The 144179-nt window shown below is 47.1% G+C and overlaps 1 protein-coding gene across 4 annotated transcripts; it reads left to right on the top strand.

Moving 5' to 3' along the window:
* The first annotated feature begins 43767 nt into the window (after window positions 1-43767).
* p2rx1 (purinergic receptor P2X, ligand-gated ion channel, 1) lies at window positions 43768-136542 on the top strand. Of its 4 annotated transcripts, none has more exons than XM_068007932.1 (12): window positions 43768-44000; window positions 88417-88564; window positions 98467-98538; window positions 104082-104151; window positions 111082-111178; window positions 114619-114699; window positions 114796-114937; window positions 116238-116374; window positions 122332-122422; window positions 127942-128007; window positions 135664-135777; window positions 136015-136542. In XM_068007932.1, exons 1-12 carry the CDS (start codon window positions 43858-43860, stop codon window positions 136021-136023), a joined length of 1170 nt encoding a protein of 389 aa, XP_067864033.1. In that variant the 5' UTR covers window positions 43768-43857; the 3' UTR covers window positions 136024-136542. The 4 variants fall into 4 exon arrangements, with proteins under 4 accessions (XP_067864033.1, XP_067864032.1, XP_067864030.1 ...); XM_068007931.1 differs by having other exon boundaries at window positions 136012-136542; XM_068007929.1 differs by having other exon boundaries at window positions 135664-136542.
* The last annotated feature ends 7637 nt before the right edge of the window (window positions 136543-144179 follow it).

The raw sequence follows: 144179 nt of genomic DNA, 5'->3' as shown, positions 1-144179 counted from the left end.
TGCCGTAACCTACAGGGCTACGGACCAAGTGCTGGAAAGTGGGATGAAGCTGGATAGCTCTTTTTCGGCCGGCATGGACACGATGGGTGAATGGCCTCCTTCTGCGCCGTAACTTTCCATGATTCTATGACACCTTTCGGGCGGAGAGAAATCACCCAAGATGTTTACCACTCTTTCCTCTTTACAGATGCAGAAGGAACTGGTGGGTATATCCAGAATTTTCTGTTTTTGCAGTACAAGTAGTTAAAGGGCCATCTTAGGATTCAGTACAAGGAGGTATAAGGCCATCCCATCCAAGACGCATCGACTGACACCCAGCAGCCAGCCATCCCACTTACTTCTGCCCCCTGGAGAAGCAGCCAACAAAGAGCACTAAGAGAGTGTGGAAAATACCACCATGCTTTGTCAACAAGGGGAAACACCGGGATAAAAAACTATTAATCCCACATAGCCAGCTCGCTTGTAGGGAAATAAATTGGTTGAGCTTTATTTCAACTTTGTCCAGACTTCCAATGGAACAGAATGAGGTGTCAGGAGATTAAAGGATGGGCCTCCATGGTAGATGAGGTAGCGTAGAGGACAACCAATCAGTCTGCTCTCCCACTGGTCAGTGGCCAAGAGCCAGTTCCCAGTGCCAGTGGTATGTCAGGACTGTGAACGGGTGATGTCAAGTCTCCGCCAGAATAGCAGCACACTGGTCCCCTCCCATCAACCCCCTCCCTATCCTCACTGTTATCCTCTCTCGGCTGGGTTTCTCCACTGATATCCTTTCCAATCTCACCGCTTCTACCATTCATAAACTGCAAGCCGTTGAGAATATCCCAGGCTGTGTGGCCACCAGCACTAAGTTCTGTATCCACATCTCCCCAATCCTCATGAAACTCCACTGGCTCCCTGTGAGCCTGAGAATTGATTTTCATTCTCATTTTCAAATCCCTTCATGGGTTTGCTCTCCCTACCTCCGTCTTCAAACTGTGGCCTATTTCTTATTTCGCTCTCCTTCCATCGGAGCACAATTTTTTTTTAATTCGGTCATGGGATGTGGGCGTCGCTGGCAAGGCCGGCATTTATTGCCCATCCCTAATTGCCCTCGAGAAGGTGGTGGTGAGCCGCCTTCTTGAACCGCTGCAGTCCGTGTGGTGAAGGTTCTCCCACAGTGCTGTTAGGAAGGGAGTTCCAGGATTTTGACCCAGCGACGATGAAGGAACGGCGATATATTTCCAAGTCGGGATGGTGTGTGACTTGGAGGGGAACGTGCAGGTGGTGTTGTTCCCATGTACCTGCTGCTCTTGTCCTTCCAGGTGGTGGAGGTCGCAGGTTTGGGAGGTGCTGTCGAAGAAGCCTTGGCGAGTTGCTGCAGTGGATGGTACACACTGCAGCCACAGTGCGCCGGTGGTGAAGGGAGTGAATGTTTAGGGTGGTGGATGGGGTGCCAATCAAGCAGGCTGCTTTGTCCTGGATGGTGTCGAGCTTCTTGAGTGTTGTTGGAGCTGCACTCATCCAGGCAAGTGGAGAGTATTCCATCACACTCCTGACTTGTGCCTTGTAGATGGTGGAAAGGCTTTGGGGAATCAGGAGGTGAGTCACTCGCCGCAGAATACCCAGCCTCTGACCTGCTCTTGTAGCCACAGTATTTATATGGCTGGTCCAGTTAAGTTTCTGGTAAATGGTGACCCCCAGGATGTTGATGGTGGGGGATTCGGCGATGGTAATGCCGTTGAATGTCAAGGGGAGGTGACTCTCTCTTGTTGGAGATGGTCATTGCCTGGCACTTGTCTGGCGCGAATGTTACTTGCCACTTATGAGCCCAAACCTGGATGTTGTCCAGGTCTTGCTGCATGTGGGCTCGGACTGCTTCATTATTTGAGGGGTTGCGAATGGAACTGAGCACCGTGCAATCATCAGCGAACATCCCCATTTCTGACCTTATGATGGAGGGAAGGTCATTGATGAAGCAGCTGAAGATGGTTGGGCCAAGGACACTGTCCTGAGGAATTCCTGCAGCAATGTTGTGGGGCTGAGATGATTGGCCTCCAACAACCACTACCATCTTCCTTTCTGCTAGGTATGACTTCAGCCACTGGAGAGTTTTCCCCCTGATTCCCATTGACTTCAATTTTGCTAGGGCTCCTTGGTGCCACACTCGGTCAAATGCTGCCTTGATGTCAAGGGCAATCACTCTCGCCTCACCTCTGGAATTCAGCTCTTTTGTCCATGTTTGGACCAAGGCTGTAATGAGGTCTGGAGCCGAGTGGTCCTGGCGGAACCCAAACTGAGCATCGGTGAGCAGGTTATTGGTGAGTAAGTGCCGCTTGATAGCACTGTCGATGACACCTTCCATCACTTTGCTGATAATTGAGAGTAGACTGATGGGGCGGTAATTGTCCGGATTGGATTTGTCCTGCTTTTTGTGGACAGGACATACCTGGGCAATTTTCCACATTGTCGGGTAGATGCCAGTGTTGTAGCTGTACTGGAACAGCTTGGCCAGAGGCGCAGCTAGTTCTGTAGCACAAATCTTCAGCACTACAGCCGGGATTTTGTCGGAGTTCATAGCCTTTGCTGTATCCAGTGCACTTAGCCGTTTCTTGATATCACGTGGAGTGAATCAAATTGGCTGAAGACTGGCTTCTGTGATGTTGGGGATATCGGGAGGAGGTCGAGATGGATCGTCCACTTGGCACTTCTGGCTGAAGATGGTTGCAAACGCTTCAGCCTTGTCTTTTGCACTCACATGCTGGACTCCGCCATCATTGAGGATGGGGATGTTTGCAGAGCCTCCTCCTCCCGTTAGTTGTTTAATTGTCTACCACCATTCACGACTGGATGTGGCAGGACTGCAGAGCTTTGATCTGATCCGTTGGTTGTGGAATCGCTTAGCTCTGTCCATAGCATGTTGCTTCCGCTGTTTAGCATGCATGTAGTCCTGAGTTGTAGCTTCACCAGGTTGGCACCTCATTTTTAGGTACGCCTGGTGCTGCTCCTGGCATGCTCTTCTACACTCCTCATTGAACAAGGTTTGATACTTGGCTTGTTGGTAATGGTAGAGTGAGGAATATGCCGGGCCATGAGGTTACAGATTGTGCTGGAATACAATTCTGCTGCTGCTGATGGCCCACAGCGCCTCATGGATGCCCAGTTTTGAGCTGCTAGATCTGTTCTGAATCTATCCCATTTAGCACGGTGATAGTGCCACACAACACGTTGGATGGTGTCCTCAGTGCGAAGACGGGACTTCATCTCCATGAGGACTGTGCGGTGGTCACTCCTACCAATACTGTCACGGACAGATGCATTTGCGACAGGTAGATTGGTGAGGACGAGGTCAAGTAAGTTTTTCCCTCTTGTTGGTTCGCTCACCACCTGCCACAGGCCCAGTCTGGCAGCTATGTCCTTCAGCACTCGGCCAGCTTGGTCTGTAGTGGTTCTATTGAGCCACTCTTGGTGATGGACATTGAAGTCCCCCACATTCTGTGCCCTTGCTACCCTCAGTGCTTCCTCCAAGTGGTGTTCAACATGGAGGAGGACTGATTCATCAGCTGAGGGAGGGCGGTAGGTGGTAATCAGCAGGAGGTTTCCTTGCCCATGTTTGACCTGATGCCATGAGATTTCATGAGGTCCAGAGTCAATGTTGAGGACTCCCAGGGCCTTTCCCTCCTGACTGTGGGCTCGATATTAGCACCCGCGTTCCTGGCTGGGGGGGCTCCGAAAATCGGGGATTCCCGGGGCGGGTCGGGAGCCCGGCTCCAACCCGCCCACTTCTGGGTTCCCCACAGACACACTGACATGCGCACGCAGCCCCCGCATGTGGGACTCCCGCCGGCAATTAAAGCAGGCGGGGTGCCACTTAAGCTATTTATTTTGGTATTTCAGGTCGTTTACAGACCTGATTAACGTGATATTTTAGGAGGGGTGGGATTTTGCAAACAACTGGGACTGTTTCCCGTACTGGGGGAAACACTCCCAGTTGAAATGGACGTGTTGCAGCCATCAGCCTGTGGCAGCTGCAAAGGTCCATTTGACAGGTGGTGGGGGAGACCCTCACTCATTGCAGGAGGCCACTCTGACACTGTGGACAAAGTTTGGCCTCCACCACCCTCCTCTTGACAATCAAATTCACCAACATGCACACTTACCCCGGTGTCCAGACACATGTACCTACCTTGCAGACCCCCTCAGATGTACATCTTCCGGATGGGCGCCGCCATAGCTGCAGTCATGACCTCCTCGGAGGGCGAACAGCATCACCAGCCTCGCCGGCTACGCCGTCCACCTCTGACACGTGGAGCTCCACAACACAGTGCTGTGACACATCCACCTGCACAGCAGGAGGGAGGGCAACCGCAGAGAGAGATGCGTCGCAGAAGGCATTACCCTCGCCACAGGGTCCACAGACCGAGGCTCAGCCTCCTGGACCTCTCTGATCAGCAGTGCACACAGAGGCTCAGAGTCACCCGACATGTAGTCGTGGACATCTGCAGCCTCCTTCAGGCCAAGCTGCTCCCAGCTGGCCTGAGCACCATCTTCTTACCTGTCGCTGTCAAAGTCACCACTGTCCTCAACAACTTCTCCTCCGCATCCTTCCAGGGTGCAACCGGGGACATCGCCGATGTCTCTCAGCCGTCTGCACAAAAGAGCCCTGCAAATACACCTACACCCACTCTGCAGTGACACAATGGGTGGCATCAGGTGTGGGTCTTCATTGTGATCCTCAGGAAAGGGCATTATTGCACAAAACCAGACAAGATTCGCAAAGACGTGGCAGTAGTGGTGCCAATATAATATGTAATGTGAGTTGGTCAGAAATTAAATATAAGTAAAAACCATGACAAACCCTCAAACACCCTTGTGCATCCCCTTCATGCTCACGACACGTTTGCCTTACACTGCCTACTGCACATATGTGATGCATGCCCTGTGGCTGCAGCACAGGTAGTGGCAGGTTGAGTGAGGCTGACCGTGAAAGAGATGCATGAGAGGGTGAGTATGAGATAGAGCCATGAGATTGTATGAGGATTGGGTTGAGTGGTAGTGGCGGGATGAGTACTGGTGAGGTGAGTAGGTGCAGGTAAGATGAGGATGAGGTTTGAGTGGGTATGAGGAGTGATGTGACAGAGTAGTGTTGGCAATGCAGAAGGAGATGTGGGGTGGGGGCGGTGATGTGGCAGACGGAGTGTAGGGGAATGAGAAAGTGTACTCACTTTGGCTGACCTACTTAGGTCATTGCTGCGCCTCCTGCACTGTATACAGGTGGGCGATATGTTGGTGGTGCAGGTGACCTCCTCTGCCACCTCGAGCCAGGCCTTCTTGGTGATAGAGGCAGGCCGCTTCCTCCCGCCCGCCGGGGGGAAGATCTCTGTCCTCCCCCTCCTCCTCACCCCATCCAATGATACCTGGAGCGAGGCATCATTAAACCTGGGAGCAGCCTTCCCCCTGGGCTGCTCCATGCTGTAATTTTTCCTATTTCTTGCAGCATCTGTCAATGGAGGACTGCCCCCTTTAAATTGAGCTCCTCCAGCTGACAGACCTTACTGCGCATGCGCAGCCCGCCTGATGCGCAGATCAGCAGTGGGGAACCCGGAAGACCAGGTAAGTGGATCCAATCAGTCTGCGATTGCGCGCGGGTCAGACTGATTTCACTGGGCGCGTTACCCACACGCCCAATAGACCCCCCGCCGCGAACCCGCAGCCCTGGTAATATCGAGCCCTGTATATCACTGTACCGCCACCTCTGGTGGGTCTGTCCTGCCGGTGGGACAGGACATACCCAGGGATGGTGATGGAAGAGTCTGGGACGTTGGCTGAAAGTTATGATTCTGTGAGTATGGCTATGTCAGGCTGTTGCTTGACTAGTCTGTGGGACAGCTCTCCCAATTTTGGCACAAGTCCCCAGATGTTAGTGAGGAGGACTTTGCAGGGTCGACTGGGCTTGGTTTGCCTTTGTCATGTCTGTTGCCTCGTGGTCCGTCCGGTTTTATTCTTATTATGACTTTTTTTAAGCGAGATTTTACAACTGAGTGGCTTGCTGGGCCATTTCAGAGGGTGATTAAGAATCAACCACATTGCTGTGGGTCTGGAGTCACTTATCGGCCAGACCGGGTGAAGACGGCAGGTTTCCTTCCCTGAAGGACATTAGTGAACCAGATGGGATTTTACGGTAGTTTCATGGCCACCATTACTGATGCTAGTATTTTCATTCCAGATTTTATTTAATTAATTAAATTTAATTAATTGAATTTAAATTCCCCAGCTGCCGTGGCGGGATTTGAACTCATGACTCTGGATTATTAGTCCAGGCCTCTGGATTACTAGTCCACTAACATAACCACTATTCTCCAGCTCCTTTGCCCTTGCCCTCTGTAACTCCTTCCCTCACTCTTCTCTCTTCTTTTAAATGTCTCCGTATGATACCACACTTCAACTGTGCTTTTTGGCCCGGCCTCAGCCTCTTCCTTTTTTTTTGCCACCCATCTCTGCTCAGTGTCCATGTGTTATCCACTGTCCTGTAACATTCTCTGTGCATAAGGAGCTCCATAAAATTGTGAACTCTCGCAGCAGATATCTTTTCATGAGCTGCCAAGAAATGACCGTCACAGTTCCTGTGATAATAGAGTAACAGTGCCTGTGGTTGGTTTGACAGCATCAGTACCAGCGTCTGGACTTTGGTGGACCAGACGGGAGGTGGTTAAAGACCGAGAAAGGCAAATTCTCAAAGAGTCTATACTAAATGGATAACCACACTTCAGCGAAATGTGGATCATTGGAATTACAGAGATGAACTCAATAGTAAATGGTCTAATTTTCAGACAGCGGAATTGTAATACTTTGTGGTCAGTGAGAAGAAATGTTGCAAATGTCCATATGCAATAACTTGCCAAGGTCAGTCTACAAGGGCAGGTGTTGGCCAAGAATCATACATAGAATTTGCAGCACAGAAACAGGCCATTCGGCCCAACCATGCCGTTGTTTATGCTCCACACGAACCTCCTCCCTCCCTACTTTATCTAACCCTATCAACATATCCTTCTATTCCTTTCTACCTCATGTACTTATCTAACTTCCCCTTAAATGCATCTATGCTATTCGCCTCATCTACTCCATGTGGTAGCGAGTTCCACATTCTCACCACTCTTTGGGTAAAGAAGTTTCTCCTGAATTCCTTCTTGGATTTATTAGTAACTATCTTATATTTATGGCCCCTAGTTTTGGACTGCCACTCAAGTGGAAACATCATCTCTACGTCTACCCTATCGAACCCCTTCATGACTGGTCACTTCTCAGCCTTCTCTTTCCTGGAGAAAAGAGCCACTGCCTGTTCAGTCTCAGCTGTGCCCTCTCAGTCCTGATGTCATCCCTGTAAATCTTTTTTTGCACTTTCTCCTGTGCCTCTATATCCTTTTTGTAATATGGAGACTAGAAATGTGCACAGATCGCTATGTGTGTTCTAATCAAGATTCTCATAGTTAGTGCAAGTACAAGAGATTGCACTTAACGCCTCCATTATCAGCATAACCAACAGTAGGAGCCAATAAACCCACATCCTGTTACAAGAACAGGGCAGAGTTATGTCAGGGGCTGCTCTTCCTTTTGGCGCCCATGTTGACAGGCGGAGCATGCTGGGGGGTGTCCTGTGCCTGCACTGGATTAGTCGGTTGAAATTTGCTGGCCCACCACTCGCAGGGCGCTCTGCTGGCATCGGGGGAGGGGGGCAGGAAACAGTAAACAGCTGCAGCTCCTGGCTTCTGGCACTAGGGTCTTCTAGCTTCTGGTGGAGAGGCCTGAAGATTGTGCTCGATGGAGGTGGTGGTGATGGGGGATAACTTATATTGTGCCTTCATACTTCTTCGGGGTGTTCCTGTAAGCCTGCTGGTCTGTGAAGGGTCCCAGCACAAACCCCTCGACCCAGCACTATTTTAGCACAAGGTCTTAACCTATTTGCTTTAAAAGGATTAATTCCTGTGTTAAATAACTCGGGGGAATTTGGTACCAGAGTGTTAAACGTTTATTTGAGAACAGTGCCGATCATAATTCCTCCCCGCTTATTGTCTTTTCAATACAAGGATCAAAGAGCAGTCTGCAAACAGATGTTCAGTACAATTTTACAGCAAACGTAGGTTGACATTCCGAAGCAGTTCAGTCTGTTTGGAAGGCCTAGCACTGAGGTTGGGGCAGTGCTGGCAGCAACAGAGAGGCAGCAGAAGGTGAATCTCGGTGACCACTGGTTTATTGGTGGCTGGTAATTATATTTATTGTAGTGTTGTCAACTGTGAGACCCATGTATTGGGAGTGGTCAACTGTGAGACCCATGTGTTGGGAGTGGTCAACTGTGAGACCCATGTGTTGGGGGTGGTCAACTGTGAGACCCATGTGTTGGGGGTGGTCAACTGTGAGACCCATGTGTTGGGAGTGGTCAACTGTGAGACCCATGTGTTGGGAGTGGTCAACTGTGAGACCCATGTGTTGGGAGTGGTCAACTGTGAGACCCATGTGTTGGGAGTGGTCAACTGTGAGACCCATGTGTTGGGAGTGGTCAACTGTGAGACCCATGTGTTGGGAGTGGTCAACTGTGAGACCCATGTGTTGGGAGTGGTCAACTGTGAGACCCATGTGTTGGGAGTAGTCAACTGTGAGACCCATGTGTTGGGAGTGGTCAACTGTGAGACCCATGAGTTGGGGGTGGTCAACTGTGAGACCCATGTGTTGGAGGTGGTCAACTGTGAGACCCATGTGTTGGGGGTGGTCAACTGTGAGACCCATGTGTTGGGAGTGGTCAACCGTGAGACCCATGTGTTGGGAGTGGTCAACTGTGAGACCCATGTGTCGAGAGTGGTCAACTGTGAGACCCATGAGTTGAGAGTGGTCAACTGTGAGACCCATGTGTCGAGAGTGGTCAACTGTGAGACCCATGAGTTGAGAGTGGTCAACTGTGAGACCCATGAGTTGAGAGTGGTCAACTGTGAGACCCATGAGTTGGGGGTGGTCAACTGTGAGACCCATGTATTGGGAGTTGACATCACTGCAATTATGCAAAAGTGCCTTTAAAATATCATGATTTCCTGTGCTCAATCTAAGCCCACTGTGAGAACTGGGTAATGAATCTAGTTCTTCTATATCCAAAAGAGCTGATGCTTTTAGGTGCTTAGGTGATCAGTGAATGTTATAGTGCAGGACAGCATCAAGATTCCATAGTAGCATAGCAATGATTTGGACCAATAACTATTGCTCCATCTGTCGAAAACTTAATTACCTATTATACACAATGCATTAACTCCAAACACTTATTTTCAGACAAGTAAGAATTTATTAAAAGAAGCTTGAGCTCAAGGGAAGCTGTGTCCAAGCAATGGTTGGAACCACCTCTTCTCTGAGCAGATGAAACAGTTAACTTTTATACAGTTCAATTAGTAATGTCTGTCCATCATAGAATATGGGCGTACATGTATACTCTCATTGGTTCAAGTGGTTAGTCAATCAAAAATAGGGAACCCACCCTCTATTCTCTCATGTCTGTCTCAACAGGGTCTGGGAATTTACCTTGCCTTAGCAACACTGCTCCTTATCAGAAGAAACTGTTCCTAGTCTCAAGGCTATATGGTCATTCATTTTTGTTAAGTCAGACAGTTATCTCATAAGCAGACAATAGCTCTTCTGTGTGTCTTTGCTGGGAACGTGAACACATTAAGCTTCCCAATATATATTCAGCTGGTCAGCTAACATGGTCAACTAACTTATCCATCATGCTTTGCTTCTTTTATGGTCAAGTATTTCTACATTAATATGGTCAGCTTTATGGTTTAGGTGTATTAGAAGGTTAATTTAGTCAGGCATTTCTTTATGGTTTTCCACATTCCCCCCTTTTGTCCTATATATATATATATATATATAAAAGGACAACACTTTAATAAGGCATTATTCCACCCAGACGTTCAAACTCCTCCTGTGTCACCTCATCCTGTGTCACCCCTACTTGCACCATCAAATTTGTGGGTGCTATATGTGTACCCAGATTGGACATCATAACACAACAGCATTTGACAAAGCAATAGGCTATAAGAATTATAACAACAAATATGACTAGTCCCTGAACTAGAGAAGTCCCAATAGAACCCAGTCATCCTGTTGCCCAGCCCCAAAGAGTGAATGAAGGGGGCTGCTTGAATTTCTCAACTTCCCTTTGGATGTGATCGGCCAAATCAGTAATATTCTCTGAACTATCAGGTATGTAGGTACAACATTCAGATCCAATTAGTGCGCATGTTCCTTCTTTCTCTGCCAATAGATAATCAAGGGCCATACGGTTTTGTAAGGTGACCGTACGAATGGCTATCATTTCTGCGCTTATTTCCTTTAAGGCTTCTGCCGTATTATTAGCGACTATTTCCCAGATATTGGCTAATTTAATAATTTCTCTGGTGGCCATGCTCACTCCCCACCTCGGGAAAGCAATGGCCCAGAATCGGTCAGCCTCAGTAATTACCCTCTTTACTCGTTGCCCAGCAGGATATTGAGCATGATCCTGTCCATCTTTGAGGCAACCATGGGTATGCCTTGTGGCCACAAATAAAGTAGGTTTCATTATACGCAGTAATTGCAGGGGAATTCTTTATGTTTATTCTATCTATGTAAATTTGGCCACCTGTGCAAGGCTTCCATCTGATGGTACTACTGATGCTGGTTTCTGTCATATTTATATACTGAGTGCAATTACTCCATCCCATTACATCACCCCCTACTGAATTCTTACTCAAACATATTGCTCCATTAGTTCTTGGTGTATTTGTAAGGATTAGAAAAGGAGGTTTATGGGTCCGATCGTAATTAGGTTGGTACCACCCCCGAAATCTGGTTTCACATTTTGTTGTGATTGTGTACTCCTTCCATTGCTTTCTCACAAACATTGTCTCATTTGTTCTCGCACTCATCCAGCCACTATCTCGCATTCTGTTCCCATTAATTTCAATTTGATTTATTACCCACTCTGCTATTTCTTGGGAAGTTAGGGGGACTGGTCTGAGGGGAATGCCTCCCTTGGATTGAACTGGGATATGTGAGCACACCCAGCAACTAGAGACACCTTGACGCTTTGCATACATATATGACATGTATAAAAAAGTATTGACACGCAGTTCCCTTGAAACACGATTGAGTCTGCTTGCAGCAGGGGTTGTAGCAGGTTTTATGCCAGTTCCCACCTACACGATCAGGCATGCCGAGCCAATTATTCTCATTTGATTTAAAAGTTTAGGACATGCCATGCTGCAACTGTCTCTTATAACAGTTTAATTAATCAGTCAGTTTTTTTTTTTCTGGTACGCCACCGCCAGGGTCCTTGTATGGGGATTTATGGGTTAATTAATCAACTACTAGGCCTGACCTTTGAACTCGAGATTGGGACCCACCCCTTTATATCCCTTAATCCAAATTTTATCCCTACAATATCCCGTTAGATGCTGTACCTCATCTTAACCAGGTTCCCTTCGTGTTGGCCACCAGTCCGGGTGGAAGAGAGGCAGAGCATCTGATAATCCTATCAAACTATGATTGTCTTCCCTTTTACATGCACCTTACCCCAGCGGGTGCTACTCCCGGTACCATTAAGATGTGTTCTTAGTTGAAATCACAGAGACAATGGGGACATTCTCACCCAGGCTCTGTTTTACTACCTTTGTCAAACCCTTCATCCTCTGCTTACATTTATTACATGCAATGAAAATCAAGAATCATATTGCAACAAGCTGCACTACAACTAATACATATGAAATTAATCTAATCCAAGGATGGATCTGTATATTCGGTCCCAAATTCCAGAGGTCATCCCACCAAGTGGTCACTTTAATTTGGTCAATGTCATGCTTAATATTTTTATTGTCCTTCTGGGAGAGGCGTATCTCCATTCGCAATGCTTTCAAGTATTCAGGCAACAGGGGTGTCAGATACCCAAGTGTGTCCTGATATTCTTTTAAGTCCTTTTTGACATTCTCAGAAACTTGTAAGGTGGTGAGGTTATGCCGGTGTATCTCTACCAGTTCCTCGGGTCCAATCCGAACCGGGACTTCAGGAATGGAGTAGAACTCTGGACTTAAAATATCACAAGTTAGATTGGCATATTTAAACGTTTTCAAATTAGTTGTAACACAGTATTCGCCCTCTCCGGCATATGCTACTTGAGTGGGTTTTAGATCCGCCTCTAGGGCCTCCATGGTACAGTTAATATCCGGATTGGTACCGGTATTGTTAAACCCACACTGTGCTTCTGGGCTGTGTCCAACACTATGTGGACACACAGTGACAGCATGTCTAGTAACACATCCCTCTAATTTTGTTCCAGCCAATCAGCTTTAATTTTTTTCTCAGCATATGGTAACATATTGTGATGGGATATGTGCATTCCGTCCTTCACTACCCCAATATTCTGTACTGGGTACACCTCTCGTCCCTGGGTTTCGGGAGCTATCACCAGTATTACTAGTACCAACCCTAGGAGCCCTCCTCCGTCAGGTTTACACTCCACTTGAGTGGGGTACACCCGCACCATTGCCCTGAATTGGCAAGGGGTGATGTTCTTGTTTGGTAACAGCCGGTTGGAGGTACCACCTCCATCATGCCCACAGGTCAGGTTCACCCTCAGTTTGTTGATTCGTTATTCATAAGGGTACTTCCCCTGCCTGTATCTGGGCTAGGTTCTCTCGTGTCTGTTCCACAATCCAGTTACTATATGTACTGCAGATGTCATTAGCAGCCGCCTGCTAAGATACGTTATATTCCTCTTTTATTAATTTATTAATGGTTTGGGCATGTGTTTCTAGCACTGTAGCTATCCTTTGCAAATGTATGGTCAGCATTTGATCCTCAGACAATTCCTTATCTGTATTTTCATTTATTTTTAAATATATCTTTAATGCGAGACCCTAAATCTCTGACCTTTTGATCTAATGTTGCCAAATCAATGTTACTGTCCGATACAATATTTACAGTCAGCTCCAATATCCCAAAATTTATTTTTCTTTTTCGAGTGCTTGAATAGCAACTCATAAATTTTTCTTATCAATTCCAATTTCAGAAACAAATTATGTCCGGGCTTTGTGGTTTTATAGTAGAGATGAAGTGCTCGTAATTACTTTTGGATGTAACTCCCATATCTCCCCACCTCGAGCACTCTGTCTCGGAAGACAATAAATGGGTTAAAACAAAACAAATCAAAATGTTTTCAAAAGAAGAGAATCAGGTTGATATCACCACGCTGTGACATTTGGTATCTGCTGATGTCTGCAGCTAAAGTCTTAAATCTTTAACACCACTGGATCGTTTCCTGCACCAAATTTCTCCAGCAAAGGTTGCACCGTAACTTTGTAACTACTCTTGGTAATCCTGCACCATCAACACTCACGTGGTCCCAAAAAACCAGGGTCACCTGTTTTAAAAGAAACACAGAAAATCCATTGCGGCTCTTCTTGAGAGCCCAAGGGGTTAATTTGTCAAATCATCATTTATTATTTATTTTGTCCAAAGGAATAATCCTTTTACCCGAAACAAATCCAGAAAACAAAACAGGAGAGAGAAATTACCTCGTCCCTCTCTCTCTCTCTGGAGCTCGCAACCTATCTGAAATAAACCCTGTCTCTCCCACATACAGATGTACGTAGGACTGCAGACTGGAATTTCCAACTCCAAGTCCTAATCTCCGTGTTTTCAAGATGTCCAAATCAATGGTGTTAACAACTGAGGCACCCGTATTAAAGGCAGTTGCTATATCACTTATCACAGATCTTTACGTCTCTATCTCTTTTACGATGTCCACCTCCATTCCATGTCGCGCTTTGTTTTAACACTTGAGTTAGGAGGTGTTGATATAATTGTTGAGTTTTCTTAGCATTCTCAATGCGAGTTATATAATTTGTCAGGGAAGGTCTCCCCTCTTTGGTCAGATCTTGTATTGGAGCTACTATTCGTGAATAGTTTCAAATAAAATTGCGAACTTCCTTATCATACTGTGGCGGGGTAAAACTGATAGGCGTTTAGTACCCTGTGTCAGTACATAGCTCAAGTAATGGACTTTGAATTGTCCAACCTATGCTTTCTCTTCATACGATTTGTTTTACATTCACCTTTCTTATCAATTTTTTTTACTGTAGCATTGTCTGTGTGGAAACTTATATCTCAGTCAATTGTAGCCTTTAGCATTTCCGAGTAATTGGGTCAATTTTAATATTATATAACCTATACCAATTGTTACCTCATGTTCACCTGTGATCTGGGCAAGCCTCAGACAGTTCTCAACCGATTGGGTCATTTCTATCTTTTTGAACTGCTCTTGGCATGACAGTCTGGCTTCTTGGGATGGAAGGGGTTAATATAAACTGGCTCTCTCGTGATAGCAGTAATTTGACACTTCTCCCTTTGAGATTAAGTTTCCACTTCCACCTTCAAAATTTCTCTTCACACAGATTTGACTGATTTTTTTTACTTCTCACACTTGTGGATTGCTTTACACTATATATTTTGCACACTATTTTTGAGATTTATTTTAATCATAGTGTTTACTCAATCACAATAGCACAAAATGTTTCGAAGATCAGTTTAATTTATAACTAGAGATCATCCTGCAACTGTAACTTGTAATTCTTTAAATCTGCACTTTATCTTTTTTTTTACAATTAAACCTCATTTTGTCTTGGTGAATTGAAAACAGATGTCGGTGTCCTTGGAAGGGGTTAACTTTTTTTTTAACAAAACGACGGAGTCAGATATCAGATTCACGCAGCGTTCTCAGCATACGTCAACGTAATTTTCACATAAATTCTTTTTTAAAAAAAATTCATACTGGGAAACAACATCTCCCATCGTACACTTCAGCCCACAACCAGTCCAGCACCTCCAGACTGCTGCGACCAACTCCTGTCCAGGCTCCCCCCAACCCTCACACCGCTCCGCAAGCTCCACAACTTGCTGTCCAATTCACTTTTTTTTTTCATATACTTTTTATAACCAACTCTCCGAGCTGTTCCAGCTTTCCGACTTTTCCTATCACGGTGATACCAGATAGCTTTTTTTTATCTGTCCCGTTAATTTTTTTTTTAACCTCTCTTTTTTTAAACCACAGCCAATCACAAGATAAAAATTCAAAATGCCAATTTTTTTTTTTACTTTTTGCAGTTTATTTTAACAAAACATTTACATCCAGTCGACTACGCCAATTTGTTGTGGGAAAAATATGCTCTAATTCACCACTCGGAGTCAGACTTAAAGATTCAACATGCAGTTTATTGGACAAAGCTTTGGGAGAAACGCTTGGCACCCCGCCGTGCTCGGAGAATTTGATGCCGGATGGTCCTGACTACTTGTGCTTCACGATCCTAACTGCCCTTGTGCCTCTACGCCCACTTCATGGTCCTGACCTTCGCGTGGGGGATTTCCCCTCTTAACAACCGGTCTAAGGCTGCGCGTTTGAGACAGGCACTTCCTTGCCCTTAGTCGATCAGCACAAGCAATCATTTCCTGTTTCTACCCAACAGTCCCATAACTTCATAGAGTCATAGAGTCATAGAGTTATACAGCACGGATAGAGGCCCTTCGGCCCATCGTGTCCACGCCGGCCATCAAGCCCTGTCTACTCTAATCCCATATTCCAGCATTTGGTCCGTAGCCTTGTATGCTATGGCATTTCAAGTGCTCATCCAAATGCTTCTTGAATGTTGTGAGGGTTCCTGCCTCCACAACCCTTTCAGGCAGTGAGTTCCAGACTCCAACCACCCTCTGGGTGAAAAAGTTCATTCTCAAATCCCCTCTAAACCTCCCACCTTTTACCTTGAATCTATGTCCCCTTGTTATAGAACCCTCAACGAAGGGAAAAAGCTCCTTAGTATCCATCCTATCTGTGCCCCTCATAATTTTGTACACCTCAATCATGTCCCCCCCTCAGCCTCCTCTGCTCCAAGGAAAACAAACCCAATCTTCCCAGTCTCTCTTCATAGCTGAAGCGCTCCAGCCCTGGTAACATCCTGGTGAATCTCCTCTGCACCCTCTCCAAAGCGATCACATCCTTCCTGTAGTGTGGCGACCAGAACTGCACACAGTACTCCAGCTGTGGCCTAACCAGTGTTTTATACAGCTCCATCATAACCTCCTTGCTCTTATATTCTATGCCTCGGCTAATAAAGGCAAGTATCCCATATGCCTTCTTTACCACCTTATCTACCTGTTCCGCCGCCTTCAGGGATCTGTGAACTTGCACACCAAGATCCCTCTGACCCTCTGTCTTGCCTAGGGTCCTCCCATTCATTGTGTATTCCCTTGCCTTGTTAGTCCCTCCAAAGTGCATCACCTCGCACTTTTCCGGGTTAAATTCCATTTGCCACTGTTCCGCCCATCTGACCAACCCATCTATATCGTCCTGATATAGAACCCTCAACGAAGGGAAAAACTTCCCCCAACTTTCCCCTGTTTTTAACTGCATTGTTGGCTCAGTCTGACTCCCACAGTTCAATAATCTCTACTCCAGTTCGCCGATCGAGGCCAACTGATCAACTCACCAGCAGTGAGATCCTGCCGACTACACCATTTTTTTTTTAAGATCCCATGTCTGGAATTTAACATGCTCGCATTTTATAAGAACCAGAATTTAATAGGACACTTAAACTCAATAACTCCAATTTTAATTCAGCAATATCAGAATTAAACACAAGACAAAACAGATACATCACACAAAAGAAGAAAACACGTAGGATGCAGTAAGAAGGGGGCGTGGCCCACAACACCGACAGAAAACACTGATCAGGACAGGCTTTTTAAAGGGACAGTACACTAAAACAAAAGAACCTTTCTTCTTCGGGTCTCTGTCCTTTAAGCATTTTTCTAGCCACTTAATTCTATCCATATTAAATGTACCGTCTTCGGGAAAGGGATATTTCTTAGTCCTGGTCCATTTGGACCAAACTATCAACTCGTCAGTTGTTTCTTTCCCAAAGTTTCTGTACATGTAAGCAGCAGGTGTTCCCTTTGGAGGGATTTTGCTTATAGTTTATACAATCCTCCACTCTGTAATTACACAACAATCAAGACCTATCTTAACGATCACAATTCTATACTTGATAATTCAGCTGATTGGACAAGACGTCATGTGTTCTCTTCACCTACTTTAGGGTCCCAGCCTTCACGTGGGGTTAAAACCCTTTTTATTGAGAGAAACGTCTGCACTTAGTTGAATCAGCTGACTTACGCAAGACTTTTTTTTTACAAGCGATCTCGGTGGGACCTCCAAGAAACTGTCGAAAACTTAATTACCTATTATACACAATGCATTAACTCCAAACACTTATTTTCAGACAAGTAAGAATTTATTAAAAGAAACTTGAGCTCAAGGGAAGCTGTGTTCCAAGCAATGGTTAGAACAACCTCTTCGCTGAGCAGAGGAAACAGTTAACTTTTATACAATTGTAAACAATTTTACAACACCAAGTTATAGTCCAGCAATTTTATTTTAAATTCACAAGCTTTCGGAGACTTCCTCCTTCCTCAGGTAAATGTTCAGGAGCTCCTTGAAGCCTACGCATTTATACATATAGAACAATACATGGTGTTTACAGACTGCCCCTGCAACTGCCCGTTGCCAAGGCAATCACCGTGTTCAGACAGAGAGGTGTCACCTGCAGAACCCCCGAATACACATTCAACAAAAAAACAAACAGGGAAAAAAAACAGAGAAAAAAAACAGAGAGAGGCAGAAACATCCGGAAGGCAGAGAGAGCCAGCAAATGACCCATTATATTAAAAACAGATAACATTTGTTCGCTGGTGGGGTAACGTGTAGTGTGACATGAACCCAAGATCCCGGTTGAGGCCGTCCTCATGGGTGCGGAACTTGGCTATCAATTTCTGCTCGACGATTTTGCGTTGTCGTGTGTCTCGAAGGCCGCCTTGGAGTACGCTTACCCGAAGGTCGGTGGATGAATGTCCATGACTGCTGAAGTGTTCCCCGACTGGGAGGGAACCCTCCTGTTTGGCGATTGTTGCGCGGTGTCCGTTCATCCGTTGTCGCAGCGTCTGCATGGTCTCGCCAATGTACCATGCTCTGGGGCATCCTTTCCTGCAACGTATGAGGTAGACAACGTTGGCCGAGTCACAGGAGTATGAACCATGCACCTGGTGGGTGGTGTCCTCTCGTGTGATGGTGGTATCTGTGTCGATGATCTGGCATGTCTTGCAGAGGTTACCGTGGCAGGGTTGTGTGGCGTCGTGGACGCTGTTCTCTTGAAAGCTGGGTAATTTGCTGCGAACGATGGTCTGTTTGAGGTTGGGTGGCTGTTTAAAGGCGAGTAGTGGAGGTGTGGGGATGGCCATAGCGAGGTGTTTGTCCTCATTGATGACATGTTGAAGGCTGCGGAGAACATGGCGTAGTTTCTCCGCTCCGGGGAAGTACTGGACGACAAAGGGTACTCTGTTGGTTGCGTCCCGTGTTAGTCTCCTGAGGAGGTCTATGCGATTTTTTGCTGTGGCCCGTCGGAACTGTCGATCGATGAGTCGAGCGTCCCGTGTTAGTCTCCTGAGGAGGTCTATGCGATTTTTTGCTGTGGCCCGTCGGAACTGTCGATCGATGAGTCGAGCGTCATATCCCGTTCTTACTAGGGCGTCTTTCAGCGTCTGTAGGTGTCCATCGCGTTCCTCCTCGTCTGAGCAGACCCTGTGTATTCGCAGGGCCTGTCCATAGGGGATGGCCTCTTTGACGTGGTTAGGGTGGAAGCTGGAAAAGTGGAGCATCGTGAGGTTGTCCGTGGGCTTGCGGTAGAGTGAGGTGCTGAGGTGCCCGTCTTTGATGGAGATTCGTGTGTCCAAGAAAGAAACTGATTCTGAGGAGTAGTCCATGGTGAGCTTGATGGTGGGATGGAACTTGTTGATGTTATCGTGTAGTCTCTTTAGTGATTCCTATTGCTGGACTATAACTTGGTGTTGTAAAATTGTTTACAATTGTCAACCCCAGTCCATCACCGGCATCTCCACATCATGACTACCATCGACACCACAAACTGCCGGCTCACAGTGGAAAGGATATCCAAGAAGATCGCGCATTTAGACAGAGACATCAAGTTTTTACAGAGCTGCAAGAAAGCAGACAAGATCCCGAAAGGACTCCAGATCACGAACCCACTCAAGTCCACATACAACTCGGATTACGCTGAGAGACTCTGCCGCCGTACCTCTCGCACACTCCGCAACCATCTCATACACCAACTCTACAGCAGACGCCACAACCTCGAAACCAAGATAGAGTCCATACTCTCAACCTGTACTCAGGACACAGCAGACCAGCTACGTTATACCGCCAAACAGACGAGGCAACGGAACTACGCTGCCTACATGAAAACCAAGAGCAGGAAGCTTGAGAAACTCGGCATCACCACCAGCAACGACCAAGCTTCCCCTGGTACCACGGTTGCAACCACAGGGAAGTCTATTGTCAATTTATCCGACCACACCCTTCAACCAGACGAAATCGAAGTTCTCAGCCGAGGGCTCAATTTCTGCCCCACTACCAAAATGGACCCCACTAGTCTCGCGGCAGACACAGAGGAATTCATCAGGAGAATGAGGCTCCGGGAATTCTACCACAAACCCCAAGATTTCAGCAGCGAACCCAATGAGACAATCGACGATCCGGAACAGCAGACAGAGGGATCCGCGGTACAGCAACCGAAGAGGAAAGAGTCAAACTGGACTCCTCCGGAGGGTCGCTGCCCTCAGCTGGACATGTATGCTCAAGCTGTCAGGAAATGCGTCAATGCCAGATTCATCAGCCGCACTCAGAAGACAGTCCAGAATGTCACCCGAGCACAACGCAACGCCATCAACGCTCTCAAGACCAACCGCAACATCGTCATCAAACCAGCGGACAAAGGAGGAGCCATAGTCATACAGAACAGAACAGACTATTGCAAAGAAGCATACCGACAACTGGACAACCAGGAACACTACAGACGGTTACCCGCAGATCCGACCAAAGAACACACCCACCAGCTCAACAAACTGATCAAGACCTTCGATCCAGACCTTCAAAGCATCCTACGCATTCTCATCCCACGTAATCCCCGCGTGGGAGACTTCTACTGCCTCCCAAAGATACACAAAGCCAACACACCCGGACGTCCCATCGTATCAGGCAACGGAACCCTGTGTGAGAACCTCTCTGGATACATCGAGGGCATCCTGAAACCCATCGTACAGGGAACCCCCAGCTTCTGTCGCGACACTACAGACTTCCTACAAAAACTCAGTACCCACGGACCAGTTGAACCAGGAACACTTCTCACCACGATGGACGTCTCGGCACTATACACCAGTATCCCCCACGATGACGGCATCGCTGCGACAGCATCAATACTCAACACCAACAACAGCCAATCTCCGGAAGCCATCCTACAACTCATCCGCTTCATCCTGGATCACAATGTCTTCACCTTCGATAACCAGTTCTTTACCCAAACACACGGAACAGCCATGGGGACCAAATTCGCACCCCAATACGCCAACATTTTCATGCACAAGTTCGAGCAGGACTTCTTCACTGCACAAGACCTCCAACCAACACTATACACCAGATACATCGACGACATTTTCTTTCTATGGACCCACGGCAAGGAATCACTAAAGAGACTACACGATAACATCAACAAGTTCCATCCCACCATCAAGCTCACCATGGACTACTCCTCAGAATCAGTTTCTTTCTTGGACACACGAATCTCCATCAAAGACGGGCACCTCAGCACCTCACTCTACCGCAAGCCCACGGACAACCTCACGATGCTCCACTTTTCCAGCTTCCACCCTAACCACGTCAAAGAGGCCATCCCCTATGGACAGGCCCTGCGAATACACAGGGTCTGCTCAGACGAGGAGGAACGCGATGGACACCTACAGACGCTGAAAGACGCCCTAGTAAGAACGGGATATGACGCTCGACTCATCGATCGACAGTTCCGACGGGCCACAGCAAAAAATCGCATAGACCTCCTCAGGAGACTAACACGGGACGCAACCAACAGAGTACCCTTTGTCGTCCAGTACTTCCCCGGAGCGGAGAAACTACGCCATGTTCTCCGCAGCCTTCAACATGTCATCAATGAGGACAAACACCTCGCTATGGCCATCCCCACACCTCCACTACTCGCCTTTAAACAGCCACCCAACCTCAAACAGACCATCGTTCGCAGCAAATTACCCAGCTTTCAAGAGAACAGCGTCCACGACGCCACACAACCCTGCCACGGTAACCTCTGCAAGACATGCCAGATCATCGACACAGATACCACCATCACACGAGAGGACACCACCCACCAGGTGCATGGTTCATACTCCTGTGACTCGGCCAACGTTGTCTACCTCATACGTTGCAGGAAAGGATGCCCCAGAGCATGGTACATTGGCGAGACCATGCAGACGCTGCGACAACGGATGAACGGACACCGCGCAACAATCGCCAAACAGGAGGGTTCCCTCCCAGTCGGGGAACACTTCAGCAGTCATGGACATTCATCCACCGACCTTCGGGTAAGCGTACTCCAAGGCGGCCTTCGAGACACACGACAACGCAAAATCGTCGAGCAGAAATTGATAGCCAAGTTCCGCACCCATGAGGACGGCCTCAACCGGGATCTTGGGTTCATGTCACGCTACACGTTACCCCACCAGCGAACAAATGTTATCTGTTTTTAATATAATGGGTCATTTGCTGGCTCTCTCTGCCTTCCGGATGTTTCTGCCTCTCTCTGTTTTTTTTCTCTGTTTTTTTTCCCTGTTTGTTTTTTTGTTGAATGTGTATTCGGGGGTTCTGCAGGTGACACCTCTCTGTCTGAACACGGTGATTGCCTTGGCAACGGGCAGTTGCAGGGGCAGTCTGTAAACACCATGTATTGTTCTATATGTATAAATGCGTAGGCTTCAAGGAGCTCTTGAAACATTTGCCTGAGGAAGGAGGAAATCTCCGAAAGCTTGTGAATTTAAAATAAAATTGCTGGACTATAACTTGGTGTTGTAAAATTGTTTACAATTGTCAACCCCAGTCCATCACCGGCATCTCCACATCATAACTTTTATACAGTTCAATTAGTAATGTCTGTCCATCATAGAATATGGGCGTACATGTATACTCTCATTGGTTCAAGTGGTTAGTCAATCAAAAATAGGGAACCCACCCTCTATTCTCTCATGTCTGTCTCAACAGGGTCTGGGAATTTACCTTGCCTTAGCAACACTGCTCCTTATCAAAAGAAACTGTTCCTAGTCTCAAGGCTATATGGTCATTCATTTTTGTTAAGTCAGACAGTTATCTCATAAGCAGACAATAGCTCTTCTGTGTGTCTTTGCTGGGAACGTGAACACATTAAGCTTCCCAATATATATTCAGCTGGTCAGCTAACATGGTCAACTAACTTATCCATCATGCTTTGCTTCTTTTATGGTCAAGTATTTCTACATTAATATGGTCAGCTTTATGGTTTAGGTGTATTAGAAGGTTAATTTAGTCAGGCATTTCTTTATGGTTTTCCACACATCTCACCTACCCTTCTAAACCTACCATCAGGTTCCTTACTATGACTGAGGAGAGCAGGAGGGAACAGACAGTAAACTTAGCGACATCGATCTTGGGATTTAAAGGCCTGCTGTTTGGATGATGAAGGAGAGGCCTAGGGAAGTAGAAGTTTCATGGTTTTGTGGTTTGATGAGGCTTGGTTCCAGCACAGTGAGATAAAGAGATTGGAGAACGACATATTTGGAGTGTAGAAAAAATGAGGGAGAACAACTCAGAGGGTCAATAGTAATATTGATAAAATTTGGAAAGACTAGACAGGTTAACGCAACTTGGAATTGGTACATACATTGTTAATGATGTTTGACAAATAGGGTTGTTCAGACGAAGGGAACAGGAGGGTGGGATGATGGGAATCAAATTGTTGTTCGACAGTAGCACAAAACGGCCGACAGCGAATCGGCAGCCCATTTTACACCCTGCCCGATTTCCTTTTCTACTGACTTCGATTCGTTATTGCCCATTTTGCACTTCCGCCAGAGACCAATCTCACCCCCCGATGCCTTTGAGGAGCTTCTGCGGCCCCTTCGAGTTACATTGCTGGGCCTTTAATACAAAACAAGGCAGCAAGTAATAGATCCATTGTAAGTAAGAGAGGCAGCAGCCCTGATGTTCTCATATAATAATACACGCCCATCTTTGCAAATAGAAAGTTCTCTGCAATGTAAACAGAATTCAGCAGACTCTGAACTCACTCACCACAGCAGGATGACATGTTACTAAAAGCATGCACTCACTTTCAAGTCTAATTAAAGCTGATTAATCTTTGACATGATTCAATTCACTCTTCAGTGAAGTGTGTCGAGAAAGATTCTTGGGATCGTTGAACAAAGGCAGAGTTTTCTGAAATAAGGACAGAAAAGGCTGGAATCAGGTCAGGCAGCATCTAGGGAAAGAGAAATAGGGTTAATGTTTCAGGTTGATGAAAGAAAAGAAAAACTTAACAAAAGAACATAAGAACATAAGAAATAGGAGCAGGAGTAGGCCAATCGGCCCCTCGAGCCTGCTCCGCCATTCAATAAGATCATGGCTGATCTGATCCTAACCTCAAATCTAAATTCATGTCCAATTTCCTGCCCGCTCCCCGTAACCCCTAATTCCCTTCACTTCTAGGAAAGTGTCGATTTCTGTTTTAAATTTATTTAATGATGTAGCTTCCACAGCTTCCTGGGGCAGCAAATTCCACAGACAAGTTCCAACTTGCCTATCTATTGCGTTTTTCATGGCCACAGGACATCCCAAAACACTTTACAATGAAGTGCTTTTGAAGTGCAGTCACTGTTGTAATGTAGAAAATGCAGCAGTCAATTTGCGCACAGCAAGATCCCACAAACAGCAAAGTGATAATGATCAGATAATATGTTCTTAGGTATTGGTGGAGGGATAAATATTGACCAGGATACCGGGGTGAACTTCCCTGCTCTTCTTCAAATAGTGTCATGGGATCTTTTACGTCCACCTCAGAGGGCAGACGGGGCTTCGGTTTGACGTCTCATCCGAAAGACGGCAGCTCCGACAGTGCAGCACTCCCTCAGTGGGAGTGTTAGTCTAGAGTGGGGCTTCAACCCATGACCTTCTGACTCAGAGGTCATCGACCTGAAACGTTAACTCTGTTGCCCTCTCCACGGGTGCTGCCTGAACTGCTGAGTGTTTCCAGCATTTTCTGTTTTTATTTCAGATTTCCAGCATCTGCAGTATCTTGCTTTGGTTGCAGAGGTTTCTGGCCTCTCCGTACTAATTCACTGCAGTTAAGCAATTCGGGGTTCGCTCGTGTGGTCAATCCAGTGACCTTTGCTCCGCCCTCTGTGCTGCTGTTCACCGTGGGCACTAAAATCCTTGGCGCTGCACTGCAGGTGGAAGCGAGACCTGAGCAGGTACCGTCGACCCCTGAACCCGTCGGTGTATGCAGAGTCATGGGGAGGTCACCTAATTAGCCACTTTTGGTGCATCTTGGGACCCACCAGAAGTGTGGGGGGAGGGAATTGGTGCTGGCAATCCACTCGCTCAGCTCCGGTAAAAGCAGCCAGGACATCTCTATAGGCTGCAGCACAGTCATCTCACTTTTGAAGGAAAGAAAATATTTGCATTTATGTAGCACCTTTCACTGCCAAAAAACATCCCCAAAGCGCTTTATAGCCAATGAAGTACTTTTGATGTGCAGTTTAGGTGTTGGTTGAGGGATAAATATTGGCCTGGACACCAGGGAGAAATCACCTGCTCTTCTTCAAAATGTGCCATGGGATCTTTTACGTCCACTTGAGAGGGCAGACGGTTTAACGTCTCATCTGAAAGACGGCACCTCCGACAGTGCAGCACTCCCTCGGTACTGCACTGAAGTGTCAGCCTTTGCTCAAATCTCTGGAGTAAGGCTTGAACCCACAACCTTTTGACGCAGAGGTGAGAGTGCGACCAGCTGAGCCACGGCTGAAGGGGACTGGAAAGAATAACTGAGCCGGCACCTTGATGGGGGGCTGAGCCAGGAACTAATCGTACACCCCCAGGAGGGCCTGACTTGCGCTTCTCAAAGGAACTATGCACCAGGCTCATCCTGGCGACAGGGCCACTAGCCGTTAGGCCAAGGCCGAAGAAATTCTTGCCACGGGAATTCTGCTTCTCCAGCCCTGCCCTCTCAGATGTCATGGGCCATGTTTGGGGCAGGTGGAGGTACAGCCCCAAGGTGGGCCCTGGCAGGAACTGTTGGCTTCAACTATGACCCAGGGCATCTGAGGCCTATGATTCTCAATAAAATTAAAAAACACACAAAATAATTTAGCGTGAGCGCGTAAAAAAAGTACTGAGCAAGAGAGGTCAGCTAGACCCTTAAACCCATTTCTTCTTTCCTTCTATAGACGATGTACAATCTACCCTACCCTGGACCCTGGACACCCATTTAAATCTCTTCCACACCCCTCTGTAATCTACCCTGTCATGGGGCATGATTTTGATCCTGTGCCAGGAAGGGTGCAGGGGGATCGAATTGCGGACGGGAAACCCAGAAGTACAGGCTTCCCGGACATCCTTACAATTTTAACGTAAGGACATATTTTTTTTTTGTCGGTTTGCCTTCCGATAGGCCGGCCCGATTGACAGGCTGGTCTCAGTTGGATGGGAGGGCAGCCAAGGAGAGGACGTGTTCAGGTAAGTCTTCAGGTACGTCTTTGTTTGTATGGATGGGGGGGCATGGGGGGCATGGGTGGGCACGGGGGCAGCGGTGGGCAAGGGGGTCATCAGGGGTGGGATTCAGTCATGGGGGAAAGGATCGGAGTCAGTCGGAGGGGGGAGTGTCAGGGTCGGGGGTAATTACGGGGGTCCATAATCATTGGGTGGGGGAGGTCGGAAATTGGGGAGGGGGTCCACGATCGTAGTGGGGGGGGGGTCGCTGCAGGTAGGCTTGTTGGGCCTGGCGGAAGTACTCCTGCTCCTCTGGGCCCACAAGCTGTGCCAGAAAGGCACTTACCTGCAGTTTCGGGCCTTCTCGCCTCCTTTCCCACAGCGTGAAGGAGAAGGCCCCGGGAATCCCGGCCCCCTGAGGTTGAAATCACAAAACCTTTCAAAATGGAGGCCTGCAGTCTCCTTGAAAGGTTTTACTGACCAACCCACCTCCTGGGAAATGGGGGGGTTGGAGGCGGGTCGGGGGCGGGTCAGAAACGGTTGGGATTTTGAATGCCCCCCCGGCCCCAATCCACCCGTTTTTCAATGTTAAAATTCTGCCCATGGACTCTGCCCCATCATTTTTATTTCCACCTAAACACTCTCAAATCTTCAAAAGTAACGAAGCAGAACACTGGAATTTACCTTCATTCTCAACCCTCCATTACTGAGTGCTGGGCCTGGGATTTGTGTGGGAGTTTTCCCAATCTCTCTCTGTAACTTGGTGGAAGACCAACGAGCCTCCGGAGAAATGCCATAAACAGCTAAAACCAACTGCTCACAGCGGTTCTCCAGGGTTTCCGCTGATCCCAGCGTTACAGCAGAGCAGGCCGAAGAGGCTGAATGTCCTACTCCTGTTCCTGATGTTACTACGTTCCTGCAGGCCTTAATCTAACTGGAGTATAGATAGACCTGTTTCCGGGTTTGAGATTAAATCACAGATCCCAATCACTGATACTAAATCTTCGTAGAATCATACAGCACAGAAGGTGGCCATTCGGCCCATCATGCTTGTGTCAGCTCTTTGAAAGAACTATCCAATTAGTCCCAGTCCCCTACGCTTTCCCCCATTGCCCTGCAAATTTTTCCTTTTCAAGTATTTATCCAATTCCCTTTTGAAAGCTACTATTGAATCTGCTTCCACCGCCCTTTCAGGCAGAGCATTCCAGATCAGAACTACTCACTGAGTAAAAAAAATTCTCCTCATCTCCCCTCTGGTCAATTAGCTTGAATCTGTGTCCTTTGGTTACTGGTCCTCCTGCCAGTGGAAACAATTTCTCATTTATTAGGACCCTTTGGAATTTTAAACACCTTTATTAAATCTCCCTTTCACCTTCTCTTCTCTAAGGAGAACAACCCCAGCTTCTCTAATCTCTCCACATAACTGAAGTCCCTCATCCCTGGTACCATTCTAGTAAATCTTTTCTGCACCCTCTCTAAGGCCTTGACATCCTTCCTAAAGTGTGGTGCCCAGAATTGGACACAATCCTCCAGCTGAGGCCTAACCAGTGTTTTGTAAAAGTTCAGCATAAATTCCTTGCTTTTGCACTCTATGCCTCTAATTCTAAAGCCCAGGATCCCATATGCCTTTTAAACAGCCTTCTCAACTTGTCCTGAGGATGTGAAAGGCTTTGGTTTCAGGCCGGTGGCAGGGTCGCTCCACTGACTTTGCGCTCATTTTGGGTGGAAGTCGAAAATCCCCCCAACCCAGTGTTTCCCAGGGAGTGCCTCAAGGTTGTCCCGTTGGCCCCTCCTTTTCCTCACCCACATGTTGCTCTTAGAAACATAGAAAATACGAGCAGGAGTAGGCCATTCGGCCCTTCGAGCCTGCTCCTCCATTCAATATGATCATGGCTGATCCTTTATCTCAATACCATATTCCCGCTCTCTCCCCATACCCCTTGATGCCTTCGGGGAGATCATCTGTAAGCATTGGATTAGCCCTCATATCTTTGCTGATAACACCCAGCTCCATTGTGCTGCCATCACTCTGACTCCAGACCGTCACTGTGCTGCCCGATTGATTGTCCAATATCAAACTGTGGAAGAGTAAAAAGTTCCTCCAACTTCCTATTGGCAAGAATGACACAGTCCTATTCAGCTCTTACCAAAGACTCCTGTACCCTAGCCCTTGGTTCCATCCCTTCTCAGCTGTTTGATCAACCTGAGTAACCAGTCTGGAATTCCCTCCGTAAACACCTCCATCTCTCCACCTCTACTCCTCCAAGACCCTCTTTGACCAATCTTTTAGTCACCTGGGGGGAGGGCCGGTTTTGGGTGGAACTGCTCATGTCAGAAAGGGCTTGACCGAGGGATGATCGAACTCCCAGGCTGGGAGTTTCCTTGAACCTGCCCTGGGATATGCTGGGCAGCCGGTACGCTGGGAGAAACAAGGTGTACTGACCTCCTGGGCAGGGGGTCTATACCTGGGTCCTGGCCTGGAGTCCTGAAGACAATAGGAGGCTGACATTACAAGATGACTGCATTGACCTGGGGACTGAGGGGCCCCTAACCACATGGCTGCTGAGGCTGGGGTTGCCGCAGTCCGTAGGAGCAGCTGGCCCCTGCCTCGTGGTCCTAAGACCCTCCCCTCGCTACGGCAGAGCACCTGAGATGCAACCTTAGAGGCACAGGCCCTCGCCTAGACTGACCCCAGATACTCTAATGACGTCAGCGACAAAGGTTCCAGGTGGGCAGATCTCGCCATTTTGATATCAGGATATCAAATAGTTTTCAGGGAATTTACCAGCAAGCTGCTGACGGTTATAACATTGGGACTGAAAGCACTCGGCATCATGGGATACTACATGCCTTCAGGTCATAGGTCATTGTCATTGTTATTGCTCTTTAAACAACACCGTGCTCCCTTTCACCCATCGCTAACTGTCCCCGTTTGACAAAAATTGCAGAAGTGAAGAGTACATAAGATTTACAATGCCAGCAGGAACATTCAATTGGTTTACTGCCTTGTAATCCCTGTAAGTCTGTCATGCAAACTATGGGGTCACTCACTATCTCTAATTATCTTTTATTGTGGAACCTAACAAAGGTGCAAACACAGGAGTCTTGGATTTGGATTGAACTATTGACCCTTTGCAAAATCACCCTGGCAACTTTCAGAAAATACTAATTTGGGATACACTATATGAGTAATTTGAGACATGACATGTGGTGCGTGTAACAGGTTTGGGAGGAACGGGAGACTTTGGACCTATGGTCCCCAAAGCTCTCCATCACTGGGGGTTTTCCTCACCTCATGTCTGGGTCTGTTATAGACTCATTGATAGAGATTGATCGCTGTGATTAGTCAACAAATCCATTATCGTTGTATCATGCGACCACCGGGATTGTAGAAGGTGAAGGAGATGCATATTTTTCATCTCTGTCCCTAAGTTCCTATCAGGAAAGATTGAGCAGGCTGAGGTCTTTTCCTTTGGAAAAGAGATTAAGACGAGACCTGATAGAGGTCTTTAAATGATGAAGGGGTTTGATAAAGTGGATGTGCAGACATTGTTTCCACTTGTGGGTGAGTCCAGGACAAGGGGACATAAATATAAGATAGTCACTAACAGGCTAAATCAAGAATTCAGGAAGAATTTCTTTACAGAGAGTGGTGCGAATGTGGAACTCGCTGCCACATGGAGTGGGTGAAGCTTTGATGCATTTAAGGGGAGGTTTGATACATGAGGGGTATGGGGGCAGGATGGGGAGAGGTAATTAGAGTGGGAGGAGGCTCGTTTGGAGTATAAACACCGACCGAATGGGTCACCTGATACCAGCATCTCCCCCAGCAAGAGCTGAGTGCCTCCCCACGAGCTGCATGGCCTTCCCTTCAAAGTGGGTGGGGGGTTAAAAGGTGGGGAACCCCCACTTCGGTGGCCTGCCTTTGGTGGGCATTGTGTGCGGATTTGTCCTAAGTAAGGTTGAAGCTGGCAGTTAAGGAGTGTGTGACAAGTGGCATAAGAGAGGTGAAATATTGATGTGGGGGCATGAGGGTGTTAATGCAAGAAGGGGTTATGGGTTGTGCAGGGCAATAGTGGAGATGTGTAGCTACAGACCAAGATAGGGAGCAGGAGGAGCCCTTAACCAGAGTGCAGCGTGAAGGGTTAGTTGTGGAAGTCTTGCTTTAAGAGGCTAAAGAGCGTGCTGGTGCCCAGGGTGGGCAAGGAAGAAAAGGGAGAGGTGTGCAGTGTGTTACCTTGCCTGCACTGGGGAGGATGTGAAATTTCTTGTGGCACCAGTCTGCAGTCCTGGGGGTGAGGGAGTTGGCAGTCGGTGCCAGTCCTGGGGGTGAGGGAGTTGGTGGTCAACGCCAGTCCTGGGGGTGAGGGAATTGGTGGTCAATGCCAGTCCTGGGGGTGAGGGAATTGGCAGGCGGTGCCAGTCCTGGGGGTGAGGGAGTTGGCAGTCAGCGCCAGTGTCAACTGACTTCAGGTGGCGAGACTGATAATTCTGGGTGACTTGGTGGCCCCCAAACCCAGGAATTTGTTCGTCCTGCCTTCACTGCCCCTCAGAGGGCATGGAGGTTTGAACGATTGAAGTTGTGCGTTCTTCTCCTCTGGCTTGGTGCCAGGCCCTGCTGCCCTCTGGGGACAGATGGCACTTGAATATTCACAATTCATGATAAAAATATTGATAAGACATGAAGTAATCTGGGAGAGAAATGAAAGAACGAAGCAGTATTCCTGCTGTACCTTCTTGTCCCCCAGTGCCCTGTTGAGTATTGTTGGCTGAACAGTGCACTTAAAAGGCTGCACAGAAGTTTCCTGCTGCTTCATCTGTTCGTGCCAGTTTTACGCCAATGCTTGTGCCAATCGATATGCAAATGGAAATACCCAGACTGCTTCCATGCTTGCCCTCCAAAGGCCAGTGATGGATAGAACCCTTTTTAGGTGCAAGAGCAGTGTAAATCACACTGAGGAAATTCTGGACTAATAAGTTCCAATTACAATAGATTTAATTGTTAGAAAAAAGAAAATGTGGTTTTCAGAAGCAGAGCAGGGGTTCAGTAACCTGAGTGGGCTGTGTGTTCTTTATCAACACAGAGCTTGCTGAACATAAGGGATCAGATAGGATGCATGGCGATAGTCTTCTTATCAATATTTTTATTATGAATTGTTCTGTTCTGACTTTCTTTCTGGTGCCAGGCCCTGTCACCAGCCTGGCACATGAATTCCCCTGCTCTTCTTCGAATAGTGCCATGGGATCTTTTACGTCCATCCAAGAGGCCAGACTCGGTTTAACATCTCATCTGAAAGACAGCACCTCTGACAGTGCAGTACTCCCTCAGTACTGCACTGAAGTGTCAGCCTAGATTATGTTTTTGGAGTGTGGTTTGAGCCCACAACTTTTTTGACTCAGAGGCGAGAGTGCTACCACTGAGCCAAGGCTGACAACAAATGTTAAGGTACCATGTCACCATGGGCCTGTCAGCTCATCTCAACTCTGCTGCCTGTATCCTATCCTGTACCGATTCCCCTGTCCTTGCTGACCTGCATTGACTCCTGGTCCTCCAATACTTTCAATTAAAACTCTCATCCTTGTGTGTAAAATCTCTTCATGGCCTTGCCCTTCCCTATCTCTGTAACCTCCTCCAGCCCTACAGCCCTCCGAGATCTCTGTGTTCCTTAGACTTTGGTTTCCTGTATATCCTCCCTCCCTTCACCCTCAAAATCTGGAATTCCCTCCCTAAACCTCTCCACCTCTCCTCCTTTAAGACCCTCCTTAAAACCTACCTCTTTGATCAAGCCTTTGGTCACCTGTCCTAAAATCTCCTTCTTTGGCTCAGTGTTTATTTGTTCTGTACGTTAAAGGCACTATATACATCAAGTTGCTGTTGTTGGATGAAACAAAAGAGTTTAAATTGTAAAATAATCTTCTGATGCTCAAAGCTATCGCCCATCAGCTGAATCCTTTTCCTTACCAAAAAAATCACTCTTATTACAGTGGAATGCATTTTTTGTTCAGTCCCTTATAAAGTAAATTCCGGTGAAGTAAAGTGGTTGGAGTTTGCAGTAGAATGTTAAGTACATCACTGTACAAGTATCAGAATTTATTTATCACTTCAAAAGTGAGATGAAACATTCGCTGCTGTGGAAAAATAACTGTGCCAGTGAATATCTTGATCTGACAACATTCAACGGCATTAATGCAGACTGATAGAATTTTCTGTAAATGTTGGAATAGTTTGGCTGATCGAGCAACAACAACACTTAGGCCTGCAATTTCCTCGCTGTGATTTGCACCACTTTTGCACCTTTCAAAAAAAAAGTGTCGTATCCGTCGGTGGCCTCTAGAGGGCGATACATGGGAGTTTCCTGGGTCTGCACATTCGCATGCCCATTGGTGCAGGTGCTGGTGTAAGATTGGTGTAAGACTGGTGTAAACAGCTGAACTACCAGGAAAGTTCTGTACAGCCTTTAAAAAAGTCAGTTCAGCAGCAGACTGGGGTCAACCAGGTAAGAGAGGAACAGTAGGCAGTGGAAATCTGGAACTCTCTGCCCCATAAAGCTGTTGAGACTGGGGGTCAGTTGAAAATTTCAAAACTGAGATCGATAGATTTTTGTTAGGTAAGGGTATTATGGGATACAGAATCTAGACGGGTAGATGGAGTTAAGATACAGACCAGCCATGATCTAATTGAATGGCGGAACAGGTTAGAGGGGCTGAATGGCCTCCTCCAGTTCCTATGTTCCCAGTGCTGGGCTCGTTCACTTCACTCCCTGATAACTTCTCCGCTTGTCTTAGCAATATTTTTATCACACTTGTACAGAAATAAGCTTTATCTGTGTCCAGAGGGCACAGGACATGACAAGCTAGAGGAGAAGAATGCACAACTTCACTCATTCAGATCTCCAAACCCCCCCGGGGGTCATTGACAGCAGGACGAACAGACCCCCAGGGTGGAGGTATCACCAAGTCACCCAGAATTATCACTCACGCCACCTGGAGGGAGTTGGCACTGGCACTGACTGACTGCTAACTCCCAGACTGTAGAACATTGCCACCAGGGCTGGCAAGGTAACGCACTGGGCACCTCTCCCTTTACTTCTTTGCCCACCCTGGGCACCAGCGCACTCTTCACCCTCTTAAAGTAACACTTCCTCACTTAACCCTTCACGCTGCACTCTGGTTAAAGGGGGCACCAACAAAACATCTCCCACTTTGGCTACCCAACTCTCTTCACAGCTAACCCGGAAACCCTTCCTCCACTTTAGCAGCCTCATACTCCCATATCGCTTACTTCACTCCCCCATGCCAATTGGCACACACTCCTCAACTGCCAGCTTTCTCCACGTTCACTCTATGTTCCTGTAGGACAAATTGGTGCACAATGCCCATCACAAACAGGTCAACAGATGGGGCTTCCCCAACATTAACTACCTCACCCATTTGGAGGGCAAGTCCATGCAGCTCCTGGGGAGGCACTCAGATCTCACCGAGTGGGAGATGGCACGGTCTGTGGCATCTTGCTGGTGCCGTGTTACTGACTGGGGACCTGCACTGTGGCCCTCGAAACATCACACAGCCACAACCTTCCACCCTCTTCTCTGTCTCTTTAATTCCAAGGAGGTGATGCTCACCCAAATTTTACTTCTACTCTCTCAAAACAAAAACAACTTACATTTATATAGCACCTTTAACGTAGTAAAATGTCCCAGGTCGCTTCGCAGGAGTGTAATCAGACAAAAATTTGATACTGAGCCACATAAAGTGGTATTAGGACAGGTGCTTGGTCAAAGAGGTAGGTTTTAACAAGCATCTTAAAGGGGGAGAGGGAGGTCCACACAGCAATGGATGTCGCCGGAAGAGGAAGATGATGGTGAAGAGGACGATGAGGACTAAGCCACCCAGGAACCACAACTACAATGAGGTTGCCCTCTCTCAGGACAACGGCCACATGTCAGACCTCCGTCAGTTCCCCCTCGTACCTCTACACCAGTGCAACGTGGGAGGCGATGCCAAGCTGCCAAGGGGCTAACTCAGTCCCATTGGCCTTCTGCACAGCATGAGTAGCCAACTGCCTCTCGTAATCCTAGCTCTCAGCTGACACCTAGAAAAAGCACGAGAATAGGTTAAAAAAGGTACCTGTAGGCATCCGGGGGAAACAAGGTGTGAATGAAGAGCAGGGTCTGCACTTCGGAATTCACTGTAATAAAATAGAATGTGCATCGAAATGGCACTTTGTTCCTCTTGGAGTTATACAGGAAAAGGGGGAATTTATAGGATGTTGATGTCTTCACTCAGGTACTGATTATTGGCATGGTCATTTAGAGGTAAAGTGGCCTGATCTGTTGTCATGTGATAGGAAGTGGAGTGGCAAAGGGTTAGAAGGAGGTCAGGCTGTGCTGTCAAAGGTAGTTTGTAAGATTTCAGTGATGAGAGGCTCTGTGATGCCTCGCTCAGTAAATGCTGCCCGAGTCTGCTTTGCTGCTCCCCCTCCGTGGGAATGGTATGTAAGAGAGCCATACCTGCTCCCGAGAAACCCTGACCAGATAAGGAGTGGGGGGATCGTACTGTCTGCTGCTGTCTGACTCTCTGAGAAACATTCAGAAACGAGTGCAGGCGTCTGTCGGCAGAATGCAAAAAAGAAACACTTTGAAAAACCTTCAGAAATCTTCAACAAATGATCTGCAGACTCTTCTCTCTCAGGAACTCCTCACTTCCACCAGGATCAGCTGATCCTGGCAACTGCTGCACCTCCCACAACCAGGCTTGACTTACCCCATGTGCACTAGCGGGTTAAATCCAGGAAACTCCCATCTACAGCGCCACTGGCTGACTAGCCGCAGTGGGTAAATGAGGCCAGTGGCCACTACACCTACTTTTTCCCCTTTGAACAATGTGTTCATCCACTATATCCTCCTCTTCCCTTACTCACCTCACCATTAATGCTCTATCCATCCCCAAATCTAATTCATTCCCCCCGAAGGGGAGTAGTGAGAAGCCAGAAGCCAACATACCTTTACCCTGTTTCCCGCCTCCCTCCCCCTCTCACTTCTGATCCCTTTGTTTGAAAAGGGCTATGTTTGCTTTCAAAATTCAACTAATTAAAAAAAAATCAAATTAGAATGAGGAAAATCATTCTGCCTATTTACCTCTTTCCTTTTCTTTCTGCTTCTTTGTCTCATTGGTGTTAGCAATTAGAATCTTTGGCTGGGACTTTACTCGGGGCTGATGTTGCTCTGCTACCATCACTTCCCTGGGAGTGCAGCGGAAATCCTCTTTACTTGTGTAACCGTGGTTACTGCTCCATTTAAGGTGAAGTTACAGTGGTGGAGTGGGAGCAGCTCCAAGGAAATTCCTGGCCTTTGTCTCACAGGTATAAGCCATTAAAACATTTGCCTTTTCTAACTGTCAACAAAGCATGGATAAAATAATTAGTTATCTTCAAAATTTGACTATTTGTATTGAAAATTAAACTAAGAATATCATGAGAAAATATTCTGTCTCTCAGCTAATATGCTTTTTGAAGTTTGTAGACAATAGCTACTGAAGGTGTGTAAAGTACAATCATTTTTTCACCCTCACTTGACCTGAATAAAGCTTTAGAAATTTGCCCTTCTCTTTAAATACCTTCTCTTTAAAAACAAGTGGAGAAAGTGCTAGAAACTAAATAGGAATATTCCACCAGTACAGCTGACTGAACAGTATTGATGTACCCTGGGAAATTAGGTAATACTGCACATGCTCAGACTGCGCAATGCAAATTCAGCTTCCAGAAACTATAATGAAGGCACTAAAGACACAAAATAGTATCAAATGGATAAATTTAATCATGATATTGTGAAAATGTTGCTTTTGATTTTTTATTTTGGACTTGAGAAATTTCAGTTACTGAGAACAATAATAAAAGGATAAAAAATTTGCAGAAAGCAGTTTGAACTATTTGGGGTTGATTTTGATTTGTGGGCAACCAATGGCAGAGTGAGCCAACCAGTCACCCAATCCCTTGGCGAAGAGGCGGCCACAATTTTGAGGCACCGGCCTCATTATCATCGGGCCGGTGAGCTGTAGAGCACCAAACGAGTGTCCCGATGCAACTCGCTGGATTGAGGTCTCCCAATATTGGGCTGCCTTGGCTGCCATCAAGGTAAGTGCAGTGAGGGAAGGGAAGAGGTCACGGAGGGAGTGGATCCCGGGGCGACAGCAGCCCAGACTCTTTTTGTGGGCCCCTCCTGCTCCTCTGGGCCCCACAAAAATAAATTAGAGTCATAGAGTCATAGAGTTATACAGTACGGATAGAGGCCCTTCGGCCCATCGTGTCCGCGCCGGCCATCAGCCCTGTCTACTCTAATCCCATATTCCAGCATTTGGTCCGTAGCCTTGTATGCTATGGCATTTCAAGTGCTCATCCAAATGCTTCTTGAATGTTGTGAGGGTTCCTGCCTCCACAACCCTTTCAGACAGTGAGTTCCAGACTCCAACCACCCTCTGGGTGAAAAAGTTCTTTCTCAAATCCCCTCTAAACCTCCCACCTTTTACCTTGAATCTATGTCCCCTTGTTATAGAAGCCTCAACGAAGGGAAAAAGCTCCTTAGTATCCATCCTATCTGTGCCCCTCATAATTTTGTACACCTCAATCATGTCCCCCCTCAGCCTCCTCTGCTCCAAGGAAAACAAACCCAATCTTCCCAGTCTCTCTTCATAGCTGAAGCGCTCCAGCCCTGGTAACATCCTGGTGAATCTCCTCTGCACCCTCTCCAAAGCGATCACATCCTTCCTGTAGTGTGGCGACCAGAACTGCACACAGTACTCCAGCTGTGGCCTAACCAGTGTTTTATACAGCTCCATCATAACCTCCTTGCTCTTATATTCTATGCCTCGGCTAATAAAGGCAAGTATCCCATATGCCTTCTTTACCACCTTATCTACCTGTTCCGCCGCCTTCAGGGATCTGTGAACTTGCACACCAAGATCCCTCTGACCCTCTGTCTTGCCTAGGGTCCTCCCATTCATTGTGTATTCCCTTGCCTTGTTAGTCCCTCCAAAGTGCATCACCTCGCACTTTTCCGGGTTAAATTCCATTTGCCACTGTTCCGCCCATCTGACCAACCCATCTATATCGTCCTGCAGACTGAGGCTATCCTCCTCGCTATTTACCACCCTACCAATCTTTGTATCATCAGCGAACTTACTGATCATACCTTTTACATTCATGTCCAAGTCATTAATGTAGACCACAAACAGCAAGGGACCCAGCACCGATCCCTGTGGTACCCCACTGGCCACAGGCTTCCAGTCACAAAAACAACCTTCGACCATCACCCTCTGCCTTCTGCCACTAAGCCAGTTTTGTATCCAAAGTGCCAAGGCACCCTGGATTCCATGGGCTCGTACCTTCTTGACCAGTCTTCTGTGGGGGACTTTATCGAAGGCCTTACTGAAATCCATGTATACCACATCCACTGCGTTACCCTCATCCACACGCCTAGTCAACCCCTCAAAAAATTCAATCAAATTAGTCAGACATGATCTTCCCTTGACAAAGCCATGTTGACTATCCCTGATTAATCCTTGCTTCTCCAAGTGGAGACTAATTTTGTCCTTCAGAATTTTTTCCAATAATTTTCCTACCACTGATGTTAGGCTCACTGGCCTGGAGTTCCCCGGTTTTTCCCTACTCCCCTTCTTGAATAATGGGTACTACATTAGCGGTTCTCCAGTCCTCTGGCACATCCCCTGTGGCCAGAGAGGTTCTGAATATATGTGTTAGAGCCCCCGCAATCTCCTCCTTTGCCTCACACAGTAGCCTGGGATACATTTTGTCCGGGCCTGGGGATTTATCCATTTTTAGGCCTGCTAAAACCGCCAATACCTCCTCCCGGAACTGAAGAGGCCCTTCCAAACATACCTTTGGAAGGGCCTCTTCAGTTCCATCGCCCGTGGAACTGGTTGGAGTGCGTACAACACAGGCGCCAACCAGTTCCAACCTAAAATGGCAATTGTGCTCCTCGGACCCCGATTTGCATATTAAAAGGGGCCTATCGCCAGAAACAGGTGGGCACTTCGGGCACCCAGCGGTAGACCCCCTTCAAAATGTCGTCAGCCTCTTAGCCGGAAGGCTGATGACCCCATCTCAAGGCCCGTTTACCCCAGGCGTTAGAAGTGAAAAATTACCCTTTTTTGTGGCAAAGGATAGCACAGTGCCACCTAATAACCATATTGTATCATTGTGTATTGTGTACATAAGACAGACAAATGAATAGTAAACAGTATAACACAGTGAAATATTCATATCTCTACCCTCCTTGACGCATAAGTTAAGAAAGACCACTCAATTTCTCTCTGACCATGCACTTTAAACAAGTTTAATTGCTGTAGCTTCAACCTAACCTTATCCCTTGCCAACTAGCCCAAACTTCTGAAACACACAGCTCTTCAGCTGTTGGCCGTGAAACTAAAACACTAACTGCCTTTCAGAGCCTGGGGCCCCGCTTGGTAAGAGGGAGGATTCAATCTGCTTTCAGAGAAAGGAGAAGCATATGATACAATTCAACAATAAAAAGAGAAAATGCTGGAAACACTCAGCAGGTCAGGCAACATCTGTGGAGAGAGAAACAGAGTTAATGTTTCAGGTCGATGGTCTTTTATCAGAACTTTTATTTCACATTTCCAGCATCTGCAATATTTTGCTTTTGATACAATTCAATACCTGACTTACAGAATAAGAGTTTTCTGTTACAATCCCTGGGTCTCTCTATCATAGGGCAGAAAAGCGTACACTCCAGATCATAGGGGACAGAATGGCCACTCATAGAAGTGGCTTCTGATGATGAACCTGACAACGTAACTAGCATACAAATGCCAAAATGTGACATTCATGCAAGTTTATGCAAAAAGGCTACCCCCCAAGAGGGCTATCCAACTATAGAGGGTGTCACAGGATTCTGAATTCAACTGATGCCCTGCACCTTCTCCACTTGCTCTGTTCTTTCTTCCCTTCTCATTCTCATTATAGCTGCACAAGTACTAAGAGCTGTTAGTAAATTTAATTCTGCAGCACTGGATGAGCATGCATTGTTAGCAGGACTAACAAGGTGAATCACAGTAAAGAGTAAGCCTGAAGAGGCCACTATCTGAATGTAGAACTGTTAACATCGTGTGTGAAACAGAGGTACAATCTGGTTTGAAGTTCAGGCTTGCTCGGTAACTGGATTGGTCTCTGTCAATGGGGACATGGACCTTGGATACCAAGCATGGTCTTTGAGTCATTAACCACTCATCATGTTACATAGTTAGATGTCTACTTTGGTTGATTGTTTGAGTAAGCCCAGTCAAAGATTCCACACAAAACCTAGGTACAAAAAGCAGGTGTCCCGAGAGGGGGAACTCAGGATGTGAGTGCAAACGCTGTTTCAGATTGTCAATGGAGTCACTTCTAAATTGCCATTCCCTCTTTTCTTACCCTATTGGACTATCAGGGATTGGATAAACTAACATGGAGCCTCATTACGTCCGGCCCCCATGGACATACCAGGATCCGATCAATGCAACATTATCATGAGTCCTTGTACCACCTCTCCAAAAATTTTCAGAGCCCTAAGGAATCCAATGATTCTATCAATTTCACCCCTAATGTCTCCCAACGCTAAGGTTCAAATTTCTGCACTTCACTGATTTTGGCAAAAAGGTAGTAATAAGTAAAAAGGGGACAAATGTCGGTCGAGGACAATTAGTTTGTGTTCGGTGCTGCTCTGAGGATTCTTATCCTCGGAGAATTGGATTAACAGCAACAGCTTACATTTATCTCACACCCTTAATGCAGGAAAATATCCAAGGCATTTCACAGAGGCATAATGAAAAAAATGGATGCCGAGCCAAAGAAGGAGGTATTAGGAGCAGTGACCAAAAGCTTGGCCAAAGAGACTGCTTTTCAGGAGATCTTAAAGATGGAGATGGAGAGGCTGAAGTTTTAGGGAAGGAATTCTACAGCATGGGGCCTCAGCAGTTGAAGGCACGGTCGCTAATGATATCATGAGGGCAGTAAATTCACAAGACATTAGACAGAGGAACGAATAGTTGTAATGGTTCTAGGGCTAGCGGTGGTTTTTAGAGATAGGGAGGGGTGAAACCATGAGGTACTTAGACACAAAGATAAGCATTTTAAGTCTGAGGCAATGGGGGACTTGGAGTCAATGTCGGTCAGTGAGGATAGGGTGATGGGTGAGTGGGACTTGGAGTAAGATAGAGTATGAGAAGTAGTGAAAACTGGTGACTTGCGCTCAATAGAAGTGTAGAATTATGCAGCTGTGGAGGATGACTGGGAAATGAATATTATACCCCAGGTCGGATCTGACGCCAATGAGCTTAACAAAGGGGCAAATTGATAACTATCACCACTGCAAAGGCAGATGTAAACCCATCAACAACCCTAAGGAACACCTGATTAGGAAGGGGGATTAATCCATGACTATGTAAATCCTGTGCAATCCTCACAAGCTAGTAATGCACTTCAATACACAGCTCCCAAGGATGCTGTCAATCTAGGCAAACAAAGATCACCGTTGTATCATATCGGCACACCCTTCCCTGCCACAAGGCTACACGTGCCTTGGCTTTATCATTGTACTGGGCAAGGTCAGTACTGGACTCAGACAGGAGTTGGCAGCGGAGCAGATGGTCCATCTTTAGCGGCTTATCACCACAGTCGCACGTCACTGAGTTCTGTCCTTGTACCTCATTCCCGCATTATTACTTTTGAATGACCAGTCCCAGTGTTTAAATGGTTGAGACATTGCTGGAATGGCCATGGTTTGGAGACTCCAGCTGGGAGACGTTCATCAGGTTCGATATCCAGACGATGTGCCTTATTCTGTAGACGTGCTCTCCAGGCGATAATTCTCCACTGTTTCGCACTGGAGGCGAGAGGGTGGACTGAGTGCAGGAAGCTGCCTCTTGACATCAGTCCATTCTGAGAGGATGGTGCCGGAACAATCAATGGCGAGGGTCGTGAGATTGTCTGCTTCTTTCGCCTCTGCTGCTCCTCGTGTGTGTAGAGGTACAAACAAAGGTGGCTCAGCTCTTCGAAGAAGGAAAGGTGAATGGGTGGCCCCTCAGAGATCTGGCTGCTGATATCTCTGAATAATCCCAGTACTCCTGGAGGGAAAAGATGCAATGGGGCATGCGGACAAACCAGAGCTCCCACTGGGCAGAGGCTTGGCCTGTTAAAGCAATGTTTTAGATGCTTTGAAACTTGATGCTTTATATTCTTGATCAGACCCAACTGTGATGAAAGTTAACTCTGTTTCTCTCTCCACAAATGCTGCCTGACCTGCTGAGTGTTTCCAACATTTTCTGTTTTTTGTTTTAGATGCTTTCTTTGTTCAGAGGGGTCTTATAATATACGCCAATTAAAGTATGCTGCATACTGTACAATATTAACCACTGGTATCAGCCTTAGCTCAGTGGGCAGCACTCTCACCTCTGAGGCAGAAGGTTGTGGGTTCAAGTCCCACGCCAGAGACTTGAGCACAAAATCTAGGCTGAGATTTCAGTGCAGTACTGAGGGAGTGCTGCACTGTCAGAGGTGCCGTTTTTCGGATGAGATATTAAACCGAGGCCCCCGTCTGCCCTCTCAGGTGGACGTAAAAGATCCCATGGCACTATTTCAAAGAAGAGCAGGGGAGTTCCTCCCAGTATCCTGGACAATATTTATCCCTCAACCAACATCACTTAAACAGATTATCTGGTCATTATCACATTGCTGTTTGTGGGGCCTTGCTGTGTGCAAATTGGCTGCCGTGTTTCCTATTTTACAACAGTGACTTCACTTCAGAAGTATTTCATTGGCTGTAAAGAGCTTTGGGACATCCCGAGGTCATGGAAGGTGCCATATAAATGGAAGTTCATTCTTTCTTCACACAGGTCCCTCACCATCGACTTGAATGAAAAGGAGCTACAAACCAGGGAAGAGCGGGAGAATGATGTTTGCATCATCATCAGCAGAGGGACCATTGCAGACCAGGAACATCTGTACTGGTACCTGCTTCAAGGGGGTGGTGATGGTTGGTTCTCAGGTGCACCTTGGAGAGACTGCTGGCTGCTCCTTGCTCTGTGAAGAGAATGGGTGAAAGATCATCAATAAATAACACTCTTAACCATTTGTGTTTTACTTTTAAACATAAGAGCGGTAGGGATTGAGATTGGCCGATTTGACTCATGGCAATTCTTTTCTGTAGGACATTCTCTTTTCCACCATAGGATATATATTGTAATTTGAACAGTCAGCCTTCCGTTTACACTGCTATCTTTCTGCTAAACCCGTCCAAAAATCGCTGTGTCAGTACAATCTTTTTTTACATACAGATATCTTTACTAACTTCTCGTTTCCTGTAAGTCCACATTAATTCCTGTGCAGCTATTTCATGGCCTCTTTTGCATTCAATTGATGCCAATATTTCCAGCCCTCCAGCGATGTCCTCCAAGTGTTGGCACTGACCTTCACTTGTTCAGGGACAGATCACCACAGTGCTTCCTCCCTCTGTGCATGTGTGCCCTGTAGCTATGGTTATTCATATCAGAGACTGTGTGGACCCTGCCCCTGGGTCGGAATCAACTCCGCCAGGTATCAAAGTTTCCCACCGCCCAAGGACGAGTAGAAATTTGAAGTCAGATTGTTTACCGTTATCACTGACCACTTTGCCATTATGATTGGGGTCCTTTCAGGGCAGGAATCCAAAATGGCCTCTCCCATGTGCAGACCGTCACCTCCTCGGGACCGGCGGGGCACAGCTGCTCTGCGCACTTGCACACGAATGAGCCGATAAATCGAGGTTGGCTCGTTGGCATAATTCCCTGGTGGTCTGGGCACGCCGCTCAGGACGCACTGGGTGTGCCCGTGCTGCTTGGTTGGGTGCCAGCCGCCGATTTGTCATGGACCGGGTGCTTTCCTGGCGTGGAAAGCTGGAATTCCGGGCATGGAGCAGGAGGAGCATCATGGGCACCAGGCAAGAGGAGCATTGGCACCTTGACAGCTGGGGGCACGGGGAAAGAGAGAAAGAAAGAAGAACTTGCATTTCTATAGCGCCTTTCATGACCTCAGAACATCCAAAAGCACTTTACAGAGAATGTACTTTTGAAGTGTACTCACTGTTGTAATGTAAGAAACACGGCAGCCAATTTGCACATAGCAAGATCCCACAAACAGCAGATAATCTGTTTTGGTGATGTTGGTTGAGGGATAAATATTGGCCAGGACACTGGGGAAAACTCCCCTGCTCTTCTTTAAATAGTGCCATGGGATCTTTTACATCCACCTGAGAGGGCAGGTGGGGCCTTGGTTTATCGTCTCATCCAAAAGACGGCACCTCCGACAGTGCAGCACTCCCTCAGCACTTCACTGGACTGTCAGCCTGGATTTTATGCTCAAGTCTTTGGAGTGGGGCTTGAATCGATGACCTTCTGACTCAGGGGCAAGATCCACTGAGCCAGAACTGACACCTGCTGTGGGGATAGGTGTGGTTGGGTTTTTAGGGCACCGGGAGAGAGGGGCATTGTTACCTTGACTGCTTGGGGCATGGGGATAGCAGTGGATGGGTTTTGTTTTTAAAACAAAGCAATCTCCCCTTCAGTGTCTTTTTCAAACAGGCACTGTGTTGCTTGCATATGGCTCAGGCCACATTATGGGGTGGCCCCCCTCATTTATATTATAGTCATATATTATGCCAACCAGAAGCTGAAGGTCCAATTCAAGGACTCGACAATTCAGCCCAAAGCGACGCAATTCAGATCGTATCAGTTTGAGAGTTCAATTCGTCTTTCTCATCCATGTCGCTCAGTCCCTTTGATGCTGAATTAATTCTCCAGTTTACCGTAGCTGGATTTCTAATGCCAGATGGTCCTAGCTTGCTCTGGAGCAGAAGTGCCACTGCAGAGTTAAAAAATAACTTACTTCTGATTTTTTTTTGAATACACATGGTATATTCCAGTTGCTTTCAGATCATGAGTGGAAATGCTCGTCATTACTATAGAAATAGCTTTGTCAACAGGCTCCGCCCATGAGGGTTAAGCAAATTATCAGCGATGAAATAGAGACCCATTTGCAGATGTTCCAGTGAAGCTTCCAGCACTGCACTTGCTATAGGAGATTAGAGCCTTCATTTTGTGTAGAATCAGCCTCTCCAGAAATGATGGAAACTAACAAAACGTTCAAAAATATTTCTGACTTTTTCTTTGAGTATGAAACTCCTCGGATGGTAACTGTAAGGAACATAAAAGTTGGATTAATTTTTCGATTCGTCCAGTTAGCAGTGCTTGCCTACATCATCGGGTAAGAGACAGTTCATTTACCTTTTTATGCGGTGCATTAAGTGAGGCTGGAGTGATAGCCAAACCACCTGGCCGCTGACTGACTTCTGTCAGAAGGTGTGACGCCATTCAGGGCAAGAAGAGGGCCATTCAAAACAGTGACTGTCCTAATCTGGTCTCCAACTGCTACTAAAGTCTCCAGCATTGAAATTACACTGTGCACCGATTAATGTACAAATTCTTGAAGTGCGAGTGTTTACTTCAATCTGTGAATCTCTAGCACTCTTCCTGCTAGATTACCCCAGTCATCGATCACCCCTTTATGTGAAGACATTCTTTCTGACAACTGATCGCAGTTTATTTTTCTCTCGTTTCTCTATATAAGGGCTGGTTTCACAAAGGAACCCCTGCTAATCAGGCTCTTGGGAAACCATGGGCGCATTGCCTAAAAAATCCTTGGGCAGAAAATCGAGGGGAAGCATGTACATGATTGATTGATATCTCGGGCAAGGCTCCAAGCCAGTATCGCTCATTCAATAAACTTGACCCTATGACCTCTTGGCCTACCAGTCAGACCAATTTTTGTCACGTGTGCCTGTCTGAGCCTTCAGTGAGGTGTCTGCTTTACTGCCCCCTCCCTGGGAAGTAGAGATTAATCCTTTTAACCTATCTCCCTAGGCGATTCCCTCTTACACTTGGAATTGTGTAGATTGCTCTTCTCGGTACCAGCCTACATTTCACTTCCGTAGCCTGGTGAGCCAAGCCGTGCACATGATTGCAGGTGTTGCCTAGCCAGCATTTTGTCGAGTTTCAGCATAGCCTCAGTCACTTAATACTACTGTTGTGGTTTTATGTACATAATAGATTCACCACATTGTCTACACATTAACAGAGACAAGTCCACATTTCTTCCAGGTGCTTTTCTAAGTCGCTCTATGCTAATTTTGTACTCAAGTTGCACATTATTTCATCCAACTCTTGGCGTTTATCAGAATTAAATTACATCTTACATCTGTCTGCCCAACTGTATAAATGATCTAAATACCTAGCTGCGTCCTCAGTTTTGGCTACACTTTCAATTTTAGTGTCAAGCACGAACTTGCAGTCTTGACGTTGGTTTCATGGTCATGAGAATAAACGAGAAACAGAGCTGCAAGGACTAACACCTGTGGAACTCCACTCACTCCCCCGAATTCAGCAAAACGTTCTCATTAGTAATAAAACCAGAAAATATGGGAAACACTCAGCAGGACAGGTAACATCTATGGAGAGAAGAGGCAAATTAACATTTTGTGCATGAACCCTTTGCCAGAGCAGTCTTGTCTGTACTCTGTTCCTTTCCTTCTGCCAGCGTCATGCCCAGTCCAATTCTCCAGTCACCATTCGCTCACCTTCAGCCTAATTAGGCATCTTTCATGCAGAACCTTACCAAAAGCCTTATGGCAGTCCAAGTCCAAGGGAATTTGGGATGTGCATGAGCCCAGGGCAGAAATCCAAGCTAATCAAAAGTGGAATACTTTGACTGGAAAGGTGGGGGGGGAACTGAACTTTAAGGCTCAGATTAGCTGAGGATTTTGCTGAAATGGGGGAGTTTCTGCCTTTTGTTTGCGCCAGCAATCCGATAGCTGCCTGTAGTGGTCCCAGTCCAGCTTCTCAAACCTGGAGCACTCTCACACAGGCAGGGGCTGCCTCCGCATACACAGTGTGCAGTCAGGTCTTGCAGCAAGTACAAACAAGACTAATGGAACACTGGCCTTTATATCTAGAGGACTAGAATACAAGAGGGTAGAAGTTATGCTACAGCTATACAAAGCCCTGGTTAGACCGCACCTGGAGTATTGTGTTCCGTTCTGGGCACCGCGCCTTAGAAAGGATATATTGGCCTTGGAGGGAGTGCAGTGTAGATTTACTAGAATGATACCTGGACTCCAAGGGTTAAATTACAAGGCAAGATTACACAAACTAGGGTTGTATTCCCTGGAATTTAGAAGACTAAGTGGTGATTTGATCAAAGTTTTCAAGATATTAAGGGGAACTGATAGGGTAGATAGAGAGAAACTATTTCCACTGGTTGGGGAGTCTAGGACTAGGGGACAGAGTCTAAAAATTAGAGCCAGGACTTTCAGGAGTGAAGTTGGGAAACACTTCTACATGCAAAGGGTGTGAGAAGTTTGGAACTCTCTTCCGCAAATGGCAGTTGATGCTAGATCAATTATTAATTTTAAATCTAAGATTGATAGATTTTTGTTAACCATAGGTATTAAGGGATAAGAACATAAGAAATAGGAGCAGGAGTAGGCCATAAGGCCCCTTGAGCCTCCTCCACCATTCAATCAGATCATGGCTGATCTTCAACCTCAACTCCACTTTCCCGCCCAATCCCCATATCCCTTGATTCCCCTAGAGTCCAAAAATCTATCTATCTCAGTCTTGAATATACTCAATGACCCAGCATCCACAGCCCTCTGAGGTAGAGAATTCCAAAGATTCACAACCCTCTGAGTGAAGAAATTTCTCCTCATCTCAGTCTTAAATGGCCGACCCCTTACCCTGTGACTATGCCCCCTAGTTCTAGACTCTCCAGCCAGGGCAAACAACATGAATCAGTCAGCAGCAGCAACTTTCCATTGGTTTATCCATTGTAAGGCAAGATAGAAATAGAGTATTCCGTCTCTAATATCATTTTGTCTGCTCTTTATGGAACTTTTGGGGTTAAAATAGATTCGCTTAAAAATAACTCTGTTTGGGAGTTACATCTTTCATTAAGCCTGTGTATTTATTCCTAGAGTTAGGCCGGCTGCAGAAGACTGCGATGAGACTGCTAGTTGAGCATGATGCCTCATTAGACAGGCCGTGGGTCAGAGATGTGTCTATAACACTGTAGGGCTGAGTCTATGACCTGTGCTCCCATCTAGAGAGGCTCCACGCTGGGAGTGGTGCCTTTTAAAATGACCCATAAAATCCTCTTAGCATGTTAGTGTAATTGCAACTTTGTTTACCAGCTCACTTAACCGAGCAATGAGGAAATGTCTTAGTATATCCAGGTATTGGAAACAGTTAACTCCGATTTCATAACAGAAGCAAGATAATCAAACTTGCATCCGCTGACACACCAAGCCGCAAGTTTCCATGGCAACGGGCAGCCAATGTATCCAACTCTGATTGACAACATTGCTTATTGTGAAAGATGCCTTTTTGATTTCCTTTGTCCCAGTTTGAACTTCAAAGGGGACTGGGGGTGGGGTGGGAGTTATATCTCATGCCAACAAGATCTTTACCTCTCCTGGGCCCAGCGCGTAGAGGGAACATCTGAAGACTCCGGGGGAAGGGGGTAGATTAAACCTCACGCAAAAAGCTCGTGCTGCAATGATTGTGATGGTTCAGTGTTATGACGGGCATTGGTGAAGTTTCACGTTTTATGATGTTTGTGTCTGTGGTGGTTCTAAGTTAAACATTCTGTAACCAAGTAACATTTGCCATTTTGATGTTCTGCTACTATTTAATTTTTACTTTCAATCAACGTAAATTTGATGTTTTTAGCTTAAGCTGCATGATCTGATAAACTGGAATATCCTTGCCCTATCTGAAGGCTCAGAGGACACTCAAGCACTTATCTCAATTTCAGTCAGCAAATTACAGTAACCAGGTTTTTCTTCAACTCCTGGGCACTACGTCGCCAGATAGTGTGTGTATACGGTCACACTTCAGGACTGAGTGCTCGCTTACAGGGATGCCCTTGGTGCAGAGCCCATGATAAACATCTGGCAAAGCCTTACATTTGTAACACTGTGTGCCAATATTCAATTTGGTGACATTGTACCATGAATCAATACTGATTTGATGCATTTGGTATCCAAATTGTGGAGTAAAAGCAGGATAATTAAATTACAATATAATGACCGATCCCTAATAGACACAGATTTCAATGGCCAGCCTCTGTTGCTCACTGAAACTTGGACAACAGCAGTAGGACGTAAACTGTTTTTGTATCCAAATTGCTTTTAAAAGTGTAGCTTGCAAACCAACTCACAGCTCCAACCACCAACTCCACGATGCAGTTTTCGAAATGACAGCAGTCTGTGAGGCCTACCCGATCTTTTCACTATTTTTGAGTTGCTTGAAAAGTTCAAATTTAGGCTTTTAATGTTGCTAATGGTGAGTATTGCCATAGTTACTCCCTTTCCAGCCAATCACCCCCAAAGTTGACAGGAGCCATTCAGCTCGTGCAGAAGAATAAACATTTGTTCTTTACATTCCTGTGATTTTTGACTTCTAAAAATCATTGGAAAAACGCAGGAGACCAATTCCGCAGTTATCGGATAGAAGCTCTGTGTGAATATTACGAACTAAAACAGATATTTAACATGTGTTGGGTAAAAAACACGCATGTGAGTTGAAAGGGCCTCTTCAATAATGAGTTCTTGCCTCTGCCCATTTGGGGAGACTTAGACTGTTGTTCGTCAGTAAATCCACATGATGCCATCGTTGTACCTAGATTCTGCTGTAAGCAGAGTCAACTATAGGATTTTGAAGATTCCTAGCAAGGATAGCCATATTCCTGTCCTCTCTTAATTCATATAAGAATGAGGAAAGGTTTTTTTTTGTCTACCTTTCTCTATCACACAATTTAATGTACTTTCTCAAGTTTATAGAATACAAAACAAAAGCTGCAACTGTTGTGTAAACAGTACACACGGAAACACAGACATGGACACATAGATATAGAATCATCGAAAATTTACGGGACAGAGGGAGGCTATTCGGCCCATCGTGTCCGCGCCGGCTGAGAAATGAGCCACCCAGCCTAATCCCACTTTCATGCATTTGGTCTGTAGCCCTGCAGGTCACGGCTCTTCAGGTGCACATTTTTTAAATGTGTTGTGTGTTTCTGCCTCTATCACCCTCTCAGGCAGTGAGTTCCAGACCCCCACCAACCTCTGGGTGAAAAAATTTTTCCTCATGTATATAGTTTCTCCTTGTTTTTTTTAAGAAAAAACACTCAATGTGGATTTTGCCTGAATAAAGCTTTTGAAATTTTCCCTCCAGCTTTTCTTAAAATAATTTTGAAAAACAACCAAGTGGGAATTGCCAGAAGCTGAAGAAAAATATTCCTTCATATACCTGACTGGACAATACTGATGCATCCTAGGAAATTAGATACACAGCACATGCTCAGACCACACAATCCACAAATATCAATTCTGAGCCTAGCCTTTTCAGAGAGCCTGAGGCCTTCAAGTAAAAACTTTAACTGAGGCATTAAAGTACACAAATAACAATTCAATAAATAAATTTAATAATGTCATTGTGAAATACGAAACTTTATGAATCTTCAATTTTGTTTAAACCCTTATTTTGGATTTAGAAATATCAGTTATTGAGAGAAAGAATGGCAGATAAAATCGGAGTGATTTGTAGTGTCCCACTGGCCAGATTGTGAAATCACAATTGGAGAGATGAGTTTGCGTAGGCCAATCCCATTAGAAATGTCACCATAGAAATTTATAATGGGAAAAAGTTGACGCAAAAAGTGTGGCAAAAGCATGAAAAGAAGCAGTCAAGTAGCACAGTTAGGAACTATTTATAATATATATATACGGCTGCTTTAATTTTAGGTTAAGGAAGCTCAAAGTTCTGCTGCATGAACAAATCTGCACTAGAGGTGAAGCATACTGGAGATAATTTTGATTTTGGGCGATATCGGATCAACCGCCCATTATACATCTCTCCTCATTTTCGTTTCCGTTGAAGTCAATCGGAAAGATGTATAATGGGCGTCTGAATCGGTATCGCCAATTTTACACTATCACTCAAAGTCAAAATTACCCCCTCTGAGACAGGATGAAAGTGTTCATGAAAGCAAATTATAAGGGGTTTCAGAGGATTTGACAGTCAACTGTATGAGGAGATAAAATCTGAGCGATTTGTAGTTACTCACTGGCCACATTGTGCAATTCAGCTTGGGCACACATCTAGGCAGGATGTCACAGATGTGTGTGTGTGTTTTGTGTGTCTGAGTGTGTGTGTTTATGTTGCATGTGTGCGAGTGTTGCGTGTGTGGGAGTGTGTGAGTGTGGGTGTGTTGTATGTGTGTGTGTGTGTTGCCTGTGTGTGTGAGTGTGGGTGTTTTGTGTGTGTGTGTTGTGTGTGTGTGTGTGAGTGTGGGTGTGGGTGTTTTGTGTGTGTGTGTTGCGTGTGTGAGTGTGGGTGTTTTGTGTGTGTGTGTTGCGTATGTTGTGTGTGAGTGTGGGTGTTTTGTGTGTGTTTGTGTTGCGTATGTTGAGTGTGAGTGTGGGTGTTTTGTGTGTGTATATTGTGTGTGTGACTGTTGTGTGTGAGTGTTTTGTGTGTGTGTGTTGTGTGTGAGTGTGTGTGTGTTGTGTGTGTGTATTGTGTGTGTGACTGTTGTGTGTGAGTGTGAGTGTTTTGTGTGTGTGTGTGTTGTGTGTGAGTGTGTGTGTGTGTTGTGTGTGTGTGAGTGTGTGTGTGTTGTGTGTGTGTATTGTGTGTGTGACTGTTGTGTGTGAGTGTGAGTGTTTTGTGTGTGTTGTGTGTGAGTGTGTGTGTGTGTGTGTGTGTTGTGTGTGTTGTGTGTGAGTGTGTGTGTGTGTGTTGTGTGTGTGTATTGTGTGTGTGACTGTTGTGTGTGAGTGTGAGTGTTTTGTGTGTGTTGTGTGTGAGTGTGTGTGTGTGTGTGTGTGTTGTGTGTGTTGTGTGTGAGTGTGTGTGTGTGTGTTGTGTGTGAGTGTGTGTGTGTGTGTGTGTTGTGTGTGTGTGTGTTGTGTGTGAGTGTGTGTGTGTTGTGTGTGTGTGTGTGTGTGTGTTGTGTGTGAGTGTGTGTGTGTGTGTGTGTGTGTGAGTGTGTGTTGTGTGTGAGTGTGTGTGTGTTGTGTGTGTGTGAGTGTGTGTGTGTTGTGTGTGTGTATTGTGTGTGTGACTGTTGTGTGTGAGTGTGAGTGTTTTGTGTGTGTTGTGTGTGAGTGTGTGTGTGTGTGTGTGTGTTGTGTGTGTTGTGTGTGAGTGTGTGTGTGTGTGTTGTGTGTGAGTGTGTGTGTGTGTGTGTGTGTTGTGTGTGAGTGTGTGTGTGTGTGTTGTGTGTGAGTGTGTGTGTGTTGTGTGTGTGTGTGTGTGTGTTGTGTGTGAGTGTGTGTGTGAGTGTGTGTGTGTTGTGTGTGTGTGTGAGTGTGTGTTGTGTGTGAGTGTGTGTGTGTTGTGTGTGAGTGTGTGTGTGTTGTGTGTGTGTGTTGTGTGTGTGTGTGAGTGTGTGTTGGTTACTTGGTGTTCTTTCCCACAGATGCCTACACTGGTACCTGTGGGAAAGAGCACCATGTTACCAGCTAGGTGCTGCACCCACCATTCTTGGCACTCTAGCTTTCTCTATGTTGTACCAACCTGCCTATTGCCTGTCAACCTGAGGAATACTGGTAAATATAAATAGTGGTATCGACATCAAAATGTGCAGTGGATTCTGGCGCATTAAATCAGCGGTTTGTTCTGTGTATTCTGGTAATTTCCCAACATTACAACAGTGACTACATTTGAATGGTACTCGATTGGCTGTGAAGTGCTTTGGGATGTCCTGAGGATGTAAAAGGCGCTATATAAATGCAAGATTTATTTTCTGCTTTCGTTTTAAAATGACACAAACCATTGAGCCTGCTTGCATTTCACTTTCTAGTCTTCAAGTGAAGTCTCGCATATGCTTTTTGCATCGGCATCTGTAGACTGGACGTCTGTTGTATCTAACATTGCCAATGATTTCTTTTAAAGAACGATTCTTGATCTAATTCTAAGTCTGGCAGCAGTAGCCTCACACACAAAGAACACAGAAAAAGTCAAGTGGGAGTCTTCGCTTTTGTGTATATTTGTGAATGAAAGTGCCTATTCATTCTTTACTTAATGAATGCTGCGACAGTTTGGTATGGTTCATGTGAAAGAGGCGCTGTTGTCCACTCAGTAGAGCAGAGCACAGTCCTGTAATTCGTAATGCTGACGTATCATTGACCAAGTCTGCTGCAGAACTAAGACTCTGTTAAGAATTAGTTACTGTTATAAAAGCACCTGATTGCTCTACGATGCTATTCCCTGTCCATAAGGTACCCACTGTTGGTGCTGGCATGTGTGCCTGGCACAGTGCCTCCCTATAAGACACAGTATACAGGCAATGCAGGCAATTGGCGCAGGAGAGGTATACTGTTTGAAAAGCTGCCGCACTGGTCATGCCTGAGGAATAAATACCGGCTCCTTCATCATTAGGCTTGATTGCCCTGGTCTGCGATATCTGGTACGGTGCATGTACAGCTTAACTAATTTATGGCACATGTACCTAGTGCTAGGCAGGAGTGAGCTGTCATTTTACCTGGTGTGTGTAGTAATGTTTCCACCAAATCAATAATACCATCATTAGTATGTGTTTGAAGCCCAGGACACTATTTATAAAGTTCATTCTGGGGATATGGGTGTCACTGGTAAGGCTGGCATTTATTGCCCATCCCTAATTGCCCTTGAGAAGGTGGTGGTGAGCCGCCTTCTTGAACCACTGCAGTCCGTGTGGTGAAGGTTCTCCCACAGTGCTGTTAGATAGGGAGTTCCAGGATTTTGACCCAGAGACAATGAAGGAACGAAGTTCTAGGTGGTGGAGGTCACGGGTGTGGGAGGTGCTGTCGAAGAAGCCTTGGCAAGTTGCTGCAGTGCATCCTGTAGATGGTACACACTTCAGCCATGGTGCGCCGGTGGTGGAGAGAGTAGATGTTTAAGGTGGTGGGTGCGGATCAAGCGGGCTGCTTCGTCTTGTATGGTGTTGAGATTCTTAAGTGTTGACCATGTTGGCGTTACACTCATCCAGGCCAATGGGGAGTATTCCATCATCTTCATACAGAGCAGGACAAGTTATCACACAATCAGATCAAGGAATTCAGGTCACTTCTCAAGAATGGAGCCACAAAGGTTTGCAATCATTCTCTGAATGCTGAGACTACAGCTTTAATCGATCCCCTTGTCATGGTTTATGTTTATTCTGTGGGCTTTGTGGGATGGATTTATTCCATGTTGCCTCAGCTTTCTGCCAGCACCGACTGTGATTGGCAGATGCCATTGCTGACATACTCTGTATGGATCAGAGGTTTTCAAACATTTCCATGTGGTCTGCAAACATTGACGCACTCCCCGAGACCCCATGCAAATATTAATATGTTCCTGGGGACTCCCCGTTCTAACTTCTAAAAGACAGTGTTGACTACAGAAAGCAACACAGTGCTGTCACTGCAGAGAATATGTTTCCTTAGTAAACAGCGTAGGAAGAATTAAATAGAACATCAAGAAATATAGAAACAAATGGAAAACTGATCATAGACAGACTGATGACTATAGGGACTTCCTGATAACCCCACATGGACCTTCTGGGGTTGGAGGGAGTCCAGTTTGGAAACCTATTATATGTCTGATGCATCCACACTAAAAGATTGACTGTTGTGAGGTGATAATCTCTCAATTATTGGGAAATAATCCAGTCATATATAAATTACACTGTGGCTCTTTATTACAAATATAAATAACACAAGGGTGTATATTACAAAAATACAATTTGGGCTAATCAGCCGCCTAAGCCCCCAATATAAGAACATAAGAACATAAGAAATTGGAGCAGGAGTAGGCCAATCGGCCCCTCGAGCCTGCTCCGCCGTTCAATAAGATCATGGCTGATCTGATCCCAACCACAAATCTAAAGAACACAAGAAGTTGGAGCAGGACCCGGCCACATAGCCCCTGGGCCCTCTCCGCCACCCACAGGGCATTGACCGATCCGAACTCAGCTTCATGTCCAATTTCCTGCCCGCTCCCCATAACCCCTAATTCCCTTTACTTCTAGGAAACTGTCTATTTCTGTTTTAAATTTATCTAATGATGTAGCTTCCACAGCTTCCTGGGGCAGCAAATTCCACAGACCGACCACCCTCTGAGTGAAGAAGTTTCTCCTCATCTCAGTTTTGAAAGAGCAGCCCCTTATTCTAAGATTATGCCCCCTAGTTCTAGTTTCACCCATCTTTGGGAACATCCTTACTGCATCCACCCGATCAAGCCCCTTCACAATCTTATATGTTTCAATAAGATCGCCTCTCATTCTTCTGAACTCCAATGAGTAGAGTCCCAATCTACTCAACCTCTCCTCATATGTCCGCCCCCTCATCCCCGGGATTAACCGAGTGAACCTTCTTTGTACTGCCTCGAGAGCAAGTATGTCTTTTCTTAAGTATGGAGACCAAAACTGTATGCAGTATTCCAGGTGCGGTCTCACCAATACCTTATATAACTGCAGCAATACCTCCTTGTTTTTATATTCTATCCCCCTAGCAATAAAAGCCAACATTCCGTTGGCCTTCTTGATCACCTGCTGCACCTGCATACCAACTCTTTGATTTTCTTGCACAAGGACCCCCAGATCCCTTTGTACTGCAGTACTTTCCAGTCTCTCGCCATTAAGAAAATAACTTGCTCTCTGATTTTTCCTGCCAAAGTGCATAACCTCACATTTTCCAATATTATATTGCATCTGCCAAATCTCCGCCCACTCACCCAGCCTGTCTATATCCCCTTGCAGGTTTTTTATGTCCTCCTCACTCTCTACTTTCCCTCCCATCTTTGTATCATCTGCAAATTTTGATATGTTGCACTCGGTCCCCTCCTCCAAATCGTTAATATAGATTGTAAAGAGTTGGGGACCCAGCACCGACCCCTGTGGAACACCACTGGTTACTGGTTGCCAGTCCGAAAATGAACCATTTATCCCAACTCTCTGCTTCCTGTTCGATAACCAATCCTCCACCCATGCCAGAATATTACCCCCAATCCCGTGATTTTTTATCTTAAGTAATAATCTTTTATGTGGCACCTTGTCGAATGCCTTCTGGAAGTCTAAATACACTACGTCCACTGGTTCCCCTTTATCCACCCTATACGTTATATCCTCGAAGAACTCAAGCAAATTTGTCAGACATGACTTCCCCTTCACAAAGCCATGCTGACTTTGTCCTATTAAATTATGCTTATCTAAATGTTCCGTTCCTGTCTCCTTAATAATAGACTCCAAAATTTTACCCACCACAGATGTTAAGCTAACTGGCCTATAATTTCCAGCCTTCTGCCTACTACCCTTTTTAAATAACGGTGTTACATTAGCAGTTTTCCAATCTGCCGGGACCTCTCCTGAGTCCAGGGAATTTTGGAAAACTATCACCAAAGCATCCACAATCCCCACTGCCACTTCCCTCAAGACCCTAGGATGGAAGCCATCAGGTCCAGGGGATTTATCCGCCTTGAGTCCCATTATTTTACTGAGTACCATCTCCTGAGTGATTTTAATCGTATTTAGCTCCTCCCCCCCGAGAGTCCCCTGTTTGTCCAGTGTTGGGATATTCTTAGTGTCCTCTACTGTAAAGACTGAAACAAAATATTTGTTCAGCATTTTTGCCATCTCCATGTTTCCCACCATTAATTTCCCGGTCTCATCCTCTAAGGGACCTATGTTTGCCTTAGCCACCCTTTTTCTTTTTATATAACTATAGAAACTCTTGCTATCTGTTTTTATATTTTTTGCTAATTTCTTTTCATAATCTAACTTCCCTTTCTTAATCAATCCTTTAGTTACTTTTTGCTGTCTTTTGAAGAATTCCCAATCTTCTATCCTCCCACTAAGTTTGGCTACTTTATATGTCCTTGTTTTTAGTCGGATACTATCCTTGATTTCTTTACTTAGCCACGGATGGCTGTCATTTCTTTTACACCCTTTTTTCCTCAGTGGAATATATTTATTTTGAAAGTTGTAAAATAACTCCCTAAATGAACACCACTGCTCATGTACTGTCTTACCCTTTAATCTATTTTCCCAGTCCACTTTAATCAATTCCGCTCTCATACCATCATAGTCTCCTTTATTCAAGCTCAGTACGCTTGTTTGAGAATCAACCTTCTCACCCTCTAATTGGATATGGAATTCAACCATGTTGTGGTCGCTCGTTCCAAGGGGATCCTTAACTAGGACATTATTAATTAATCCTGACTCATTACACAGGACCAGGTCCAAGGTTGCCTGCCCCCTTGTAGGATCAGTTACATACTGCTCAAGAAATCCATCCCTGATGCACTCAATGAACTCGTCCTCAAGGCTGCTCTGCCCAATTTGATTTGTCCAGTTAATATGATAATTAAAATCCCCCATAATTATGGCTGTTCCCTTATTACATGCCCCGACTATCTCCTGATTAATACTTCTTCCAGCAGAGTTGCAACTATTAGGAGGCCTATATACTATGCCCACTAATGTTTTTTTTCCCTTATTATTCCTTATCTCCACCCAAACTGTTTCATTATCTTGATGCTTTGTCCCAATATCATTTCTCTGTATTACAGTGATTCCTTCCTTTATTAACATAGCCTCCCCACCTCCCCTTCCTTCCTGCCTGTCCTTCCTGATTGTTAAATACCCTGGCATATTTAATTCCCAGTCGTTGTCACCCTGCAGCCATGTTTCTGTAATGGCCACAAGATCATACCCATACGTAGTTATTTGTGCCGTTAACTCGTCCATTTTATTACGAATGCTACGTGCATTCAGATAAAGAACTTTCAAATCTGTTTTGTGACGCTTAGTTCCTGCTTTTTCCTTTTTTAACACTTTACCTATTACTCCATACCTTCTGTCCCTTCCTGTTACGCTTTCCTCTCTCTCCCTGCTCAGGTTCCCAACCCCCTGCCACTTTAGTTTGGTGGGCAGGAAGAGCACGCACTTTTCCAGCCGGAAGTGCGCCACCCGCCATATTGGATCGGGCTTCTCCATTGACGTCAGGAGCGCACGCTTGAACTATTTAAAAGAATGAATATATTATCTAAATTAGGGCCTGCACTTCCTGGAGGACCGTTTACCATTTTGGTCTGCCCCAGTACCTGACTCACCACGTGCTGAACGCGCCTAGCGACACGTGACATAACTAGCAGGAAGGACGCCATCATGTTTAAAGGCATCATGCAGAACGTACAGGTTGGTTACTGCTTTGTCATTTCAGGCATCTGGTTAACTTCTCAACATTTCTTGGTGTCTTTTATCTCTCTGGAAAGTTCACAGAGTTTGTCTTCACAGAGCAAGATTCTGCTGGTGTTGCACTGTTGTCTGCTGCCCCATAAACTGTTTGACCGCAGTCGTGGGTGGTCTCATAGGGCTGCCTTGGGGGCTGGAGGATGAGGGGGAGCAGCAGGAAAGACAGCACAGGACAAGGGGGAGGAGGAGGGCAGTGCGCAGGAGGCCATATACACAGCGGGTCTTCAGGGAGCACTTCTTCTACACGAACTTCACTGAGGAGCAAAGTATGAGGCACCAAAGGAGGCAGTCACCGAGCTATGTCGCCTGCTGCAGCCACAATTCGAGCCTCACACTAGGGCATGGACAGCACGGCCTGTGGCTGGCACGGTCACCATGGCCCTCAACTTTTATGCCGCAGGGTCCTTTCAGGCTACAGCAGAGGTGATATCAGCAACATCTCCCAGGGATGTACCAGGGAGGTCACCGAGGCTCTCTACAACAGAATACAGTTTAAAATGATGATTGAGAAAGACGTAAGTAAGACAAAGACCAAAGTAATAGATTGGAAAAAAAGCTAATTTTATGGAGATGAGAATGGAACTAGTGATAGTCAAGTGGAAAAAAATATTGATAAACAAAGAGATGGAACAGCAGTGGGAAATATTTAAAATGGTGATCAATAGAGTTCAGGAGAAATATATTCCTCTAAAGTAAGCAAGATCAAACTAGCCAATAATGAAACACCATGGATGAATAAAGAGAGAAGAGTAAAATTGAAGCTAAAGAGAAAAGCATATTCTAAATACATCATAGACAATAAAGGAGAGGATGACAAAAGGGAATGTGAAGAGGTTAGGAAAGAAGTCAAAAACACAATTAGAAAAGCAAAGAGGAACTACGAAATTAAGTTATCAAGGAACGTAAAAAGAAATAGTAAAGTATTCTACAGATACATAAATAACAAAAGAAAAATTAGCATAGGGATAGGGCCACTAAGGGATACACACGATAAGTTCACAGGTAATGACAGTTAAATGGCAGAAATATTGAATATTTACTTTGCCTCAGTGTTTATCAGGGTGACTAACATGATGGGCATGACATTAGAAGAAGAGATCAAAAAAGGATATCAAGTCATTTAAGATAGAAAGAAAGGAGATAATTTAAACTAGACAAACTTAGAGAGGATAAAACCCCTCGTCCAGATGGATTGCATCCACGCATATTAAAAAGTATAGGCAAGAGATAGCAGAGGCACTATTACACATATATAAAAACTCAATAGAAAATGGAATAGTGCCAGAGGACTGGCAGACAGATAATGTGATTCCTATATTTAAAAAGGGAGATAGAGCAAGTCCAGGGAACTATAGACCAATTAGCTTAATGTCGGTGGCAGGAAGGATAATGGAATCTTTACTCAAAAATATAATAGAAAAACATCTAGAAACCAAAAATATAATAAAGAATAGTCAGCGCGGATTTCAAAAGGGAACGTCATGCTTGACCAACCTTATTGAATTCTTTGTAGAAGTAACAGAAAGAGCAGACAAGGGTAATGCAGTGAATATAATATACATGGCCATCGATGAAGTACCACATAGTAGACTCATGACTAAGGTCAGAGCATGTGGAATCGGGACAAGTAACAGAATGGTTGGAAAAATGGCTACAAAACAAAACAAAAACAGAGAGCATGGGTTAAAGGTAGTTACTCAGACTGGCAAAAGGTGGGAAGTGCTGGGACCACTGTTGTTCACCATTTACATAAATGATTTGGACTCAGGAATTGGAAGTACTCTATCAAAATTTGCCGATGACACAAAGTTGGGGGGAATAGTTAATACTGAGGAAAACAGCGACCAAATTCAAGAAAACGTTAACAAACTTGCAGAATGGCAATTGTATAATTGGCAAATTAATTTCAATATAGGTGTGAGGTGGTGAATTTTGGTAGGAGGAATAAGGAGGCCACATACTGCTTGGAAAATAAGAGTCTAAATGTGGTAAAGACATAAAGGGATCTCGGGGTACAGGTACACAAATCATTAAAAGTAGCGACGCAGGTTAATAAAGGCAAACAAAGCACTGGTGTTCATTTCTAGAGGAATAGAATTCAAAAGCAGGGAAGTTATGTTAAATTTACACAGAACCTTGGTTAGATCACACTTAAGTGTATTGTGCACAGTTCTGGTCTCCATATTATAAAAAGGATATAGAAGCATTAGAGAAGGTGCAACAAAGATTTATAAGAATGATACCAGAACTGAGAGGTTATACCTATCAGGAAAGATTGAACTGGGGCTCTTTTCTCCAGAAAAGAGAAGGTTGAGGGGTGAGCTGATAGAGGTCTTTAAGATTATGAAAGGGTTTGATAGAGTAGACGTAAAGAAGATGTTTTCACTTGTGGGGGAGACCAAAACTAGAGGCCATAAATATAAGATAGTCACTAATAAATCCAATAGGGAATTCGGGAGAAACTTCTTTACTCAGAGAGTGGGTAGAATGTGGAACTTGCTACCACAAGGAGTAGTTGAGGTAAATAGCATAGATATATTTAAGGGGAAGCTAGATAAGTACATGAGGGAGAAAAGAATAGAAGGATATGTTGATAGATTGTGATGAAGTAAGGTGGGAGGAGTATCGTGTGGAGCATAAACACCAGCATGGACCTGTCAGGTCGAATGGTCTGTTGCTGTGCTGTAAATTCGATGTAATTCTATGTAATACACCAGGAGGAACACCTACATCCCAGTCCCATGGACAGAGAGAAGCAGGACGACCGAGCACTAGGTTTTGCCCACATTTCAGGCTTCCCCAGGGTGCAAGGTGCCATAGACTGTACCCACGTTGCCTTGAGTGCTCCCCATCACCAGTTTGGCATCGTTATCAATTGCAAGGTATTCCACTCTCTCAACATACAGCTGGTTTGCGACCACAGGCAGAGCATCATGCAGGTCTGTGCCCGGTATCCTGGCAGCAGTCATGGCTATTGCATCCTGCACCGGTCCTTAGTGCCACCTTTATTCCAGCCAGGCCGTCAAGTTGTAAGCTGGTTATTGGGCAACAAAGGCTATCCCCTCTAGACATGGCTCATGACCCCTGTCAAGAACCCGGGCACAGCTGCAGAGCATGCCTACAATGAGAGCCATGCCGCCAGGAAAGACATCATCGTGTTCATGCAATGCTTCCGCTGCCTGGACCGCTCCAGTGGAGCTTTGCCGTACACGCCTAAGTGGGCGTCCAGTTTGTGGTCATCTGCTGCATGCTCCAGAACTTCGACATCATGAGGGACCAGCTCTTACCTGGGCAACAAGAAGAGAAGCTGGAGAAGGAGGAGGAGGAGGAGGAGCAGAACGAGCAGGAGGAGGAGGAGGAGCAGAACGAACAGGAGGAGGAGGAGGAGGAGGAGGAGGAGGAGCGATATCAACCACCAGCGCTCCTCGCTGCCAGAGCTCTCAGAGAACAGCTCATCGAAGAATGCTTCCCTCCCATCGCCAAAACACCAACAATCCCACAATCCTTACTACCACCATCCGATTGCCTTCCTTCGGTCCAGCCTGATGGGTGTCAGCCCTTCAGCCCTCAATTCATCACAAATATAAACTCCAACACCAAATCCAGAACAAAAAACAAATGTATCAATCAATTTAATTCCAACTCTATGTAACAGTTAACAGAGATAATTATGAATCACCCTTGTGCAAGCCCTTAATGCCTGTCTTCTGTGCTCCTTTCCCTATCCTAGTGCTCCTACGAAGTGTTTCTCCAGTGGCTGCAGCTTCGGAGGTGGAAGGCTGCAGAGCTTCCATTAAAGACACCTCAGATGGCTGATGTGGGTGACCTTGAATAGCTGTCGGCTTTGAGGGCTCAGTTGCAGAGTGCAGCCTCTCGGAGTGGGCCAGGGCAGTCTGGCCCAGCTGGCTGTGTGGCACTAACCATGGGCACTGGCAGAGTGGGTGGTAGGGGAGCAGACATGCTGTTATCCTGAGAGAGGACAGCAGGTCCCTCTCCCACAGAGCCAAGGCCACTCTCCTGGGACTGAGCCTCAGCGCTCCTGTGGCTCTGTGTGAGAACAGGGTGCAGAAGTGATGTGACGCTCTGGACGTCCCGGTCAACCGTGGACCCCCAAAGCCAAAATGGCAGCCGTCTGGGCTTCAGTGGAAGCTGTCAGAACTGTCAGGAGAGGCTCCACGATGGTGGGCGCCACTGTGATGTTGCTGGAGCTGCCCGCTCGGTCCATGTCAGGCACAATGGTCTCCGTCCTTTGCGCGAAGCCTTGACACAAGTTGGAGCTGGACTGCTCCATGCTCCAAGAAATTGAGTGTAATCTCACTGGCAGGCTGCCCAGTCCACCCAGCAATTCCCAGTGTATGTCCATTGGCCTTCTTCTGTAGTCTGGAGCATCGAAGTCCACATCTGAGTCCTCTGCAGAACTAGTATGTGCTCTCGTCCTCTGGCAAGCTAAAACCTGTTGCATCCTATCCCCCTGCCCTAGCTCCTGCACACTTGAGCCCAGTGATTCATCAAGTGGAGACCCCTCCTCTAGTCTAGTCTCTAAAGTATGCGTGGTGCCAGTATCTGAGCTGATGCTTACAAGGGTGGGATTGAGTGACAGTGCATCTTGAGGAAGGCTGGCCTTCCACATCTCCACATTTTCAGCGCCTGAACTGAAAGAAAGGGGCAAGAGTTAGCTTTTAGTGTGAAGGGAGAGCAGAGGGAGAGAAATGGTGAAAGTATCTGCAGTTTGCAATGCAGAGTGTGCGGGGTGAGATAGAAGTAACGACAGGCAAAGAGGGAAGGTGTGAAGAAACCCTGCCTGATGTCTCCTCCAGTATTGCAGATCACCGCGGCCTCGACTCTCCCCCTGCCCATGACGCCTTCTTGGAGGGGGAGAGGGGCTCGGCCTCTTCCGCTGGCAGCCTCCTGCCTCAAGTTGTGGGCGACCTTCTCCTGCAAGAAAGAAGGGAGTGCGTTAGTGACTGTCTTGTGAGATGTTCAAATAATGTGCCTGTCATGGTAGAATAGCTGGTATGCAGTGTGTCTGATGTGAGTTGTGGGGAAATGAGGGTTGCAATAGTGGTGATTGTGAGGAGAAGGAGATATAGGGGAGTGTGGTGCAGGGAGAGGGTTTGTACATTCTTATCATGAAGTAATACTTTGAAGAGGGAGCCTTGACATTAGGATTAAAGAATCAGACGTCATTCTAATTGGCCGATGATATGATAAAGGTCCATTATCATCAGTGAGGAGAATCATTTGACCATCTGTACGTCACATGTTATCTCTTTTCGATGGAATGTTCATTTATCTCCCTCACACTGTTGGCTCAGTTAGTAACAGGGTGCTCCTTTTTAAAAATGGGGGTGATTTTAGGGGGCAATTGTGGGTGTGTTGGTGGTGGGGGGCTCCGAAAATCACGGAAATCCTATTCGGGTTCGGAAGCCGGCTCTAAACCGCCGACTTCCGAGGTTCCCAGAGACCCACCTGTGTTCGCAAGGAAACAGAAGTCCCACCGGCAATTAAAGCCGAGGGGATGACAGTTAAAGAGTCAAATGTACCTCATTGAGACACTTCCAGCACTTTACCTGGGACAGGTTAAATACTTAGAAAGATTTTTAATTTAGGTGGGCGGCTTGCCCACTGCTTCTGATTCACTCCTGATTCCCGTTCCGATGTCCCCCTCTTCACTCTCCTGATCTTCCCCCCGATGTCTCCCCGATGTCCCCCCGATCTTCCCCTCTCCCTCCGACCTTCCCCGATCTTCCCCTATCCCCCCCGATCTTCCCCTCTCCCCCCTAATCTTTCCCTCTCCCCCCAATCTTCCCCGATCTTCCCCTCTCCCCCCAATCTTCCCCGATCTTCCCCTATCCCCCCCGATCTTCCCCTCTCCCCCTAATCTTTCCCTCTCCCCCCAATCTTCCCCGATCTTCCCCTCTCCCCCCAATCTTCCCCGATCTTCCCCGATTATCCCCCTCCTCCCCGATCTTCCCTGATCTTCCCCCTCCCCAATCTTCCCCTCTCCCCCCCGATCGTCCCCTCTCCCCCCGATCTTCCCCCTCCTCCCCCGATCTTCCCCGATCTGCCCCCTCCCTCCGATCTTTCCCGATCTTCCCCCTCCCCCCTAATCTTCCCCTCTCCCCGATCTTCCCCTCTCCCCCCAATTTTCCTCGATCTTCTCCTCTCCCCACCGATCTTCCTCGATTTTCCCCTCTCCTCCCCAATCTTCCCAATCTTCCCCCTCCTCCCCCGATCTTCCCCGATCTTCTTCTCTTCTCCCCGATCTTCCCCGATCTTCCCCCTCCTCCCCTGATCTTCGCCTTCCCCCCGATCTTCCTCCTCCCCCGATCTTCCCCTCTCCTCCCCCGATCTTCCCCTCTCCCCCCGATCTTCCCGGATCTTCCCCGGTCTTCTCCTCTCCTCCGACGATCATCCCCTCTCTCCCCCCAATCTTCCCCTCTCCTCCCACGATCGTCCCCCCTCCTTCCCCTCTACCCCGATCTTCCCCTCTCCCTCCCGATCTTCCCCTCTCCCTCTCGATCTTCCCCTCTCCCCCGTTCTTCCCCTCTCCCCCCTTGATCTCACCCTCTGCTCCCCCGATCTTCCCCCCATCCCCCGATCTTTCCCTCTCCTCCTCCGATCTTCTTCTCTCCCCTCCCAATCTTCTCTCTCACCCCCCCCCCCGATCTTCCCTTCTCCCCCGACCTTCCCCTCTCCCTTTGATCTTCCCCTCTCCCTCCAATCTCCCCGATCTTCCCCCTCCCCCAAATCTTCCCCGATCTTCCCCTCTCCCCCCGATCTTCCCCTCTCCCCCCGATCTTCCCCCTCCCCCCGATCTTCCCCGATCTTCCCCTCTCCCTCCAATCTTCCCCCTCCCCCAAATCTTCCCCGATCTTCCCCTCTCCCCCCGATCTTCCCCCTCCCCCCGATCTTCCCCGATCTTCCCCTCTCCTCCCCCGATCTTCCCCCTCCCCCCAATCTTCCCCGATCTTCCCCTCTCCCCCCGATCTTCCCCCTCCCCCCGATCTTCCCCGATCTTCCCCTCTCCTCCCCCGATCTTCCCCCTCCCCCCAATCTTCCCCGATCTGCCCCTCTCCTCCCCCGATCTTCCCCTCTCCCCCCGATCTTCCCGGATCTTCCCCGGTCTTCTCCTCTCCTCCGACAATCATCCCCCCTCTCCCCCCAATCTTCGCCTCTCCTCCCACGATCTTCCCCCTCCTTCCCCTCTACCCCTGATCTTCCCCTGTCCCTCCCGATCTTCCCCTCTCCCCTGTTCTTCCCCTCTCCCCCCTTGATCTTCTCCTCTGCTCCCCCGATCTTCCCCTCTCCTCCCTGATCTTCCCCGATCTTCCCCCTCCTCTCCAATCTTCACTGATCTTCCCCTCTCCCTCCCGATCTTCCCCTCTCCCCCGTTCTTCCCCTCTCCCCCCTTCATCTCACCCTCTGCTCCCCCGATCTTTCCCTCTCCTCCTCCAATCTTCTTCTCTCCCCTCCCAATCTTCTCTCTCACCACCCCCCCGATCTTCCCTTCTCCCCCGACCTTCCCCTCTCCCTTTGATCTTCCCCTCTCCCTCCAATCTCCCCGATCTTCCCCTCTCCCCGCTAATCTTCCCCAATCTTCCCCCTCCCCCAAATCTTCCCCGATCTTCCCCTCTCCCCCCGATCTTCCCCCTCCCCCCGATCTTCCCCTCTCCTCCCCCAATCTTCCCCGATCTTCCCCCTCCCCCCAATCTTCCCCGATCTTCCCCTCTCCCCCCCGATCTGCCCCTCTCCCCCCGATCTTCCCCTCTCCTCCCCTGATCTTCTCCTCTCCTCCCCCGATCTTCCCCTCTCCCCCCGATCTTCCCGGATCTTCCCCGGTCTTCTCCTCTCCTCCGACAATCATCCCCCCTCTCCCCCCAATCTTCGCCTCTCCTCCCATGATCTTCCCCCTCCTTCCCCTCTACCCCTGATCTTCCCCTGTCCCTCCCGATCTTTCCCTCTCCCCCGTTCTTCCCCTCTCCCCCCTTGATCTTCTCCTCTGCTCCCCCGATCTTCCCCTCTCCTCCCTGATCTTCCCCGATCTTCCCCCTCCTCTCCAATCTTCACTGATCTTCCCCTGTCCCTCCCGATCTTCCCCTCTCCCCCGTTCTTCCCCTCTCCCCCCTTGATCTTCTCCTCTGCTCCCCCGATCTTCCCCTCTCCTCCCTGATCTTCCCCGATCTTCCCCCTCCTCTCCAATCTTCACTGATCTTCCCCTCTCCCTTCCGATCTTCCTCTCTCCCCCCTGATCTTCTCTTATCCTCCCCTGATCTTCCCCTCATCCCCCCGATCTTCCCCTCCTCCCACGATCTTCCCCTCTCCCTCCTGATCTTCCCCTCATCCCCCCGATCTTCCCCTCCTCCCACGATCTTCCCCTCCCCCCTCCCCGATCTTCCAGTCCAGCGCCGGATGACGTCTGGCTCTCTCTTTCTCGCGCCCCCCCCACCGCGTTGCAGCTCCTGATGGCAGCCTGCCTGTCAGTCAGGCTAGCTGCTGGGCACGAGACCAACTTGTAGATGCCTAGAAAAGTACAGCTTGTGGGCCCTGAGGACCAGGAGTGCTTCCCCCAGACCCAACGAGCCTGTCTGCACCGACCCCCCCACCGATCATGGACCCCCAACCCTCGCTCCCCTGACCCCGCCCCGATCCTCCGACCCCGAACCTGACCCCGATCCTCTCCCTCAACGATCGCGGAACCCCGCGATGACCCCCGATCCCATCCCCCATGACTCACGAACCCCGTGCCCACCTATGCCCACTTGTGCCTAACTATGCCCATCCATGCCCCTTGCCCACCCATAGCCCTCTGCCCACCCATAGCCCTCTGCCCACCCATGCCCCTTGCCCACCCATACCCCGTGCCCATTCATGCCCCCCTTATTCCCCCCCATCCATGCAAACAAAGACTTACCTGCAGACTTACCTGTGATTCTATGATATGATTTTAATTGCCTTTATAGCAGAGCTTACGGGCCCAGAGGAGCAGGAGTTGTTCCCCCAGGCCCATCAAGCCTACCTGCAGCGACCCCTCCCACGATCTCCGCAACCCCCCCCATGATCTCCAACCCCCCCATGTTCTCCGGCCCCCGACAATCTCCAATCCCCCTATGATCTCCGACCCCACGATGACCCCCAACCCCGACCCCCGATGACTGACCCCCCCCATTGACTGACCCTCCCAATGATTGACGGCCCCTGATGACTGACCCCCCTGGTGACTGACCCCCTCAATGACTGACCCCCCCAATGACTGAACCCCTGATGACTGACCCTCCCAATGACTAAGGCCCCCCCAATGACTGACCCCCCTGGTGACTGACCCCCTCAATGACTGACCCCCCCAATGACTGAACCCCCGATGACTGACCCCCCCCATTGACTGACCCTCCCAATGACTAAGGCCCCCCTGGTGACTGACCCCCCCGATGACTGACCCCCCCCATTGACTGACCCTCCCAATGACTAAGGCCCCCCCAGTGACTGACCCCCCTGGTGACTGACCCCCTCAATGACTGACCCCCCCAATGACTGAACCCCCGATGACTGACCCCTTGATGACTGACCCTCCCAGTGACCCCTGACCCCCCGATGACTGACCCCCCCCCATCCCAATGACTGACCCCGCCTGATGACTGACAGCTTCTCGATGACTGACAGCCTCCCCACCCTGGTGACCCTCGAACCTCCCGTGATCCCCGACTCCCCCGGTGACCCCCCCAATTTAACACTTACCTGATCATGTCCTTTTCCTGGCTCTTCTCTCGTCCGACTGAGAGCAGCCTGTCAATCAGGCCGGCCTGTTGGGCAGGAGACTTCGAAAAAAGAAAGAAACTATGTCCTTACATCAAAATCGTAAGGAACTCTGGGAAATCTGTACTTCCAGGTTTCCTGTCAGGAATCCCTCCCCCCCCGTGTTTCCTTTGGCACTTATCCTGTCCTTTTAATTTCTATTTGGCAAGTTTTGCATCCCTCCATATTGGTGTAGTTGTAATTTTAGAAATGGTTATATTGCATATCATGCAAGGGAATCTCTCTCTGGGGGTTTGGATGTCCAGCTGTTACGGAAAGTGCCTGATTTCAGTGGAAATGAAAATCGTGCCGTTCCTATAACAGGGGGCTAATCCGCCATGCCAGTTTAATGCCTGGGCGGCAAGTTGAAAATCTGCCTCCATTGTTTGCTGCCTTTGTTTCAGGATCTGCTCACAAATCCCCCGGGAACAACTCAAAGGACATGGGATAGTGATTTTGACTGATCGCTGTTTCTGAGACATTTGAGGGGAGGGTAGCCCCTGAATCCAAATTTCTAGCAAGTTGGCTGCTCTCCGACAAATAGTTTCCTCCAGCTTGGAGGATTGGATGGTCAACTGGGAGTCACTGGTAGATGCCATCTGTAGGGGGTGGTGGTGTGTGTCAGCTTCACCTCTGACTTCTGAGTGGTCTGAATCGCTCCCACTCCCTGGGTTCGAGACCTTGGACTTATTTGGGGGTTGTGACAAAGTGCAGCAGACAACTGGTTTTGGTGCAAGAAACTTTGACCTTTATTCAAGAGAGGAAATACAACACAACAATCTTAACACTCTAATAAAATGGGGAACACTTCGGTACACACGAGGGAAATTACAGTAGAAAGATATCCCACCCCTCCCAATCCCACTGTACGAGCTAGGTTGGACTCTAAAGGGCCAGAGATAATGCTCACCAAACGAAACCTTGACAGTAATTCACCCAGAGGTAAGTCAGAAATAGATTGCAGAGTGGAAACTTTGCGGATCTTCGGTTTTCTCCCGAGTTGGTTTTCTTTGGTTGCGGTGGCCCAATATTACCCGGTTGGTTGGTGGTAATATTTGGTTGGTTGTTTCGTAAGGCCCTTGTTGCCGCGAGGTGTCTGATGGTCACTGGGGCTGTTGCTCTGGTTTCTTCTTGTGTGTCGGCCTGCTTCTAGAGCTGCTGACCTTCTCTGTAGAATCCCTTGCCTTGTTGTTGCTGGAAGCTGCTTTCCTTTCAGAGACAGGCAGAGCCAAGACAAGCAGCCCACCAGAGCCAGCAAGCCAGAGAGAGAGAGAGAGGTTTCGAGTTTTCACTTGTGGATGTCTCTCTAACAATTGGTCTTCGACACTTTAAAAAAAACACTTCATGTCTGTTTAAACAGTTCTTACAAAGTCCTTAAGAATCTTTGATGGTTTTTTTGATGGCCCCTCATCATGTTGCCATCGCTTCTCCCGATGGGTCATTGTTAATTCCGATTTGCTGATCACCTAGTATACAGGCTTCCTTTTGTATCCAACGTCCTAGGTGTTGATCAGTTTTGCATTAAAACAAAAACAAGGCCCCACCCGGTCTGGAGCAGTTGCCTCTTTCAATGGCTGACTGCCTTTTGAATTCGTGCTGCGTGTCGACCACCTGCTGTATGAAAACAGAGACATGTCTGAAGCATTAATTCTCCGAAGTTCCACGGTGTGTGTGTTGTTGATTTCGTCTGGTGACCTCTCAACTATCCTTCTATTTTAGGATTATAGTCAATGGCCAAAGTTTTCCCATACTCAGGGTTTTTTAGGGTTTTTCTCCGGGTTTTGGGGGATCTGTGAATTTTGAGAATCTTACATACTTACAATCTTACAATCAAGTATCATACTGGTAAAAGGTGAGCAAAATTCTTGATCCTTGAGAGCCAACCTTCCCCTGAAGTTTACCTATCTAAGACCCAAAACATACATTCCCCTTTAGGTGTAGTGTTCAGATGCAGACACAGGTAAGAATTCAGTTACATTCATATCCAAGCACGGAGGGGGTCCAACACCCCTGCACCACTTGGAAAATACGGTACATACATAGAAAAATAATACACCCAAACTTAACAATCTCAAAATTAAATAACAGAAGCTATGTAAATCCGCCGCCCGTCCCCGGGCGGCCAGGCTAATCCCTGTTCGGGCTACAGTACACTACTCCCTTCGGTGTGGCCGCCCTGTCCTGTACCTTTGGTCCCTCGCAGCCTGTGGCTGCTGGCTGGGGACCTCTGTCCTCAGATCGATCCCTGACTTGAGGGGCTGCCCTTTTAAATTGGGGAGCCGGTGACCACGGTTTCTTTGGCCGTGGCGTTCGTGGGGGCCTTCTAGGGACTCTGGCTGGTCGGGGTTTTCTGGCTGGTGGGTCTTTAACCCGAGCCACTGTCCCCTCTTGTGCGGTCTGTGGAATCTCCACTGCCGCTGGCTGGGGATTTCTATCCTCAGGCTGTACCTCTTCTAAACCTGTGTCAGGGGCAGGTAACTCTCTGCCCTCAGGTCCCACCTCGTCTGAGTCCCAGATGAGCGGGGGAGTGTCCCAAACGGTGGGTGGGATGGCCCTTCCCTTAAAACAAGCCACTGCACCTGCTTGTGCAGTCTGTGAGTTTGCTCCTGCTGCAGGCTGAGGATTTTTATCCTCAAACCTTGCCCCAACTGGCTGTTCCCTTCTCTCCGATTTAAACAACTTACATTGGTTAATGTGGAACCATTTGGTGCGCCGAGGCAGCTTTATGGCGTATACCATGGGGCTTGCCTTATCTACAATGCTGTAGGGCCCCATGTATAATGGTTCTAGACTGCCTACCCGAGCAAGATTCCTAACCATAACCTGATCCCCTATCTCCCACTCGTGGTGCGTACGGGGTTCGAGCAGCAGTCGGTTACTCTGATGCTGTTTTCCCATGTTGCTAGCAGCCTGCCAGTGAACCTGTTTAAGGTGTTCAAACAGATTCCTGACGAAGCTGTCCCGGTTCACCTCTCTGAGCTGACCCTCCGTGAGCACCGGGGCTAGCACATGGGTGGGGTCCGCATAACCCTACCAGTCATGAGCTCGTGTGGGGAATACCCCGTGCTTTTTGACTGGCTGGCTCGGATCCCCATTAGGACCAACGGTAAGACTTCTACCCACTTTCTAGGTGAGTCTACCGTCTCTTTCCTCAGCCTTTCTTTCAAGGTTCTGTTCATCCTCTCTACAATCCCTGAGGACTGTGGGTTGTGTGCAACGTGCCATTTCCCCTCTATGCCAAGTACCATAAGGATATTCTGCATGACCTGCCCGGTAAAGTGGTTCCCTTGGTCGGACTCCATGTACTGTGGTAGCCCCCATCGTGAGAACACCTCCCTGACCAGGATCCTGGCTGTACTCATAGCCGTGGCTGTTCGACAGGGGAAGGCTTCTACCCACTTTGTGAACACATCCACCAGGACCAGGCAGTACTTATAGCCTCCCTGGGTGGTGGGTAGGGGCCCGATGTAGTCGACCTGGATCGACTGCCATGGTCCCTCTACCCTCCTGATGTGTCCCATAGGTACTTTACGTTTGTGGGGGTCAGGGTTGTTAGCAGCACAAACCAGACAGCTGGCACAGAACTCGCAGACATCTTCCCTGAGTCCTGGCCACCATCTTGCCTGTTCCACCCGCTGCCAGGTGGTCTCAGGCCCGGGATGCCCCGCTCCTGGACCCTCATGGGCCAGTTGAAGGAATTCCCTCCTGTGCTGCTGCGGTACTACCCATTGCTCTCCCTTAAACAGCATGCCCTCCTTTACAGAGAGGGCTGCTGTGCTGTAAGGGCCCTCTATCCTTTTCCCTTCTGCCACTGCACTGAGGACTGCCTTGAGGACGGGGTCTTGGGTTTGGACCGGGGTGGGGAAGATCTCGGGGTGTGCAACCACGTACACTACCGCGGACAGTTCAGCCTGCTGGGCGCTCATGGTGCTGGGGAGCTTAATTGCCAGGGCAAGGTCTGCCGCTGGGTCATAAACTCCACACTCCGTGAGTCGCTCACCAGCAGATACTGTGCTGGAGCCATCCACATAGATTTCACGGCCTGTGGGGTGTATCCCGGCCCGTAAGCCTATGTTTACTTCCCAAACCCCTTCTATGGAACACCGGTGGGCTGTTCCAGGATATACCAGGTTAGCTGCGAGCTTTGGCTCGCAGAGCCCTTTTACTTTCAGGTCCATCTGTGAGAGAAGCAGGGTCCAGCGAGCAATGCGGGCACTGCTCACTGTCCCATCCTTGATTCTCCCGTCCAGGAGCATCTGGGTGGGCGTGTGATGGGTGAGGAGGGTGATGGGAGAGGTACCTGTGAAGATCAGCGATCTTTTCACAGCCCAATATGTGGCCAAGAGGTGCCTTTCACAATTGGAGTAGCTCTTCTCCACATCTGTGAGTATCCTGGAGGAGTAGACCACCGGTCTCAGCTTGCCATGCCGCTCTTGGAGCAGCACAGCACTCAGGCTGTCCCCGCTGGCTGCTACCTCCAGGAAGAACTCTTCCCCTCCATCTATGGCCCCTAGAGCTGGTGCGGTCTGCAGATCTTTCTTGAGCCTGACAAATGCTGCCTGGCAACCCTCATCCCAAACCCACTCCACTCCCTTATGCAGGAGTCGGAGCAGAGGGGCTGCTGTGGCCGCATAGTCCTCAATGAAGTCTCTGCAGTACCCGGTTAGCCCTAGAAACGATCTCACTCCCGTGACTGTGTTGGGGACTGGTAACTCCTGTACTGCTTCCCGTCTCGCTTTATCTATGGCCCTTTCCCCAGCGCGTATTGTTAGGCCCAGGAATTTCACCTCCTGCTGGCCAATCTGTGCTCTCTTTGGGTTCACTTTAAAACCTTCCTGCCCGAGCAGTTCCAGCAGTTCGGCCAGAAGTGGGCCATGCTCCTCTCTCGAATCGGTGAATAGGAGCAGGTCATCCACGTATTGTACCAGCTGCCTGGGCTGGCTGAAGCCCTTTAAACTGTTTGCCATGCATTGGTGGAAAATGCTGGGGCTATTGTGGAAGCCCTGAGGCGGACAGTTCCAGGTGTACTGTTGCCCTTTAAAGGTAAAGCAAACTTGTACTGATCTTCTCTCCTTAAAGGGATGGACCAAAACCCGTTGGAGATATCCAGCATCGTGAAAGTGGTCGCGGATGCTGGGATACTTCCTATCAGGTCGGCAACTGCTGCTACCGTGGGTGCACAGGCTGGGATGTTACTGTTGAGCACCTGATAGTCCACTGTGGCCCTCCAGGAGTTCTCCGGTTTTCTAACCGGCCACAGTGGAGAGTTCACGTGGGTGGCTATCGGTCTCAGGACGCCCTGTTGCACTAAAGAGGACATGGCTGCTTCCATGTCTGGCTCCGCTTCCCTGGGGAAGTTATATTGCTTTTGTGGTCGGGCCATAGGGTCCCCGTCTACACTGACCTCGAACCCGTTGACCCTCCCACAGTCGTGTTTGTGTGTGGCAAATGTGGCTCGGTGGGCTCGCACAAATGCCTGGAACTCCCTTGGGGTATTGCTGACCATGAGTTCGAGGTTATAACCCTCTTTAGGCTTCATGGTGCACAGGGTCCCCTTCCCCTGTTTCCCTGGGATGACGACTACTCCGCCTTCCTTTCCTGTATTTGCCCCCCACAGGCAGTGATTCCTCAAATCCACTAGGATCCCGTTGGTTACAATAAAGTCGGCTCCCAGGATCCCTTTTCCACCCTCCACTTCCCACTTCATTAGGACACAGGTCCACTTAGAGCGGAGTGTTCCTAAACGAATGGTCAGCGGGATGGAAAATGAGCCAGCCTGTTCTTTACCTGTGAATCCCGACAGACTGTATGGGACCCCGTTAGATAGAGGTGAGGTGGTGGGGTGAGCTGAATGGATCACGGTACATGATGCTCCCGTGTCCAACAGATAGGTCCCCTTTACCTCTTCTATCTCCATCTCAACGAGGGGTCTCTTCCATAAGTCGTAGGTAAGGGAACACAGGTAAACAGGCTGCGCTGGCTCTAGTCAGGGTTGTGGGTTAGATGGGGCTGATGGGGTCAGAGTGCCGGTGGTGGCTGCTACCTTCCCTGGGCCAGTCAATTGGGTTCTCATGGTGTCCAAAAATGACTCGACCGTGGCGGGAGGGATTCCTGTCTCTGCCTTTTGGGCTGGGGTTGAGGAATTCTTTCCCTTGTTATCTTTCCAAGGATTCTTACACTCCTTCCTCCAGTGTCCATCCTTCCCACACCCATAACAGTTAAGCTTTGTGCTGGAAGGGTTATTCCCTTCCTGATGCCACTCCTTCCTACCCTGGCCGGGTTTCATTTCATGCACTTTCCCTTTAGGTGGGTGTGCATTGGTTCCTTTACCATTACGGTAAGCAATGGTCAATTGTCTGACCACTGTGAGTTCGGTAGTCATGGGATTCTTTGGGTCAAACCACATTCCTGCCGCAGCCCTGACCTGTGGCAAGCTGTTTGCCACCAGGCAACGGAGCCAGTGGGCCCGCTGATCCTGGTCCAGGTTAGCCCGGTTAGGCGTCCCACTGCATGCGCTCCTATACACCGGCCACAACCTGTCTGCAAAAGCCTGCGGGGTTTCTCCTACGAGCTGCACTGTTTTTTCCACCCGGGAGAAAGGACTTCCCTCATTCATCCCCATGGCCTCAAGAACTTCCTCCTTGAGCTCCCCATAATCACACTGTCCCATCTTACATTGGTCAGAGAGGGACTGGAAGAGTTTACTCTCCAGGGAGAATAGCAGCATTTTGGCCTGTTCAGCATCATTGCACTCGTTGATGCTGCTTGTTCCACTTCCCTGAAGTGGACCGAGGGGTCCCCATTTGCAGCAAGTTTAGTTAAATGGCTTCCCATGGCCCTAAGCTGTTGGGTGCCGTGGGGAACTACGAACTGGTTTTGGAGGGGTCCCTCATCCCCGTTATCAGCGGGCGGGCCGAACCTTTGCTGCCGGGCCGGGCACATCGGCCCCGGTCCCAGCCTCTCTTGCTGGGGGTTTTCCTCCTCAGCTTCTGCCCCTAATTCCACCACCCACTCCTGCCAGATTTCGCTAAAGCTTGGCGCTACGGGTGGTGGTCGTGGGCCCTCCTGCTCCTCAACCGGGTCGTCCCTTGGCACTACCTGTGGTGTCTGAACCGTTCTCCCCAGGTTCCCTGTGAAGTCGACCTGGGCTGCACTCGGGCTTATGAGGCACACCAGGCCTTTTGCCGTCCTTAGAGCAAGGTTCAGACTCTCAATCTGCTTCTGGCAGGGGCCATGGTCTGAATCCTCAAACCTCTGTGCGCTCACTATCTTATAGTCTGCCTGTAAGCCTTTTACTTTCTCCTCCTGCTCTCTTACTTGTCTTGCCAGGCGGGCATTCTTTTCCCGCAACCTCAGCTCGTTGTTCTTGTCCTCAGTGACCTGACACTGTAAATATTCCTGCTGGGTCTTATGCTCCCCCACTAACTGCACCCTTTCCTGGTTCAGAGTCTGCAATGCTAACAGTAACTTCTCCCCTGCTAGGGCCTTTGTTTGGACTTCAAGGGCTGACTGCCGGATCTCAGCTGCCTGTGCTTCAACGAGCCTGTCCAAAAGCTGGATCTGTTTCTTGAAGCACATCAGCCAGACTGCCTTTTCTATGGATTTTTTATGATCCTTCCCTTCTGTCCATTTAGCTGCAGCATCTACCGGGCGCCCAGCCTTTAACAGATTAGTGACCCATTTTTTTTCAATATTCACCTTACTGAACACATAATTTGAGATCCTCTCTTCCATTACAGTTCTCTCTTCCAAATCAGTGTCCACTGTGTTACAACCCTTTTGCCAAGGTCCCATCTGGGTCGCCATTTTGTCGGGGGTGGTGGTGTGTGTCAGCTTCACCTCTGACTACTGAGCGGTCCGAATCGCTCCCACTCCCTGGGTTCTAGACCTTGGACTTATTTGGGGGTTGTGACAAAATGCAGCAGACAACTGGTTTTGGTGCAAGAAAAAAACTGGGTTTATTGAAGTCACAAATGAACTTATAACATTAGGATAATACTGAGATACAAAGTACACTTAGTTAAGAATGGGGAACACACGGCATAACGAGGGAAAATCACCCTACTAATCCCCTTACCCTTGTCCCACCCCCAAAACCGAACTCAATTGAACTAGGAGAGGTCAGGGATCATGCTCACCAAACCAGGGTTCCTTGACAGTTCGAAATCCAGCCAGGTAAGCCGGTTGCAGTTTTGGGGTCCGCTCTTTGTGTCCTCTGGGCCCTGCCGTCCCCACGTGGTCCTGGTCTGTGGAATCTGCGAAGGTTCTTCAGTTGGATAGAGTCTGTTGGTGTGGTAAGGCGCAGTTGTGGGTGGGCGATCTTCGTGGAGGGCTGCCGTTGCCTTGTTGCTGCTCCAAAACTGCTGTTTAAAACCTGTTCCAAAACAAACCCCCCCTGCCCCTTCGTAACTGGTGGCCCAGTTATACTGTTTTTTTTCGAATTTCTTATCTGAATCCAAATCAAGGTTAGTTCTTTGTCTGATTATGGTGGGCTTCTTCAGGTGATTGTTGGCTTCCTGTCCCCGTAACTAGTCTTGAACTGAAAGCCATTGTATGTGAAGTATTGATGGGTTTGCATAATTGCATTGATTGCTACCTTCCTGCTTTAGTAGTTAGTAGCGATAATTTACGCAAGGTTTTGATGGGCTTTAGTTTCATGTAAGATGAAATCTTTCTCTGGGTTGATTGTTTTAAAGGGAAGAATGCGTATTCTGTCTTCTCTCATTGTCTGGTATTCAGGCAACAATCCACACTGCACCCAACAAGCCCGGGCATGTCCAGTCCCAGGCCTGCATGGGCCTAACCTCCTGCCTGCAGGGATCCACATTTAACCCAGCAGTTGGGTCCTCTGCCATAAAAGTCCAAAAGTCATATCCTCGTTGATATGAAAAATGTGGGAATTTTGAGAACCCTTCACATCAATGCCGTTTCATTATCAACCCGGCAGGAGGAACAGTACAAGCTGAGGTAGCTGGACGGTTACAGCCTCCCTGCACCATGCAACAACCAATCCAAGAACTGACAACACCCAATAAACTGATGGAGTTGAAGTAACAGGCGACCTTGGGAGTTCAACTTATATTCCAGTCGGGAGTCAAGCACACAAGCCTGTGAAGTACAGTGATACCTGCACACTTTCTGTTTGTCACATACATTAAACAGACACACATGCTGTCTCTAAAAGTCTCCACTTTTCAAATAATGTTTACTTCCCTTTCAAAATCCTTTTACCGTATAGACTGGTGTTTCCAGATGTGGCTCAGTGGTAGCACTCTCGCCTCTGAGTCAGAAGGTTCTAAGTCCCACTCCAGAGACTTGAGCACAAAATCTAGACTGACACTCCACTGCAATACTGAGGGAGTGCTGCACTGTCAGAGGGGCCGTCTTTCGGATGTGGACGTTAACCTGAGGCCCCGTCTGCCCTCTCAAACTGGGTGTAAAAGATCCCATGGCACTATTTCGAAGAAAAGCTAGGAGAATTCTCCTCGGTGTTCTGGCCAATGTTTATCCCTCAACCAACACCACGCAAAAACAGATTATCTGGTTATTATCTCATTGCTGTTTGTGGGATCTTGCTGTGCACAAATTGGCTGCTGCATTTCCTACATTACAACAGTGACCACACTTCAAAAGTACTTCATTGGCTGTAAAGTGCTTTCAGTCAGTGAAAGGGGCTATAGAAATGCAAGTCTTTCTTTCAATTGTCATCACTTCAGCGGAAACTGTCTCAGAGAAGCCATCGTCACGGTTGATGCTGTGGAATATTTTGGATACTATATAAACCTCATTCACTGTCTGATGACTACGCCCTGTGTTGGACATACCAGTCGATGCTCTATTTTAATTTGACTTATGTGTTTAGGCCCTGTCTTGTTCGATCCACGCTTCAGATAGAGTAAAGAAATTCCTCCCAGTTTTATACCGCAAATCTACCTTTGCCACCTGTCAGTCTCGATACACAGCTGAGAAATTATTAACCCAAAAAAGTGATATGATGAATACAAATGAGCATCTTTAGAAATGAAGCATGCAGCTGGGCTGTGCAATCAATTTTATCAGTGACGCACTGCACTTTCTACATCCCATTTTCCATCACACTGCACCTATGAGGAGAGCAGGTATACTGTAAATTTAGTCTAAACTTTACAAATGAGAACTTGCATTCATATTGCACATTTCATGACTTCAGGGTGTTCCAAAGTGCTTTACAGCCAATGAAATACTCCTGGAGTGTAGTCACTGTTGTAACATAGGGATGATGTGGAGATGCCGGTGATGGACTGGGGTTAACAATTGCAAACAATTTTACAACACCAAGTTATAGTCCAACGATTTTATTTTTAATCCCACAAGCCCAAAAGCCCCCGAAAGCTTGTGGGATTAAAAATAAAATCGTTGGACTATAACTTGGTGTTGTAACATAGGGAAACACAGCAATCATTCTGTGTGTAGCAAGATCCCACATCAATGAGATTAATGACCAGATAATTTTTTTTAATGATGTTGGTTGTAGGATAAACATTGACCAGGACACCAGGAGAATTCCCTGCTCTACTTGAAATAAAGCCATGAGATTCTTTTATGTCCACATGAGAAGGCAGACAGGACCGCGGTTTAATGTCTCACCCAAAAGACGGCACCTCCAACAGTGCAGCACTCCCTTTAACAGTGCAGCACTCCCTTTAAAAGTGCAGCACTCCCTCAGGACTGTACTGGAGTGTCAGCCTGGATTATGTGTTCAAGTCTCCGGAGTGGGATTAGGAACCTACAAACTTTTAATTCAGAGGTGAGAGTATTACCCATTGAGCCACAGCTGACGCCTAAGACAAAAGCTTGATACTCAACAGAATACGCAAACAGCTCTTTGAAATCCTGACTGTATTGTCTTGCTTACTCGCCTCAACAAATTCAGCAATTTTTACTGTACCCACAGTATTTTTACAGTGACGTACAAAATACAAAGATACGAGAAAAGGGAGGGAATAAACCATCAGACCCAACAAGCCAATCCCATCCATACAGGTTCCAATTGTATGCACCATGGACCCAACCTCTAACCATGCAATCTCTGGGAGGCAAACAACAGAGGGAAAAGCATAGATCCATGGACAAACATGGAAGTTACAACACGGCAGCAGGCGATAACCAGGAACGTTATCTGAGCGCCTTCCTTTAAGGACTGCTGGTTCGGCCATTCCTATGTTAAGTTCCCCCGGGCATGACTTGCGCAGTGAGCTCGCCACCCATTGGACCACTGAAATTGGGGATGTCACGGGTCCCCGATTTGTTTACATTGACGAGGCTCCCATGGGCAGCAGCGCTGGGCAACTGTTTCCCGGCCCGCTCCAGAATCGTGGTGAGCCGAGGGTTGGCAGGAACGGGCAGTGAGTCCTACAGAACGCACAGAACAAGTCTTTCAAAACTTTAAATATAAATGTTTCTCTCTTTTTGAGACACTAAAGCACTAATGGACGTGCAACAGATGTCATGATCTTGCAGTGCATTTATCTCAATCATAGTGCACTGAGCATTTCTGGGTCTAGGCTTGTATTCCCTTGAGTATAGAAGATTCAGGGATGATCTAATCGAGGTGTTTAAGATGATTAAAGGAGTTGATAGGATTGATAGAGAGAAACTATTTCCTCTGGTGGGGGAGTCCAGGACAAGGGGGCATAACCTTAAAATTAGAGCTAGGCCGTTCAGGGGTGATGTCAGGAAGCATTTCTTCAAACAAAGGGGAGTGGAAATCTGGAACTCTCTCCCCCAAAAAGCTGTTGAGGCTGGGGGTCAATTGAAAATTTCAAAACTGAGATTGATCGATTTTTGTTAGGTAAGGGGATTAAAGGTTACAGAACTAAGGCGGGTAGATGGAATTAATGTACAGATCAGACATGATCTGATTGAATGACGGAACAGGCCGAAGGGGCTGAATAGCCTACTCCTGCTCCTTTGCTCCTATGTTTCTTGTTCATAGGAGATAAACCCAGTGTAAAGAAAGAAAGGCCTAGGGATTGGATCACGCAGAGATTGTTTGCAGGTGGAAATCGTGTGCTGAAGGATCCAATATGGCGTGCGGCGTGCACACGCCCATTCCACACCGGGTATGCATCGCGCGGCATGTTAGTTATTGGGCCCACCTGCAACAGTCCATGCAGATCGTGGGCCTAACGGGTGTTTCAGGCTCCCTTCCTCTGCAGGCTGCGGTCAGTTCTCTCAGGTGCAGAGCAGCCAAACCAGCGGCCTTTAAAGGGCTGCTGGAAGCTGCCACCTCTTACTTACCGGAATGCAGAGTCAAAAGGAGCAGGAGTGGCTCCTCCTGGCTCCAGTTAAAACTGTGGAGCAATGCTGGCCGCTGCTCGCATCCCCACTCCTCCCGATCTTCTGCTCCCCTCCCCCCACACCCCCCCACACCGGGACTCACCATTGTTCCAGTGCCGGAGTCCACATTGGCCGACCTCCATCTTCTACACTGCCTCGTGGAAGAGGACCAACTTCTAGGCTAAAGTCTAGCAGGAACTAATTTCTAGGCCATAAACTTTCATTCATATAGCATCTTGCACATTCTCGGGACATCCTGAAGTGCTTCACAGTCAATTAATTACTTTTGAAGTGTACACATTTATATAATTACCATCCCAACACTAAGAAAGGTGACATCACCCATAACCCCTGAGTTCACTGACCTACATTGGCTCCCGGTCCAGCAACGACTCGATTTTAAAATTCTCATCCTTGTGTTCAAATCCCTCCATAGCCTCGCCCCCTCCCTATCTCTGTAACCTCCTCCAGCCCTACAACCCACCGAGATCTCAGCGCTCCTCCAATTCTGTCCTCTTGTGTATCACCGATTCCCTTCGCCCCACCATTGGCGGCCGTGCCTTCAGCTGCCTAGGTCCTAAGCTCTGGAATTCCCTCCCTAAACCTCCCCACCTCTCTACCTCTCTCACCCCCTTTAAGTTGCTCCTTAAAACCTACCTCTTCCTGTCCTAATATTTCTTTATGTGACTCGGTGTCAAATTTTGTCTGATAATCGCTCCTGTGAAGCACCTCGGGACGTTTTATTGCATTAAAGGCGCTGTATAAATGCAAGTTGCTGTTGTGATGATCTGGAAATTCAGTGGGGTTGTCCCACTCTCCCGCCGTGACCCTTGGGGAAACAGCTGTTGCGGTTTCTGCCACCCTCCCCCTGGAGTTAATGCAGGAGCCTGGCATTAGGCCTGCGAAATCTCAAGGGCCACGTTTCATACATTTAACCAAGTCCAGTGGACAATTTTCAGGTGAAATTGTCCAGCGATGTTCGGTCATCAATATATTTTATCGTATTCCTTTTAGAATCTAATTAAACAGGATTAAATATTAATGCCCGTCGAATAGGTGGATTATTGCACGTTGTGTCTAGAGTGAGCTTCTTGTACTCTGCAGAAATACTCTGTAATAATGGTGTAACGGCCCTGATTACATTGTGTGGGTGTGTGACTAGTTTTAGGTGCTGTGTCAGTATCACTGACTGGCAATTATCTTATTACCCAATAAAAGAATTGCACAAAGCATTCCGTCATGCTGCAAATGAATCCATTCAGGGGTAGAGTCAGCATTCTGGGAGCAAAGCCTCACTTTACACTGGCTGTCAGGAGCTAATTTCCTTGCAGAGCTTTGAGTCTGGTACCAACTGCCAAGGATAGTACAAAAGCAAAGAAGTTATGCTAAACCTTCATAAATCACTGGTCAGGCCTCAGCTGGAGTATTGTGTCCAGTTCTGGACACTGCACTGTAGGAAGAATGTCAAGGCCTTGGAGAGGGTGCAGAAGAGATTTACTAGAATGGTTCCCGGGATGAGGGACTTTAGTTAGTGGAGAGACTGGAGAAGCTGGAGTTGTTCTCCTTACAGCAGAGAAGGTTAAGGGGAGATTTAATAGAGGTGTTTAAAATTATGAGGAGTTTTGATAGAGTAAATAAGGAGAACCAGTTCCCACTGGCAGGAGGGTCGGTAACTAAAAGATACCTCCATAGATACGGGGATGGTGCCAGAGGAATGGAGAATTGCAAATTTTACACCCTTGTTCCAAAAAGGGTGTAAGGATAAACCCAGCAACCACAGGCCAGTCAGTTTAACCTCGATGGTGGGGAAACATTGAGAAACGATAATCGGGGAAAGAATTAACAGTTACTTAGATGAGTGTGGATTGATTAGGGAAAGCCAGCACGGATTTGTTAAAGGCAAATCGTGTTTAACTAACCTATAAAGTTTTTTGATGAGGTAACAGAGAGGGTAGATGAGGGCAATGCAGTTGATGTGGTGTACATGGATTTTCAAAAGGCGTTTGATAAAGTGCCGCATGGTAGGCTTATCATCAAGATTGCGGCCCATGGAATAAAGGGGATAGTAGCAACATGGATACAGAATTGGCTAAGGGACAGGAAACAGAGAGTAGTGGTGACCGGTTGTTTTTCGGACTGGAGGGAGGTGTACAGTGGTGTTCCCCAGGGGTCGGTGCTGGGACCACTGCTTTTCTTGATATATATTAATGACTTGAACTTGGGTGTACAGGGCATAATTTCCAAATTTGCAGATAACACAAAACTTGGAAGGGTAATAAACAGTGAGGAGGATAGTGATAGACTTCAAGAGGATATAGACAGGCTGGTGGCATGGGCGGACACGTGGCAGATGAAATTTAACATAGAAAAATGCGAAGTGATACATTTCGGTGGGAAGAGCGAGGAGAGGCAATATAAACTAGAGGGCACAACTCTAAAAGGGGTACAGGAACAGAGAGATCTGGGGATATATGTGCGCAAATCGTTGAAGGTGGCAGGGCAGGTTGAGAAAGCAGTTAAAAAAATTACAGGATCCTGGGCTTTATAAATAGAGGCATAGAGTGCAAAAGCAAGGAGTTGTGGTGAACCTTTGTAAAACACTGGTTCGGCCACAACTGGAGTATTGTGTCCTGAGCTGGGCACCGCACTTTAGGAAAGATGTGAAGGCCTTAGAGATGGTGCAGAAGAGATTTACTAGAATGATTCCAGAGATGATGGACTTTAGTTACATGGATAGTCTGGAGAAGCTGGGGTTGTTCTCCTTGGAACAGAGACAGTTGCACGGAGATTTGATAGAGGTGTTCAAAATCATGAAGGGTCTAGACAGAGTAGATAGAGAGAAACTTTTCCCATTGGTGGAATGGTCAAGAACCAGAAGACATAGAATTAAGGTGATTGGCAAAAGAACCAAAGGTAACATGAGGAATAACTTTTTTACACAGCGAGTGGTTATGATCAGGAATGCACTGCCCGAGGGGGTGGTGGAGGCAGATTCAATCATGGCCTTCAAAAGGGAACTGGATAAGTACTTGAAAGGAAAAAAAATGCAGGGCTACGGGGATAGGGCGGGTGAGTGGGACTAGCTGGATTGCTCTTGCTTAGAGCCGGCGCGGACTCGATGGGCTGAACGGCCTCCTTCCGTGCTGTAACCTTTCAATGATGCTATGATTCTATGATTCTACCTGGTAATTGGCAAAAGAACCAGAGAAGAGATGAGGAGAAATTATTTTATGTAGCGAGTTATAATAATTTGGATTGCACTGAAAGGGCGGTGGAAGCAAATTCAATAGTAACTTTCAAAAGGGGAATTAGACAAATACTTGAAAAGGAAAAATTTGCAGGGCTATGGGGAAAAAACAGGGGAGTGGGACTAATTGGACAACTCTTTCAAAGAGCCAGCACAGGCACGACAGGCCGAACGGTCTCCTTTGCTGCAGTAAGATTCTGTGGCAAATCCAGCAGAGAATATCAGTAGTAGTGTAGATTCTGCATCAGCACCAACCTGAAGTGAATCTTTCGTGGGAGTATTACACCAGTGCTACCTTTCACTAATCTATACTTAACCACTCCAGGCATTGTCTGCCGTTACCGTTAACTGGATTTAAATTAATGGTACCATGGCAAAGCGGCACAGTATCTGTTCCTGGTACAGTGTCGCACTCAACTGGAGTGGGGACCGGAGAACAAAGGCCCGATTTTAACCCGGAGCGGGAATCAGGCGGGCTGAGGCCAAGGCCGAGGCGAGAGCCAAACTCCCCTGCCCTGGCAGCCGAGGGCCTGGCCGAAAAGGCAACTGGTCCTCAGGTGGAAGGGCAGGAGGCCGCTGGCCGGGACAGAAGGAACGGTCATCGGCACTCAGGTAAGTCGCGCGGAGGGGGATGCGTTGGGAAGAGAGGAGAGCCCGGGGCCTGAGAGGCCTAAGCCTTGCCTTGTGGGGCCTCGGATGATGCCCTCCTGCTCCTCCTGGTCCCACAAGGAAAGTTTTTACAAAACAGCGGATAAACTTACCTCAGACTCTGACCTTAAAACAGGACCCCGCCGGCTTCAGGTGGCCAATCTTACCGCCTGCCCAGAAGAGCAGGTTAAAATTCCAGACTGCGGGAAGAGAGCGGGACATTGACAGGTAATTCTCCCGGCCGATTTTAACTGCCCACCCGTCCGATTACCCCCAAGCGGGGGGTGGGGGGGTGGGTGCAGGGCTACAATCGGCCCTTCGGATGGAGAGGTGAGCAGGGCTGATTGATAGAGCTCTGGATTTCAATCAGGAAAGTAAGAGCATTGTCCAGAGAAAACTAATGGTTCTAGTCACCATCGTACGGGCGACGTGAGGCTGTATATATTCAAGCAACTAAAACCAACTTTGGGAATAAGGATTAAACACTAGGGTTCCCTTTGAACTTCCGCTGAAGTTACATTAGGAAAGCTTGTGAATTTAAAATAAAATTGCTGGACTATAACTTGGTGTTGTAAAATTGTTTACAGAAGTTACATTGGAGGAACAAGAGATTCCCCTGAGGCATTTCAACTTGTGTATTTCATAAATAATAAAGAACAGCGATGATACCTAGCTGCCTGACATCGCCTCACGCACAGATTAACACGTGTTTTTATAAACGTCTGCAACTTGTTAATTTAATGCTAATTAGCATCGAGTTCCGCAGTTGAACAGCCAGTTCAAGTGATCAGAGCTTTGTCCCAGTGTGTTCTAACAGGAGGGGACCTGTCATTTGCATCACATTGCGGATGTCAATGAGGACTGAAGTCACACTAAGAACCTTATACACCATGGTACTGGGAGAGAAAGGTATTTCATCAAAGAACGCAGCAGTAAGGTCATCAAAGTAGCTGGCACTCCAGCTAACTGCCTCAATTACTCTGTGGCTTAGTGCTGGGTCATTAAGAATGTTTCTTTCACAGCCACATGGTGATATTTTGAGTTGCCTGACGCACTGATCTGCCACCCACTGTGTGATCTGTTAAGCCAGATTTTGCTTGGGGCCATGAGATGAAAGGTTTCACAATACCAGGGAAACTGACTACAATTTTCACACAACTTCTCAGTTTAAATTCCCTTATTTTGGTCATTTTTCTATCTCCGTAGATGGCAGCTCCTGCCCACTTTTATCTTCATCGGCAATAATCAGATGCACTGAGAGTTTTATTTGACCAATGCAAGAGACAATGGGGGTGGATTTTGATTTTGTTAAACAGGTGATAGCAGGTCAGCAGCCTGCTTCACATCTCTCCCCACTGAAGTCAATAGAAATCAGGAGAGATGGAACACAGGGCACTATCACCTGTTTAACACTTCACACAAAGTCACAATCTACCCCAATGTGGGTCATTTCAACCTAACCCACCTAGTAGGAAATTGACATGATCGGAACAGCCTCCCATTTAACACCCCGACCAATTTAACTGCCCATTGGAGTGTCAGTCTAGATTTTGTGCTCAAGTCTCTGGAGTGGGGCTTGAACCCACAGCCTTCTGACTCAGAGGTGAGTGCGCTGCCCACTGAGCCTCAGCTGACACAGAAACCAATAGGGATGTGACAGATCGAGTTCCCAAGCCAATTTTCTGACCTTGCCCATCACCATTGCACTGAGAGGTCAGCACACAGCCATTGGGAAATCCAGGCCCTTATCTGCTCTATTTTCACAGCTTTGTGCAGAGCGTGAGGGCAGACAAATTTTCTGGGGCTTTTCTCAATTATCTTTGGGGATCAGGAGACAAAATGACTGCGGCAGAGTCTATCGTAGGATAGAGCTGAGAAAGGTGTTAGTCACCTTCTAAGTCTTTCTCCATTATTCTATTGTAAACAATTTTACAACACCAAGTTATAGTTCAGCAATTTTATTTTAAATTCACAAGCTTTCGGAGGCTTCCTCCTTCGTCAGGTGAACGATGTGAAAATGAAATCCTCGAAATGAAATCGCATTTATAATTCACAGAACAATGCTTGGTGAGTACAGACAGTTTTTTCAACTGCCCGTTGCCAAGGCAATCAGTGTGCAGACAGACAGGTGTTACCTGCCAGGTCTCACAGAATATACAAATCACCAAAAAATAACAACAAACAAAAGTTCCGCACCCATGAGGACGGCCTCAACCGGGATCTTGGGTTCATGTCACGCTACACGTTACCCCACCAGCGAACAAATGTTATCTGTTTTTAATATAACGGGTCAGTTGCTGTCTTTTCTATGTTTCTACCTCTCTATCTCTGTTTTTTTTTGTTTGTTGTTTTTTTTGGTGATTTGTATATTCTGAGACCTTGTAGGTAACACCTGTCTGTCTGCACACTGATTGCCTTGGCAACGGGCAGTTGAAAAAACTGTCTGTAATCACCAAGCATTGTTCTGTGAATTATAAATGCGATTTCATTTCGAGGATTTCATTTTCACATCGTTCACCTGAGGAAGGAGGAAGCCTCCGAAAGCTTGTGAATTTAAAATAAAATTGCTGGACTATAACTTGGTGTTGTAAAATTGTTTACAATTGTCAACCCCAGTCCATCACTGGCATCTCCACATCATGACTTCCATTATTCTATTTCATACACTGTCATTATGTATTTTCTGTGCAGTGGAAGCAATCTTGAAGAGTTAGTTCAAGAACTTAATGGGGCCGACAGTGCCAGTGTTGAAGCCCAAAGCCTTTCGGTTGTCAAGGCTTTGCATCATCAAGTGCTGCAGCCTGAGATCTAGTCAGCACCCAATGCGCTCCACGCACCAAAAGGCATGGCGGCTGTTTGAACAGGACGTGGAACGTTGGCCAGGTTTAATAAGTGATTGTCTTAGGCTGAAGTTCCATAATGCAGCTGAAGTACCTGATGGAAGGGGTGCTTCACCGAAATCCTGCCCAAAAATAATGACACGTCTCCTTCCTGGTGGCCCTCTCCTTCCAACAAGGCCGACCTTTGTTCATGCTGCCTCCTGCTCCTTGGGTCCAAAAGCCGATGTGCCCCCAAAACACTTTCTTTTACCAGAATCACGTTGGATCTTTAAGGGCAGTCAGTGGCTGCTGGTGTCTGACAGTTTGGGCATCGGCTCGCGTGTCGCTGGTCATAGAACTCACAATGAGCAGAGTGCTAATCCCATCGGCCCACCCTGTGCGTGAAGCCAACCGCAGAAATATATCGGTGAGCTGACCTCGCACCATCAGGTGAGGTGGGATTGTGTAAAGGTCAGGTGCACATCACTTGAGTAACGTTGGTCCCAGCAATGCTGGTTTGGGATCTCCGTTATTGGCCTCAGTAACTCAGTCTATGAAATATATACAATAAAGTCTACATGAGTGTGGATAATTTCACAAAATAAGCTCATGTGGTGTATTTCTGGCTTCATTCACTGATAAGGAAACACCACACTTTCAGTTGCAATATTGACAACACATACCTTCCCAGTGATAGAAGTTTGAAACTCCATGGGGGTCCTGGCGGTAGTAGAGAGCAGGTGATAGCGAATCAGCAGCCTGTTTTACACCTAGCCATTGACGTCAAAGGAAACAAAAATCAGCTGGGTGTAAAACAAGCTGCCGATTGGCCACCGCCTGTTCTGTCCTGCCGCCCAGGCCCATTTAAAATATTCATGGCCGTGGAGACTGTTCAAAGACATTCTTATCCGCACAAACCAGTGACTAGGAAATATTTCCTGCATTTATTGGTTAGATGACATTATTTATAAAATAATCTGTCTCATTGCCCACTAGAAGAGGAGGTTTCCAGAATGTGGAGCGGGCCCTGGTTCCACAGTCGTGTAGTGGTTATGTTACTGGACTGATACTCCAAAGGACGTGAGACCAAATCCCCATCACGGCAGTTTGAGAATATGAATTCAGTTAAAAAAAAATCTGGAAATAAAATGTTGGTAACAGTAAAAATGACCATGAATCTGTTGGATTGTTGTCAAAACCCAACTGGCTCACTAACTTTTAGGGATGAAAATTTGCTGTCCTTATCTGGTCTGGTCTCTATGTGACTCCAGTCCCACACCAACTGCCCTCTGAAGTGGCCCATCAAGTCACTCGGTTGTCAGGCTAACTAGGGATGGGCAATAAATGCTGGCCTTGCCAGCGAAGCCCGCATTACAAGAATGATTACAAAATTATTCTGCAAAGGGCCTTGAGGTCAGCCTAGCAGGGCGGGTGTTGGTTCCTCTGCTCTCTGCCAATGAAACAGGGCAGGCACCTCTCAAGTGCCATTACAGGTGCAAGTGGCCTACCCTGACTGATAAAGACCCCATGCCCAGTATGTGGGTCGGGGTCTACGTCCTTTGCTATGGGTGTGTGAGAGTCCCACTCCAGACATGTCAGCTGTGGCTCAATGGGTAGCACTCTGAGGTTAGAAGGTTTTAGGTTCAAGTCCCACTCCATGGGCTTAAGCAAAAAATCCAGGCTGATACTCCACTGAAGTACTGAGGGAGTGCTGCACTGTTGGAGAGGCTGTTTTTTGGATTAGGCCCCAGCTGTCCTCTCAGGGGATGTAAGAGATCCCATGACACTATTTTGAAGAGCAGGGGAGTTCTCCCCGATGTCCAACATTTATCCCTCAACCAACACCTAAAACAGATGATCTGGTCATTTATCTCATTGCTGTTTGTGGGACCTCGCTGTGTGCAAATTGGATGCCGCGTTTCCTACGTCACAACAATGAGTAAACTTAAAAAAAAATGTACGTCATTGGCTGTAAAGCACTTTGGGATGTCCTGAGGTCGTGAAAGGCGCTTTAGAATTGCAAGTCTTTCTTTTTCCACCAATGGAGATGGGACCATGGGATTTTGGCCCCATAGAGTATAGTACAGTATATGGTAGTGGAGGTACTTGGATGGACCTGTGGAACAGGCTGCTGACTCGCGTGGTGTACGCTGATTTACTGAATTCCTTCAAGAACTGGACCTGTGCCTGGAGCGGAGATCACCTTGTACAAGAGGTAAGTGCCGTATAACATTAATCAGGGCCAGACCGGTCTCCTGGACTAGTTTCAATCGCCAAAGGGGGATGGAGAGGAGATATTTTCCCCCTCATTGGCCTGGGTTTTTATCTGTTTTTTAGCCTCTCCCAGGGGATTACTTGGCTCCGGATGGGGTGGGGTGCCTATATATTGTGATTCACAAGTTGTGTGGGACATACTGGATGGGCCAATGGTTCTTCTCCTGTCTGTCATTGTCCGTATGTGCTTTACTGTAGGGTACCAAGTGTCAGGTAGAGTAAACGTTCAGTTTTCATTCTTCTGCTGCAGGTGGGTTTTCATCTACGAGAAAGGTTATCAGTCCACGGATTCCATCATAAGTTCCGTCACAGTTAAAGTGAAAGGCATCGGTTTCACCAACCTCTCCAACATCGGCCCCAAGGTCTTGGATGTAGTTGACTACACCTTCCCATCACAGGTAAGATATGGTGATGGAAGCAGATCCAATCGTGGCTTTCAAAAAGGAAAATTTGCAGGGCTACGGGGAAAGAGTGGGGGAATGTGACTAATTGGGTTGCTCTTACAAAGAGCCGGCACAGGCTCAGTGGGCTGAATGGCCTTCTTCTGCACTGTAACAATTCTGTGATTCTATGATTCTGAGATATATCCAGAAATGACGGTAAGCTGCGAACTGTGACTCAACAATGCTACCCATTGGAACGTTACAGCTAGAATAGGGGCCCTAGAAACACAAATCAACTAGAGGGGTAGAGTCTGAAGCAATTACAGAGACCTGGTTACAGCCTCAGCAAGGCAGGGAGCTAAATATACCATATATATTTAGGACTACAACACAGGTCTACATGCATGCTAAACAGCAGAAGCAACATGCTATAGACAGCTAAGCGATTCCACAACCAACGGATCAGATCAAAGCTCTGCAGTCCAGCCACATCCAGTCGTGAATGGTGGTGGACAATTAAACAACTAACAGGAGGAGGAGGCTCTGTAAACAACCTCATCCTCAATGATGGCGGAGTTCAGCATGTGAGTGCAAAAGACAAGGCTGAAGCATTTGCAACCATCTTCAGCCAGAAGTGCTGAGTGGATAATCCATCTCGGTCTCCTCCAGATACCTCACCATCACAGAAGCCAGTCTTCAGCCAATTCGATTCACTCCATGTGATATCAAGAAATGGCTGAGTGCACTGGATACAACAAAGGCTATGGGCCCCCTCAACATCCCAGCTGTAGTGCTGAAGGCTTGTGCTCCAGAACTAGCTGCGCCTCTAGCCAAGCTGTTCCAGTACAGCTACAACACTGGCATCTACCCGACAATGTGGAAAATTGCCCAGGTATGTCCTGTCCACAAAAAGCAGGACAAATCCAATCCGGCCAATTACCGCCCCATCAGTCTACTCTCAATCATCAGCAAAGTGATGGAAGGTGTCGTCGACAGTGCTATCAAGCGGCACTTACTCACCAATAACCTGCTCACCGATGCTCAGTTTGGGTTCTGCCAGGACCACTCGGCTCCAGACCTCATTACAGTCTTGGTCCAAACATGGACAAAAGAGCTGAATTCCAGAGGTGAGGTGACAGTGACTGCCCTTGACATCAAGACAGCATTTGACCGAGTGTGGCACCGAGGAGCCCTAGTAAAATTGAAGTCAATGGGAATCAGGGGGAAAGCTCGCCAGTGGCTGGAGTCATACCTAGCACAAAGGAAGATGGTAGTGGTTGTTGGAGGCCAATCATCTCAGCCCCAGGACATTGCTGCAGGAGTTCCTCAGGGCAGTGCCCGAGGCCCAACCATCTTCAGCTGCTTCATCAATGACCTTCCCTCCATCATAAGGTCAGAAATGGGGATGTTCGCTGATGATTGCACAGTTTTCGGTTCCATTCGCAGCCACTCAGATAATGAAGCAGTCCGAGCCCGCATGCAGCAAGACCTGGACAACATCCAGGCTTGGGCTGGTAAGTGGCAAGTAACATTCGCGCCAGACAAGTGTCAGGCAATGACCATCTCCAACAAGAGAGAATCTAACCACCTCCCCTTGACATTCAACGGCATTACCATCGCCGAATCCTCCACCATCAACATCCTGGGGGTCACCATTGACCAGAAACTTAACTGGACCAGCCACTTAAATACTGTGGCTACGAGAGCAGGTCAGAGGCTGGGTATTCTGCGGCGAGTGACTCACCTCCTGACTTCCCAAAGCCTTTCCACCATCTACAAGGCACAAGTCAGGAATGTGATGGAATACTCTCCACTTGCCTGGATGAGTGCAGCTCCAACAACACTCAAGAAGCTCAACACCATCCAGGACAAAGCAGCCTGCTTGATTGGCACCCCATCCACCACCCTAAACATTCACTCCCTTCACCACTGGCGCACTGTGGCTGCAGTGTGTACCATCTACAGGATGCACTGCAGCAACTCGCCAAGGCTTCTTCGACAGCACCTCCCAAACCTGCAACGTCTACAACCTAGAAGGACAAGAGCAGCAGGCACAAGGGAACAACAGCACCTGCACGTTCCCCTCCAAGTCACACACCAACCCGACTTGGAAATATATTGCCGTTCCTTCATCGTTGCTGGGTCAAAATCCTGGAACTCCCTACCTAACAGCACTGTGGGAGAACCGTCACCACACAGACTGCAGCGGTTCAAGAAGGCGGCTCACCACCACCTTCTCAAGGGCAATTAGGGATGGGCAATAAATGCCGGCCTCGCCAGCGACGCCCACATCCCATGAACGAATAAAAAGAAATAGGATTCCTAGGGGGGTTAGTGAACACAGGAAAGGGGGCTGTGGCAGCATTAATGAATAATTGTCGCATTAGAAAAGAAATATTGAAGGTTACAGCACAGAAGGAGGCCATTCAGCCCATTATGTCTGTACCAGTTCTTTGCTGGAACAATCCAAAACTAATCCCATTGCCCTGCTCTTTCCCCATAGCCCTGTATCTTCTTCTAATATTTAATTAATTTCCCTTAAAAGAGGCAATGGTCTCTGCCTCAACCATTCGCTGTGGTAAAGCACCCCATGCTCCAACAACCCTCTGTGTAAAGAAATTTCTCCTAATCTCGGTCCTCACCTGACAGTTTTAAATTGATGACCCTTTGTCACTGACTTACCAACCAGAGGGAAGATCTTTCCCTAATCACTATATCAAAACCTTTAATAATTTTTAAAAAAACATCCATTAAATCTCCTCTTGTCCTTCTCTGCTCCAATGGAAATAGTCCCTGTATCTCATGTCTCTCTTCATACCTAAAGTTTCCCATCCCCGGTATCACCCTGGTGAATCTACTCTGTACTTTCTCTATGGCTTTAATGTCCTTTCTATAATGGGGCGTCCAAAATTACACACAGTGCTCTAACTGTGGCCTAACCAATGTTTTGTACAAGTTCAACATCACCTCTTCTAAGGGTTGATTGTCCTCTGGTGGGCGCCCAGTATTGGAGGAGCATTGTACCCGTGAGGAGACTGCTGCATGGCCCTGGCAAACCCCACCCCTGGATGTGCCTCAAAACCTTGGAGGAAATGTGGGTCTCTCAGGCCTGTAGTTGCCCTCCGGACCACCGAGATCGAGGAGAGCAGCAGCAAGAAGGTGCTGAGTGCTGCCAATCACTCGTTGGGGGGGGGAGGGGGTGCAAATATCATAGTAGAAATAGCACAGGAGGTGGCCGTTCGGCCCATCGTGCCTGTGCCGGCTCTTTGAAAGAGCTACCCACATTGTCCCACTCCCCTGCTCTTTCCCCATAGCCCTGTAAATGTTTTCCCTTCAAATATTTATCTAATTCCTTTTTGAAAGTTACTATTGAATCTGCTTCCACCGCCCTTTCAGGCAGATCATTACAACTCGCTGTGTAAAAAAGAAATGTTTCCTCATGTCGCCTCTGGCTCCTTTGCCGATCACCGTAAATCTGTGTCCTCTGGTTACCGACCCTTCTGCCACTGGAAACAGTTTCTCCTTATTTACTCTATCAAAACCGTTCATGATTTTGAACAACTCTATCAAATCTCCCCTTAATCTTCTCTGCTCTAAGGAGAACAATCCCAGCTTCTCCAGTCTCTCCACATAACTCAAGTCCCTCATCCCTGGAACCATTCTAGTAAAACTCTTCTGCACAAAATAATTCCCCACTTTCCTGTGAAGTCTTCAGCTTGCCCCCGAGATCACTGTGGATCCTTCAGGGGTCTGGGGCAGGCCCGTGTGCCAGCTTTTGACGGGAAATCATCTGCTGGGGACTGAGTAGCGGAAGAATGAGGCGGGAGGCTGGGAAAACCCGCCCTCAACTCATTTAAAAGTGAACACTGGCCCTGGACCGAGGTGCACTAGTTACTCTGCATGGGGAAGCCCTAGGAAATCCCAGGATAGCTCAATGATTGCTGAGACCTGAGACGTAAATCGGTGCCCGCTCCATTTTCCGCAGCCTTGTGCCCGGGGAATGCCGGTGCAGGGCAGAAAAAAATCTATCCTTTACTCTTTGCCCCTCTATATGAAACCCAAAATGCTGTTGGCCCTTTTTTAATGGCTTCATCTACATTTTCAGGGAATTATGTACAGTCCCCACCACTTATAGTGGGCGGGTCAGTGCTAGCGTGATTTGCCCGCCACGTGTGTTAGACGGTTTACCCCCTCCATCTGCAACGCTCAGGACGTTCAGAAGCAAGAACTGAAATAGCCGCAAAATAGATTTAACGCTAAAATGATGGCAGCTATGTATGAAAAAGTTCATTTATCAAGATGCAGCTATCCCTTTGTTGAAGTACGTGTAGATTTTGGCTATTTTAGAATATTCCTTAGGGAGGTGTAGTCAGAAAATAAATGGTCATAAGAACATAAGAAATAGGAGCAGGAGTAGGCCATTCGGCCCCTCGAGCCTGCTCCACCATTCAACCAGATCACGGCTGACCTTCGACCTCAACTCCACTTTCCTGCCCGATCCCCATATCCCTTGATTCCCCTAGAGTCCAAAAATCTATCGATCTCAGCCTTGAGTTTCAATGGCTCAGCATCCACAGCCCTCTGGGGTAGAGAATTCCAAAGATTCACAACCCTCTGAGTGAAGAAATTCTTCCTCATCTCAGTCTTAAATGGCCAACCCCTTAGCCCGCGACTATGTCCCCTTGTTCTAGACTCTCCAGCCAGGGGAATCAATCACTCAGCATCTACCCTGTCAAGCCCCCTCAGAATCTTATATGTTTCAATGAGATCACCTCTCATTCTTCTCAGCTCCAGAGACTATAGGCCCATTCTACTCAATCTCTCCTCATAGGACAACCCTCTCATCCCAGCAATTAATCTAGTGAACCTTCGTTGCACCACCTCTAAGGCAAGTATATCCTTCCTCAGATAAGGAGACCAAAACTGTACACAGTACTCCAGGTGAGGTCTCACTAAAGCCCTGTACAACTGTAGTAAGATTCCTTACTCTTGTACTCCAACCCCCTTGTAATAAAGGCCAAAATGCCATTTGCTTTCCTAATTGCCTGCTGTACCTGCATGCTAACCTTTTGTGTTTCTTATACCAGGACACCCAAATCCCTCTGAACACCAGTATTTAATAGTTTCTCACCATTTAAAAAATATTCAGTTTTTCTATTCTTCCTACCAAAGTGACTAACCTCACATTATACTCCATCTGCCACCTTCTTGCCCACTCACTTAACCTGTCTCTATCCCTTTGCAGACTCTTTGTGTCCTCCTCACAGTTTACTTTCCCACCTAGCTTTGTATCGTCAGCAAACTTGGATACATTACACTCCGTCCTTTCATCTAAGTTATTAATATAGATTATAAATAGCTGAGGTCCAAGCACTGATCCTTGCAGCACCCCACTAGTTACAGCCTGCCAACCTGGAAATGACCCGTTTATCCCTACTCTCTGTTTTCTGTCCTTTATCGAATGCCTTTTGAAAATCCAAATATACTACATCCATTGGTTCCCCTTTATCTACCCCGCTAGTTACATCCTCAAAAATCTCTAATACATTTGTCAAACCATGATTTCCTTTTCATAAAACCATGTTGACTCTGCCTAGTCATATTATGATTTTCTAAGTGCCCTGTTACCACTTCCTTAATAATGGATTCCTGCATTTTCCCGATGACCGATGTCAGCCTAACTGGTCTGTAGTTCCCTGTTTTCTCTCTCCCTCTCTTCTTGAATAGCGGGGTAACATTTGCTACCTTCCAATCCACTGGGACCATTCCAGAATCTAGAGATGAGTGAGGTACAGGTGTAAGGATAGGTCTGACGGTCAAACTACAGCGGAGATGGAAGATTACCTTCCAGCACCTTGGTGAAGCTGTGTCGATACCACTTAGAGGTGATCAAATATACAAGGGAATTGCACCTTAATGAGGTGCGAACTACTGATTGAAAGAGGGGAGATGAGGAGAATTTTTTTTACACAGCGAGTTGTTATGATCTGGAATGCGCTGCCTGAAAGGGTGGTGGAAGCAGATTCAATAATAACTTTCAAAAGGCAATTGGATATATAATTGTAAAGGAAAAATTTGCCGGGCTATGGGGAAAGTGCTTGGGAGTGGGACTAGTTGTATAGCTCTTTCAATGAGATAGCACAGGCATGATGGGCTGAATGGCCTCCTTCTGTGCTGCATGATTATATGAGCACCTGTGTCTGCCTGAAATACCCGGTGAGCTTAATTCACTTTAAGTGGCAGCTTTGTAATTGACTGTAATGGAAAATATTTCTTTTGGCCGAGTTAAACTTGAGCGGTTTAAATGGTTGGGGACTGTCTTTGACCTCCTACACCTTTCTGTTCATTCATACCCTCCAGTGTCTTTCCATTGAGTCTCTACACCCATTCCTTGTTTTCCTCCAAGAATGTATTACCTCTTATTTCCCCACGTTAAATCGTATCTGCCACCTGTCGGCCCATTCCGTTAGCCTGATTATGTCTTCCTGAATCTTTTATGGTCCTCTCGCTGTCCTCCCAACTTTTGTGTCATCAGCATGGTGATCGGGGACCTGGGGGTCATGTTGTGCTCCCAAATCCTGGGGGTTAGGGTCCTGGGGTTCATGGTCCTGGGGTTCGGGGTCCTGGGGGTTAGGGTCCTGGGGGTTAGGGTCCTGGGGTCAGGGTCCTGGGGTTCGGGGTCCTGGGGGTTAGGGTCCTGGGGGTTAGGGTCCTGGGGTCAGGGTCCTGGGGTTCGGGGTCCTGGGGGTTAGGGTCCTGGGGTCAGGGTCCTGGGGTTCGGGGTCCTGGGGTTCGGGGTCCTGTGGGTCAGGGTCCTGGGGGTTAGGGTCCTGGGGTCAGGGTCCTGTGGGTCAGGGTCCTGGGGTTCGGGGTCCTGGGGTTCGGGGTCCTGGGGTCAGGGTCCTGGGGTTCGGGGTCCTGGGGTTCGGGGTCCTGGGGTTCGGGGTCCTGGGGTTCGGGGTCCTGGGGTTCGGGGTCCTGGGGTTCATGGTCCTGGGGTTCGGGGTCCTGGGGTTCGGGGTCCTGGGGTTCGGGGTCCTGGGGTTCGGGGTCCTGGGGTTCGGGGTCCTGGGGGTTAGGGTCCTGGGGTTCATGGTCCTGGGGTCAGGGTCCTGGGGTTCATGGTCCTGGGGTCAGGGTCCTGGGGTTCGGGGTTCTGGGGGCTGGGATTCTGGGGGTCAGGGGCCTCGGGTTTGGGGTCCTGGGGGTCGGGGTCCTGAGGGTCAGGGTCCTGGGGTCAGGCTCCTGGGGTCAGGATCCTGGGGTTCGGGGTTCTGGGGTCAGGGTCCTGGGATTCGGGGTCCTGGGGGTCGGGGTACTGGGAGTCAGGGTCCTGGGGATCAGAGTCCTGGGGTTCAGAGTCCTGGGGGTCGAGGTCCTGGGGTTCTTGGTCCTTGGGGTCGGGGTCCTGAGGGTCAGATTCCTGGGGTTCGGGGTTCTGGGGTTCGGGGTTCTGGGGGCTGGGATTCTGGGGGTCAGGGGCCTGGGGTTTGGGGTCCTGGGGTTCGGGGTCCTGGGGTCAGGGTCCTGGGGTTCATGGTCCTGGGGTCAGGGTCCTGGGATTCGGGGTTCTGGGGGCTGGGATTCTGGGGTCAGGGTCCTTGGGGTCAGGGTTCTGGCAGAAAGTCAGCCTGACCTGCCTAGAACCCTCCGCAGTTCCTGCTCTTCTTCCAAACACACCAGCCTGGAGGATCCCTATTGATGGCAGCAAAGGGAATTAAGGGGAAAATATTAACAATTTGGGTCTGTTGGAGACTGATTGATTGAGATTGATTGCTATGATTAGTCAAGAACTCCATTATCATTGTATCATGTGAGAACCAGGATGGTGGAAGGTGAATTAGATGGACTTTGGGGTCTTTTCTCGTCTAGAAATTCCGATCTTCCGAATTGGCGCATGAATGCCCAAATGCCAAGAGAAAAATAATAACAAGGAGGGTCCAGAAAAGGCCTGGAAACATCTACCTTTAAAATCTGTGCGTTATCTGAGGTCCGCCCCGTCCCCCTACGAGAAGCTTTGCCCTGATCGACCCTTCCTGCCAGACTCCCTGCAGCTGCTGTGTGCTTGATGCCGAGTTTGCCCACAGGTTGGGGAAGTGATGCAGTGCACTTCACACCCCCTCCCCCCATCCCCCATCCTTCTGAATATGTCAACGAATCTCCAGCCTGCTTTGGACAAGAATATCTGAAGCCCAAACCCAGGCCCAACCAGAAAATGGAACAGAGCCCAAATTTTTAAAAAATATATATTCGTTCATGGGATGTGGGCGTCGCTGGCGAGGCCGGTATTTATTGCCCATCCCTAATTGCCCTTGAGAAGGTGGTGGTGAGCCGCCTTCTTGAACCGCTGCAGTCCGTGTGGTGAAGGTTCTCCCACAGTGCTGTTAGGAAGGGAGTTCCAGGATTTTGACCCAGTGACAATGAAGGAACGGCGATATATTTCCAAGTTGGGATGGTGTGTGACTTGGAGGGGAACGTGCAGGTGGTGTTGTTCCCTTGTGCCTGCTGCTCTTGTCCTTCTAGGTGGTAGAGGTCGTGGGTTTGGGAGGTGTTGTTGAAGAAGCCTTGGTGAGTTGCTGCAGTGCATCCTGTGGATGGTGCACACTGCAGCCGCAGTGCGCCGGTGGTGAAGGGAGTGAATGTTTAGGGTGGTGGATGGGGTGCCAATCAAGCGGGCCGCTTTATTTTGGATGGTGTCGAGCTTCTTGAGTGTTGTTGGAGCTGCACTCAGCCAGGCAAGTGGAGAGTATTCCATCACACTCCTGACTTGTGCCTTGTAGATGGTGGAAAGGCTTTGGGGAGTCAGGAGGTGAGTCACTCGCCGCAGAATACCCAGCCTCTGACCTGCTCTCGTAGCCACAGTATTTATATGGCTGGTCCAGTTACGTTTCTGGTCAATGGTGACCCCCAGGATGTTGATGGTGGGGGATTCGGCGATGGTAATGCCGTTGAATGTCAAGGGGGGGTGGTTAGAATCTCTCTTGTTGGAGATGGTCATTGCCTGGCACTTATCTGGCACGAATGTTACTTGCCACTTATGAGCCCAAGCCTGGATGTTGTCCAGGTCTTGCTGCATGTGGGCTCGGACTGCTTCATTATTTGAGGGGTTGCGAATTGGATTGGATTTTGCAGCCTGGCACGCAGTTAGAAAGCGAGCAGGGGTGGGGCATTATGAGCATTAAGAAGAGAAAATGAGGGAGAGAAAGTGCAGGCGAGAAAAACAATTGTGCAGGAAGGAAGAGGGTGTGGGTTGTTACAGAGTCGAGCTTCGGTGTGAAGTGTCTGCGGTCAGGGGGTCACAAGAGGCTGAAATCCTTTTGTTATGTGATAGTGCACAATTTTTGAAGCTGCTTTTCTCATACTTTCATGTTTATGTAAATATTTAAGTGGATATGGTTGTGTACTGTACTAGTAATCCAGAGAACATGAGTTCAAATCCCACCATGGCACTTTGAAAATTTGAATTCAGTTTAAAACATCTGGAAATAAAAAGCTGGTATCAGTGAAAGTGACCGTGAAGCTGTTGATTGTCGTAAAAACCCAACTGGTTCATTAATGTCCTTTAGGGAAGGGAACCTGCCGTCCTTACCCGGTCTGGACCTATACATGATTCCAGTCCCACATTGTCGTGGTTGGCTCTTAAGTGGCTAGCAGGCCATTCAGTTGCATCACCACCTTCTCAGGGCAACTAGGGATGGGCAATAAATGGCAACCTTGCCAGCGATGCCCACATCCCAAATAAAATTTAAAAATTTCAATTACTGATTGTACAAAGACAAGGTTTGAATGCTGGAAATCTGAATCAGGTGCTGGAAATGATCATCACATCAGTCAGCATCCGAGAGAGGAAACTGGCCAAACATCTCGCTGTGACCCTTCATCAGTACTGACCGTCTAACTATGTTTCCTTTCTTTAGGGATCGGGCTCCTTTGTAATAATGACCAATTACATTGTTACTCCGAAACAGTCCATGACATACTGTGCACAGGTAAGCTGTTGTTTGCATTGATAATCCTCTCACTGAACAATGCCATTAGGTTACATCGTAACACCAGGATCATTTTACCCTGACCCGCCACGCGGGAATGAGGTGGGGTCGGGTTGGACACCCGTTTTATTCCCCGCCCCATTTTACGCTGCATGGATTTCAATGGAGAGGATGTGAAACGGGCATCTGATCAAAACTCACCCACATAGTAACAGCTTCAGGCAGGAGAAGTCCTTGCCCATGTAGCCCACAGTATTCCCTTGGTTCATTTCTCATAACCCTGAACCCTTTCTGTTGACAAGAGCCTGTCCAGCTCCTTCTTGAAACCCATTGACGTTCCTTCCTCCACCCCCAGTGACAGTATTCTGGTCCACATATTCACCACCCTTTTAGTAAAAAAAACTTCCTCCTGCATTTCCTATTTTCTTTTGTTGTCCTTAATTTGTAAATATAACCCTTGTGTTTAAATCCTGTACACAGCAAAAAAGATACTTGGATCCTATTTGTTCAAACCTTTCATAATTTTAAACACTTCTATCATATCCCTACTCAGTCTCTTTTCAAGAGAGAATAGACCCAGGTAGTTAATCTTTCCTCATTTGTCATTCCCTTAATTTCTGGGATCAACCATGTAGCCCTTCACTGTCCCCCCTCCAATATCTGAATACCCTTCTCTGTCCCCCCTCCAATAACAGAATACCCTTCTCTGTACCCCTCCAATAACAGAATACCCTTCTCTGTACCCCTCCAATATCTGAATACCCTTCTCTGTCCCCCCTCCAATATCTGAATACCCTTCTCTGTACCCCTCCAATATCTGAATACCCTTCTCTGTACCCCTCCAATAACAGAATACCCTTCTCTGTACCCCCTCCAATAACTGAATTCCCTTCTCTGTGCCCCCTCCAATAACTGAATTCCCTTATAGAATCATAGAATCATAGAAGTTACAACATGGAAACAGGCCCTTCGGCCCAACATGTCCATGTCGCCCAGTTTATACCACTAAGCTAGTCCCAATTGCCTGCACTTGGCCCATATCCCTCGATACCCATCTTCCCCATGTAACTGTCCAAATGCTTTTTAAAAGACAAAATTGTACCCGCCTCTACTACTGCCTCTGGCAGCTCGTTCCAGACACTCACCACCCTTTGAGTGAAAAAATTGCCCCTCTGGATCCTTTTGTATCTCTCCCCTCTCACCTTAAATCTGTGCCCCCTCGTTATAGACTCCCCTACCTTTGGGAAAAGATTTTGACTATCGACCTTATCTATGCCCCTCATTATTTTATAGACTTCTATAAGATCACCCCTTAACCTCCTACTCTCCAGGGAATAAAGTCCCAGTCTGTCTAACCTCTCCCTGTAAGTCAAACCATCAAGTCCCGGTAGCATCCTAGTAAATCTTTTCTGCACTCTTTCTAGTTTAATAATATCCTTTCTATAATAGGGTGACCAGAACTGTACACAGTACTCCAAGTGTGGCCTCACCAATGCCCTGTACAACTTCAACAAGACATCCCAACTCCTGCATTCAATGTTCTGACCAATGAAACCAAGCATGCTGAATGCCTTCTTCACCACCCTATCCACCTGTGACTCCACTTTCAAGGAGCTATGAATCTGTACTCCTAGATCTCTTTGTTCTATAACTCTCCCCAACGCCCTACCATTAACGGAGTAGGTCCTGGCCCGATTCGATCTACCAAAATGCATCACCTCACATTTATCTAAATTAAACTCCATCTGCCATTCATCGGCCCACTGGCCCAATTTATCAAGATCCCGTTGCAATCCTAGATAACCTTCTTCACTGTCCACAATGCCACCAATCTTGGTGTCATCTGCAAACTTACTAACCATGCCTCCTAAATTCTCATCCAAATCATTAATATAAATAACAAATAACAGCGGACCCAGCACCGATCCCTGAGGCACACCGCTGGACACAGGCATCCAGTTTGAAAAACAACCCTCGACAACCACCCTCTGTCTTCTGTCGTCAAGCCAATTTTGTATCCAATTGGCTACCTCACCTTGGATCCCATGAGATTTAACCTTATGTAACAACCTACCATGCGGTACCTTGTCAAATGCTTTGCTGAAGTCCATGTAGACCACGTCTACTGCACAGCCCTCATCTATCTTCTTGGTTACCCCTTCAAAAAACTCAATCAAATTCGTGAGACATGATTTTCCTCTCACAAAACCATGCTGACTGTTCCTAATTAGTCCCTGCCTCTCCAAATGCCTGTAGATTCTGTCCCTCAGAATACCCTCTAACAACTTACCCACTACAGATGTCAGGCTCACTGGTCTGTAGTTCCCAGGCTTTTCCCTGCCGCCCTTCTTAAACAAAGGCACAACATTTGCTACCCTCCAATCTTCAGGCACCTCACCTGTAGCGGTGGATGATTCAAATATCTCTGCTAGGGGACCCGCAATTTCCTCCCTAACCTCCCATAACGTCCTGGGATACATTTCATCAGGTCCCGGAGATTTATCTACCTTGATGCGCGTTAAGACTTCCAGCACCTCCCTCTCTGTAATATGTACACTCCTCAAGACATCACTATTTATTTCCCCAAGTTCCCTAACATCCATGCCTTTCTCAACCGTAAATACCGATGTGAAATATTCATTCAGGATCTCACCCATCTCTTGTGGTTCCGCACATAGATGACCTTGTTGATCCTTAAGAGGCCCTACTCTCTCCCTAGTTACCCTTTTGCCCTTTATGTATTTGTAGAAGCTCTTTGGATTCACCTTTGCCTGATCTGCCAAAGCAATCTCATAGCCCCTTTTTGCCCTCCTGATTTCTCTCTTAACTCTACTCCGGCAATCTCTATACTCTTCAAGGGATCCACTTGATCCCAGCTGCCTATGCATGTCATATGCCTCCTTCTTATTTTTGACTAGTGCCTCAATCTCCCGAGTCATCCAAGGTTCCCTACTTCTACCAGCCTTGCCCTTCACTTTATAAGGAATGTGCTTACACTGAACCCTGGTTAACACACTTTTGAAAGCCTCCCACTTACCAGACGTCCCTTTGCCTGCCAACAGACTCTCCCAATCAACTTCTGAAAGTTCCTGTCTAATACCATCAAAATTGGCCTTTCCCCAATTTAGAATTTTAACTTTTGGGCCAGACCTATCCTTCTCCATAGCTATCTTAAAACTAATGGAATTATGATCACTGGTCCCAAAGTGATCCCTCACTAACACTTCTGTCACCTGCCCTTCCTTATTTCCCAAGAGGAGGTCAAGTTTTACCCCCTCTCTAGTCGGGCCATCCACATACTGAATGAGAAATTCCTCCTGAATACACTCAACAAATTTCTCTCCATCCAAGCCCCTAATGCTATGGCTGTCCCAGTCAATGTTGGGAAAGTTAAAGTCCCCTACTATTACCACCCTATTTTTCTTGCAGCTGTCTGTAATCTCCTTACATATTTGCTCCTCAATTTCCCGTTGACTATTTGGGGGTCTGTAGTACAATCCTATCAAAGTGATCTCTCCCTTCTTATTTTTCAGTTCTACCCATATGGACTCAGTGGGCGAACCCTCGGATATATCCCCTCTCACTACTGCCGTGATGTTCTCCCTAATCAAGAACGCAACTCCCCCTCCTCTCTTACCTCCTGCTCTATCTTTCCTATAGCATCTGTACCCTGGAACATTGAGCTGCCAGTCCTGCCCCTCCCTTAGCCATGTTTCAGTAATAGCTATAACATCCCAGTCCCATGTACCCATCCATGCCCTGAGTTCATCTGCCTTGCCCATCAGACTTCTTGCATTGAAATAAATGCAGTTTAATCTAGTCTTCCCTTGGTCTTTGCCCTGCTTTCTCAGACCATCTGTCCGGTCATGTTCTGTACACTCTCCCTTACTGCCTTTTGTTTCTGTCACCACTTTATTTCCCACTGACTTCCTGCATCGGTTCCCATCCCCCTGCCACATTAGTTTAAACCCTCCCCAACAGCACTAGCAAACACTCCCCCTAGGACATTGGTTCCAGTCCTGCCCAGATGCAGACCGTCCAATTTGTACTGGTCCCACCTCCCCCAGAACCGGTTCCAATGGCCCAGGAATTTGAATCCCTCCCTCTTGCACCATCTCTCAAGCCACGTATTCATCTTAGCTATCCTGTCATTCCTACTCTGACTAGCCCGTGGCACTGGTAGCAATCCTGAGATTACTACCTTTGAGGTCCTACTCTTTAGTTTAACTCCTAACTCCCTAAATTCAGCTTGTAGGACCTCATCCTGTTTTTTACCTATATCGTTGGTGCCTATATGCACCACGACAACTGGCTGTTCACCCTCCCCCTCCAGAATGTCCTGCAGCCGCTCCGAGACATCCTTGACCCTTGCACCAGGGAGGCAACATACCATCCTGGAGTCTCGGTTGCGTCCGCAGAAACGCCTGTCTATTCCCCTTACAATCGAGTCCCCTATCACTATAGCTCTGCCACTCTTTTTCCTGCCCTCCTGTGCAGCAGAGCCAGCCACGGTGCCATGAACCTGGCCACTGCCACCTTCCCCTGGTGAGCCATCTCCGCCAACAGTATCCAAAACGGTATACCTGTTTTGGAGGGAGATGACCGCAGGGGACCCCTGCACTGCCTTCCTACTCTTCCTCTGTCTGTTGGTCACCCATTCACTATCTCCCTCAGTAATTTTTATCTGCGGTGTGACCAACTCACTGAACGTGCTATCCACGACTTTCTCAGCATCGCGGATGCTCCAAAGTGAGTCCATCCGCAGCTCCAGAGCCGTCAAGCGGTCAAACAATAGCTGCAGCTGGACACACTTCCCGCAGGTGAAGGAATCAGGGATACAGGAAGGAGCCCTGAATTCCCACATCCCACAAGAGGAACATGACATGGCGCTGGGATCTCCTGCCATGACTTAACCCTTAAATTAGCTTAAGAACAACTACAATGTCAAGAGAAAAAAAAAGGAAAGAAAAACTACTTACCACTCCCTTTAAGGAGTTTACTCCTTTAAATTGTTCTCAATTTAGAGAATGTTAACTACACTAGGGACCTTGATTCACTGTGCCCCCTCCAATAACTGAATACCCCTCTCTGTACTCCCTCCAATCTGTGAATATCCTTCTCTGTACTCCCTCCAATCTGTGAATACCCTTCATTGTACCCCCTCCAGTAACTGAATATCTAGTTTGAAATAGGGAGACTAAATCTGCATGTTGTACTCCAGATGTGGTCTGACTAGGGCTAAATGCAGTTTTAAAATGACCTCTCTGGTTTTATATGTTACACCCCTTATTATACATCCCAACACTCTGTTTGCTTTTTATAACAGCCTGGGAATATTGTGCTGATGGTTTTAGTGACCCCAAGATCTCTCTGCTGCTCTGACACCTTAAGTACAATCCCATTTAGCACATAATCCTCATCAATCTTCCCTCTGCCAAATCTCATCATCAGATCATTTCCCTGTATTAATTATAAAGATCGGGTACAATATTGCTTAATTAACTGGTGGAAAACTGCCTTCTGTTCTGTTGCTTTTACTGTAGCATCAAAGTTCCGGGGAGTGTGAATCGGACAGTGACTGCACGGCTGGACAGTTTAGTCGGTACGGACAAGGTAAAGCTTCAATACTCATGAACCACGAGGTCTTCCTGAGTCAGTCAACAACCTGACTATTCCTGACCGTGGTCCACACAATATTTGAGTGGTCCCAGACTGAAATTTGAAAAACCAGAATCACCTTTCCACACTAATGACATCACAGTGAACCAGTGGCTTCACCAAACGGCCTGCAAGACTTTCTCAGCTTAATCATACATCTAAATCACTACAGGTTCATTTGTTTCAAATGTAAAATGCAACACAGGTGCTATAACCAACACCTGGAAGTTCCACGGTGAGTTCTCCGGCAGAGATTGGAACCCACAGAAAAATGGCGCAAACAGAAAAAAATTGACAGGGTTTGCTGAAGTTACAGTAGGAGATCGGGAGAGCCCTGCCGAAATTCTGGACCAAAGTGAGAGGCCCATGGTGTGGACAAGGCAGCTGTCATGCAGATCTACCCAGAAATGGTAATATCATAGTATCATAGTAGGTGCAGCACAGGAGGAGGCCATTCAGCCCATCGTACTTGTGCTAGCTCTGTGACAGAGCTATCCAATTAGTCCCACTCCCCTGATCTTTCCCCTTCTTTGGATTTATCCAATTCCCTTTTGAAAGTTACGATTGAATCTGCTTCCACCGCCCTTTCAGGCAGTGCATTCCAGATCATAACAACTCGCTGTGTAAAAAAATGTTTCCTCATGTCGCCTCTGGCTCTTTTGCCGATCACCTTAATTCTGTGTCCTCTGGTTACTGACCGTCTGCCACTGGAAACAGTTTCTCCTTGTTTACTCTATCAAAACCATTCATGATTTTGAAAACCTCGATCAAATCTCCCCTTAACCTTCTCTGTTCTAAGGAGAACAACCTCAGCTTCTCCAGTCTCTCCACACAACTGAAAACCCTCATCCCTGGCACCATTTTAGTAAATCTCTTCTGCACCCTCTCTAAGGCCTTGACATCCTTCGTAAAATGTGGTGCCCAGAATTGAACACAATACTCCAGCCGCCTGAAACAGACATTAAGCCTCTTGCATATGCTAATGAGGGGCCTAACACCTGTTCCTGCCTTTTGTTTCAGTATAACTTCAAAGGAGTTTGGGGTCATATCATTTTGGGTGAACGTATCTGCCGAGATGGTTCCCTTGCCACCTGGACACACATGAAAGCATCAGGCCCAGCTTGGGGTAGTGGATTGGATTGACAGCCATGTCTAAGATCTTTCAGAAGGCAATAGGGTCATTAATTAACTGTAGTCTTCTTTGATGGCTCATTGGCCAGGGGTCTCCAACAACAGGATTACACGAGGCTTCGTGTAAGCAGCCTCAGCTATAGCTTCAGTTTAGCAGCTGTAGAGCTGGGTGTTTGGTGCCGGCCGGCTGCTGAGTGAGACCAGCTACATCTGTTTACATTCTATGGGATGGAGAATTGACTTTGGCCCATTTTCAGGTCATAGAAACATAGAAAACGGGAGCAAGAGTAGGCCATTCGGCCCCTCGGGCCTGCTCCGCCATTCAAAATGATCATGGCTGATAGTCTAACTCAGTACCCTGTTCCCGCTTTTTCCCCATATCCCTTGATCCCTTTAGCATTAATAAATATATCTATCTCCTTCTTGAATACATCTAATGACTTGGCCTCCACTGCCTTCTGTGGTAGAGAATTCCACAGGTTCACCACCCTCTGAGTGAAGAAATTTCTCCTCATCTCAGTTCTAAATGGCATACCCCGTATCCTGAGACTGTGACCCCTGGTTCTGGACTCCCCAGCCATCGGGAACATCCTCCTTGCATCTAGTCTGTCTAGTCCTGTTAGAATTTTATATGTTTCGATGAGATCACCTCTCATTCTTCTAAACTCTAGTGAATATAGACCTAGTCGACCCAATCTCTCCTCATAGTCAGTCCTGCCATCCCAGGAATCAGTCTGGTAAACCTTTGTTGCACTCCCTCCATGGTGTACTGTCAATGACCAGCGGCGCATTGACAGTACACGCCCAAAACAGGAGGCCAAGGGCAGGCCTGAAATTGGGCCGTGGGCCTCATTTCAATAATCTAGGGGAGCTGCTGGCTCCTGTTGTAGAAGGAATCATCTATCAGGCCACTTTCCTCGCCAGCTGCGGCTGGAAGGTACGTCCCGGGAGTGGGGGGAGATGGAGCAGGAATGAGTGGAGGGGATGAGACTTGAGCCAGCGGGGCAGGGCCTGAAAGAATTCGAGTTACGGCCAGGAGCCAACCAGTCTCAAGTGGGAACTCCAGGCCCACGTGTTTAGCGTAGATGCGAAGCCAAAACCACCTCGTACCAACCCTAAACGTGTAGTGTGAACGCACCGTAAGTGACTTCAGTGAAACCAGCTCTCAGCGTGTGGCTCGGCAATTATTATTCGGAGAACTGAACAAGGAAAATGAAACAAAATACAGACTCCTGGCTGCAAATTTTTCCAATGTTATCAGTATAAATCTCTGGGTAACTGTACTTAGTGCAATGTGAAACTGTGACTGAAAATGATGTGGTAACAGTTGAGAGGGGGTTGGTCTGTTCGATCAGATAATAGAAGCTGGGATGATGCTCTGACTAGAATTTCTAAGAATAGCCCTGGTTAGAAGGCTTGCGATTGGTGCAACCTAAAATGAGATATTGGGCTCATGTTATCTGCAAAGAGCAGGTGCAGCACTGCAGGGGAGATTGTGGTTTGGGGTCTGTAACTATACAAAGGCCTGCAGAGTGATGCAATGCAGCTTGATCAGATATTTTGTAACACACGCAGGCAGAGAAACTGAAACATAAAACAATTCATCCCTCGGACTTTTGTCATCAACATTCAGCGAAACGTTTGGTCAAAAACAGAATGAACTGTATCCAAATTTTTTTTCAGTTGTAAAGATGAACTTTCATAAACTGCTGCGTCGCTGACATTGGTCATTATTAATACCTCAGAGAGGAGGGTTAAAAATTAAAGGGCCTCCTGCTGATTGGTTCCGTATTGCGGTGATTATGTTACTGGAGCAGTAATCCAGAGGCCGAGACCAATAATCCAGGGAACATCAGTTCAAATCCCACTATGAAATCAGTTTTAAAAATCCGAAATCTGGTATCAGTAAAAGTGACCATGAAGCTGTTGGATTGTTGTAAAAACCCAACTGGTTCATTAATGTCCTTTAGGGAAGGAAACCTGCCGTCCTTACCCGGTCTGGGCCTAAGCGTGACTCCAGTCCCACACCAACGTGGTTGACCCTTAACTGCCCTCTGAAGTGGCCTAGCAAACCACTCAGTTGTATCAAACTGCTCAGAAGAAGGCCCACCACCACCTTCTCAGGGCAACTGGGGATTGCAATAAATGCCGGCCTTGCCAGTGATGCCCACATCCTGAGAATGAATTAAATTGCTGAGTGCAATCAATCATAGAGGGATTGACTGTATTGGGCAAGGATTGCTATACTATAGCGGGTAGAAATATCCCACACCCCACCTGAGGAATATTGCAGAAATATTGGAATCAGCCTGCCAAAAACATTTAACTGAGCCTGACCCTGGAGACCCTCTGGGAGATCATGCTCATGGAGATCGCTGGGCACAGGGTTGGACCCCTCACCGATCCAGCGGGATTCCTGCCGGATTGGAAAATCTAGGTAGTTGTGTCTGGCCAGCTGTCTGATGGACCGACCAAACCATTCAATTCAAATACAAACATCTTGGGGATTTTATTTCTATGTATGTTTATTGGACAGCTCATTTTAAGACACACATATTTAAATTTCATTTGTCCCAGTCATTTTTTGAAAAGTATTTTAAACCTGTCATGTTCAAATTGGAAAGTCCGTCTGAGGCTTTCAGAGAGATGGATAGGCCAGAGAGTCAACAAGAAACTGCCATGTCAATGTTAATATTCAGTGATCATCCTAAGCATGATTCCAAAAAACCCCACTCAAGTTTCCATCAGTGACCAGACGCCAAGCATTTCCTTGCCACTATTTGTAATGATACAAAACTAGTACATACCCCTAAAAGGCAAAAACTCTACTTATGTAGTTAAGCAACCATGGTCAACAAATGAGGTGTGAGATAGCACCAAGCTAAAAAAAAGGCTTAGACAATTGCAGTGAAAAGTGGAAACCCAGAGGACTGGGAGAGCTATAAAAAGCAACAAAGGGATACAAAGAAATTAATGATATGCAAAAAGGGAATATAAAAAAAACTTGCAAGGAATATCAAAGCTAACAACAAAAGGCTTTTATAAATACATTAAGAGAAAGAAAGCGGCAAGAGGGAATGTTGGCCCATTAACGACCAATGTAGGCAAGACTATAATGAATAATAACAAAATGGTAGACTTGTTAAATGAGTTCCTTACAACCATTTTCACAGTAGAGAAAGAGGACAAAATACCAGTGGTACAAGGGAACCGAAAAATAAGTCAAGGCGAGGAACGTAGTGCTTTAATATAAGTAAAAACATGGGAATGGAAAAAATAACAGGATTTAAGATAAACAAATCTCCAGGACCTGATGGTTTGCACCCCAGAGTATTAATAGAAACAGGTGTGGAAATTGCAGATGCATTAGTCATAATTTTCAAAAGCTCTCTAAATTTAGAAATGTGCATATAGATTGGAAAATTGCAAATGTCACTCTTTTATTTAAAACAGGAGGGAGGGAGAAACCAGGAAAGTACAGACCTGTCAGTTTAACATCAATTGCGGGGAAGTTACTGGAATCTATCATCAGGGACAGAGTGGTTGAGCACTTGGACAAGCATGAGCTGATCAAAGAGAGTCAGCATGGATTTATGAAGGGTGGGTCATATATGACTAATCCAATTTTTTGAGGAGGTCAATAACATGGTGGATAAGGGTGTGATTATGGATGTTATCTATGGACTTCCAGCAGGCATTTGATAAGTTTCCACACAAGAGTTTATGAGCAAAAATGAAAGCACATGGAATTGGAGGTAACCTTGTGATCTGAGTTGATAATTGGTTGGGAGGTGGGAGCCAGAGAGTAGGGATAAGGAGGGCATTCTCTGATTAGTAGAATATGACAAGTGGTGTTCCCCAGGGACCTGTACTGGGACCTCAGCTTTTCACCATATATATTAATGGCTTGGATGAAGGAATAGAGAGTTATATATCCAAGTTTGCAGATGATACCAAGTTAGGAGGCACAGTAAGTAGTGCGGATGGGAGCAGGACATAGACAGACTAATTGAGTGGGAAAAACTGTGGCAGAGGGAGTTCAATGTGGGGAAGTGAGAGCTCATCCACTTTGGATCTAAGAAAGACAACTCGGAATATTTTCATAATGGTGAGAGACTAGGAACTGTAGAGGGACAAAGGGATTTAGGTGTCCATGTACACAAATTACTAAAAGCGAAAGCACAGGCACAAAACGTAATCAAAAAGTCTAATGAATTGTCGGCCTTTATCTCAAGGGGGGCTGGAATACAAAGTGAGGAGCTGATGCTTCAGTTGTACAGAGCCTTGGTCAGAGCCCGTCTGGAGAACTGGGTTCAGTTTTGGAGACTGAACCTTAGGAAAGATATATTGACCTAGGAGGGGGTGCAGCACGGATTCACCAGAATGATACCAGGGCTTAAAGGGTTAAATTAAGGACAGGTTGCGTAAACTTGGGTTGTATTTCCCTGAATTTAGAAGATTGAGGGGTGATCTAATTGAGGTGTTTAAAATGATAAAGGTAGATGCAGAGAAACTATTTCCTCCAGTGGGGGAATCCAAGGGGATGGAATGTTAAAATTCAAGCTAAGCTATGTAGGAGTGAAATCAGGAAGCAGTTTTTCAAACAAAGGGAAATCTAAAACTCTCTCCCCCCAAAAGGCTGTGGATGCTGGGGGTCAATTGAAATTTTTGAGACTGAGATCGATAGTTTCCTGTTGGGTAACGGTATCAAAGGAAATGGAGCAAGTGTGGGTAAATAGAGTTGAGGTACAGATCAGCCATGATCTAATTGAATGGCGGAATAGACTTTAGGGGCTGAATGGCCTCCTCCTGTTCCTATGTTCTTATAGTCCAACGAGAGAGGAAAGAAACAGAGAGCCACTCATCCAGGCTGTTCTCATGCATTGCCTCATGACCAGCAGAAGGCCAATACTTGGAGTAGGGTTAGTACAGAACAAGGGGGACTTCCATTTTCAATATAGATATTTGGCAGCTAGCAATCCTTTACACATATGTAGGCCCCTAAAATTCCATGGGTTGCGATCCTGGCCGGTCACTGCGGGATCATCCCATGAGAGCCCTTCAGCAACACCCCCGACAGAGTTTAAGAGATCCGTCTAAAGGCACCTCATTAGGATGAGGCAGGTGGGCACAAGAGCCATTTTGGGCACATCACTGGCACCTGCCCACCCCATGCCCATGGTGTTTTGCTCTATCTGGTTGGGGGGGGGGAATAGTTCACCCAGCCCCTTTCACCCCCCAACCCGGTACTTCTCTGATCAGTCCCTCGTACAAGTCATGGGGGCCAATCCAGGACACCTGCCTTCCCTGGACCCCACTGTCGGGACCTGCCCAGACTCCTTGTGGAGGCCAGTTCTCCACGGTGTACTGGTCACCATTACTCTGTCGGGTCCCCTTCCAGGGCCAGGAGTGGGCACTCTCAGCTCAGGAAGACCTCGCTCCCTATTTGCCTTGTAAGGGGAAAACAGAAGTTTCATGAGGAAACTCCCGGAAACAGAGGAGACCACCATAACCAGCTCTCTGCTGTTTCCTTCGGAGTTCCACAGGTGACCCACCGGAGTTACAGAATGAGACGAGCAAAACTTCCCCCAAGGAATTTCAGGGGCTAAAGTGTTAAATTATACATTGTGCTAAAAATGGAGAGTAATATGAAAATTATTGAGAGATAAGTGGAAAATAGTTAAATGTAACATGATGCCAAGAACACAACATATACTTTTTTACTGAAGTTATTTTAATTTTTGATCTTGTCAGGGATAATGACTGGGAAATGTCTAATCAACACAGAAGGAAGCAAGACATGTGAAGTCTTTGGCTGGTGCCCAGTTGAAAATGTCCACAACGTTTCAAAGTAAGGATCCTTATCTGATTCTAGGCCTAGCAAACTTTGTGTAGCGCCCAAGAGAGAATGATTATGTTGTGTCTAAACTACATCCAAGTTCTTCTCGTTTACAGCATGCCAAAGAAATTTAAAGCAAAGAAACATTTTGTAGTGAGACCATACAGAGCTTTCCAAAGGATGAGACCGCTTGATTCTGTGTTCAGTTTAAACATCCATTCCCTCCACCACCGGCGCACTGTGGCTGCAGTGTGTCCTATCTACAGGATGCAATGTAGCAACTCGCCAAGGCTTCTTTAGCAGCACCTCACAAACCCACGACCTCCACCACCTAGAAGGACAAGGGCAGCACCTGCAAGTTCCCCTCCAAGTCACACACCATCCCAACTTGAAAATATATCGCCGTTACTTCATCGTCGCTGGGTCAAAATCCTGGAACTCCCTTCCTAACAGCACTGTGGGAGAACCGTCACCACACGGACTGCAGCGGTTCAAGAAGGCGGCTCACCACCACCTTCTCGAGGGCAATTAGGGAATGGGCGATAAAGGCCGGTCTTGCCAGCGATACCGACATCGTGAAGAATTAATTTTTAAAAACAGTGCTTGAGGGGAGGCACTTGGTCTGTTGGTCTGCTTTTAGACCTCTCTATCTCATGATGATTAATGTACATATAGTTGAGGGGGAGGAGAATATTCTTCACCTCTGCTTTCTCAGTAGCACTGCCGGGAGGTGCCCTGAATCCAGGGTCGATCAGGACCATCCATCAGCCCAGAACTGCCGTTTCAATTAGAAGACCCTAAATTTTCAGTGTGATTCTCGATCCCATTGATAGTCGAGCTGCAGGTCAACATTTCATGTGAATTTGCCACAGATGGACACAGATGGTCACGTTTCTTGTGTATGTTTTTGTGAGTGTGTGTGTGTTTTTTCTTGCGTGAGACTGTGAGTGTGTGGATGTGTGTGTGTGTGATAGTTCAAGTGTGAGAGTGAGTGTGTGAGAGTGAGTGTGTGCGAGTGTGTTGTGTGTGAGTGTGTGTTTGTGTTTGAGTGTGAGTGAGAGTGTGTGTGAGATTGTGTGTGATAGTTCAAGTGTGCGAATGAGTGTGTGCAAGTGAGTATGTGTGTGTGTTGTGAGTGTGTGTGTGTTCATGTTTGAGTGTGAGTGTGTGTATGTGAAAGTGTGAGTGTGAGTGAGAGTGTGTGTGAGATTGTGTGTGATAGCTTGAGTGTGAGAGTGAGCGTGTGCAAGTGTGTGAATGCGATGGTGTGCATGTACGTGTTTGAGTGAACGTGCGAGTGTGACTGAGTGTGAGAGTGTGTGCTGTTCCCACTTTCTCTTGTTATGTTCCTCCTTAAAAGTTGTTCACCTGTAACATCTTGGCTAAAAAAATAAAATATTGCAGACGCTGCAAATCCGAATCAAGAACCACAAACACTGGAGACACTCAGCAGGTCCGGCAGCGTCTGTGGGGTGGGGTCAGCGGGTGGGCATCTCTTCTGCATGGGTGCTGTGGTACTACGGGTAGATTTCGGATATCCGCCTAGTCCATGCTGTTGGAAAGTTTGGTGCTCACCAGCTTTCCCAAGGGAGGGGAGTGCCCAGCCTCCCCCTCCCTGGAGACCACAGTCTGTGCTCCCTTGCAATAAACACTTTGTCCATCTTCATAGGTCCAGGTCGCTTCCCTGGCCTGGACCACCCACACCCTTCTAGAGACCAGTGTGCCTCACTGACTCAGATTATGGCAGGTCCCTTACGGGCTAGGGAGGTGGAAACACTTTGCCAAGAGGGTCTCGGCCTTTTGCCGAACCTTTATAGAATCTTACAGCATAGGAGGAGGCCATTCAGCCCATCGTGTCTGTGCCGGCTCTTTGAAAGAGCTATCCAATTAGTCCCATTCCCCTGCTCTTTTCCCATAGTCCAGCAAATTTTTCCCCTTCAAGTATTTATCCAATTCCCTTTTGAAAGTTATTATTGAATCTGCTTCCACCGCCCTTTCAGGCAGCGCATTCCAGATCATCACAACTCACTGCGTAAAAAAAAATCTCCTTCTCTCCCCTCTGGTTCTTTTGCCAATTATCTTAAATCTGTCTCCTCTGGTTACCGACCTTTCTGCCACTGGAAACAGTTTCTCCTTATTTACTCTATCAAAACCTTTCATAATTTTGAACACGTCTAGTAAATCTCTCCTTATCCTTCTCTGCTCTAAGGAGAACAATCCCAGCTTCTCTTATGCCAGACTCCTGCCAGAGGTACGATGGGTCTCTGGCAGAATGGCTAAAAAGGTTTGGCTCCCTTGATTAGTGCTAAACACAACCAAAATGTCATAGGTGGAATGAAATGGCTGACGATATCTGGCAACTTACACAGAATGTGAAGCCTGGGTGCTATTGTGGGTTACTGAAGTCTCGGGATATGATGAAAATTGCCAGTGATTAAATGACTCATGAGCATATCCAGCGGCAAAGGTTGCCATTGTACATTTGGGGTAACATGCTCCTCGTACTCTCGTGATACCTGGGTGAGCTCGTATTCTGATTGTAGCTTGAAAGTAAAAATATTGCACTGCATGATGTGGGAATGCAGCGGAAGATTTCCAAGAGGCCGATACTGGATTCGGATGCCCTCGCTGACTCAGCAGTCACCTCGTGGAGCTTCAGCTTCTCTGTAGACGTAAGACGTGCTAAAGCCACATTTCTCAACTAGCTGTCTCCAAAGCCTGGATTCGTCCAAACTGGCTGAAGCCTGGAAAAATCTGAATCCATCTGGATCAATTCAGAAGCTGGTTGAATTCCATTCTTCCTTATGAATTGAAATTTAATAGATTGGTGAAGGCCACAGGTCATTTGTATAAGTTACGCAAGGGTAGGGCTAGATGTTTGGAGGTTCTTTGCCCAGAAGGTAGTAGACCTTTGGAACAAGTTGCCGGTTCGTGCGGTCAGCGCTGACTCTCTGAAAACCTTCAAAAGAGAGCTGGACCACGTCCTGGCTGGGACAGAGATCACATCTCATAAAAAGTAGGTGAAATACCAGGTAATATAATCAAGGTCAATGTGGTCTCCTGGACTAGTTTTCGACCACCTAAAGGAGTCGGAGAGGAATTTTCCTGACTGTTTTCCCCCAATAGGTTGTGATTTTTTAAATCTGGTTTTGTTGCCTCTCCCAGGAGACTATACGGCTACTGATGGATGGGGGTTGTGCAATAATGATGCTTCAGGCATCGCAACCGTGTGGGACAGGCTCGATGGACCAGATGGTCTTTTCCTGTCTGTCATTTTCATATCTTTGTATGAAAGATCTCTAAGTGTTAGTAGGTTTTAGTGGTAAATTGCGTTAACAGTGAATTGGGAACTCTGAGGTATACCTGTTGACATTAGAGGGGTAAAGTCACCTAGTTTTAGTCAGTTCGTCCCCGATACTGAATGCAGATACCTTCTTGCTTTCTTCCCTTAGTCCACCTTTGTTGATGGCAGCAGAAAACTTCACCATTTTTATCAAGAACTCTATCACTTTTACAGAGTTTGGTATTTCCAGGTATGTTTGGGAACGTTACATGTTTACTCACAATCTTGAAGCCAATTATTAGAAAAAAAATGCATTTTCAGCTTTACCAAAAGCACTGTTTTCTAGGCGGAATATAGTGGAATCTGTAACCAAAGCATATCTGAAAAGTTGCACCTACCATAAGGTCCATGACCCTCTGTGCCCCGTGTTTCGTTTGGGATACATTGTTGAAGAAATTAAAGAGAACTTCTCCGTCTTGGCCTACAAAGTAAGTCTGGGCTTTAACCAGGGGCACTGGTGTCCAATTTTCAACGTTTATGCGAGATTTGGAGATTATTTGCTTTGCAGAAAATGGCCCATGGATATTGGTTTAAAAAGTAGAGAGTGGAATGGACTTGTGACTTTTCTCTTAAAAGGGGTTGAGAAGTTATTGAGCATTCTTACAACACCACATCCCCCGACCTCTCTGTCCATCTGACTGTGGCCTTTTGTGTTTCTCCCCTCCCTTTGTCCCACCATTGGCAGCTGTGCCTTCAGCCTCCCATGTCCCACGCTCTGGAATTCCCTCCCCAAACCTCTCCACCTTTCCATCTCCCTCTCCTCCTTTAAAACCTTCCTTAAAATCCCAACTCTTTGACTAATCTTATGGTCACTCCACCTAATATCTCCTTCTTTGGCTTGCCGTCCATTTTTTTCTGATCCCGCCTCAGTGAAGGGCTTTGGGACATTCTTCTACATCAGAGACATTGTATAAATGCAGATTGTTGTTGTTCTTCATGACAGTTTCATTCACGGTGTCTATTTGTTATCTTGAAGTTGCACTTTTAGCTGCGAAGGCTCAGTGGGTAATGGTACCATGTGGTGTAGCCCTGATCTGTACAGACCAGGAAGTTCCCAGGTTTGATCCCTGGTCTGTGCTGAGTTGCCTGATCTCAGCTGGGTTGGCTGTGGTGCTATAATTTAGCTTTAACTTCCACGTTCCAACAAGGGAAATGTTTAGCCCGCCCATCCAGTGACCCCTGCTAGATTGTGTGGATGGGGATACTGATTGAAGCACAATCACCTGCACACGCACTCACATACATGCACACGGGTACAGGTTGGCAGAGAATAGATACAACACACAACATACATACAAACACACATACACACACATACACACATGCGCACACACACAGACACACCCACGCAGACACACACACAGACACACAGACACACACGGCCACAGGCTGGCAGAGAATACTGAAAGGACATGGCAGTAATCTTCAACTTTGTCACCTGATCTCAATGGAACGAAAATCAGGCAGTTCTATAAAGGGAGGGCAATCTAGTCTGCTCAGTTACTGCCCGGGAGGGTAGTTGGATATTGCCCCCAGTATTTCTACTGTCACGTTGAGTACAAATTGAAACTGTCATGTAGAAACAGTAACTGTGCCGTGTTTAGTGTGATCTAAACTGCGCCTTTTAACGGTGAGACAGCGCCTTCAAACGCGACATATTCTGAAATACCATTAATCTAATGAATTGATTCTGCTCACATTGCGTTTCTGTATCTTCCCTTGTTGAAGGGTGGTATGATTGGTATTGTGATAGACTGGGACTGTGACCTCGATTGGTCGGACCAACGTTGCCAGCCCACCTACAGCTTCCATCAACTTTACGGGGGCTTCAACAATGAGAAAGTGTCAGCGGGATTTAACTTCAGGTAAGAACCTCAGTAACTTAACCTCAGCCAGGTGACCACACAAGTGTTTAAAGTGATGCAGCTGGGTAGGACAGTATGTTTGTGTGGTGACTCACGTCTGTGATTACACATAGCTGGGGTTCCAATCTCAGTTGGGCATAAGTGAAGGACCCTCTCACCAGCAGAGAGAGCTCAGAGGGTGGGTGAATCTCGCCGTCTCTCTGGCTAGAGCGCCCACTGGAACGGCTCTCAAGGAGGCCACAATCTTGATATGCCTGATCCCGGCCCCATTTGGGAGGTCCCGCTTGGCATTGTAAGGGGCAGAGCCTCCTCCTGCTCCTTATAAGGTCAGCCGTGTAATGGGGGCGGGGTTTGGGGGTGGGAACCTCCCAGACGGACAGCTCCCACTTTTTTTAGCTGGTGCCTCACTGGGACTGTGGGAGATTGGTCGGCGCCTACCCAGAGCCAGCCCCCAGTAGCAGCCTGAGGGGGGGGGGGGGGGGGAGGAAATCCTGGAGGGGCTCGGACTTACTCCCACCCAATGGAAACAGCCACACGAAAATCTACCCTAATGTTCCGTATAATTACAGTGGAATTTCCTTGCTTTGATATCCAATACCTCTTGTTATGGAAGCCCAATGTCCCATTATTCTTATTGATTGTTTTTTTTGTCCACCTGCGATCTAGCGATCTGACTGATTCACCAAGACTCCTAAATCCATTTGTTCCCCTCCCCGCTCTCCAGTGATTCTCTATTTAGATTGTATTTCCATCTGCCATTCTTATGTCCAAAGTGCATTACTTTGTGCTTTGTTGTGCTTTTGTTCTGCCCACTCTCTGTCCTGCTGCAATTTTCTGCTCTGTTTGCCACAATTTACTGTACCTTCCAGCTTAGCATGATCTGCAAACTTTGATATACTCCCCTCTGTTCCCAAATTCAGGTTATTTATACATGAAATGAAAAGTTTAGGGCCCCAGCACTTATCCTGGACGACAACTCTAGTCACTTCAGGCCAATCTGAAAATCTCCCTTTTATTCCAACTCTCTGACTTCTGTCTCTCTAACAGCTTCCCATCCATTGCATAAAACCTGCTTCCAATTCCACACCACCCAATTTTAGCTAGTAGTCTCTTGTGTGGAACCTTTTCAAATATCTTCTGACAATCCACGTACGGGGCATTCCTTGATTCAGGGCTTCTGGGATTTTGTTAAGGGACACCACTAGAGTAGTTTGATATGACCTACCTTTCAGAAAGTTATGCTGATTCTCCTTAATCAAACTATGCATTTGCAAATAATCCTTTACTCAGTCCCTGGTAATGGATTCTAGTAATTTCTCTATTACTAATATTAAGTTTACTGGTCTGTAGTCACTTGGTTAATGCCTTCCTCCTTTTTGAATAATGTTCTAACGCGTTTACTTTCCAATTTTCTGATACAATTCCCAAATTCAGCGAGCTTTGGACGATACTAATGCAACCCAAATTTCCTCGGCTATTTTCTTATGGGTTCAGATGGAAACCATCCGGGCCTAGAGAACTGTTTGGTTTCAATCCCGTTATTTTATCCATTGCAATTTTTATGTTTCTACCATTACATGTAAGCTCATTCCCTTCATTAATCTGTACCTCTGGTATTAACATACTAATAAAAATCTTTTCTATTATCTTAATACCAAATCAAAGGAAGGCAGTGAGTGACTAGCGCTATGGGCCGTTTTGGGTGTCTCCGCCTGGCATAAACAGGATGGCAGTGGCCTGAAAGCGGTGTCGGTCACTTACCCCTCCGATTACACTAGTGCTGCGACCATCAACATTTTGGGTAGGGTCCTGAGATGGGTGGCCACTTGTAAAATGCAGATCAGTTGCACAAGACTGAGATTGCAATTTATGAGGTATATTTGTACCAGCGTTGAGCAACCTAACCAACGGTCCTTAAAGGGACTGCTGGGGAGCATTTAGAAAATGGCCAAACTTATTTTTTTTAGCTTTTATTTTTGTGGGGCCAGGAGGAGCAGAAGTGCACACATTCTGCCCATTAGTACAAAATTTGCATCAGGGTCCTCTTGATGACATGGGAACCCTGATATGAATGGGCCAGAGGCTCCTGCCTGTTACCAGCAGACGCCTGGGCTTCCCATTTCAAGGCCCCCACCAAAATAGCGGGGACCTGTGGGAATGGGGCTGTAAATGCGGCAATGCAATTTTCATCATGCGCCCGGCAGGAGGGGGAATGAAAATTGACCCCATGGTGTTTAAAGTAATGGAGGGAATTTACAAGGGTCGTTGAGGAACAACTCTTCCGTTAATTAGGAGAATAGGAACAAAGGAGCAGGAGTGGGCCATTCAGCCCTTTGAGCCTGTTCTGCCATTCAATTAGATCATGGATGATCTGTATCTTAACTCCATTTACCTGCCTTGGTTCCGTAACCCTTCATAACCATGACTAACAAAAACCTATCAATCTCAGTTTTGAATTTTTCAATTGACCCCCAGCCTCAACAGCTTTTTGGGGGAGAGAGTTCCAGATTTCCACTACCACTTGTGTGAAGAAGTGCTTCCTGACATCCCCCCTGAATGGCCTAACGGCTATGGCCCCGTGTTCTGGACTCCCCCACCAGAGGAAATAATTTTTTTTCTATAAACCCTATCAATTTCTTTAATCATCTTAAACACCTCAATTAGATACTCAAGGGAATACAAGCCTAGTCTATGCAACCTGTCCTCATAATCTAGCCCTTTTAGCCCGGGTATCATTCTGGTGAATCTGGATGGACCCCTTCCAAGGTCAATATATCCTTCCTGAGGTGCCCAGAACTGAACCCAGTCTCCATTTGGGGTCTAACTAGAGCTTTATGTAACTGTAACATAACTTTTACCCTTTTATATTCCAGCCCCTTTGAATCCAGAACAAAGGGACATAACCCTAGAATTTGAACAGAGCTGGTTAAAGACAGACCTAGAAAACATTTCTTTGCACAAAAGGTTGTAAAAAATATTCTCCTCGCTGCTTCAGAAGGACATAGATTGAGGTGTTTTCAAAGGGATATACTTGGAAAGTAATAAAGGGATATGGGGTATCAGTTAGAGCTGCTATGATTGACAACAGGCTCGATATGCTGAATAAGAACATAAGAACATAAGAAACAGGAGCAGGAGTAGGCCAATCGGCCCCTCGAGCCTGCTCCGCCATTCAATAAGATCATGGCTGATCTGATCCTAACCTCAAATCTAAATTCATGTCCAATTTCCTGCCCGCTCCCCGTAACCCCTAATTCCCTTTACTTCTAGGAAACTGTCTATTTCTGTTTTAAATTTATTTAATGATGTAGCTTCCACAGATTCCCGGGGCAGCAAATTCCACAGACCTACTACCCTCTGAGTGAAGAAGTTTCTCCTCATCTCAGTTTTGAAAGAGCAGCCCCTTATTCTAAGATTATGCCCCCTCGTTCTAGTTTCACCCATCCTTGGGAACATCCTTACCGCATCCACCCGATCAAGCCCCTTCACAATCTTATATGTTTCAATAAGATCGCCTCTCATTCTTCTGAACTCCAATGAGTAGAGTCCCAATCTACTCAACCTCTCCTCATATGTCCGCCCCCTCATTCCCGGGATTAACCGAGTGAACCTTCTTTGTACTGCCTCGAGAGCAAGTATGTCTTTTCTTAAGTATGGAGACCAAAACTGTATGCAGTATTCCAGGTGCGGTCTCACCAATACCTCCCTGTTTTTATATTCTATCCCCCTAGCAATAAAAGCCAACATTCCATTGGCCTTCTTGATCACCTGCTGCACCTGCATACTAACTTTTTGATTTTCTTGCACTAGGACCCCCAGATCCCTTTGTACTGCAGTACTTTCAAGTTTATTGCCATTAAGATAATAACTTGCTCTCTGATTTTTCCTGCCAAAGTGCATAACCTCAAATTTTCCAGTATTGTATTGCATCTGCCAAATCTCCGCCCACTCACCCAGCCTGTCTATATCCCCTTGTAGGTTGTTTATGTCCTCCTCACTCTCTACTTTCCCTCCCATCTTTGTATCATCTGCAAACTTTGATATGTTACACTCGGTCCCCTCCTCCAAATTGTTAATATAGATTGTAAAGAGTTGGGGACCCAGCACCGACCCCTGCGGAACACCACTGGCTACTGGTTGCCAGTCCGAGAATGAACCATTTATCCCAACTCTCTGCTTCCTGTTAGATAACCAATCCTCCACCCATGCCAGAATATTATCCCCAATCCAGTGATTCTTTATCTTGAGCAATAATCTTTTATGTGGCACCTTGTCGAATGCCTTCTGGAAGTCTAAATACACTACGTCCACTGGTTCCCCTTTATCCACCCTGTACGTTATGTCCTCAAAGAACTCAAGCAAATTTGTCAGACATGACTTCCCCTTCGTAAAGCCATGCTGACTTTGTGCTATTAAATTATGTTTATCCAAATGTTCCGCTACTGTCTCCTTAATAATAGACTCCAAAATTTTACCCACCACAGATGTTAGGCTAACTGGTCTATAATTTCCAGCCTTCTGCCTACTACCCTTTTTAAATAAGGGTGTTACATTAGCAGTTTTCCAATCTGCTGGGACCTTTGCCGAGTCCAGAGAATTTTGGAAAATTATTACCAAAGCATCCACAATCCCTACTGCCACTTCCCTCAAGACCCTAGGATGGAAGCCATCAGGTCCAGGGGATTTATCCGCCTTGAGTCCCATTAATTTACTGAGTACCAATTCCTTAGTGATTTTAATCGTATTTAGCTCCTCCCCCCCTAGAGCCCCCTGTTTGTCCAGTGTTGGGATATTCTTAGTGTCCTCTACCGTAAAGACTGAAACAAAATATTTGTTCAGCATTTTTGCCATCTCCATGTTTCCCACCATTAATTTCCCGGTCTCATCCTCTAAGGGACCTATGTTTGCCTTAGCCACCCTTTTTCTTTTTATATAACTGTAGAAACTCTTGCTATCTGTTTTTATATTTTTTGCTAATTTATTTTCATAATCTATCTTCCCTTTCTTAATCAATCCTTTAGTTACTTTTTGCTGTCTTCTGAAGGCTTCCCAATCTTCTATCCTCCCACTAAGTTTGGCTACCTAAGAATGGCCTACTCCTGTTTCTATGATTTAAATGTAGATGCATATGGTCCCCATGACGTTTTGTTTTAGAGACTTGTTACTGGTAATGGTTCCAAATTTTGCGATGTGTGGACAATGAGCTTGGTCCAAGTGGAGTCTTAGCTTGTATTGGTTTCTGAGCGGGCTGAAATTGAGCAAACTGTGTCAGCTGTAAGTCCCCTGTACTGCATTTATCAAGCCCACCTCAGCACAATTTGGTGCAGGAACACGATGGCAGCAAAGGTTATCCCGACAGAGCAACACATGCTACACGTGTTACTTAATAAAGGCTTCACAAGCTATTGGCATAGGGTCTGTAAAGTTGATGTGAATAATTTCTCTCATGCTGGTCAGCCGTGGCCCTGTGGGTAGCACTCTCACCTCTGAGTCAGAAGTTTGTGGGTCAAGTCCAACTCCATCGATTTGAGCAAATAATCCAGGCTGACACTCCAGTGCAGTACTGAGGGAATGCTGCGCTGACAGAGGCGCTGTCTTTCAGATGAGATGTTAAATCGAGGTTCCGTCTGCCCTCTCAGATGGGTGTAAAAGATCTCATGGCACTATTTCAAAGAAGAGCAGGGAAGTTATCCTGGTGTCCTGGGCCAATATTTATCCCTCAACCAACATCACTAAAAACAGATTATCTGATCATTGTCACTTTGTTGTTTGTTGTGTGTAAATCGGCTGCTGCGTTTCCTACATTGCAACAGTGAGTACACTTCAAAAGTACTTTATTGGCTGTAAAGCGCTTTGGGACATCCTGAGGTTGTGAGAGGCGCTATATAGATGCAAGTCTTTCTTTCAAGCTCAACCTGAGTTCAATAACATATCAAAGTCCCATATTTCTTTCAAAGGTATGCCAAAAACTACATGGAAAATGGCACGGAAATGAGAGATCTTTACAAGGTCTTTGGAATTCGGTTTGATGTCATGGTCCATGGAAAGGTGAGGTATTTTTGGGTGATGATTTATGCTCTTCGAGGTGAAGGGTGTCAGTGCTGGGGAATGGAATTTTCATCAGGCACTCCCAGGGCAATTATAGCATAGGCAGAGGAAGGGTAAATCACTTTCTATATTCTCCCAATGATATATCTTTGTTTTTCCCATTACTAAATCTTTGTAAATTTTTTATTTATCACATCAGCCATTCTTATGAGTAAGTTTGCTAAATTGTCGGCAGTTTTCTTCTGGGCCAGTTGCTACTCGGACCTGAGATGGGGTTGCTGGGACTCTAAGAACCAAGAGACAACTTTCATCTCATTAACCAGGACTGGAGTCAGATACAGGTCCCAGTAACGCTAACATGGTGCTACTGCATCAAACACTTTTAATCTATGATTTTAACTTGAGAGAATCATTTGTTTCAGATTCATTCCTCATTATAGGCAAGTAAAAAACCTTCTCGATATGAACTGTTACGCTTTTGGGGTTTTTATGTTCAATTTCTTTGGATTCAGTGTCACCAACCACTCCTCTAAGTGAATCTCATGTCTCCTACAAACAAGGTGTGGAGATAGGGTGAGCCTTTACCTGACCAATATCTAGGTGAACGTAATGAGACCTGGGATCAGACAGCGAACGTTTGCTACTCTACTCAGCTTAATGTGTACTCCCCAGCTGCAGGAGGTGGATGATTATACACTCCACCTGACTAATGCTCAGGCTACAAGTCAAATTTATTTAACATTAACCAGTTAAATGAACAGTACTCAATACAAACGGGATACTTATAGTCATTTCTAAACTTTACACTCATCTATCAAATGCCAAACCAACAAAGGAGTGTGTTACCTCGCAACATAAATTGATGTTTGAAACATGGCCGGTCACTTCTTACATGAAAAAGTGTTACCATGGAATCACGTATTTAGCTCAGTCTCTCTTCTGGCTTCAAACTAACAGCTGAGCTCTGAGCCACAGAGCTTTCGGTCAAAGGGACGACAAAGAACCATTGGCCCCGCCCCTCCCACAGATCCAACCCACGTCTTCATCCCACACACAGCTGTCAATCAAAACCTCGACCACAGGACGTCAATTACCTTGAATGGGATGGCTTGATTCATTGATCCATGCCAAATATTTTAAATTACCTGCTAAACGGGTCCCCATCCAGGTATAATGCTAACAATCAAAGCATCCATGTGAAGGCCTTCTTGAACTATGCGTGTCCATTCTTGCCCTGAGGTGTGAATATTAGCCAGACTGTGATATAAAGTCCCTACAGTTTGCAATATCTTATCTTCATCGTGTGTCTACTCTGGCTAGCTAAGAATTGAATAAATACTCCAACAAAGTCACAAATGCTTCATTTTTGTCACATCAACTTTCTCCTCCCACCTTTGATCCTCCTCCTCCACACTTTGAACAAAATTCTAAATCCAAGACAAATGACCTGCTCCAAAGTCTCTGCTAAAACTGATCTCTCACATCTGCTGGGAAGTGTGCGAGAGTGACTCCGAGTGTGTTATCTTACTCCTTTGTAGAAGCTCCACACTCAGTCCCCCCCTCAGTGGCACAGCTAAGATTAGCCACTTGGATATGGGCACAAACCCATTTGGGGGCACACTTTATTGAAGCAGCAATACATTCTGCTTCCCATCCCATAGAAGTAGTTTAAGGGGGAGAAACATTCTGTGAGGTACAACTCTTCCACATATGCCTCAATATTTTTAAACAGATAACCTTTGAGTGTTAAAGAACAAAATTATACCTTAACACATGGAGACTGGATATTATAGGGTTGGGTGGAGCAGGTGCACTTGCTCAGGTAATGTTGGTCACGGTGTCTATCCCTTAAATTGGCATCTTCCTGTTTCTGGATGCTGGATGAGAGAGTTGTCCTATGAGGAGAGATTGAGTAGAAGGAGCCGATATTCTCTGTAGTTTCGAAGAATGAGAGGTGATCTCATTGAAATGTATAAAATTCTATTGTCTCCTCTCTATTCCCTGTTCATTACCAGGATATATCTATCCTAATCTTGCTATGTAACCATGCCTATGTAATTTGAGTTTGCGTGGGCATTTTGGCTGCCGCTCCGGACCTGAGCCCATCATTTCTATTTCCCCTGTGGATTCTGCCAGCAGGTCTGCTATCACCAACCCTCTCCGCATCTCCCTCCAGAATGTCTGTTCACTTGTCATCCATGGGCTTATTGTGGATGATTGCATTGACAACATGGCCTTGACGGAAACCTCATGTGATGACACCTTCCCCCTTAAAGAAGCCTCCCCGCCTGGCTATATCTTCCACCTCCTGCCCCACCCAGACTGCCGCGGTAGCAGTGTGGCCCGTATCACCAAATCACACCTTGGTCTGTCCCTCTTCTCCTCGGGCACCTTCTCCTCCTTTGAGCATCTCACCTTGTTCCACTCCTCTCACCTCTCCTTTAAAATCCTCGTTCTCTGCCGCCCACACAAGTACCGCACCAAGTTTCTCACTGAGATATCTTCACTGCTTTCCTCCCTCAGCCTCTGCACCGAGCGACTTCTCATCCTCAGTGATTTCAACCTCCATCTCAACTCATCATGCTCTCTCTCCTCTGAGTTCACTGCCCTCCTATCCTCCCTTAATCTCTCCCTCCATATAAACTCCCCTACACATATTCATGGCAACCCCCTCGACCCTGCCATCTCACGAGGCCTCTCTACTCCCATCATGTCAATCACAGTTAAGGTCATCTCTGATTACTTCCTTGAATCCCTCTCCACCCACATCCCACTTCCCCCTCCAACCCTAACTCCTTCTGTGTCCACCCCTGGAAAAAGCTCTTCCTCCAAGTCACTTACAATGGCACTTTCAAATTCCCAACTCTCTATCCTTTGGCCCTCCGTTCACCATGATATTTCTGCAGCTACCGATCTGCTCAATCACACCTTCACCTCCACCTTTGATGCCCTTGTCCCCATTAAAACTATTACTCTCTCTCACCCTGGTCATTCCCCTGGTACGGCCCTCAGCTCCTCTCCCTTAAGTCCATGGGATGCAGACTTGAACATTTATGACGGACAACTGGTTTAGCCATTCATCGCCAGATCTGGCTGGACCACATAAAGCACTATCGGGTCCTGCTCTCCTCTGCCAAAACTGCTCACTATTCCAGGATCATCCTGGAATGCAAAGATATCCCCGGCTTCTTTTCTCCACTACAAACCGTCTTCTTAAATCCCTCTCTCCTGCCCCCTCCACCCTCACCTCCAACAAGTGCGAGGAGTTCATGGACTGCTTTGTCACCAAGATTGAGACCATCCATTCAGCTGCCTCCCTCCCTTCCCCTAGCCCACCGAGCCAAACTTCCCCTACGGTTCACCCCTGCCCTAGCCCTGAACTTGCATCTTTCTCTAGTTTCTCTCCTATCTCCCCTCATGCCCTCTCCGAGCTCATCTTGTCCATGAGACCTATGTCCTGCTCTCTTGAACCTATTCGCACTAAATTGCTGACCACCCAACTTTCCTTCCTGGCCTCCATGTTAGCTGATATTGTTAACGGTTCCCTTTCCTTCTTGCACTGTCCCCCTCCCCTTTAAATCTGCTGCAATCACCCCCTCCTCAAAAAACCCACCTTGGCCTCTCTGTCCTTGCAAACTATTGCCCAATCCCCAACCTCCCTTTTCTCTCCCAAGTCCTTGAACGTGTTGTCGCCTCCCAAATCCGTGCCCATCTTTCCCATAACTCCATATTTGAATCATTCCAGTCAGGTTTTCGCACCTGCCACAGTACTGAAACATCACAAATGACATCCTGTGTTACTGTGACCGTGGTAAACAAACTTTCCTCATCCTTCTCGACCTGTCTGCTGCCTTTGACGTGGTTGACCACACCATCGTCCTCCATCGCCTCTCCTCCATCGTCCAGCTGGGTGGGACTGCGCTCGCCTGGTTCCATTCTTATCTATCCAGTCGTAGCCAGAGAATCACCTGCAATGGTTTTACCTCCTGCTCTGAAGTCTCCCAAGGATCTATCCTGGGCCCCCTCCTATTTCTCCTCTACATGCTGCCCATCGGCGATGTCATCCAAAAACACAATGTCAGATTCCACACGTACACTGATGACACCCAGCTCTACCTCAGCACCACCTCTCTCAACCCCTCCACTGTCTCTCATTTGTCACACTGCTTGTCCAATGAGCAGAAATGTCCTCCAACTAAATATTGGGAAGACCATTGTCTTTGGTCCCCGCCACAAACTCCGTTCCCTAGAATTGACCCCATCCCTCTCCGTGGCCACTGTCTCAGGCTGAACCAGACCGTTCGCAACCGTGGCGTCCTATTTGACCCTGAGATGAGCTTCCGACCCCATATCAGCTCCATCACCAAGACCGCCTACTTCCACCTCGGTAACATCGCCCCTCTCCGCCCCTGTCTCAGATCATTTGATGCTGAAATCCTCATCCATGCCTTTGATACCTCTAGATTGAACTATTCTAACGCTCTCCTGTCCGGCCTTCCATCTTCCACCCTCTATAAAGATAAGCTCAGCCAAAACTCTGCTGCCCGTATCCTAACTCGCACCAAGTCTCGTTCTCCCATCACCCCTGTGCTCGCTGACCTACGTTGGCTCCCGGTCCAGGAACGCCTCGATTTTAAAATTCTCATCCTTGTTTTCAAAATCCTCCATGGCCTCGCCCCTCTCTAGCCCTGTAACCTCCTCCAGCCCTACAACCCTCCGAAATCCTTTCAATTCTGGCCTCTTACACATTCCCGATTTTAATTGCTCCACCATTGGCGGCCGTGCCTTCAGCTGCCCAGGCCCTAAGCTCTAGAATTCCCTCCCTAAACCTCTCTGCCTCTCTACCTCTCTCTCTTTCTTTAAGACTCTCCTTAAAACCTACCTCTCTGACCAAGCTCTTGGTCACCAGCCTTAATATCTCCTTATGTGGCTCTGTATCAACTTTTGTTTGATAACGCTCCTGTGAAGCACCTTGGGACATTTTACTACATTAAAGGCACTATACAAATGAAAGTTGTTGTTGTTGTCTAGAGCAGTTCTACTGACCCCACAATTAAAAGTAAAAAACTTCCCTGTTTGGGCCTCTTCACATTCCCCGCTGGTTCCAATTCTCTTCTGCCTGGTGGGAAAACCAACTTCACTGCTCAGGCCTGAGTTAAAATCGCAGTCAGGGCCCAATGACATCATCAGGTCCCAATCTGCATATTTAAAGAAGGTCCCCACCGGCTTTGTGCGGGCAGTCCACCCATCCAAGCCTGAGTAAAAACGGTGGTCCGCGGAATTCGGCCGGCTTTCCGGCAGGTCAGTATTCAGTATCCAGCGGGCCGGAAGGGTTAAAATTCCCCTCTTAGTTTTACAAGGGTTAAATATATACTTTGGGTATATTTTATATTTTTTCTGAATAACTATTAATCTTCTTTTGTCAAAATAATCAAACAGCCTCCAGTATAATGTATAATAGTTCATTAGTGCTCTAGATCAGGCAGTTGCTTACTCACCTTGTTTGTCTGTTTAACCAGGCAGGTAAATTTAACATAATTCCGACTGTGACAACTATTGGTTCTGGAATTGGTGTGTTTGGTGTGGTAAGTAAAAGTACTAGTTAATCTTAAAATTAGAGCTAGGCTGTTCAGGAGCGAAATCAGGAAGCACTTTTTCACACAAAGGGTGGAAATCTGAAACTCTCTCCCCCAAAAGGCTGTGGATGCTGGGGGTCAATTGGAGCTTTCAAGACTGAGATCGATAGACTTTTAGCTGATGTAGTTTCTTTTCATGTAGAGAGCTCCATTAATATTTGATCTCCTCAATAAAAAGCAATTTTTGCTTTGTTGCTTAAAAGTTAATAAACTCTTCTCACATTTTCAAAGCCTGCATGAAGCCTTATGCACATTTCTTAACAATAGACGAGGCTGACTAGGTCAATGCAACCTGCAGACAGGAAGGTCCCATCTCCATGGCCTGGTGCGGGCTGACTTAGTTCATCTCAATCTGGGCACTGATGGGGATGCTAAAATTGTCCTGAGCTAAAGTTCTAACCTTGGGCAAAAAGCCAAATTTCCTGATTATGCTTCGACTGGTGGGAGGGTCGGTACCCAGAGGACACAGATTTAAGATAATCAGCAAAAGGACCAGAGGGGAGATGAGGAGAAATCTTTTTACTCAGCGAGTTGTGATGATCTGGAATGCGCTGCCTGAAAGGGCGGTGGAAGCAGATTCAATAATAACTTTCAAAAGGGAATTGGATAAATACTTGAAAAGGAAAATTTTGAAGGACTATGGGGACAGAGCGGGTGGGTCTGGGTGGGGGTGCGTGGGACAGCTCTTTCAAAGAGTCAGCACAGGCACAATTGCTGAGTACCATAGAATTGTAGAAAAATAACCTCTTTCTACAATTCCATGGTACTCAGCAATCTCTACTAAAAAAAATACATTTCTGGGCATTGAATGAGGACAGGGTTGGATGAGGCTTTAATGGCTCTTTTAGTTGAACAGTTTTCCAATACTGCCCCATCTGGCCTCACACATGAAGAACGGCCCCTTTGGTGAGGTGATGGAGGACCACCAGCAGTTTGGCTTGAACCCGAGGATGAATGAGTGCCTTCAGGGTTAAATTATGAGGACAGGTTGCATAAATGGCTTCTATTCCCTGAGTTTAGAAGATTGAGGGGTGATCTGATCAAGGTGTTTGAAACAATAAGAGGACTCGATAGGATAGATACTTTTTCGTCAGGTGATAAATCAAGAATGAGGATGCACAATCTTAAAATTAGAGCGAGGCCATTCAGGAAACATTTTTTCACACAAAAGATACTAAAAATCTGAAATTCTCTCCCCCAAAAGGCTGGGGGTCAATTGGACCTTTCAAGACTGAGATCGATAGATTTTTGTTAGGTAAGGGTATCAAGGGATATGGAGCAAAGATGGTTAAATGAAGTTGAGGTACAGATCAGCCATGATTAGATTCACTAAACTGATTAGGTTCACTAGATTGATTCCTGGGATGAGAGGGTTGTCCTGTGAGGAGAGATTGAGTAGAATGGGCCTATACTCTCTGGAGTTTAGAAGAATGAGAGGTGATCTCATTGAAACATACAAGATTCTGAGGTGTCTTGACAGGGTAGATGCTGAGAGGTTGTTTCCCCTGGCTGGAGAGTCTAGAACTAGAGGGCATAGTCTCAGGATAAGGGGTCGGCCATTTAAGACTGAGACGAGGAGAAATTTCTTCACTCAGAGGGTTGTGAATCTTTGGAATTCTCTACCCCTGAGGACTGTGAATGCTCAGTCATTGAATATATTCAAGACTGGGATCGATAGATTTTTGGACTCTAGGGGAATCAAGGGATATGGGGATCGGGCAGGAAAGTGGAGTTGAGGTCAAAGATCAGCCATGATCTTATTGAATAGCGGAGCAGGCTCGAGGGGCCGTATGGCCTACTCCTGCTCCTATTTCTTATGTTCTTATGACCTGATTGAATGGCAGAGCAGGCTGGAGGGGCTGAATGGCCTCTTTTTGTTCCTACTGTTCAGGAAAGAAGAGAAAAAGTAGCTCAATTGTAGGTCAGCAAAATTCTAAAAAGAGATCATTTTTATTTCATTAATGTAGAGAGTTGGGGGGGTAATTGTAATCATGTAAAATGGACAAAATTGAATTAGCTTCCTGTTAGACTCCACACCTGATTTTCCCATCGATGTCAATTGAAGGAGAAATGGGATGGGGTGTTTACTGGGCAGCCAATTCAATATCGCCCATTTTCTATTATCGCCCAAAATTAAAATGACTCCCATTGTATTTTCCAGATTATTTATTTATTTTTTTATTCGTTCACGGGATGTGGGCGTCGCTGGCAAGGCCGGCATTTATTGCCCATCCCTAATTGCCCTTGAGAAGGTGGTGGTGAGCCGCCTTCTTGAACCGCTGCAGTCCGTGTGGTGACGATTCTCCCACAGTGCTGTTAGGAAGGGAGTTCCAGGATTTTGACCCAGCGACAATGAAGGAACGGCGATATATTTCCAAGTCGGGATGGTGTGTGACTTGGAGGGGAACGTGCAGGTGGTGTTGTTCCCATGCGCCTGCTGCCCTTGTCCTTCTAGGTGGTAGAGGTCGTGGGTTTGGGAGGTGCTGTCAAAGAAGCCTTGGCGAGTTGCTGCAGTGCATCCTGTGGATGGTACACACTGCAGCCACAGTGCGCCGGTGGTGAAGGGAGTGAATGTTAAGGGTGGTGGATGAGGTGCCAATCAAGCGGGCTGCTTTATCTTGGATGGTGTCGAGCTTCTTGAGTGTTGTTGGAGCTGCACTCATCCATCACACTCCTGACTTGTGCCTTGTAGATGGTGGAAAGGCTTTGGGGAGTCAGGAGGTGAGTCACTCGCCGCAGAATACCCAGCCTCTGACCTGCTCTCGTAGCCACAGTATTTATATGGCTGGTCCAGTTAAGTTTCTGGTCAATGGTGACCCCCAGGATGTTGATGGTGGGGGATTCGACGATGGTAATGCCGTTGAATGTCAAGGGGAGGTGGTTAGACTCTCTCTTGTTGGAGATGGTCATTGCCTGGCACTTATCTGGCGCGAATGTTACTTGCCACTTATCAGCCCAAGCCTGGATGTTGTCCAGGTCTTGCTGCATGCGGGCTCAGACTGCTTCATTATCTGAGGGGTTGCGAATGGAACTGAACACTGTGCAATCATCAGCGAACATCCCCATTTCTGACCTTATGATGGAGGGAAGGTCATTGATGAAGCAGCTGAAGATGGTTGGGCCTAGGACACTGCCCTGGGGCTGAGATGCTTGGCCTCCAACAACCACTACCATCTTCCTTTGTGCTAGGTATGACTCCAGCCACTGGAGAGTTTTCCCCCTGATTCCCATTGACTTCAATTTTACTAGGGCTCCTTGGTGCCACACTCGGTCAAATGCTGCCTTGATGTCAAGGGCAGTCACTCTCACCTCACCTCTGGAATTCAGCTCTTTTGTTTCATGTTTGGACCAAGGCTGTAATGAGGTCTGGAGCCGAGTGGTCCTGGCGGAACCCAAACTGAGCATCGGTGAGAAGGTTATTGGTGAGTAAGTGCCGCTTGATAGCACTGTCGACGACACCTTCCATCACTTTGCTGATGATTGAGAGTAGACTGATGGGGCGGTAATTGGCCGGATTGGATTTGTCCTGCTTTTTGTGGACAGGACATACCTGGGCAATTTTCCACATTGTCGGGTGGATGCCAGTGTTGTAGCTGTACTGGAACAGCTTGGCTAGAGGCGCAGCTAGTTCTGGAGCACAAATCTTCAGCACTACAGCTGGGATGTTGTCGGGGCCCATAACCTTTGCTGTATCCAGTGCACTCAGCCGAATCGTGATATCACGTGGAGTGAATCGAATTGGCCGAAGACTGGCTTCCGTGATGGTGGGGATATCGGGAGGAGGCTGAGATGGATTATCCACTGCGGCACTTCTGGCTGAAGATGGTTGCAAACGCTTCAGCCTTGTCTTTTGCACTCAAGTGCTGGACTCCGCCATCATTGAGGATGGGGATGTTTGCAGAGCCTCCTCCTCCCGTTAGTTGTTTAATTGTCCACCACCATTCACGACTGGATGTGGCAGGACTGCAGAGCTTTGATCTGATCCGTTGGTTGTGGAATCGCTTCGCTCTGTCTGTAGCATGTTGCTTCCGCTGTTTAGCATGCATGTAGTCCTGAGTTGTAGCTTCACCAGGTTGGCACCTCATTTTTAGGTATGCCTGGTGCTGCTCCTGGCATGTTCTTCTACACTCCTCATTGAACCAGGATTGATCCCCTGGCTTGTTGGTAATGGTAAAGTGAGAAATATGCCAGGCCATGAGGTTACAGATTGTGCTGGAATACAATTCTGCTGCTGCTGATGGCCCACAGCGCCTCATGGATGCCCAGTTTTGAGCTGCTAGATCTGTTCTGAATCTATCCCATTTAGCACGGTGGTAGTGCCACACAACACGTTGGATGGTGTCCTCAGTGCGAAGACGGGATTTCATCTCCACGAGGACTGTGCGGTGGTCACTCCTACCAATACTGTCATGGACAGATGCATTTGCGACAGGTAGATTGGTGAGGACGAGGTCAAGTAAGTTTTTCCCTCGTGTTGGTTCGCTCACCACCTGCCGCAGGCCCAGTCTTGCAGCTATGTCCTTCAGGACTCGGCCAGCTCGGTCAGTAGTGGTGCTACCGAGCCACTCTTGGTGATGGACATTGAAGTCCCCCACCCAGAGTACATTTTGTGCCCTTGCTACCCTCAGTGCTTCCTCCAAGTGGTGTTCAACATGGAGGAGGACTGATTCATCAGCTGAGGGAGGGTGGTAGGTGGTAATCAGCAGGAGGTTTCCTTGCCCATGTTTGACCTGATGCCATGAGATTTCATGGGGTCCAGAGTCAATGTTGAGGACTCCCAGGGCCACTCCCTCCTGACTGTATATCACTGTACCGCCACCTCTGGTGGGTCTGTCCTGCCGGTGGGACAGGACATACCCAGGGATGGTGATGGAAGAGTCTGGGACGTTGGCTGAAAGATATGATTCTGTGAGTATGGCTATGTCAGGCTGTTGCTTGACTCGTCTGTGGGACAGCTCTCCCAATTTTGGCACAAGTCCCCAGATGTTAGTAAGGAGGACCTTGCAGGGTCGACTGGGCTTGGTGTTTTTTTGCCGTTGTCGTGTCCGGTGCCTGGTGGTCCGATGCCGGGTGGTCCGTCTGGTTTTATTCTTATTATGACTTTTCGTAGCGAGATTTTACAACTGAGTTGCTTGCTAGGCCATTTCAGAGGGCAATTAAGAATCAACCACATTGCTGTGGGTCTGGAGTCACATATAGGCCAGACCGGGTAAGGGCGGCAGGTTTCCTTCCCTAAAGGACATTAGTGAACCAGATGGGGTTTTACGACAATCCGGTAGTTTCATGGCCATCATTACTGATACTAGTATTTTAATTCCAGATTTTTATTTAATTAATTGAATTTAATTAATTAATTGAATTTAAATTCGCCAGCTGCCGTGGCGGGATTTGAACTCATGACTCTGGATTTTAGTCCAGGACTCTGGATTACTCGCCCAGTAACATAACCACTATGCTACCATACCCGGTAGCATAGTGGTTATGTTATGATGAAGCCCATCTTTTTTTAACATAACAATTCCAAGTTCTCAAAGCAGGAGAGCAATCCTCTGTCCTTCATAGTCTTCCTCTGTTCCTCAGCTTACCCAAACAACTGTTTGCTTAATCGATATTGGGGGTAATATATTTGCATGGTTAGAGGATTGGTTAATGGACAGAAAACAGAGTAGGGATAAACGGGTCATTTTCAGGTTGGCAGGCTGTAACTAGTGGGGTGCCGCAAGGATCAGTGCTTGGGCCTCAGCTATTTACAATATATATCAATGACTTAGATGAGGGGACCGAATATAATGTGTCTAAGTTTGCTGATGATACAAAGCTAGATGGGAAAATAAGCTGTGAGGAGGACGCAAAGAGTCTGCAAAGGGATAGAGAGAGGTTTAGTGAGTGGGCGGAAAAGTGGCAGATGGAGTATAATGTGGGGAAATGTGAAATTATCCACTTTGATAGGAAGAATAGAAAAACAGAATATTTTTTAAAGGGTGAGAGACTAAGAAATGTTGATGTTCAGAGGGATTTGGGTGTCTTTATACACGAAACACAGAAAGTTAACGTGCAGGTACAGCAAGCAATTAGGAAGGCAAATGGTGTGTTGGCCTTTATTACAAGGGGGTTGGAGTATAAGAGTAAGGAGGTCTTGCTGCAATTATATAGGCCTCTGGTGAGATTAAACCTGGAGTACTGTGTACAGTTTTGGTCTCCTTACCTAAGGAAGGATATACTTGCCTTAGAGGGGGTGCAATGAAGGTTCACTAGATTGATTCCTGGGATGAGAGGATTGTCCTATGAAGAGAGATTGAGTAGAATGGGCCTATACTCTCGGAGTTTAGAAGAATGAGACGTGATCTCATTAAAACGCATAAAATTTTTAGAGGGCTTGACAAGCTAGATGCTGAGAAACGATTTCCCCTGACTGGAGAGTCTAGAATTATGGGTCATAGTCCCAAAATATGGGGTCGGCCATTTAGGACCAAGATGAGGAAAAATTTCTTCACTCAGAGAATTGTGAATCTTTGGAGCTCTCTACCCCAGAGGGCTGTGGATGCTCAGTAGTTGAGTATATTTAAGACTGAGATCGATGGATATTTGGACACTAAAGGAATCAAGGTATATGGGGATAGGGCGGGAAAATGGAGTTCAGGTAGAAGATCGGCCATGATCTGATTGAATGGTGGAGCAGGCTCGAGGGGCTGTATGGCCTACTCCTGCTCCCAATTCTTCTGTTCTTATGTTAACTCTTCCACCATCACAAATCCTCCTCCTCAGGACCTCCTCTGCTGTAATTAGAACCAATTTATACTAGGGGTAATACTGCAATCCTGCGTTCCAGGGAGCACGGATTAGAGATAGACCTGTGCTCTGACCTGTGCTCCCTGCAAACATGGTCTCCTGCTGGGAGCATGGAATTGAAGCATTGCCTCTACAGTTTGCTTGATTGATAACAAATATCTTAGTTAGACAGCCAGCCCATCAAATGGGCAACAATCACAAATATTTTGAGGAGTGTTATATGCGTAAATGGAGCAAGCCTTTGGCTTACTGGTAACATTCCCACCTCTAAGCCAGAAGGTGAAGAGTTCGAGCCCCACTCCAGACTGCCCCAGCAAGTGGAGACTAGAATATGGTCTCAATCCTGGGTTGACATCCAACGGGGGGCTCGTGCCCAGATGGAGTGACCACTGACTCAGGGGTAATATTCCCAACTCTAAGTCACAAGGGTTGGGTTTGAGCCCCACTCCAGACAGTCCCCACAAGCGGAGACCAGAACACCAGCTCTGAATACTGGGCTGATGTCCGGCGGGGGTACTCATGTCTGATGAGCGTGGGTGGTACCCTCTCGTTGTAAAGGGTAGGTGGGACTCTTTATCCTTGGTTCCAGCCCACCAAGGAGAAGGTACACTGAAGATAAAATCCGTGAGGAAGACAACAGGAAACCACCTCAGCTACTCTTCCCTGGTAAGTGGCTCGTGTGTGAGACTTGAGTTAAGATCTGACCCTAGTGACAGAACACAATGGACATAAAGGTGGGCATCTTTTGAAACGTGATAAGGTATTGTAACACTGAGAGGGTGAATTCTTTTTAATGAACTGCTTTCTTCTTTAAAGGCAACTGTTGTGTGTGACTTGGTGTTGCTTCATGTCCTTCCAAAACGAAACTACTACAAACGAAAGAAGTTCAAGAATGCAGAAAAAGAAACAATTCCATCAACGCCAGCAGAAGTGAGTGAAGATTGGATGAGGAGTCTGGCAGCAGCCTCCCCAAGATCATCAAACACAATAAAAGACACATTTCATTTAACTTGATTTACATTTGGAAAACCAAATATTCTTGGTTGAAATGTTTAAAAGATTACATTTACGTCCTGCCTATTTAACCCAATATGATTGATTAGTGGGACGACAATATTTCCTCCTCAGCTAATTAATTAATGCTATTGGGTTTTCTTTCTAAAGCAGATCAAATAGTAACAAGGGAAGCTGGGAGAGGATACTCCTCCCCAGCCCGAAGAGGCGTCTGAAAAGAATGAGCACATCCATGAGATCTGGACCTCCTACACGTCAGACAGCGCTCTTCCAGTTCAAGTACAGCTGACAATAACATTGACACATAGCAGGACCATCCTCTAAATCAAGGCCTTAGGACTACTTAAAGAGGAAGGAATGTGTAGCAGAGTGCTGTTTGCTCAAAGAACTTCTCTCTCCCTTTTATAAACGTTTACAATGGACCACTCCAGGGAGACGTCCTGTAATTGGCATCAGCAGAGAGACCCACCAGGCAGGGAGACCCTACATGGGGATATCCACAATAGCAATAATTTTTTCGATAAAAAGGGGGAGGGCTTTGAACGCCAGTACAAGAGTACTCTCCGTACACTTCCCTTCCCGAATGCTGCTCTTCATCACCGTATTAAAAGTCTCCAAGTGCTTATCTTAGCATTCACAGAAATTATGTGACTTGTTCTTAATAAAAAAAGTTCAGTCAAACTCTACTCAGTTACTTATGCACATAAGCAACAAGCTGGTGTTCCATGGGCCGATGCAACCTGATTTTTTTTTATATATAGCAGCTTATCACTTCTCTCACAAACGTCTCAGGACGTTTTTTTAAACAATGAATTGTTTTGAAGTGAGTTGCTGCTGTAAGCAAAGAGGGCAGCCATACTGCACACAGCATGGACACCAAAAAGGAACAAGAGGAATTTTAAAAATTTATTTGATCTCAGGATGTGGGCGCCGCTGGCAAGGCCGCATTTATTGACCCTCCTTAGTTGCCCTGAGAAGGTGCTCGTCTGCCAGCTCCTTAAATTGCTGCGGTCCTTGTGGTGATGGGGCTCCCACAATGGTGTTAGGTAGAGAATTGCAGGATATTAAACCAGTGATAATAAAGGAACGGTGATATACGTCCAAGTCAGGATGGTGTGTGACTTGGAGGGGAACCTGGAGGTGCTGTGCTTGTCCTACTCAGTGATCGCAGGGGAGAGCGGTCCTCTCAAAATAACCTTGGTGAGTTACTGCACTGCATCCTGTAGATAGGACATACTGCAGTCACAGTGCGCCAGTGGTAGAGAGGGTGGATATCGAGTCCCGTAACAAGGGCGTCAATAAAGTGAACAGCTCTATCCTGGATGGAGTGGATCACCTTGAGCTTTGTTGTGGATGCACCATCACACTCTTGACTTGAGCCTTGTAGATGGTGAAGAGGCTTTGAATGGTCAGGAGGTGAACCACTCATCATGGAGTCCCCACCCTTGTCCTGCTCTTGTAGCCACTGTGTTGATATGGCAGATCCAGTTAAATTTCTGGCCAATGTCAACTCTTAGGATGTTGACAGCAGGGGAGGGGGCAGTGATGGTGATGCCATTAAAGGTCAGGGTGAGGTGGTAGTTGCCTAGCAACAATGTGGTAAGAACGTTACCTGTCACTTGTCAACCCAAGGCTGGATGTTTTTTTTTGTTTGTTCATGGGATGTGGGCGTCGCTGGCAAGGCCAGCATTTATTGCCCATCCCTAATTGCCCTTGAGAAGGTGGTGGTGAGCCGCCTTCTTAAACCGCTGCAGTCTGTGTGGTGAAGGTTCTCCCAAAGTGTTGTTTGGTAGGGAGTTCCAGGATTTTGACCCAGCGACGATGAAGGAACGGCGATATATTTCCAAGTCGGGATGGTGTGTGTCTTGGAGGAGAACGTGCAGCTGGTGTTGTTCCCATGTACCTGTTAGCCTTGTCCTTCTAGGTGGTAGAGGTCGTGGGCTTGGGAGGTGCTGTCGAAGAAGCCTTGGCAAGTTGCTGCAGTGCATCCTGTGGATGGTACACACTGCAGCCACAGTGCGCCGGTGGTGAAGGGAGTGAATGTTTAAGGTGGTGGATGGGGCACCAATCATGCGAGCTGTTTTGGCCTGGATGGTGTCGAGCTTCTTGAGTGTTGTTGGAGCTGCACTCATCCAGGCAAGTGGAGAGTATTCCATCACACTCCTGACTTGTGCCTTGTAGATGGTAGAAATGCTTTGGGGAGTCACTCACCGCAGAATACCCAGCCTCTAACCTGCTCTTGTAGCCACAGTATTTATATGGCTGGTCCAGTTAAGTTTCTGGTCAATGGTGACCCCCAGGATGTTGATGGTGGGGGATTCGACGATGGTAATGCCGTTGAATGTCAGTGGGAGGTGGTTAGACTCTCTCTTGTTGGAGATGGTCATTGCCTGGCACTTGTCTGACGTGAATGTTATTTGCCACTTATCAGCTCAAACCTGGATGTTGTCCAGGGCTTGCTGCATGTGGGCACAGACTGCTTCATATCTGAGGGGTTGCGACTGGAACTGAACACTGTGCAATCATCAGCGAACATCCCCATTTCTGACCTTATGATGGAGGGAAGGTCATTGATGAAGCAGCTGAAGATGGTTGGATCTAGGACACTGCCCTGAGGAACTCCTGCAGCAATGTCCTGGGGCTGAGATGATTGGCCTCCAACAACCACTACCATCTTCCTTTGTGCTAGGTACGACTCCAGCCACTGGAGAGTTTTCCCCCTGATTCCCATTGACTTCAATTTTACTAGGGCTCCTTGGTGCCACACTCGGTCAAATGCTGCCTTGATGTCAAGGGCAGTCACCCTCACCTCACCTCTGGAATTCAGTTCTTTTGTCCATGTTTGGACCAAGACTGTAATGAGGTCTGGAGCCGAGTGGTCCTGGCGGAACCCAAACTGAGCATCGGTGAGCAGGTTATTGGTGAGTAAGTGCCGCTTGATAGCACTGTCGACGACACCTTCCATCACTTTGCTGATGATTGAGAGTAGACTGATGGGGCGGTAATTGTCCGGATTGGATTTGTCCTGCTTTTTGTGGACAGGACATACCTGGGAAATTTTCCACATTGTCGGGTAGATGCCAGTGTTGTAGCTGTACTGGAACAGTTTGGCTAGTTCTGGAGCACAGGTCTTCCGCACTACAGCCGGGATGTTGTCGGGGCCCATAGCCTTTGCTGTATCCAGTGCACTCAGCCATTTTTTGTTATCACGTGGAGTGAATCAAATTGGCTGAAGACTGGCTTCTGTGATGATGTCGTCCAGTTCCTGCTATAGGCTGGAATGGGATGCTTCATCATCCCAGGAGTTATGAATGGCGCTGTAGAATCATCAGCAAATAGCTTCACTGACCTTACGATCGAGAGGTCTTTAATGGAGCAGCTGTAGATTGTTGGGCTGAGGACACTTCCCAGAGGAACTCTGTAGAAACATCTTGGGGCTGTGTTGACTGGCCTCCGACAGCCAAAGCCATCTCCCTTTGTTTTTGCTGGTGTTGGTAGAGGGAGGAATGTTGCCCGGGACAACGAGAGAACTCCCTGCTCTTCTTCAAATAGTCTCATGGGATCATTAAACATCCACCTGAATCACGAGAGCAAGGAGACAGACAATTTTAACACCTCATCCAAAGCATGGTACCTCTGACAATGTAGCGCTCCCTCAGTACTGCACTGAAGGCTAGGTTAGGTAATCAAATCCTGGAGCTGAGCTTGGGCCCACAGCCTTGTGACTCTGAGGTGGGAGTGCTACCAATTGCGTCAAGATGATAAATGGGAAAAGGAAAGGTTTGGTTAATTTGGTACGATAGTGTGGTAGTTACTGGACTAGTAATCCAGAGAATGTGAGTTCAAATCCCACAAAGGCACTTTGAGAATTTGAATTCAATTAAAAAAATCTGGAAATAAAAAGCTGGTCTCAGTAAAAGTGACCGTGAAGCTGTCGGATTGTCGTAAAAACCCAACTGGTTCATTAATGTCCTTTAGGGAAGGAAACCTGCCGTCCTTACCCGGTCTGGCCCATATGTGACTCCAGTCTCACACCAATGTGGTTGACTCTTAACTGCCCTCTTCTGTGGCCTGGCAAACCGCTACAAAAAGAATATGAAGAATAAAACCAGGCGGATCACTCAGCTGCGACCCAGGCATTGGATTCGGACATGATGAAGGCTCACGCAGCCCAGTCGATCCCTGCAAAGTCCTCCTCACTAACACCTGGGGACTGGGGCCAAGGTTGGGAGAGCTGCCCCACAGACTAGTCCAGCAATATCATCATCCCTGGGTATGTGCTGTCCCTTCGTCAGGACACACCCACAGTCGGGTGGGAGTGGCCCAGGGAGTCATTGACTCCAGACACCATGAAGTCTCATGACTTCAGGACAAACATGGGCAAGGAAACCTACCTGACCTCCTCACTTCTCCACCATCTACAAGGCACATGTCAAGATTGTGATGGAATACTCTACACTTGCCTGGATTGGTGCAGCTGCAACAACACTCAAGAAGCTCAACACTATCCAGGACAAAGCAGCCCCCCACCTTAAACATTCACTCCCTCCACCATTGGCGCACCGTGGCTGCAGCGGGTACTAGCCACAGGATGCCCTGCAGCAACTCGCCAAGGCTTCTTCAGCAGCCCTAGTCGTTCACCACCTAGAAAGACAAGGGCAGCAGGTTAATGGGAACACCATTACTTCCAAGTTCCCCTCCAAGCCGCACACCATCCCGACTTGGACATATATTGTGATTCATCGTCGCTGGGCCAAAGTCCTGGAACTCCTGACCAAACAGCACTGTGGGAGCACTTTCACCACATGGACGGCCGGGTTCAAGAAGAAGGCCCACCACCACCTTCTCAAGGGCAACTAGGAATGGGCAATAATTGCCGGCCTCGCCAGTGACGCTCACATCCCGAGATTGAATGGATAATAAAAAAACATTTGCATATTCATAGAAGTTACAACATGGAAACAGGCCCTTCGGCCCAACATGTCCATGTCGCCCAGTTTATACCACTAAGCTAGTCCCAATTGCCTGCACTTGGCCCATATCCCTCGATACCCATCTTCCCCATGTAACTGTCCAAATGCTTGGGGAAGATATTCAGATTTCAGATTTCAGACTCTCCTGTTTGGGTGAAATTGTATGGAGAAATAAAATAAGATAAAATTAAGATGCACAAAAATTGCCCGCCTGTTGCTGTTCTTGTTAGGACCCAGTGGGCTAGGTTCTCCCCCCAAGTGTGGATTTGAAGCAGCCACTTGACGGACGCCCAGCAGTTGTTTGTTGGTCCTGGTGGGAGGGCCGGTCTGATTTGCGGGCTGAGCTTCATTATCATTTGGCCGGCAGGCTTCAGGTGGGAAACGAGCCCACTCGGGACAACCGGCTCCAGATCATCACAATATCAGGCCGCCTGGCTGGCCTCCGGGCCGCAAGAAAGTAGGTCCATGGTGGGGGTGGGGGGGATGGATGGAGTCTGATCTCAGAGGAAGGGATCTGGAACGGAAGCAGCCCAGGCTGGAGCTTAATGGTACAGTAACATTTACCTCCTCTTCGGCTAGACCGCCGGCCGATATTAGGCGGAGTGTGCACGGTCCTGTCCTCGAGTAGCCAACAGGGTCCTATTACGTCATCGGACCCTAATTGGCATATTAAGAGAACCCATCTCCCTGCTCCGGAGGGTGGGCGGGTCCAGCGGTGGGCCGTGGGTGAAGATCGCGACACCCACAGCGATGGCGGGAACAGAGTGATAAATCATTCCCCACCGTTCTCGGGGAATTTCAGCCTCGTTTCCCCCGGGCGGGTGGCCTCAAAATCCCCGCCCTCTAGATTCTACCTCATTGGCCCCCCCCCTCACTGTGAGACCCTGATCACAGCCAGACCTTCTGGGGGAGGCACCAGACCGAAGGGAGACTCTTCTTCAGAGTGAGGTGACGAATAACCAGAAGGGAGAGAGAGTGGTCACCCAGCCTATTGCCTCGCATCTCCCAGGGTCAGTGGGAGTGGAGTTACCAGTGGTCTGAGGACAGGTGACTCCAACAAACATTGGCCCACGACTTACTGTGGGGAGAGAAAAGAAAGGGCTTGCATTTACATAGTGCCTTTCCCAACCTCAGAATATCCAAAAGCACTTTACAGCCAATGAAGTACTTTTGAGGCTTAATCACTGTTGTAATGTAGGAAATGGGGCAGCCAATTTGTACACAGCAAGGTCCCATAAACAGCAATGTGATAATGTCCAGACAATCTCTTATAGTGATGTTTGTTGAGGGATAAATATTGGCCCAGGACACCAGGGAGAACTCCCCTCCTCACCTTCAAAATAGTGCAGTAGGACTTTTCACGTCCGCTTGAGAGGGAAGATGGAGCTCAGTTTATCACCTCCTCCGAAAGACGGCACCTCTGACAGTGCAGCACTCCCTCAGTACTGCACTGGGAGTGTCTGCCTGAATTATGTGCTCAAGTCTCTGCATGGGGACTTGAACCCACAACCTTCTGACTCAGTGGTGAGAGCACTACCACTGAGGCAAGTTTGACAATGTGGAGGTAGGGGGATACCCTGTGAATAACAATAACAGTGGAATATTGGAGAACTGTGTGGAGCACGCAGGTTATTTGGAACTCAAATCCTGTGTTGTTTCTCACATTGATGGAGTTGCCCCAGAGTTCATTCTCAGTGTGAGAGTTGCCACAGTAACAGGGTTCTGGGTAGCTGGTTAGACATTGAACTTGATATCTGCATCTCACCCCAACTGTCCACACTCAATAACAACAGGTCAACTCATCTACAGGAGCAGAATTAAACTAATAGTATTTACATTTGCCTCTTTTTACACAAATTGTCCTTAATTAATGAATTCAGAAATGGTAGGTCCTGTCAAATGGACCTCTTACAACTGTTACTGATTGTAAACAATTTTACAACACCAAGTTATAGTCCAACAAATTTATTTTAAATTCCACAAGCTTTCGGAGGCTTCCTCCTTCGTCAGGTGAACAGGTCCACACCGTTCACCTGAGGAAGGAGGAAGCCTCCGAAATCTTGTGGAATTTAAAATAAATTTGTTGGACTATAACTTGGTGTTGTAAAATTGTTTACAATTGTCAACCCCAGTCCATCACCGGCATCTCCACATCATAACTGTTACTGAGTTAGACTTCTTTCTATCCACCGTTGACTTAGTAACCAACTGCTATTCTTCAAATTCCAATCTAAATGTCGACAATACGAATCCTTCATGTGCTATCCCACGCCAAGTGCATTGGCACAGGTAGGTACAAACATTTCATGGCGGGATAAGTAAAACGGGCCAAAGGGCAGCTGTGTTGTTGATCAGCATCATCTTCCTTGTGAAGGAGAAGTTATATTAATGAACTACTTTGCCCATTACAATTAGTGGGAGGGGCTAAACATGCAGATTTGGTGAAGCAAGCCCCACCCACAGCTGGCCCATGGCACAGGTAGGTACAAACATTGCAATATCAGGGTTTAGAAGTCAACTGGCATTGTGGGTTGACGTGCCAATGCACTTGGCGTGGGATAGCACATGAAGGATTCGTGTTTATTAGTCTCCATGGAGTGAGTTCCCAATCTTGGCCCATGTCATCAGAAGGAATAGGCAGAGACCAGAAAGACCTGAGGGTGATATCATTCCCCCTCTCTCTTGGTGTTGGTTATCGAACAACAATTGTTCTGGTGCGTGAAACAAATAAAGGAGGGGTCTAAAAAAAAGGGAGAAAGGATTTTTGAAAGTATAAAATAGGTTAATGTTAATGTCATAATTTCCACTGAGGCATTTCATTAAATTGTAATACTCATTTGTTTTTAAGTTGTCAGAGGGACACTAACATCTAGTGCAGTGGAGGAGACAATCGTACAGCTAGTGATATAATAATTCACTGAATACATCTTCCGCTAAAACTCTTTTCAAAAACATAAAATGAAAGCTGGAATCCACTGCTAAAAAGCAAATAAATACAAGGCAGAAATTTTACTCAGCCAACTTTCCCCACAGTCTTCCCGAGGGACTGCACCTTGAGGTGATGGGAAGGCTTGTGTGCTCCTGTGACCCTGGGAGCTGTGCTGGCGGGAATATAACTCCTGATAGGGTCACCCAAGTGAGACAGGTCAGAGCCAGACTAAAGGCAGCGCACCGTCCTCCTGATAGGGGACTGTGAATCAGGCTGATAAACTATCTACGTAAAAATACCCTTCATTACAGAAACAACCCAGAGACAAGACGGGTCTGTTATAGACCGGCAAATATAAACATCAACTGTGGAGATCCACCATGTGCTGGATGTCAGGCAAGATGATATTCTGATTG

This window comes from Heptranchias perlo, chromosome 28 (genome assembly GCF_035084215.1).
Source record: "Heptranchias perlo isolate sHepPer1 chromosome 28, sHepPer1.hap1, whole genome shotgun sequence".
In the NCBI taxonomy this organism is placed as follows: Eukaryota; Metazoa; Chordata; class Chondrichthyes; order Hexanchiformes; family Hexanchidae; genus Heptranchias; species Heptranchias perlo.
Note: the sequence above shows the minus strand (reverse complement) of the source record. Positions and strands in the feature narration are given on the sequence as shown.

Bases quoted from the DNA above. Each gene is read 5' to 3' on its own strand.
- p2rx1 (XM_068007929.1), top strand. From the start codon at position 43,858: ATGATGGAAACTAACAAAACGTTCAAAAATATTTCTGACTTTTTCTTT. The intron at 88,565-98,466 runs GTAAGATATGGT...TCCTTTCTTTAG, and splicing joins ACTACACCTTCCCATCACAG to GGATCGGGCTCCTTTGTAAT. The intron at 98,539-104,081 runs GTAAGCTGTTGT...CTTTTACTGTAG, and splicing joins CCATGACATACTGTGCACAG to CATCAAAGTTCCGGGGAGTG.